The sequence below is a fragment of the Rhamphochromis longiceps genome, linkage group LG15, assembly GCF_057381845.1.
Source record: "Rhamphochromis longiceps isolate RC_006_pf linkage group LG15, R_longiceps_female_GT1.1, whole genome shotgun sequence".
Classification (NCBI taxonomy): Eukaryota; Metazoa; Chordata; class Actinopteri; order Cichliformes; family Cichlidae; genus Rhamphochromis; species Rhamphochromis longiceps.
This window is the reverse complement of record NC_140571.1, coordinates 15691677-15818981: the sequence shown is the minus strand read 5'-3', so window position 1 is coordinate 15818981 and position 127305 is coordinate 15691677. Positions and strand designations below refer to the sequence as shown.

General features: G+C 41.3%; 3 protein-coding genes across 5 annotated transcripts in view; 1 reads left to right on the top strand and 2 right to left on the bottom strand.

Annotated features, from left to right (window-relative positions):
• Positions 1-1651: 1651 nt before the first annotated feature.
• On the bottom strand, positions 1652-4596 carry LOC146652439 (uncharacterized). The gene is made up of 3 exons (XM_085382769.1): positions 3024-4596; positions 2820-2937; positions 1652-2688 (listed from the first exon to the last, which is right to left on the bottom strand). The coding sequence occupies exons 1-3, from the start codon at positions 3123-3125 to the stop codon at positions 2546-2548; spliced, it is 363 nt and encodes a 120-aa protein (XP_085238895.1). The 5' UTR covers positions 3126-4596; the 3' UTR covers positions 1652-2545.
• Positions 4597-16439: 11843 nt separating this feature from the next.
• Positions 16440-73030, bottom strand: tmem121ab (transmembrane protein 121Ab). The gene is made up of 2 exons (XM_085382225.1): positions 72690-73030; positions 16440-19235 (listed from the first exon to the last, which is right to left on the bottom strand). Exon 2 carries the CDS (start codon positions 18405-18407, stop codon positions 17463-17465), a length of 945 nt encoding a protein of 314 aa, XP_085238351.1. The 5' UTR covers positions 18408-19235; positions 72690-73030; the 3' UTR covers positions 16440-17462.
• Positions 73031-120804: 47774 nt separating this feature from the next.
• LOC146652437 (uncharacterized) overlaps positions 120805-127305 on the top strand; it is an 8552-nt gene continuing 2051 nt past the window's right edge. The window contains exons 1-2 of one of the 3 annotated variants that reach the window (XM_085381295.1): positions 120805-121147; positions 126978-127305. The exon at positions 126978-127305 is cut by the window's right edge and continues 2051 nt beyond it. The gene's annotated coding sequence lies outside the window, so the exon portion shown is untranslated. Of the gene's footprint in view, positions 121148-122121; positions 124707-126061 lie in introns of those variants that run through there. The other 2 variants (XM_085381294.1, XM_085381292.1) reach the window with 2 other exon arrangements.

Below are 127305 nucleotides of genomic sequence, written 5' to 3'. Positions count from 1 at the left end.
CCATCTGGCTGACCTGAGCTTGTCCACATAGTGACATGTAGACCTAGAAGAAAATAAGATTTCAGATACTCTAAAGTTTTTTCAGTGTTAAATTAGCATATATATTATTTTCAATATTAGTGTTTGTGGAGTGTGAATATTGTTGTGATATTTTGATACCATGGTAGCATTTACAGGATATTGTTTTATTGTGATATTATACAGAAAAGAGTTACTCAATAAGGCCCATTTAATAGTTGTTTTTCTCTTTCTCTCTGACCCAAGAATTGATGTGTAAGACTCACAGGCTGGTACCCCAAGGTCGAAAACACCACAGAGACGAGACCACTTCCTTACTCCCATCCTCCCTTTTTCTTTATCTCTTAGAAAAAGGCTCGTTAAAGGCCAGGTGGTTTGTTTCAGAATTCACTAATGAAAGAACTCTGTATTCTATGTCTAGGAGTGTATTTTGCTGGGATGATCATAAATTGTAGCTGAACTGATAAACTACACACAGGATACTTCTTTGCTCACAAGGCAGGAAGACGTTTCCTTATTTGGTCTGTACCGGTTTGAACTGGGAAAGCTGACACACGAACCTTTTTTTTTCTCTATATAAGCTGTTATGTACTAAATAAACCTTTGAGTCGATTGGGAAGGCAACCTAAAGCAGTCTCTGTTTTCTTGTTCTCCCAAGCTGCTCCCGAGCTCGTACTAACACGCTGAATGGCATACCTGAGTGTTACTTTGAATAATTAGGAATCTTATAAGGAAAGGACAGAACTCTGCTTATCGCTCGTGCCTTGGAGGGAAAACCGGGATGGACATTTTTTCCTTCAAATATAGAATTCTGAAACTCAGCACATGCCAAATTAAAAACAATCTGATTTCACTTTGGACTTTTTCTCTTTCGTAACCATCTCCACGTGCAGTTCTGGGTTGCTTCAAGCTTGGATGGTATTTTTAGATCTAGGAACATCAGTTTAGTTTATTTGCCAGACTTGACTTATTGCGATGTAGAAAAACAAAATTCTAATTATAAGTGGAGGACCTCCAGCAGACATCACAGAAGCTAAAACGCAAGTTGCCCGAACAAGACTTTTCAGGGACTGATGTAAAAACAGCAGGCGTGCTGGAACCAGGCCAGGTGTGTTCAAGGACACTACCTTGTAGAGAAGATCAGCCAATTTTTTTTTTTTTAAATTATTGGAGTCATGGAACATTATTATACCACTAAAGTAATACTGCTATTGGTTGTCAGTTTAAAATCAGTGAGAAGATGGGCGGTCTGGGTGTGAGCATCAGACTCCTAAATTGCGGCATTTTTAGGCATTAATTTGTAGCTTTTCTGCACGTTACTGTGTCAGGTGAGGTTAGCGGTTATGCTGCTGCTGACAGAGATTACAACCCTCTATAGGTGTTTGTGTCTGGTGGGGACGGTGACAAAGTGGATGAGCAGTTGCAATGCTCTCCATTTGTCCCATATGTGTTGACCTTTTTTTTCTGTGCACATTATACACACTATTCTGTTTCTATTTATTTGCTATGATTTGCTATTTGTCCAGTAACATTGCTGCACTCACTATCCCGGGTTTGTTTGTGTAAGCGTTCTGTTGCCGGCAAATCAAACATTCTGCAAATTAAGGCAAATACTCAGTTACATGTTTCTTTATATTTTATTATGTTACAGATTAAGTCATTTGTTCATACTTACTTTGGTTTTTCTTTTCAGTCTTCAGGGTCAGGTGTGGGGAAACGCCCGCCTAGCATTTCCTCATTTTAAAGTCCTGATGATGTCACACATGACATCAGCAGGTCGAACCAAGTGGAGGGGTTTCTTTGTCCATAGAAATGCTTCCTTTTGTTTGTCTCAAGGTTTAAAGGGATTTGTTGGATCTTTTTCTTTTCGTTAATACAGCCTTAGTTTACAGTTGTTTAAACGTGCCAATTAGAAGTGTGAAGAGGTTTTGTGTCTTTTTAATCATCTGTGTAGCGTTTTAGATCCCTCAGTTCAAGTGAGTGGTACTGGCTGGGCTAATTGAAGGGAAATTGATGGCCCTATTTAAAGCCAGTCTCTGCCAGATTCAGAGGAGAGAGGAGCGTTGCGTTGCGTACCTCTGGAAACCTGAAATGTAGTGATGGGCAGATGAAGCTTCATGAAGCACTGAAGCTTTTCATCCAATTGGTTCATCCCAGCGCAAAGCTTCTTGAAGCTCCATTTGCTCTAGTAGGACATCTACTGGATGTAAAAATATTAGTTGGCATGAATTTGAAGAGTGTGGCATTTTGCACACAGCCTGTAAATGTCAACAACAAAAGGAGTGTGTAAAACATGTATATTGTAGTGATGGCAGTATACTGTGTATATTTATACTGGCAGTATGGAAAATGATTATTTGGAAATGCTTAAAATGGAAATGATCATTTACTGTGAGGTGAGGTGTGGTTGGGGTGTGGACAGTAGTTGTGCTTTTGTAACGTTGAGGAATGGACAGCTACACACTGAGGCTTTGAGCCTCAGTCCTGCCTGCCATTTTATTCTGTAAAAACTACATTTTTACTGCTTTTATGACCTTTTAGTGGGGAGAACATAGCTAGGATTTAATGATTTAACAAATCTTTTGAATCCTTTGTCCTCCACAATGCTAAATGGCTGGGAGTCCTCAATCACCATGGTAACCAGGTCTTCATCTATTTGAGATTGTTCTCCTGAGGAAAGACAATAAAGACAAAGCACAAATATAAATATCACACACGTAACTTATAACAGTTGTATAATATTGTTATATCATTTAGTAACATTACAGCATGCTATATTATCATTGCATTTGATGGCTCACCTGGTCTTGCTCCACAATCGGTGTTCCCCTTATTCTCATGCAAATCTCTGTAGTGCCTAAGCATGGATGAGGTGTTGTTGTTATATCCCAGCTCCCTGGCACATAGCAAACACTTCACCTTGTACAAAAGTCAAGACAGCTTAACATAAATTGTATTGCACCATCAGTACTATGAAAATACATCTTCTGTAGAAATTTACATACCTTGTTGGGAGGAATAAGATCAAAATGTTCCCACACAGGGGAGGACATCCTCCTCTTCTTAGCTGGCTCCATTCTCTCCTGACTTTCTCTCCTCACTCTCATAAACCTCCAAACAGTCTCCAAACTCTCACTAACCGCAACTCTCCATCAAACACCCACAATTTTGAATGAAGTCTGAGGGGTTTATATCGCTGTCATATCTCGCGGCAAAGTTCGAACCACTTCCTGAACCAGTCGCGTGGTACAGCCGGGCAGCGAGGCTTCGGACGTCATCATTTTCAGCTCCTCCCATAAATGAAGCAAGCCTCGATACGCGCATCGCGGAAACGCCCCCTCAATTACTCGACACAAGCTTCGAAGCCTCGATACAGAACGTCACATCACTACTGAAATGTCTGCGTCTGTTTCCCTACCACCTTCCTTGACGTTCGAGTCTGGCTACTTCGCAGGGACAATTACATTTACCACAAAAGATTCTGACTCCAGGTGAGATGGAGCAGAATGCCTCCTTGATGCCTTCTAGGTGATGTGTTCCAGGCATGTCCCATCAGGAGGAGGCTCCAGAGTAGCATCAGAACATGCTGGAAAGATTATATCTCTCAGTTGGCTTGGGAATGCCTTAGTGACAGAATAGCTGGAGAAAGTGGCCAGGGAGAAGGAGGTAAAGACCCCTCCCTCTAAGAGGAATTCCTTTCTTAGTCACTGGGATGTGTCAAGTTGGACTGTAATGGTTTTCTTTAGTGTCTTTTTGAATCCTTGACTCCCTTGTGTCTCTGTTGGGGGGGGAGGCATATAACATTTTTAAGCTAACAGTTCACAACCCTTAAGTGGTACATCGCTGTGGTACTCTACTAAAACCATGTGACCTTTCCCTGGTATTTAAAATCGTCTGCAAACTTTATAACTAGATAAAATTAAAATACACTGAATAATGATAAAGACAGTGATATTATCAGAGCCATAACCTGCGGTCACTGGCTGTTTTTAGCAATCCAGCTGATAATGAAGTCACTTTTAAGAAAGCACAGAAATCAAGCCATAAACTCAGAGGACAGTCAGCTCTTTTCACAACTAGCAGCAGGACTTTCTACCGCCACGCACGCTCAGCTTTCATTTATGCTTATCTGTTTATGACAGCTCCCACAGTCTATTCCCCTGTGCATTGTGACTCAGTGATTAATCCATTCTGCACACGCTGTACACTTCGTGAAGGTAACACAATACCTTCTTATCTATCTGTGTATGAATATTAAGTAGCCAGCCTTGGTGACGCCAGCAATGTTGCTGATAGTTTTGATAAGACCACCTAGAAACATCCACTAATGGCGAGTGAGCATTGAACCCTTTTAATCAAGGTTAGAATCAGTATGTGTAATAGATCACCGAGTGTTGAGGACTTTTGTTAGGCCGTTCTGCAGAGATCAATCATTAAAAGAGCACATTAGTGTTGGAAGGAGTCCAAGGCTTTCATTTGTTGCCTGAAATATAGATTCACACCCAGAGTCAAATCTAATTTTAAATAAAAACAGGAAAGCTGACTCAGATACATCACTTTCTTTTCTTTTTTTTTTGCCAGAAGAAACCACATCCATAATTCAGGGTATCACAATGGGGTACAGCCTCCTTTGTTGGAAAATTATGTTTTGTTCAGCTTGTTAAGTGATTAACAAATAAATCAGAACTATTTCTTCTTTTTTTCCATTCATTTTTTCCCTCTATTTGTGTATTTAAGTGCAATTAATTTTTATTTGTTTGAACAAGGACACTAGCATTAAGTAATTATTAAGTGTTCCTTTGTAGCAGTTGCTGTGTTTTTTCCCTCTTACATCTTTTTTTCACATTGTGACGGGCATATTCACCTCTTACTACAGTAAACATGCTTAAACACAGAGCAGCCTTGATCAGCATTAGCGCTCATTTACAAGTGCATTTCTGTCCACTTTACAAATGTCAAGCAGTCCAATATTCACTTCCTTTGAAATTTTGTTTTGGTTTCCATGAACTCCTGAGGGAAATATCTGGCTCTTTAGCTGCTAAATGCTCCAGTGTGTTCACCAGCTACTGTAGCAGCAAAGTGCTGGCTTTTTGTGAGAATTTCACTGGGCCGTGTGTCTGTTTAACACGAGGGGGCATGTGCTTACAGATTGGGTGGCTATGGAAATGGTTAAATCCTATTTTCACAGTTTAGGCTTTAAATGTTCAACAGTAAGTTTAGAAACCTGCGTGTTTGTATCCGTATTTAAGTCTGACTCATTTCTATGAACAGTTATCTGGATATTCATTTGCAGAATCTGTATGCAACGGACAATATTTTTACTGTTTTTCTGGTTTATGTTTGAGTGGACTTTGGCTGCATGTAGTTAAACAAACAATTATCTAACCTTTATTTAAACACTGGCTGCGGTTGGCCTATGAAAGCAGATCAAATTTCATGAATTTGTAAGTCAACATTAGAGTTTCTGGTAATACGGTAATATTTACTTTGTCAAAAAAAAAAGGATTAGAAGGTATAAAAATTATGTAAAGCCATGAAATGAAAAACATATCCAATCATTTTCTTGTCAAACGTTTCCATTAAAGGCAATACAAATCATTGAATGAATATGTTGACTTGCAATCTAGTTTAATTGCCAGTTTATTAGATGACTTCAACAAAGTGTTCAAACTGACCTCTGATAGAAAGATGAATATCCGAGGCACAAACCCCAATTTGAGAAATGCAGGGACAGACCCATATTTATTCACAACAGAATATGGAAAACACATCAAATGTAAAACTTAACTGATAGAAAAAAAACGGCAATTTCGACTTTGATGGCAGCAGCATGTCTTAAAAAAGTTGGGATAGATCCATATTTTAGTGTGTGGCATCCCCTCTTCTTTTACCAACAGACTGAAACATCTGAAAAATGAGGAGACCAGCTGATGGACCAGAAGAAAGAGGAACATTGTTGTATTTCATGCTTATTTTGTCATGTTTTCATTTAGTTAAGGTCTGGTTCAGCCAGGCCCCTATCCTGGCTATTTTGAGACAAGTTACTACCAAATGACTTCAAAATACTTCAAAACGAGCTAAAATGTTTCATGAAATAGCAAAATTTCCAAGTTTTAAAATCTGATGTTTTTTATGTTCTATTGTGAATTAAGCAAATGTTAAGTATTAAACAAATACTTGCAAAACTTTTAGCATGATTCTGCAAGACTGAAGGTGACTGTTTGTTGTCCAGTGGGCAATAAATACAGTGCAGTTATATGGTGGAGTCAGTGAGTGATTTACATACAGATTACTGTGCACAATGGGGTGTGCAGCAGCAGCGTTGTGTAGCCACAGAGGTGACTATGGAATGAGAACAGAGACATTTACTAACAAGTAAAACACCGAAAGAGCCACCGGAGAAGAAACTCCTTCAAGTCAGCAAATACAAAGGTGGTTCAGAGAAATTCTGCAGTACCGGTAATGCTACGCTCATCTTATTGGTTCTGATTTAAATTAGCTGAGACTAAGTGCTGCAGGAAGTCGTGGATACACAGTAAATCAGATGCAGAGAGAGAAAAGGCACTTTTACCAACTTATTACATATGGAGAGAGCACAATTACATTCCTGATGTGCAGTCTTGGTGATTTATAGATGAGTCTCTCGCTCAGAGGGTCTCGGAAAGGTGATCTGTTGCAGAGGCAGGCACAGGTAATTTATTCTATTCCCAAGTTTGCCATTTACTTCCCCCCACCCCAACCACTTGCGCTGACAAGATTTATTCAAACAATAGCGGCATTATGCTGTTATGCTGTAAGTCTAACAATAAGAAAGAAAAAAGATTTGGACATACATATAAAAGTTCTAGTACCGTGGAACGGTTCTGTAGCTTATGTTCATATTCAGGAGGATGTTTTTAATTAAATGTAGGATTTCGTTCTCGGTTTCATTCTTCTGACTCTACCGTGTAAAAAACACGAGTGGAGATTTCATTTCGTGAGTTGCATCAGAAAGCCAACAAGGCATCTAGAAGTCTGTTCAAATTGAAGAAAATAACAGCAGTGTCATTCCAACACTTAGAGTAATGGTCTGTTTACATGCAATAATTAATTTTGCAGTACATGAGGTGTGTAATTAGATGTTTGAAATCCCCTTATTTATGTTGAGCGGTGTCAAACCTCGATTAACCGCTGTCCCTGCTAACAAGCATGCTGTGAATATGGGAAGCTGGATATGACATTAAAGAGTGTAAGGTGACACGATTTTGAAGGATTATTGATTTGGGGGGAGTTATATTTATTCCGCTATGTGACAGGTGATTGTCAGTAAACAGTGTAAGGTGATATTTTACTGCAAACTGTTTGCGCAAGACAGATTCACCTAGCATGTGTATTAGCATGCTGGTATGTTAAAATGTGAAAATGATCCCTCATTGCAGTGGGAAACAGAAGATAAGTACAGTATGTCTTTAAGCTGCGATAGATGCTTCCTAAGCAGGATAGTTTAACTAAGACTAGCTCCCATTAAAAATGCAATAATTTGCACACCCTACAGTGCAAGGACTATAGGCTGCTGTGACTGGAACAAAATATAAACGATGACAATCATCAACCTCCCTACGATTCGTGCTTTCTTCAGCTCCAGAAGGCTTGAGGATTAAAGTTAAATTCTTAGACGCCAAAAACTGAACTTATCCTCCACATTACGCCACAGTGAAATTGATGTTGTCAGCCTTCTTTAAGTGCAACCTCCACAAATGTTTTGGAGGTGGGTGTATTTAGGTTTGAAGTAAAGTTAAGCTTTTACTGCAAAACATGCCTGAAAATCTGCTGCTGCTGTAGTTTGTCCTCTCCGGAAATAATTCCAGTGGTTTTGCGGCTGAGCTTGTAATATGTGGCTGACTGCCTCGATTTGTTGGGTCTGAGCTATTACTGAGACTACAAACAATTAATTTTGTTGAAATGGCCAGTTGTTGAGTGTAAACTTTTGTAGTAGTTTTTAGCGCCGCTCTACTACCACATCTATCTAAAAAAAGTTAGTTGGCTCGTCTCTGTTAGGAAGTGATGTTTGACGCTTTGATTGTAAAAATATGAGAAACGACATATTTCAGTGTAATTTTCTTTCAGGCTGATGTCTTTGGGGTTGGCACAGAGGATCATGTGCCTCTGTCTCACCCCAACCTTTAATCCGTTTTGGTCACACCAACCCTCTTGCATGCCCTCCTGCATGACATCCTACTCTCTCTCTCTCCATCCGAGCATGCTTTCCCCCTCTCCTCCTTTGTCTTTGCCTAACAATAGCACAGCTTCCGTTGACACCCTGCTGATCAGCAGCACTGGTGGCAGTCTTGTTAACCCAGGCTTCAACAGATCCAGTATAGAAATCTCATTGTCAATGATCTGCATATTTTATTTGGCAAAGATTTGATACCGAATGCCTTTCCTGGGCATTTGCAACCCTTCCCATGTTCCCCATTTATCTTGGCTTGACACTGTCATTAGGAGCACATTGGCTTATGGATGACAAGCCTCCTCCCTCCACCAAATTCATAATAATTTCATAATGGATTGATTAAATATGCTACAAATGATTGCTTTTTATGATTATAAATAATTTAGTCTAAACACACTAGCAGGTCTAGCATATAGTATATTTCTCAAACAGTGGGAGATGTAGTTAATCTATTTTTACATAAACACCCTAAAATGCTGAAGAAGGAATTAAAGTAAACACTTGACTAAACTGCTGAGAAAAAATCTCTCTTAACAGGAAGTATCTTTTAGCACATTCAGGCCCATGGAGGGTAGCAATTTTCCACAACAATTTGCTGTGTGAGGAGCAGAGAAAAAAGCACAGATGTGCATAACAGAACAAACAGTACAAGCTACAAGACAGGAATCACAAAGTTACTGATATGCAACAGTGGCACATAAATACATGGAGAGTGAAGGAGAACTGCTCAATGCATGATGGGAGGCCCCCCAGCAGACTGAACCAGTCGCACCAAAACCAAGAGATGCTTCAGGGTCACCTGATCCATTAGATTAAGAAATGGCTTGCCAATAACAGCAATAACGCACCATGTCAAAGTTAACATTTCTTTGTCAGCCTTAATAATGCAGACAGGAGCTGAACAGAAAACATTCAACCAGAATGAAGTGGACGTGCTCCACGTCTCAGAAATATTTCATACTCTACCAGCAAGAACAATCAATATGTTTCTACAGAGGAGAATCCATGAGAAGAGACTGTCAGTTTGCAACTAATACCGTAAGTCACATACGAACCCTGCGTTCTGTATTAAGTAATGAATCTAAAGTAACAACACAGGAAATCGGAAAGTAATTAAGCATTTCTCCAAATAGCTTTTGCTTTTTTTCATACAGTAGTTGGAAAACTGCCTTTTTGCGTATTTTGTATATTTTGCTAAAACAAGGCCCTAGTCAGTATGCAAGCACATGCAGCACAACTTGTACCAATTTGCAAAGCAAGCACAATTTTACCTGAGTTTTAGAATTATTACCGCTGCTTTGCAAGGGATTTGTAGTAACGCAACAGGCAAAGCAAATTACATCTTTCCACAGATAATTTATCTGAATTTGATACGCCTGTAATTGCTGCTTGTGCAAAACACCTCTGTGTTTTTTGTGCCGCACCTTCCCTGCTTTTTTCTCTACCTTCTCTCAAAGGTCCCGTCAATCCTCAGTGAGGCTTTGCCCAAATCGCAGCCTTTGACCTTGTTGCTTCATTATCAATAACTGTTTTTCATTCATATTTGTGGAGTGTGTCCTTGCTAGCAAATAGTAATTTCAAATTGGAATTTTAGCCAATGCCATTTTTGAATTAAGCTGTAATTAAGCTTAAATACCATCAATACAAATATTTATCTTGGTCTTTGCAGTTATTTCAATCTGATTTAGCTTCATTAAAATAGTACTAATGAGATTCAAGATGGCGCCGAGTATGGCAGCCTTGTCGCGAGCTCCCCCAAGCAACAGCTTTTTTCTGTGTTCTTCATTTTTTCGCGAGTAGCACATGTCTCCTTGTGTACGACCGACAAACCTTACTGGACATAAAAGACGGTCTTTCTTATAACTTTCCGGAGTTCAAGTTTTGCAACACGGACGCTCCGTTCGCAGACCCCCCATTCATCTCACCTGAGACGCCTTTGTTCTCTGGCCCTGGAGGCCGCAAACGCCGACGCAGAGGGAGAAGATCTGGCGTTCTGGTTCGACTGAGACGGCGCACTAACAGACCACCGTTACCCAGTTTATTACTGGCTAATGTGTAGTCTCTGGAGAACAAGCTGTGCGAGCTTCGGGCACGGATCTCATTCCAGCGAGAGATGCGGGACTGCTGCGTGATCTGCCTCACAGAAACCTGGCTATCCGCAATACAACTACCGGGGTTCTCCGTGCATTGCGCGGACAGGTCACAGGATCTTACTGGGAAAAGCAGAGGCGGTGGTGTGTGTTTCATGATCAACAACAGCTGGTGTGATTATGCGAACGTGCACCCGGTCAAATCCTTCTGCTCACCGGACCTGGAGTACCTGATGATTAACTCATTCACTGCCATTGACGTCTATAGACGTCAATTACGTTTTTCAATGGGAGGGGCTAGAATACAACCTCGGGCAGCTTGTCAGTGAATTTTATTTTTTCATATATTTGTAAATAAATTGTTTTGATAAAACATAACCTTTCTCAGTGTTATTTCTGTTTTATAGAAGTAAAAAACTATTTTATATGTTAGAGGTGTCACAAAGCAAGAAATATTAGTGTCAAAGGCACTTTTCTGCTTGAAATGTATTTTTCACAAAAAGCTCGTTTTCTCCCTTTTTTTGGTCAAAACAGGCATTTTTGGTGGAACCCACCTCTCTTCTACAGCTGATTACTAAAGAATGGAAAATGGTAGAAACAAGCTTTTTTTTTTGGATGAAAGAAGAGAGTCTGTTCTTCATTTTGGTAGGTTCAGCGTTTATATGATCATAACACACAGTTTTCTGTGGCTCTTCAAAAATGAGTAAAAATGCTCAAAAACCCTGGCAGTGGGGAGTTACCTGATTTGAAAATGGCTGGCAGTGAATGAGTTAAGTGCCGGCCATTCTGGCTACCGAGGGAATTTACAGCAGTGATTATTACGGCTGTTTACATTCCCCCACAAGCCGACACTGACCGAGCACTCAGGGAACTGTACAGCGCGATCAGCAGCGAGGAAACCGCACACCCAGAGGCGGCGTTTATCACAGCCGGAGACTTTAATAAGGGAAACCTGAAGAAAGTCTCACCCAAACTCCACCAACACATCCACTTTAACACCCGTGGAGATCGGCTACTCGATCACTGCTACACCTCTTTCCGGGATGCGTACAAAGCCCTCCCCCGCGCCCCATTCGGCCAATCAGATCACCGCTCCATCCTGCTCCTGCCCGCCTACAGGCAGAAGCTGAAACAGGAAGCTCCAACCCGGAGGGCGGTGCACTGTTGGACGGACCAATCGGAGTCTGCGCTGCGGGACTGTTTTGATCACGCGGACTGGGAAATGTTTCACGTGGCTGTTAGGGACATTGATGAATACACAGACTCAGTCTGTGGATTTATCAGGAAATGCGTGGAAGATGTCGTCCCATCCAGAACAGTTAAATCCTTCCCAAATCAAAAACCCTGGATTAACGGAGATGTTCGCGCGGAACTGGCGGCACGGAACACCGCCTTTGCCTCCGCGAACACATCGGACTACAAACACGCACATTACCAACTCCGGAAGACGATCAAAGCAGCCAAACGTGAGTACAGGGACAGGGTGGAGCAACAGTTTGACAACCCTCGGAGTATGTGGCAGGGACTAAACACGATCACAGACTTTAGAGGGAAAACCAGCACACCGCAGACCACGGCCTCTCTGTGTGAGGATCTAAACGTATTCTACGCTAGATTCGACACAGCGAACACCATGAGACCGGACAGTGTGCGCACCGCGGATGACGTCAGTGCGCACACTGTGTCTGAGGAGGATGTGCGGAGGTGCTTCAGGAAGGTGAACGCACGCAAAGCTACTGGTCCGGACGGGATTCCCGGCCGCGTCCTCAAGTCATGCGCGGCTCAGCTGGCTGGAGTGTTCACGCACATCTTCAACCTTTCCCTCTCTCTGTCTGTAGTCCCAGCCTGCTTCAAAATGGCCACCATCGTCCCTGTACCCAAATCCTCCACCATCTCCTCATTGAACAACTGGCGACCTGTAGCCCTGACCCCCATCGTAAGCAAATGCTTCGAGAAGCTGGTCAGGGACTTCATCTGCTCTGCACTACCCGACTCACTGGACCCTCTACAGTTCGCATACCGCCACAACAGGTCCACTGATGATGCCATAGCCCTGACACTACACACTGCCCTGTCACACCTGGAGAAGAGAGACACGTATGTGAGGATGCTGTTTGTAGATTACAGCTCAGCATTCAATACCATCGTTCCCTCGAAGCTGGACAGGAAACTGCAGGATCTAGGACTGAGCAGCTCCCTCTGCAGCTGGATCCTTAGCTTCCTGTCTGACAGACGCCAAGTGGTCAGACTGGGCAGCATCACCTCATCCCCCATCACACTGAACACTGGTGCTCCACAGGGGTGTGTACTGAGCCCTCTCCTGTACTCACTCTACACCTACGACTGCACAGCCACTAACAGCTCCAACATCATTGTGAAGTTTGCGGACGACACTACAGTGGTGGGTCTTATCACCAACGGTGATGAGACGGCTTACAGGGAGGAGGTCAGCGCCCTGACCCACTGGTGTCAAGACAACCATCTCACCCTCAACGTCGCAAAGACAAAGGAGTTGATAGTGGACTTCCGGAGGTGCAGAGAAGTACACACCCCCATCACCATCAGCGGCGCTGCTGTGGAGAGAGTGAGCAGCTTCCGGTTCCTTGGCGTACACCTGGCTGAGGATCTTACGTGGTCAGTACACACAAACAAAACAGTGAAGAAGGCGCAGCAGCACCTCTTCTTTCTCAGGAGACTGAAAAGATTCGGCATGAGCCCCCGCATCCTCAGGACCTTCTATCACTGTGCCATTGAGAGCATCCTCACTGGATGCATCACCACCTGATATGGCAACAGCACCGCCTACAACTGCAAAGCTCTCCAGCGAGTAGTGCGGTGCTCTGAACGGATAATTGGAGGTGAGCTTCCCTCCCTCCAAGACATCTACAGGAAGCGGTGCCTGAGGAAAGCGGGGAGGATCATCAAGGACTCCAGTCACCCCAGCCATAAACTGTTCAGACTGCTTCCATCAGGAAGGAGGTTCTGCAGCATCCGGTCCCGTACCAGCAGACTGAGAGACAGCTTTTTCCATCAGGCCATCAGACTGCTGAACACTTCATAGACACCTCAGCTTCACTACTGGAACTTTAACATTATGCACTCCATACTGTACAGTAATGCCACTGTTTTGCACATGTCTCACTCTGTATATTTTATTTTATTTATTTTAAATATTCTACTTATTGTTTACTCTATTTAATTTGTAAAATATGTGTACACACACACACACACACACACACACACACACACACACACACACACACACACACACACACACACACACGTAGAAAGCATGGGGGAGGGGGAATGGATGTTTGTGTCTGTGTGTGCCTGTATGTCTGTGTCTATATGTCAGGTTGGGTATCAGACGCCACCTCTCTGGGGACATCTCAGGCCCTCCAAGGTTTGGAGGCCTATCTCCGCCCACCACCACTTCCCCTGCCAGTGGCGGACTCCCTCAGATGTCGGTGCGTTGGTGGTTCTTTGTGTCTGGGGGTGGGCGTCCAGGTACACACCGGCTCACTCCTTGGCGGCCGCTTATCGGGGCCTGGAGCCTAGGGCTCGCTTGGGCCCCTTCGGAGGTGGGGTGCCCCCGGCCTCTCGGCCTGGGGCTCGGTCACTCAGGCACAGCTGGGGGCCGGCGGAGCTCATGGGCACGTCACTGCAACTCCCCCTGACTTCTGCTCCGCGGCTGCTGGGCGAGCCCTCATCTGGGACTCTCCTCAGCTCTTACTGGAACAGTGGCGCGGCTGCCCCTCTGTTGGTCTTCCATGGTCTCTTGTGTTCTGGGGGCCTCTGGATGTCTGGAGTTTTGATCTCCTCCATACCCGCTTCACACCCCGGAGGACGGGGCTGTGGCCCCCCCACACACTCCCTAGCAGATCATTACATGGAGAAACCTTTGGAATGCAAGCATGCTGATCCACACAGGTATGCACACGGGTGTTCACTGCTCGTAGACCCAAATTATACCTTTCTTGGCTGCTACTTCGAAGCACATCTGTCCTGCGTGCTGCACAACAACATTGAATATTTAGTATTTACTGCTGTTTACACTTAGCTAGATTAATGCGATGGTGTTGTGTTTAGTATGTTGCTTTGTCTTTTTTTGCTTGTTTTCTATTCTTCTCTCAACAGGTGATCCAGGAGATTTTTATTTTTTTTCTCCCCCCCTTTCTCACTGTCCCTCTCCCCTTCTGTTTTTCCTTTCCTTCCTCTTTCTTTCTCCCTTTCCTATCCCTCACTCATGTCTGTAACATCTGAAAATAAAATATAATAAATAATAAAAACAAAGATCGACCAAATGGACCAATACGGCAATGCCACGATGATCCATTTGGCAAAGTAAATCCATTGGGTATCCTTGTTGGTCTTCAGACAACAATTCTGATGGCTAAAGAACCAAATGGGACAGGCAAAAAAAAAAAAAAAAAGGAAGGAGGTTCTGCAGCAGTACCAGCAGACTGAGAGACCGCTTTTTCCATCAGGCCATCAGACTGCTGAACACTTCATAGACACCTCAGCTTCACTACTGGAACTTTAACATTATGCACTCCATACTGTACAGTAATGCCACTGTTTTGCACATGTCTCACTCTGTATATTTTATTTTATTTATTTTAAATATTCTACTTATTGTTTACTCTATTTAATTTGTAAAATATGTGTACACACACACACACACACACACACACACACACACACACACACACACACACACACACACACACACACGTAGAAAAATATTTAGTATACACATCCAGAAATCAGAAATGCATATACTATTATATATTGTACATATATTTATTAGTTTCAGATGTAGCCATTCTTGTATTTTGCTTGTTTACATTATTGTATTTTGCACAACTCTGTTGCTTGTGAAGCTCGCACACAAGAATTTCGCTCACATGTGCTGTACCAATGTACCTGCACATGTGATGTGACAATAAAAGTGATTTGATTTTGATTTCATTTGACTACCTACGCAAAGGACAATTTGAGAACTGGGTATGGAATAAGTATGTTTTTTTTAATTAAAAAAATCTATTATGCATCATGGAATAAAACAATATGACAAAAGAAGTGGCTGAAATTCGACATCAAGCAAGAATGGGAAACCATTTTGCTTTTAAAAACTATAGCAATTGGTTTCGTCAGTTCCCAGACGCTTACCAGAGTGTTGTTAGCAGAAGAGGTGATGCAACACAGTGGCAAACATGTCCTTGCACTGACTTTTTTGCTGGCATAAAAAAATCAGAGAGCATTACGATTTCTTAGTTTCAACATTTTCAACATGTTGCCGTCAATTAAGTTTAATTACTTTGCAAAACCATGTATTCCTTTTTATTAACATTTTACGCAGACTCTCACCTTTTTTCTGAAAACTGTAAGACGAAAATGCCATTCAGTCTCTTTGCGACTCTGCGGATGACAGTTATCGTTAATTGAGTTGGGCCACTCAGCGTCTGAGAGTGTGTCCCTTTGAGCTGAGATCAGCAGTTAACAGAAGTTAGATGACCTGATGACGGTAAAAAATGAATCTCCTCATGTGGCTGACCTCTCCACCTTCTTCTGAAACACCCCGATCCTTTGATACAAGTCTCTATGGAGACACGAAGGCTTCTCATTGGCTGAAAAAAGTTTTGTTTGATAACTGATACCCGGTCAATACAGAGGTGATAACTGGTAATAGAACAAAACAAATTTAAAAAAAGCTGGAAGGTGATAATGAGAACTGGGAGGAAAAGAGCGAAACCGACAAAAGGTTCATACATTATTATCACATTTTGAGAATAAATTCATTGACTGCATCCCCCCAAAATTGGTAGCCTTAGGGACAAAATGCTCCAAGATCCCAGAAAAAGGCTGCACAGTCTAAATATTTATGTGCTGTGTGGATTGTTTTGTGAAAAATATGTTGATGTTAGGAAGCTGTTGCTCTCAAAATATAACACAAGCACCAAATAATCTTTAACTGAATAAAAAAACCCTATATTTATTTAATTATACTCAGCACCGAATAAAGAAACCACCATCTTGTTATTATTAATTTCTACTTTTATTAAAACATCATTGACCTCCAACATGTAAAGAATGTACATAATAATAATAATAATAATAATAATAATAATAATAATAATGAACTGAATAACATCTGAAATGTCTTTTTTCTGTGTTATTTTATTTCTTTATGTTTGTCAATTCTCTTGTGAGGCATACTTGGGATTCTCAAGGCTTGAGATAGTTTTAAAGGAATGTACAGTACAGGAAACAAGGAGTATCTTTCCCCCATCATCTTATTTCGCTTCTGACATCTACATGTTTTTGTTTCATTTGCAGTTCGTCACAGCCATCAAACACTTTCATCTGCTCCAAAACAGCTTGAAATAGGCTAAACCTCCCATGGTCAACACGCAAGCCCTTCAGACATACACACTCTCGCGTGCACGCATGCACACAAACACATATCGTTTCACTTTAACGCACTCTGGGATGCCTGCAGTGGATGGTATAGTGATTTGCACCGGTGCTTTTGGTCTGTAGCATTTCCCACAGAGAACCTTCCTCAGCAGACCCAAACATAGAAGCCATCAACCTTGCTCTAGCACAGATAGCCAGAACAGATCGCCTCTCATGAATGACCCTTGTCACTCTCTGCTCCTCTTTTCCATCAGTGCTTCACGCTGAGTGGTATGTCCTTTGGTGCTGGAATTCAAAGGAAATGCCACAGATGCACTGTCATAAAAGTGACCTTTAAAAAAAAAAAAGCAAGATACTCACTGAAGGGGAACCAGCTGTCCATTTTACACGACTTAATGTCACTGGTCAGAGCCTTGTGGAGATTGTCTCTAAATAAAGTTTGAACTTTTAAAACATTTGAGACAATTAAAAACACAACAGCACGATAAAAACTTTTGTTTTGACTTGAAAAGTCTGCTCGCTGCACTCAGTCAAGTGTAGGTTTACAGTATATTCTGACAGGCAGGTGATGCTAGAAATCTCTTTTATGGTTTCACAGCAGTTCGTGTGGGCTTGACAAGAGCAGAATATCATCCTGTCATGCAGCTGATTTCTCTATTCTCTGTCCTCCACTCCTAGAGCTTTCACTTATTTTGTACTGTTGCTGAGTCTAGCGCTGGCGGTCATGTGTCGATGACATCCTGCGCCGGTGAGGGTTCGTGTGGCAAACTGGTGGCGTTGGGCAGTGGCTGTGTGTGGCTGACTGAGTTCTGCTGCAGCTCTAGTGCCATTGCATTCTGTGGGTGGGGGAACTCTTTCACCTGTCTGCGATACTCCAGGAAGGTGGAGGCCTTGGTCGCGATGGCCACCACGTTCTTCCCGACGAAGATTGTGGAGACCCGACTGTCCTGAAACAACACCATGTTTACACCACGTATTAGGATAGTGACCACGTTAATGGTGACCAGGCTTAGGACTGGGTACAGCATCATTTTCTGGGGTGACATGTGCTCCCCTTGCATGCTGATTTCACTGAGCGACACACAGGGCAGAATAAGCAGCAGGATGTAGCAGTAGAAGAACATCAGGCCCTCAGCCCAGATGGGCAGGCCTGTCCGCTGGGGCTCCCACAGGTTAGCTTGGATATCTAGCAGGTCCAGAAGATCCAGAGCCACCCAGAAGAGACGACTCCTCATGTCCTCCTTCTTTCGGAAAGTTCTCACATATTCCATGCTATCCAGAGCCACTAAAACTAAGTATAACCCAGGCACACACACGGATAATAGTAACGTCAATGCTTTCCGTGCTACTGTCTCCAGACTTTTCCTGTCAGCCTTGCAATTCTGGAAGACAAAGTAGAGTTTGATCTCCAGCACAAAGATGTACAGAAACCACAGGATCATGGCGTATCCTCGTCGGGCGGTGCGCACCTCAGCACCGACCCAAACTGCCACATATCGTAGTACTATGAGAAAGCACACATCCCCGACTAGCACTATTATGCACACACCGATTTTCCTGGGACCCTGGTTCTGCTCCACCAGGTAGGCATCCATGAAGGCCATGCTGGTCATGATGACGATGGTGGTCAGGCAAACGTGGCGTTTGTCTGGGGGTGGCAACACCATGGCGAGGGCACCTCTTGGCTCTCACTGTCAGGCCACAGCTTGTGAAAATAAAAATAAAGTAATCTGGACACTCCAAACCTTTAAGGCTGGAGGGGGAAAAATGGTATTTAAGGTGCTCTGACAGATGTTGTGTGCACAGGAGCAGATGTCCTGCTACAGTTTATTTCATAATAAAATAAGTCACTGCACTAATAGTCCATAGAGGACGATGATTATTGCAGCGTAGAAGCAGAGCTCTGTGTGGGGTACGACGCTAACTGCTGATTGCTCTCAGACCACGCGAAAACAGGGACATCTCCTCGTTACTCAACGCACTTCCATTGATCCAACTCTGCCCCTGAGCAGTAGCTACACCAAGGGCTCCACAGCTGACACACCATAACTGATCGTAATCCACACGCCGTCAAATGGAGCCGACTCTGAGAGCAGGCTTTGTCTAATGGACATGTGACTGGATGGCGGGGCACGGTGCCGCAGTGTAGGAATGTTTATGGGGGTGTTTATTTTTGTATGCAGTGGATATATGCACGCTTGTGGTGCAGCTTGGCATGTGCAAGGAATCCCTTTTTGAATGCTCCTGTGGACGGTGGTGCAGTGTGTGTGGCTCCTTGCGGTCCTGCAGTGTGCGTGAAGGGAAGTGGAGGAGAGAGAGGAGAGGAGTCTGCAGTGGCCAGAGGCCCCCAGCCGCCATAAATCACGGAGACAGCAGGTCAACGGCCCGTGAGGTCTTGCGTCTGACGCCGGCTTCCCCGGGGGGAGGCTCTTACACCGGGCTGAAGATCCATCCTACCCCCTCCTCTTCTTGCCACGTGCCGGCCTCTCCAAAGCCTAAAGGAGGAAGAAATAAAGAGGGGGTGGGGGGGTAGAGGAGAAGGAGAAAGAAACCTGTCAGCACTACTGGGCCATATAACACAGTTTCATTGCCAACGGCCTTCCACATATGAGGAGCCAAGTAATGTGTCAGCTTGGCTCAAATATAGCCCGTTTCACTATTGATGGGACAGAGCATATTGCACATGTAAAACTGCTTCAGGATGTTATTTCCTCTCTATTGTCTGTGATATCTCACATGACATCTGGTTGCACGACTTAATATGCTTCCGTGGAAATGTTAATATATTCAGCATATTTGGGGCCATAATACCCTGTAGTTTAATTCTGGAGCTAAATTAATAGAGGATTTATTACAGAAACTTGTAGAAGCCAATTTTAAAGTCACACACAGTAGCTAACTGCTCTACGCCTCTTTCTTTCATTTTTCCCCCCCATTCATTTATTTCTTTTTTTTTAAACATTGCTTGGCACTGCATTTTCTTCCTAGGCAAGGGTAAATGGGATAAACGACGGCAAAGAGTTCATTTCCTGCACATATACTGAGTCAGTTCGGTGCAGTTTCAAGGAAACGAGGAAAGTGCGATTGCAGCATGTATGCAGCAGGATTTTTTTAGCGGCTATGGTGACTTTTGTTTCAGTGACTGCAGAACACATTTCAGCTATCATTCATGCGTTCTCTGTGTAAAAAAAGTGCATCATGAATGATATTGATAATAATAACCCTGTCCATGTTTCATTTTACCTTCAGTTTAAGCTCCAGTTACAATTACTCTTCACACTCTGTTTTTTTTGCTGAATGATGTTTCAAGGTGTTTCTGTTTTGACCTGTTTAATATTTGAGCTGATGTGTGTGTCGGAGCGTGTGACAGGTTCGGTTTGGGGAGGCTGTGTGTTCATCTGTGAAAAATAAAAAAAATTAATAAAAAAATTAATAAATAAATAAAAAAAAAAAAAAACAGATGCCAAGCACTTAACTAGCCAGCAGGAGCTTAACTTCTGCACTGACCTCATCCATAAATAACTCAACAAGTCTAAATATTAGCGTGGAGAAAAGAGAAAAAAAGGAAAAATCGAGGTTTGAGAAAAGAAAGTGAAATGTGCTAATTGAGCAGAAACGTCTCAATCAGTTTGAGTTTGTCGAGTTTCACATTGAGCGGGAACTAGTGTTTATCTGTCGCTCTGTTCTGTTCATTTCTGCCTACTCCTGTCACCGGATCCTTCAGGCAGAACGCACATAAATCACATTAGTGTTTCTGTCAGCCCAAGCATGCTTCAAATCAAGACGACTGCAACATTCAATATGTGCTGCTCGTACAAACAAAAGTTGTTTGGCTAACGCAAGTCTAACTCAAAATTTCTGCAGTGTGGAAAATATCCTGTTATTGTCAGGAAAACAGAAAACACAACTGGTGTGATTTTACTTTGCATCATTAAATTTTCAACAAATGTCAATATAATAAAAAAATAACATAGAAATGAAAAAGATTGTACCAGCCGATATTGATTGTTTTTCTTTTCTGTTGTTATAAAGAAGTAATACGTGAACTGATGAATTCTCATGTTCTCAGTCATTAGGTCTTCAGTTATATACTTTACTATGTTATTGATGAGTAGGTTTTGTCTGGTTTGTTTAGTATTCTCCCAAATCTGGACACCTAAAAGTTGTTGGGTCATATATATTCTTTGGTACTACACACTTCAAGCCTTCAGTACCATCTTAATTCTTCTGACATTCATTCAATAAAGTGCCAGAACAATTCCTCGCAGATTTTGCTCCATATTGACATGATAGTATCACACAAATGCTGCTCATTTGTAAGCTGCATATGATGTGAATTTCCCATCCCACCAAATCCCTAAGGTATGCCTTTGGATTGAGATTTGGTGAATGCGGAGGCAGGAAAATTGCATTACAACAGCAGCCAGTCTGGCACCAACAACCATGCCACGTTTGAAGTCACATAAATCATCTAATGCTCTGAACTTTAGCAACTCATCTAAAGCATTACTACATCCTTAAAGTACTGAGCTGACTGATTAGATGTAAATGGTAAGTAGGACTTTCCTACTCTACTTAAGCACTCAAAGTGCTTCCATACATGTCTCATTCACACACACTCATACAGCCACTTTTTCTCCAAGTGCTTTCTATCTACAATAGTCACACTCTGATGAACAAATCAGGAGGAACTTGGGGTTCAGCATCTTGGCCAAGGATACTTGGGCATGTAGACTGGAGAAGCCAGAGGACTGACCCACAAACCTTGCAATTAGTAGATGACTCGCTCTCCCACAGCCACCTGATTATTGGGTTTATGAGCAGTTTAAGAGGTGGTAGTGGGTTGTTCAACTGCTCGTTAACACAAATAGCAACTTGAGTGTATAATGCATTAGTAAATCATTATGAAAATGTCATGGTCCCTGAGTTATTGACCAAGTGTTTTGAGTTTGAGTTTTTTCTAGGTCTTTCTCATTTTTAATTATCGTTGTATTATAGTTCTGTGCACATGTTCTATCATAGGTCTTTACGGTTTATGTTTGAGTCCCGTGACCTTCTGTCTATGATGTACTCTCCTAGTGCCTCAGAGTTTTGTTATTTATATTTCTAGTTGATGGTTTCATATTTGATTATGTTAATTTCTTTTCGTGCCCTAGTTTTGTCTCTGTGTCGTGTCCTCAGCGTCTCCTGTGAAAAGTCTCCCTGTTCGTTTATGTCTCTGTCTCTTGTTGAAATCTCCCAATTCTTTGAATCTTTGGGCTGAAGGAGGGACAATACTCGGTGTATCAATGCTCAATCAACAATCATTTATTTCCATACAATTCAACAGTCAGAGCATTACAACGTCCGGACGGGAGAGATGCTACCAGAGGGTCAGGCACATGTCTCAAAATGGTGACGGGTTGCTCAGCTTTTTATAGTCTCTAGTGGCCCCCAGCTAGTCGTAAAAGCCAAAACATCACATTTTTTCTCTGTTACAGCGCCTAAGTTATGACCTCGGCAGTTGTTTCTCTGCTTTCTGTAAGGTGGGGGTGTGGAATGTGGTCTATCTATCTCCCCTGTCTTTAGACACAGAGTCTCCTGCTTACAACCTTCTCTTCATGATTCAACAATTAAGCATGTCAAGAAAACAGTGTAACACATTCCCAGCAGATCAAGGATACAGAGTGATGCACATTTATCTAATGAACTAATATGTGAATATGTTCTGTTAACTCAAAAGTATAATGAGAACTACACTACATACAGCTCACACACTCTATATTAAAGGGTATAATGTGATCTACAGCAGTATTCTAATTCAACTACTTTGATTACATATATAAGGTAACATATAATAACAGAATAATATCACAATACCCTCTTTTGATCTCTCATTAAAGAGATCACTAATAACAAGCGCTTCAACGTTGCAAGGTCCAGGTCTTCTTGATCCTGAGGCCCTCTGTCCCCCTTTAACGGGTGGACCATATGTGGGATGACCTCTGTGTTCACGCAGTTCAGATGCAAGCAAAGTTAGATTTACAACCATAACAGCAGTTACAGATGACTCTCCCATCACTCCCCAATTCTCCCACAGCTTTATTTTGGTGCTCCAGTTTTCCACTCCCATTTTAATGCCACCTTATACCTTTCAAATGTACTTAGACTAGAACCTCTGTCTAAGGAGCTTTTAACCTTTATTTTTATTGCTGCAGCTACCAGTGTCTTCCAGTTGGGTGATTCTCAGCTTCTTTCTTCGACCTCCGGGGTTAGACCACCCTTTAGTCATTGCACAGTTCTGGGGATTATTCTGCCCCGATTTCAAACAAGGATCTGTGTGTTTTGGGTTCAACAGTTCAATATAATAACAGAATAATATCACACTCTCCAGTCATGCCCCTGTTTAGTTCTGTCAAATTCTTATGTCTTAGTCTCAGTGTTTGTTTTCCCATTTCCCTAATTACCTAGTATGTATATATTCTCTAAGTCTTCCTTTCCTCTTTGTTATGTTGTCCCTCCTGGTTGTGTCCTCACTTGCAGTATGTGGTCCTTGTTGAGCTGAAGGTTTGATTTTCTTTGTTTTGGTAATGTTATTCTGAGTCCTGCATTTGGGTACTGCCTTTGCCCTTCACACAGCCTACATGATATAAAATAGTTAGTAAAAGCAGTGCTTTCAACAGCCACTCTTAAACTGTCTTTTTTTTAAATAAAAGTTTGCCTTTGAAAGTAGAACCAAAATTGGAAAAACACTAAAACAAGAAATACTCCAACCTCAAATATGTCAACTGTGTTTCTAACAAAAATGGAAAGTCAAAGCCTAAATTTCCTGCCCAAGCCACTTTCTGACCACTTTAGCAAAACAATGGCAAGCCTTTTAGTGATATTGATTACCTTCTTTGCAAAAAGCCAATCGAGACATGCATTAAAAGTGATCCACCACTGTGGACTTTACTATTGTAATTTAGAAACTGGGACTTTACTCCTAGTTTGACTAACTGTGCTCTTGATATGAGAGATTTAAGTATGACATAAATAAACATGAGCTTGTTTTCACACCCGCTGTGTGAAATCACTAAAGCAAAAATGGGCTTTTGAGCTTTTTGAATGAGATCCAAAGATTGCAGAGAGGTTGTTTTTCATCAGAAAATACCCCCCTTAGAAAACATGAACTGCACCGTGTACACCCTAAAAGCACATACAGAAAAATACAGCTTTAATGGCACCCCTGCAAGAATTTAAAAGGGTGCACTGGGTTATACCCCCATTTCGTTGAAGAATACAAAAACAACATGTTATCTAATAACATGTCAAATCAAGGACTGCCAGTGGAAGCCCAGTTTGAGTGCACGGTACCAGAGTGCGCCTCATTTGTAATCCAAGCATGGATTTGAATGTTTAAAACCCATTATGTAGAACAGGGCCTAAGTAAGAGATTAAATTCATAAGATGGTGATTAATTGACTGATTAGCAGAATGCTGTGGATCATTAACATGCTATAAGGAAGACTGCTTCCACATATACCGTACATCGAATCATCATTTAAATGCCATTAATTATCAAAAAAGACTTTGAGATTGTTTCGCTAATGAACGGATTACGGCCGGAGTGATAATATGAGAGTGCCAAATTGGATGGTTTGAACCTTGGAGGAATTATGACTTGAGCTGCGAAACATGGATCCCAAGATGTCATCGCTGTGATTCGTTGCTGCTGGTGCGCCCTACGAAGCAGGAAGCTGATGAACTTTGACAATATTAGATTATTATTAATCCCATCTGCCACAGACTGTGAAAAAATCTCTTTGTCTGCGTGAAGTGATGACAGAGGCGCACTGCTCTGCTTAGCATATTCCGTTCAGAATTATAATGTATTTCTCAAGGCTGAAGATTAGTTAACGCTGAATTAGAAAAAAAAGAAAAGAAATGTCCACTGATATGAGATTTGACAGCTGCGATTTCACATCTCTGCATGACTTTTTCCTCCCCTCCCTTTGGCGCAGGGAGCCTCTATTTATAGGAGTCTGTATGTTTCAGCTCTACTCAGAGGCTTCAATTATACTGCGTATTAATTATGGTTTACTATAAATAGGCACCACGGGGGGCTGTGAACTGGCAGGACAACATTTCTTCACAGAGGGAGGCTATTATTGTGTCTGTGGTCCAGGCCATTATCTCTCTAAACAGCCAGAGCTTCCTTGTCAGGCAGTTATTTTAACAGTTAGCCTCTCTGACTGGCTGCAGACGTCCACACTGATCACAACAGGACCAGAGGTTGGGGCATCAAGTGACATGTTTGCTTTGCTGTTCTGTTTGTCCTAAAAATCAGTGGAGGAGGTCAGTTTAAGCCAAAGAACAGGGCAGTGCAGCTGCAAGAACAGCACTTTGGCACAGGATTCTTTCACTCTCTACCATGTGGAAAAAAACAAAACAGAAGAAAAAATCAATTCAAAACCCTATACTCGTTTTAAATGGTGTAGTGTGCAGGTGCTGCTTTTGAAAATGAGCCTGAAAACAGAACCTTTTCAAGCTCTGACTTCACTTAATTATCCATGTTCCTGCTGGATTGATGTTTGTCTTTTTTTTGACACAGATTCAGAGCTTGAGAAAAGTGAAGTCTTTCAAGCTCCGAGAAGCTTCTCTTTTAACACTGAGGTGTTCTGACACTTCATACACTCAGTAAAGGTTGTGGGCTTGCACTTGTTTACAGCAGCAAAAACATTTCATCCTGCGACAGTGGATGGCGTTCTCCCTTACCTGTAGGTTTCAAAGAACACTGAGCTGTTTATGCTTTTTGGAAACTGTATTGTTATGCATTAAACATATCGCATTACACTGCCAGTGTCGTTGTCTCTCCATGCTTCCTCCTGCCTCAAAACCTCAAGGATGATCAAATGTTTACGTCGATGTCAGCAACGTTGCAGTGGGACAGCGCAGGTCTCGAGAGTGGGCCGTTTTGTCCGATATTTATGTCAGGTTGTCTTCATTAGGACCAGAATGAGACCCATATGCTGTCTTGGCTGCAAGCCATCTCCATCATCTCAGCAGGTGTTCTGCGCTGTCCTTTGTGTTACAGTCAGCGCTTGGCTAGGTTGAGGAGAGATAGCAGATTGCTTTGAATTTTCTCAGTACACAGGGTACAGCTCAGCACAGCTCAGCTGAACAAATGCTTGTGCACACACACAGTAACTTAACACACATGCACTGTGTATGTGAGTGAGCACGTGCAAACGCACGAAAGCTCTCAGAAAACTCCATCTTTTCTTGCCTGAAAGGCTGCTGAAAGGATTGCAATCTCTAGGTCACACCTTTATCCCGTATTTCACAGCTTCACAATGTTCGGTAACCACACACTGATCGAATATATCCTGCGCTGATTATAACACAGAAAGGTATTAAATCCCCAGATCCCTGAATACATATTAAAACGTGTCTCACGTTCCCTACTGGGACCAATAACAAACCCAGCTGCATTCAAAGCTGACTGCTTGATTTCCCCATTTACGCTGAAGACTCCGTGTGACACAATGTTCTATAACCACCAGAGGCTTAAGCTCTTGTGCGATACATTATTTACAGTGTATTTCTATTATTCCTAATGAATTGCTGTGGTGGTGAATTCAAATTGTGAACACATTTATTTTGCTTTCTGTTGTCATTTTTGGCAGGTTTAGTCCTTTTCCATCTATTTTGTGCAATTCAAAGCAGAGACATCAGTTAGTCAAAACACAATACACTAGGTTTGTACGTTACTAGCTGCTCTTATATTGCTATTCTCTTGTTTTCTTGTTATCCCTGTATAATATGCTTGTGATTGCTTATAAGGTTGCACGGGGTTAGAATACTGAGAAGGATCTGAAACTAAGAAGAAGGCTGTGATTTGTAGCAGTAGCTAAGCTCATTTTATCACCCATTATGGTTGATTAAGGCTGATCCTTATTCTACTTTGCCATGTCACATTGTGTGTGTGTGATAAGCACTGAAGGTTCATTTCAGCCCATAACTGTAACTAACCCAATCTGTATTTGGGCTGTCTCTGCTTTTAAATAGCCGTGGGTGTTGATCAAACACTATTGAATCAAACATGCTGCACATGACAAAGGATAGATAGCTGCTGTGCAGGATAGGCTCCAATAATAGGCATTGTATAGGGTTAGATGTTGAAAGCAGCTCAAAAGTGTTTTTCCTCCAACTTGGCCCTTAGCAGCAGAGACAAGGGGCTTTTCAACATGACAGACATGTCTTTTTCTCCTCTGCCAACTCTCAAACGGCCATAATGTGCGCAGCGTCAATCAAAGTGTATTCTTTATTCACAAAGCTGGGGAGAGGATCAAAGGCACCATGCCACAGTGAATCATCATCAAAGTGAAGAGCAGCCCTCTGACATCCCACCCAGCATTTAGTCACTGACACAGGGGGCGAAGATGACTGGTTGCCTAATGTATACACGTGAGGCAAGACACAAGACACTTGAGGTACCGTCCAAAGAAGATGCAGTTTAAATGGTCATTACCGTCAAACATCTTAACCTGATATTCTTGTAATTCTTCTATAACCAGTTTAGACAGGGATCATATTAAATGTAAACACTGCATTACTGTGCTACTTTCAAAGTTCTGGCAGAAGTAAGAGCCAATCGTTGATTAATTCCCTCTGATTGGCGAATTCTGAGGTCTAGTCTTTTGTCATCCATGCATCCATGCATTTTCTAACGATTATCTATTTCAGTGTCGCAAGGCGCTGGAACCTAACCAGGGTGGAGAGGCAGGATACACTCTCGACAGGTCGCCAGTCTGTCTCAGGGCTAGCATATATAAACAGCCAACGATTCATCTCACGTTCACACCTACAGCCAATTTAGTATCACTTATTAACCTAATCCCATGCATGTTTTTGGAGTGTGGGAGGAAGCTGGAATGCCTGGAGAGAACCCATGCAGAACATGGAAACAGAAAAGCCCAAGACTGGACCATCTTGCTGTGAGGCAACGGTGTTATCCACTGATCGGCTATGCCGCCCATCTCTATCATTTTTCGTTTTAACAAAGATAAACAATAACTGATTTGTGTAACATCAATAAAACTTTTTCCTATTACGGATGCAGTATCATGATATTAAGGTAAACTGCAGTACTTGGAAATTTAGAAGGAATATTCGCCATTAAATTTTGGTTGATTTTTGGTTAGAAATCGACAAAAAAATTAATTAAAAAATAAGAATAATAATACCCAAAACATAATAAAAATGAAATTGGATCATTACAACAGGAAACTGAGCTAACAGACATCATTTATGGAAGAAGAAATTGTAGGTCTGGAAATTTTGTGCTGCTTACAGCATTTATTTTTACTCAGTGTGACTAATATTGGTGAAAATTTGATTTCAGTGCAATTTAAATGTGTCGAAGTAATTGGTGTTTCACAATATAGATGGCAAAAGTGCCAAATCAATAAAAGCTTGATGATAGTGTTTTTCTATTGTACTGTGGGTGCATATGTTATCATAGGCACCACACGGATTGGAGAGATTGGGGAGTAAGTGCAAGTACAGCGAGTGAGACGAGTCATACATCGAGATAATTTATCTCTAATCACTCAGGCAATAAGTAAAAACCTCAAACATATCAAAGTACCTCAGAGACACGGATCCAAATCTTCATGCGGAACTCAAGCTGAGTGAGATTCAGTTTTTGCCTTTGTATGAACATGATATCAAATTACAGTTTGAAAGTTAATAACAAATATCATTGTAACTTTATCCATCTGCTTTCTGCCACTTGCGAGGTCTTGAGGGTGCTGGGGCTGATCCCAGCTGTTACAGGGTGAAAGTTAGGGTACACAGGAGAGGTCACCAGTCTCATTCGCAGGGCTAACACAAAGTGACAAATAACCATTCGCACTCACATTCACACCTGCAGTGAATTTAGAATTTGCCATTTAAACTAACATGCATGTCTTTGGACTGTGGGAGCAGCACCTGGAGAGAGCCCACTCAGGCAGAAGGAGAACATGAAAACACCACACAACAGGGCCCCTAGGTGGTGAGTTGACAGGTTTGACTTCTGCACCTCCCTGCCACCTTGTATTGTTAGTAGCCTCTGTAATAGCAGTCAGACTATAAAATCATGCCAACATGTTTGTTAGTGTATTGCATATACAGTAGTAGATACAATCTAATTTAAGATGAAATGAAATGTTGGCAACATATAAAGCTTTAAGTTTTTAGACAAAGGAAAAAGTAAGCTGAGCAAAAGTATTCCACGGGAAAAAAATGTTCACTTCTTTCTCTCTGCTTCTTTTTCTTTTCTTTTTTTTAAAACTTTGTACTCTTATACCCCACCTCTCAATTAGCCTCAGTCTGTCAAACATGTGACACCCAAACCCTTGAAGTTTAAGGCCTTGAAATAGTGTGTGAAGTGTTAGAGGCTGCAGAATAGTTTTCCTTGTAAAATTCCGTAGTCATGTACTAATGAGTATATGGATATTTTAATATGTCAGGAACCTCAATGTGTGACTGATACTGTGCAAAGGCCATTATATTTATAGGAAAGCAGCACTGGACATTATGGCAGCATAAATATCCCACAGTGAAATGTGGGCTATTGCTGGACTGTGATCAAGGCAGCTGAGCTCTAACGTGAATAACTCTTCATTCTGAGAGTTTAATTGGCTTCATGTTGCAAGGCATAATATACTTTACTTTGAAATTTGTTAATCATTACTTGGTTCATCTCAAACGAGGGTGGGTAACCATGGTAACCTGTCTTCAACTGGCAGCTGACAGGAAGTGGAATAGAGTGTAATGAAGAAGTGCATCCAATTAAGCATATTGTGCTTAATACAGAGCAGTGCATAGAATGAAATTACGTAGTTAGTTTAGTCTATAGTCTTTTCCTGTTTGCAGAACAGAAACAAGTACGCTTTATACCACGCGGGATACACCAAGCTGTCTGCCAAAGTAAATGTTAAATTTAATTAAACAAACACTAAAGTTGTGGGTCATAAAACTGAAAACTAAAAAAATGAAGAGAAAGAAACTAAAACGTCTCTGAAGTGCATAGTGAAAGTCAATGCAAGTGATCCCATTTCTTTTTTACATTTTTAATATAAAAACAGATTTAAGGTGAAAATGCAATGTTCTGCCAGTTTTGCATGGCATTTTTAAGCTTATACTTTGTCTGCAGGGAACGAGAACCCCATTTTCCATTATTTCCAAAGAACAAAATGAGAAAAATCCACTGGGTCTCAACATTACTGCTCTCTGTTCAAACTTGATCTTCCAAAAATAATATTGCTGGTTATACTGGTGATTTAGGACATTTGAATTGACCTGCAAAATATACCTTATACCCAAGTGTGCTTTCACCTCTAATGCTGCTGTCAGTTTTAATCAAAGAAACGCATCCTCATCCCTAAAGATATAGCCCCTCATTTTCTCTCAGTTTTCCAAAATTCCCAAATGGCAGTCAGTGAAGCAGCACCATCCTGCACACAAATCCCCCAGCTTTGGGCTTTGTGGAACTAAAGCCAAGCAATAACAATTAGTGATTCCTGAATAATTACGTTTTTTCTCAAGGCACACCTTCAAGCACTTTTCCTTCCTCTCACGCTGATAATTGGATTGTCCCTTTAAGCAATAGTGTGACTCCCTTTTAATTTTTTAAATTGAGGGCCACAAAAGGGCATAAAGTACCGCAGTGATTATCATTACCCCACTTCTTCACACACACACACACACACACACACACACACACACACACACACACACACACACACACACACACACACACACACACACACACACACACACACACACAGACTCAGACAAACATCTGTGGCATGGCACTGAAGCTGTACCATGGTAACACGCTATTACGCACTCCTCTAGCTTTTAATTCTCTGATGTCTCTGAGTCTAACAAGCATATTGATTTACCCATGTGATCCAAACTCTCATATTTATTTCAGTAACGATCATTTGGGTGTGTGATCAACCAGGGAAAGAAGTGATTTTCATCCAGCAGTTTTACAGGGAGATCCATTTAATCTTTGTGTCAATAACCCAACCCCCTTTCGCTCCCATCTCCCTTTTTCAGCGTACTCTTTTGCCATGCTTTGCAATTCCTCCCCGTGTGTTCAGTGTTGCAATTTCTAATCTGGCCACCCTAAGGGAGATGGCTTCATTCCAGTCATGCTTCATTCCAGAACAAGCACTGTTCTGTTTGCTTTTATCCCACTTATGGAGAAAATGACATCTCAAAGACATCAAACCCTCACAGGTCCTATATTACGTTACTGGCTAAAATGTAGGAAGTGACAATCCTGATAGTTCTCTCCGGTGTAACCAGTAAAGCTTACTTTGTTGTCCATCTCAATTAAACACCCACTCAACCTGCTGTTGCTACTACTTTGCATAAAACAGATATGCGTTGGTAGGTAAAAGGGCAAGGCCAGTCACCTTCATGCGCTGTCCTCAGGGGGAAGAGCAACTAGAGAGCAAGGAGAGGGAGAATGAGACAAGGGAGCAAGGGTTGCTGTTCCATGGGATCGACTAAAAAGCAAAAAGAGATGTGATACAGGGAGGATTTGAAGTGTTGCTAATGAGCAAGGAGTTAAATCGGATATCCTTTGCAGAAGAATCTGATTTAAATATTAGCAGCTAGGGATTCATGATTAGAGGGGGGAGGAAAAAAACAGGAAAAATTGTCCCTTTCAACAAGTCATTTAATCTTAACGTTCAGTCTTAAAAAATAATTTGCCATGAAGTAAGTGGAGAAAATCTATTGATGATGTGAGAAATGTCCCCAGTTTTAAGGATGATTGCTTTTTTAAATGGAATATAAAATCATTTACCTTAAGAGGAGTTTGGCAGAGAAAGAGGATCTTTGTTAGATTCTGTTCGTGTGCTTTCTATTATGACTGAAGCGGTATTTGACAAAATGTTGCAAAGCTTTGAATGAGTCTCATGGGTACGGTGTTTGCTGAAGGCTGCACCTGTTTTCTATGATAATGAAATGGAAAACAATATTTCACTCAGGATTAGACAATTGTTTGCCGTGCGACACACTGAGAGGTGTCGAATTTCTTGGCAGCTGCTTTATACCGAGGTGTGTTTGGGCATGACTTCAGTGCTCACAAGTGCCTATGCGTGGCGTGAGTGAAGGATTCACGCAATTTATATTTACTGACTATAACTTTAGAAAATCGGAAATACTTAATCTGTTTGCCGCGGCTGCTTTTGTCTGTTAAATGGCCTTATATTTTGCTCGTCTTCATTCCCCGTGGTTGTTGTTCACTAAGGTTTACTAGTGATTATTAGTTGTTTCATTGTGAAGAGATTGCTGCAGCTTTTGGCATGTTGTTATTACTCTACACAGCAGCGTGCAATTTTTAATGGGATAATACAACTGTGAAGCTGGAGCTTTTTAGCCTTCACATACACTGGACATAAGCAATTACGACAATGCTGGGAAAATTACTTGAGAATATATTCAGATGGTGAGTACTTATTGTACCCTAGTGACTGTACACGGCACTCCAAAATGCTATTCTCATAGCAGAAATGTCCATTTTACACATCCTCCAGCTGAGAACGGAAAGTAAGAGCACATAAAATGCAAAGACTGCAACTTTTGCAGTATCACACAGCATACTAAAAGCAAGTACTTATTTCCTGTGACTCAGATTACTAACAATCACACAAAGGCGTCTTCAAACCTCTTCCGAACCACTATAACAGCAGGCTACCTGGAAATATAAAAGAAGACTGTGGCTTTAAAGTGACAAGCTTAAAGTGTACAGGGATCTTGCTGATCAATAGTTCCAGCGCTCCAGAGATTCACCTCCAAATAGGCAAAAAAAAGCAGTAAATTAAAATAAACCAAAACATTTCATTTGTTATTTATCTAATTTATGCACTCTTGTTGCACTTCATCTGGATGCGAAAGCCTTTGCTGTCAATTACCCTTGTGATAGTTTCTCTCCTCTCTTTTGACTGTGTTTATGTCACAGTGTTTGTGTGTGTATGTGTGTGCTGGGGGATGGTGAAGAGTAGGAGAGGAGAGACGGCGTTGGCGAGAACTTGTATGCCTAAAAAAAAAAATGCAGTCAAAAATGCTGTGTTTTTAGTTTTGTTGTTGTTTGCAACTCAAGGCCACCGTATTAGCCTCCGTTAAGTGCTTTATAAGCTTCCTAACAAGTGTTAATACCTCTAAAACTGAAGATGGACAGATGCTGACCACAAACCTTTGAAAGTGCGATGGCAGGAAAGATAGTGCCGGCTACAGCCCTGGCGGCTCCCCTGCTGAGTTACAGCTGAACTCCCTGAGAAGCACAGGAGGACCAGCTTTGATCTACCTTCATTTCAAAGGCATGGGAGGAAGAGCTGTTATTATTAACATACTGCCCAGAGTTCAACTGTGTTATCTGTAATCTGTCCAGAAGCTCTGGGATTCACAGATATTTCAAGTCTGAATGAAATTCAGGTAACTCTGCAAGACATGCCCACAAGTAGTCGGCTAGCCAGCTTAGAAGACACAGGTGCGCAAAAGATACACGAGACATGAATACATTTCACCTATTTTGGTGAATCCATCTCAATATCCATTTCTCCAATAAAAACTTCTCATTTAATTCTTTATGAGACAAAAAACGAGCCATCTACCAACATTACTGGATGGCCGTATGAAGGTTAATCATGTTACACTAATATGTAACAACCATGCAGATCCACACAGGTGATTTTGAGTATGTTATATGATTCAGTGAGAACTTGAGGAAAAACTCCCTCACTTTAAGTGACTAATATAACTTGTAATGTTATGGTCATATAAAAACAAAAAAACAAAAAAAGAGCTTTCTGCCTAAAAACCTACTAAGAAGTGGTTATCATCAGTGATCTCTTCCAAAACCTAAAACTAAAACTACTCCTGACAAAAGCACAAGGTAAGTCTAAAAGTAATAAAATGTTCGGCCCATTCATCCACCTGCACAGACTTCCTCCGTCTTTGTACAACTACTTCTAATAAGTGAAGCTTACTTTAGTACTTTTTCTTCAGCTGTGGCGCCCCAACAGCCTGACTGGTCAGGTACAATCGTGTTTCTTTGATCAGTGTGATGTTGAAGAACAAACACTAGCACAGCAATGCCAGATAAACTTTTATGTTTTAAAAAAAATCACTCACTACAGGAAGGAACTTTCCTTTTTGCGAAATGAAATAGTTAGGGCTGGATCTGGTGACCCTGAATCCTCCCTAAGTTACGCTGAAATAGGTCTAAGCTGCTGGGGGATTCCCATGATGCATTGAGTGTTTAGTCTTCACTCACTATGTGTCTATACACCTCTCTGCGTTTAATCATTACTTATTATTAGTCTCTGGCTCTCTTCCACAGCATGTGTTTAGTCCCGTCTTCCTTCCCTCACCCCAACCGTTTGGCAAATGGCCATACCTCCCTGAGCCTGGTTCTGCTGGAGGTTTCTTTCCCTTCCTACGGTCGCCTACTTGCTCATAGAGGTCATATGGTTGTTGGGATTTTCTGTTTTCTTTGTATTATTGTAGGGTCTTTACCTTAAAATATAAAGGCATTGAGGCAACTGTTGCTGTGATTTGGCTCTATATAAAAAAAATAAATTAAAAATTAAATTGAAGTTATATTTGCTGTGTGTTACTTTAGTTGAATTTCCAGAATGTAGGTGTGCTATGGGCACACACTGTTTCACAATAAAACTTTGTCCAGCCTACAACTTTCTGCTAACATCTCCAGCTTCATTACATTACACCCTTTATTTACTGTTGCAAAAGTTACAATCATGGACCACAAGATATGATCAGTGATAATGCAAAATTATTTATATTTCAGTTTTCTCACATATAAAGACTATGAATGGTGAATAAAAAAGGTCTTAACTGCTGCACTCTCCAATGCCTCTAAGTGCGTACGTGTCCAGTAAGATTAATGCTTAATTTAACCATAAAAAACCAACCAACTGAGAGAATCTGTGCACACTGACTGCTTGCTTCCTTTGATGTGCTGCTGATCTGTCCAGGGGGCAAGCCTTCTGTATCCTAAAGTCAGCTGGGTTAGGCTCAGGTCTTTCTGCTACTCTAGTCAGAGAAGTGGTCAGAGCATGGATGGATGGACTATTTGCTAAACAGTGTAAACCAGGATGCAAACATTGACAAACACTGACTGCTTGAATTAAGGATCTTCTGACATCCACAGTGACTCAGTGTTTTACTCATCTAACACCAGCAGGGTCTGTTCACGCTGTTTGATGTCCAGACTGCAGGCAGAAATGGCACAAAGCGAATTTTTTTCTCCCTCTCTCATATGTGACTCAGATCTGTTTTTAGTGCAGTGGAGACAACACAAATCCCATGCAATCAGATTGTTCTTTTCCAGTTCTGATTTAGGCTGATTCCATATGCGATCCAAACACAGATCCTATGTCTTGCAATGTGATCTCAGTTTCAACAGCCACACTGAAAATCATGTGACTTTATGACCTGTCTGTCTAGCCCAGGGAGTTTCGTGCAGAGTGTCCAATCCTAAGCCAGATGCGCTTCTCTCTGTAAACATCGTCGCCATGCAAACTGCAACAACTGTCCTGTGCTTGGTAGCAATATGGCATGCAATCGTGAAAATCAATATAAACACAACATACTGACTTGTTCAAAGATATTTCTTCTGTGAAATAAAATTTAACGTGTAATGGGATGTAATTGCGGCTTCTGGCTTCCTCATAATGCTAACGCAATAGTCGGTAATCTGCTGCCGTAGCCATCTGCTATTTCCTCGTTTTCAAAGCTCTGCCAGTCTGTGTATAGACTCGATTGGTGCTCTCTATTTTTGCCATTGCAATCATTTCAGCAAAAGAAACTGCTGCTCAACATTTATTAGCACCGACTCCAACGTAACAGCTCAGATCAGTCCCCTTTGTTTGAAGTACAAATACTAACTCAACTCAGTGGCGTGGTAATCACACCGCCAATTAGAGTTTTGGAGAACAACCCATGTAAAATATGTTAGCAGATTTTTTTTTAAAAAGGCATAAAGGTACAGCAATTAATTTTCACTTGTTTTATATTTTTATACTTTGTTTTTACATTATAGCTTCTCATGGCAGTTTACTTTGAAAATTACTTGAATTAGAGGGAAAGAAGCTCCTCTAACCTGGTGTAAAAGTCATAAGGCTAACACCACAAACTTAAATATTTCTGTTAAAGAAGAGTTACAAAAAAGATACTGACTACCTATGAGTGTTCTGAGCAAGAAGACCTGGCTTTTTAATTTAAATTAGCTTTATTAACTTGTGAATCCCTATCCACAATCACAGCTAAATGTTTCATTACCGCCAGACATAGTGCTTTGTGATGGAAGGCCTTAGAGTCAATGAGAAACCATTAGTGCACAAGTATTCTATTATTTGCTTAGAAAATAATCATGTCAAATCTAAAATTTATTATAGTGGGTGCAATATTATGGAATTAATAAAACTGATTAATTGCACCATTAATACAATTTAAGGGAGCAATTAATTTAACAATTTGAGCTGGTGCACCACCACGTTTCTGCAGAAGCTTTGTCAAGCAACAGTGGCATCTATTTAAATAGCATATTCTGTTTCACTTAATGCAGGCATCTTTAAATTAATTATGGAGATCAGAAGAAAGGCATCAAAGAGTGACATCAGGTTGTCTCATGTACACGCAGAGCCCGGCAAACAGATGGGGCACACTAATAAACTTCTGGTATGTCACGCTTTTCAAACAATGCTCATAAACAATGCAGAGGCGCCATTAAGACGAGCGATTTCAATCTGAGGTATTAATTACGTGACAATTAAGCTGTGGAACGAAGAGAGAAACTTTCATAAAAAGCCTGAAAGTTATATCAGACTGCAAGTGATGACTTGTGGAGTTGTTTTAATTTGATGGCCTCGCTTTATCAAGACAGAAAATACAACCACCCGGCGGGCTAAGCTGGCCAAGGCCCAGCCACCTTAATCATTGTCAGCCTTCTGTCTTAGGACATCAGGATGCCAGTGAATGCTAAAGGGCTGTTTCCTGGCTCAACAACCAGCATCTGATAATAAGTCATAATACAATATAGAGTAATAAAAAACGTTATGTTGTTGTAGAAAAATACTCTGTGGTGAAATACTTTGGATTTTGTTGTAGTACATACAGAACAGTTCTGGTTCTTTTAGTTCTGTATCGGATTTTTGTAATATTAGTTTTTTTCTGATCTCAGATTTTTCATCTATTTTTTAGGTTTCTGTTTCCATGCCTCGCCTGTGATCCACGCTCCACGCTTAGCCAGTCTTATTTTCATGTTTGTGTATTTCGAGTCTCCGCGCTCGGTGCTCCCTTCCTGTCTCCCCAGTCACTCAGGTCCCTGTATCTGTTTCAACCTGGTCTCAGTGTCAAGCCCCTGTGTCTTAGTCTTAGTCTCCGTACTTCCTGTTTTATTTTGACAGTCTCTCGTCTGGTGTTCAGTGTGTTCAGTTTTGCTTCCAATGTTCTGTTAGTCTGTATTAGTTCCAGCTGTGTTCCCTCCCATCCTCGCGTTATCCTGTGTATTTAAGTCCTCTGTCTTCCTCTTTTTGTTGTGTTATCTCCTCATCCTATGTTTTCAGGAGTTATCTGTGAGTTCCTTAGTCTCTCTGTTCTAGTTTCCACCTCGTATTAGTTTTTGGATTTTTTTGTATCTTTGTTTTTTCACTCCATTGTCTTCGAGTCCTGCATTTGGGTCCGGCCTGATAGTTAGGGCTGGATCAGGTGAACCTGAAGACTCCCTTAGTTATGCTGCAATAGGTCTAGGCTACTGGGGGGTTGCCATGAAATGCTGAACATTTCTATGTGTTTTTACACCACTTTACATTCAGTCACTAGTTGTTATTACTCTATTCTCTCTTCACAGTTTGTCTTGTCCTGCCTTCCCTTCCCTCTCCCCCAACTGGTTATGACCAGATGGCTGCCCCTCCTTGAGCCTCCTGGTGGTGTCTTCCTGTTAAAAGGAAGTTTTTCCTTCCCACTGTCACCAAGTGCTTGTTGAAAGGGGATCATCCTATTGTTGGGGTTTTGAGATGAATGTTGAGGTGATTTGGTGCCAATAAAATCTAAATAAAATTAAACTCAATTGAATTATTTAAGTCGTCTACATATTTCTTAATTTTAAGATAAAATCACTGTATTTCATGATTTAACTGGATTTATAAAGCTGCTTTACTTTAATAAGAAATGTTTGAACTGCACTGTGTGAACAACAACACTGATCAGTTGTTTCAGGTTTACATTTATTATCATGGCCATTTTCATTTTTTGTACTAAGGTACACGCTGTATTTTTACATAGGTAGCATTGACGTTTTTGAATTCACCAAACAATCCCATTCTTGAACCGCTGAGCAGCAAGACAAAAGAATTACACAAATCAATTTAGGTTTTGATTTAGATATTACATGTTATGCTGCTTGACCTCTATTGTGAACACTGCCTTGTGAATCAATTTGAACAGTGCGAAAAAATATTGTCCCATCCTAACTCAAGGTCTCAGACGAAGCCGGGTGGGTGGGAGGTGGTGCTGTTGCAAGCTAAAAAGTCAATCTGATCAATCAGCCAACTGCTGTCAGCCCTTTCAGACGTGAACAGCCTCAATCTGTGGAAATGCTACGCTGGTGCATACCACGCACGCACGCACGCACGCACGCACGCACGCACGCACGCACGCACACACACACACACACACACACACACACCTCGGGCAAGCCTGCACCTTCATAGGCAACAGAGTGTATAGAGGAAGAATTAAAAAACGTCAATTGGTGTTTTTTTCTCCAGAATATTCTCCGTGTTTTCCAATTGATTCCGCCTTTGGGCTGTGCCTTCTGCCTTTATTAACAGATTAAAGGCAAAAAAAGTAATCAGAATTAGCAATTCATCAGAAAGTTATTGGCAGTTTGGTCTCGCCAAACTGGGTCTGAAACCATTCAGGCCATAGGCTCCTATTACAGACACATTTTTTTTTTGTTTGAGCTTAGAGCGGTAGTCAGTGGAAACAGTGTTGTTTGCTACTGCAGTTCTTTTTGAGGTTTGTAATGTCCTCTGACAGAAGCTGAGCCCTATTTAACTGCCTCCTACATTGACACGCAATTTAGTTTTTGCTAATTATAGGGTACAGCGGTCATAAATTATTCCCTGCTCCTTAGCTCTCTCTCACCCGCTCTCTTTCTTCATACACAGACAGAAACACACACACCCACGCGTCCTCACTAATCATACAAACAAAATTATCCATCTGCTGATTTTCACACTAAGCCTGAATGTTGTGCACAATAGGACGGCACGCACTGACTCGCGGTGGGAGAAGGAGAGAGCAGGCGAAGAAACAAGAGCAGAGAAAATCCAGCAGTTCATCTCTCCCCTGCTGTTAAAGGCCATTCATAAATACTCAGCCTTCACTCTGCCTCACATTCACAGATTCTATCAGACTCCGGCGCCTCGGCATATCACAACAAATGCTTTAAATTATCACAACACAAAAATGCTAGAGACATAAAATGCATCTTGACAAGAGAAAAAGAGCAGAAGCTAGAAGAAGGCAGCACCAAAGTGCCTGCTAACAACAGAACATGCATGAGCTCCCCGGCTATAATAATGAGACTTTCATAGAGCTGATATATTCAGTTTGCATGCAGCAGTAAGACACTTTCAGAGTGTAATGCTGCAAATGCTGAAGCAAAGTGGTTTTGTGTGCCACTATATTGTGGAATAATTGGATCACCTTAGACAGAAAAGCTAAATGCAATGAAGGCATGTCAGTACAGAAAACATATTTTAACAATATTTATGTGCAGTTCACATGCATACATTATGGAGGCTATAGTCTAAAAACCTACTGAATAAATAAATAAGACTTGCGGACCTTACAGTACAGAAGTAGCATGATTTTGCTCCTAAAGATTTTGCTTTAGGAGCAAAATCAGTATTCATAAAATAACTCAACAACTCACAACTGGCTGAACGTGCTCTCTGCCATGATTGTGGTGTTGGTGCTTTTGGAGAATTTTCAATGCACTTATCTAACAAGTAATATGACACGCTTTGCAGTTAGCTCTACAGCCATCCAAGCCATCTGTGCTCCAGTTATGGTGACTGAAATGCTACCATTGTATTTGTATGCTATTTAACACTAATTAGCAGATGCACCACTACAACTGATGGATGCTTACTAATCAACATTGCTAGCATTAGCTGATCACTATAATTATTGCTAATTGTAGTCACTTCTGGCTCTAAAAATATAGCATTATGAGAACCATGATGGTTAACTCAAAGCTTTAAAATCAGAAAAGCTTACCAAACTGTGCCTTTGTTTAAATATGATCTATGATCCTAAATCAGACATTCAAGGAAAAGTTGAAAAGTGCCAAGGAGCTGTGTATTTCTAAATGATCGTGTCAGATCTATGTTGAGTTTATTATTTAATCCAGGTCAATTCTGCCTTGACTGACAGCTGGACTTGATAGGCAGGACAAAAATTTAACGAGTTAACATTAGAAGAAGGATTTAGCCATGCGAGGGCTAAACGCAGGTATAAAGAATGCACATATATATTTTTCTCTCTTCTTTTGTCTCTGTCTGTCTGGTCATAAACGTTGAGTATCCACAAGGGGAAAATGCTCCAATTCTCCCATTTCTCTCCTTGAGCGAGCTCACAGATTCCTCCCCTCCTTCCCACTATGATCCCTCTCTGCCTCTTCATCTCCCTTGTCCTGATTTCTTTCTTATTTCACAGAACCTGTTTGACCTGCACTGAGGGGCTCCATCTCTCCCTTACTCTCTTCTCACAGAGCCAACGGACTTTCTTGTGCTCCCAATTATATTGAGCATTCTCGGTGCACACCTTGCAATGCGTCTTTAATTCAATGCTAAGTTTGCTCTCTTCATGTTAACAGTAAATTCCAAGACACCAAGAACAGTTGCTTGGGATCACAACTGAACCTACACAACCTGCAGTAACTTTTTTTTAATGACTTAAAACAGTCATGCACAGATGAGAGGAGCCAACCAGGGTGTTTAACAGACCATGTCAAAGCAAAATTCCTTTGTTGCAGAGGCGACCTGTCTCCTGGCAGTCTGGGGTGCAATATTGAAGAGTAAGGATATAATAAAGACCTGGTTCCCTGTAGAGAAAACACTCGTGGCCAGTTTCACAGACAAGGATTATGCCTGGTCCTAGACTAATTTGCCTTTTCAGCAGACGTCTCTGTTGAGAAATCTCTTTAGTTGGTGACTATGCGTAACTGGCCTCCTGTGTCTCTCTCCTGAAGTTTCTTCAATTCAAGTGTGTGGCCTTTCTCCTCCTTTCTCTTTGTGAAAGCCGTAGACTGACTTAAGCTTGCTCCATCCATATTCTCACCCCGCTCCCCCTGGCGAGGAGTCTAGATTTAAGACTTCAGCAGATAGCACAAGTTGTACAGCTCAGGCATATTCATCATGTTAAATATCTCTTAGCCTTCCGCTCTCTCGGTGTAGATTATTCAAATGACGGCTCCCTCATATTTGGAATTAGGCTGTAGACATATCGGCTCATAAATTGGCCCGATCCGACAACCCTCTCCAGCAGCAAAGAACTCCCGTGATGTATGCTCTTGTGTGTCATAATGTACTATTATTCCATTTCGAACATGCTAGTAGGCCCTGTGTCTGTGTCAGCTGTCCAGATTAGAGTCATAAAACTTGGTGCTTAGATGATCTGACATTTCACCCAGGCTGTAAAATCTCCACAGGCTGATCATGCTTTCAAAGTGTAAATCCAAAGCTTGCAGTAAGAGCACTGAGACAGGGTTGTGCATGCTAATGGTATGGTAAATTTGTGTCTGTGGCCACAGTACAACTGGGTGTGTTCACTTTTATTTGTAGTGTACGTGCATTTATCCTATTTACTCAAACACATCCTCTGATGAGGTCTGCATGAATTTATATATGCAGGATTTAAAAGACCTAAAACAAGAGGCGTTTAGGAATCTTAGCTCTGATTGCATGTATTCATCCATGATGACTGAACACATGTGTGCACAATAAACTGTAAAGTATATGCATGAATGGGTATTTGCCTAGCTACTGCTTTTGTATGAGGACTAAAAAACTTTCTGTGAATGTTCAGTGCACTCTCCTGTACTGTTTGTGTTCGCGTCTGCGTGGCATGATCAGTATCTTCACAGTCTATCGGGTGTGGTGGAAGCAGGTTGTACAAGGGAAGGAAAAGGGACAATGAATGACATTGACAGGCAATGTGCTCCAGAAAGTCTCCCTTTTCCAGGGACAACGAGCTGATCGCTGATAGCAGATGTGCGTCTAATTGCAGAGGAGCTGGGCGCCCTGGATACGTCTCCTCTCCTCTGCCTGCCAGGAAGCTAAGCCCCCTCCAGAGCCCCCAATCACTGCCTTAATTAGAGGCCTTATCTCTGTCAATCACAGTGCCTTTTGCTCTCCTCTGCGGCCCGCTGCACGGATAACAGGGTAACAGGCCTGGTCAGGACGGCACGGTGTCACTGAGGATGAGGACGAATGGAGACAGGAACGAGAGGGTGAAACGCCTCAGGGGGCTGACAGAACTAGAGGAAGGATCAGAACGATGTGTGTTTGTATGTCACTGCGTGTGTGCTCAGGTGTGAGTGTGCTGTGCTTGCACAGGGTGGTGTAAAACTGTAAAAGTGGAGGTAAGGATGGAAAATGTCTTTTTAATTCAAGTAAGCCTAGCTTTCGAAGATCCATCTATACAGATCTACTGAGCGAATGCGCTGGCTCGGTTGGAGGTTAAGTGCTTTGCTCAATGGTAACTCAACAGCAGCTATTGACTGAGAGCAGCACTGAGTGTATTTACCTTCTCCTCCCACATTTTTCTAGTTTCTTCTCATGGATGTCAGGCACAGGAGCATTTATTTACCCTTGAGGATACTGCCAAGTCTAAAATAAAATGATACAATTGCAACCACAATTTACTGTTTATATGTTTATATGGGACTAAACAGGCAAAAACTAGTTCAATTTGGTTTAACATGCTAATGATGTCACTATCCTGGGCAATCACATCAAAATTCATAGATAATCTCCTATAGATAGTGAGCTTTGGACTCACTGCTCCATCCATAAGAAATGTATATATTAAAACAATTATAAAAACGTAAAAACTTGGCTTAAAAGGGCATTGTGATTTCATTAAAAATGTCCCATTATATTGCCACTATTCAGTTCAACACTGAATTTCTCTTTGAGAAGCACAACTGTATTTGACAAGAGGAATGCTGCTTTTCATATGTTTAAACATTGCTTTGGATTTGTTCAGCGAGTGACACGAGAGGATTAATGACTAAATATGAGCTTTGCCTGAGACACTCTTTGCTCAGCTGAGCTTGTAACATGAGGGCTGAAGGTGGTAACCTAAACAAAAAGGCAGACGCGGCCCAACTCAAAAGGTTTAAACAGCCTAACATATGCAGAGCCTGTTATTTCTAATATTACATCACATGAGAAAGAAATCAGCATGTGGCTTTGCTCGGCATTTCTAATACAAATTATTTTGTCCTCAAGTTATCATCCACATAGTTTAAGGAAAGGTTTTATCTTGCACTCAACTACCGCAGATAAAAATACTTTGTTCTCTGAGGAAGGGTTTTAGAAAAATCTGATGATTTGTGTTGCTGTTTCTCAGAAAAATAAATATGATCAAAGGATTTTAAGCATGAGTCTATCTAAGGTCATGCAAATGGACAGAAATAAACTCTCGTCCCCCTACTCATAAAAAATTCTAGTTGTGATTTTGACCTCTATTTATTCACCCATCCTCCAGTCTCTTACAAATGTTGTTATATAAAACACTGGCACATCCTGTCTACTGGCCCTACTTTTGTCAAAGAGTTTGTTAATTCTCCAGTATTCGCTTCAAAGCAATCGAGTAATTTCAGAGATAAATTTTTAAAGTCCCATCTTTCAAGTCCTCTTTCCCCTGGAAATGTTCCATGTTTGAACTGTGTGAACTATGATGCCACAATTAAAGCAACCACAACCCCAAAAGCCTTCAAAGAATCTCATGCAGGGCCACATGCAGTATGTAGTTGAGTTAATAACATGTTGATTTTGTTATGCAGAGAAGACTACTGGAGATTTGAGAAGACAAGAGTAACATTAGAAATAATAACGAGGGATCTCACATAGCTACAGTTTTTCCATTCTGTTGGACATAGTGTTTGCTATGTATGGTTCAGGGGTATTGAAGTAAGGCAACAATAGAGAGGGGAGGCTTCTTCAAAGTGAGGCCTGTTGGATATATCATCAAACAATGTATCCTGCAGGATTAAAAGAGCAATTTTTGTGTTTCTCGTTATTTCAGTATTTCATCTGTCTTTAGTGAGATGTCTTGTATTCCTTATCAGACGTCCTGGGGTAATCAGTTTATTTATGTGGGCAATCGTGCACAGTGGCACAGAATAAGACATTTGGTCATTTTTCTTATAATGGGTATGGGTTATAGTCACTAGACTCTATGAAATGTTCAGGGTTTAGTTTATTCTGTAAGTGTTTTCTGTATGTTGACCTGTTACTGATGCAGAACTTCGACAATCTCTATTCTTATGACATATATACGGTGGCCCTGAGAGGCCAAACGGACTGCAACTTAAGAAAACACCAGCAATAAGAAAAACGCTGCAAAAGCACACAAAACACAACGGAAATAGGAAAAACAACAGCGGAAATAGGAAAAAAGAAAACAGAAATAGGAAAAAACACAAGGGAAGTGTTTCTGGGGAGACAATAACCCGACGGACTAGTTGCAGGAACCCAAAAGGTGTGTTTTATCATGATTCATATAATACTGATGACAGATTTTTAGGCTAATAGTTAGGCTAACACACTTACCTCTCATCTTTTCTTTCCTCACAAAACCGATAGATCCTCCACTCTTATTTTGGTTCCTGCAACTGGTCCGTCAGGTTATTGTCTCCCCAGAAACACTTCCCTTGAACTTTTGGAAATCTGTTTTTCCTATTTCTGTTTTCTTTTTTCCTATTTCTGTTGTGTTTTGTGTGCTTTTGCAGCATTTTTCTTATTGCTAGTGTTTTCTTAAGTTGCAGTCCGTTTGGCCTCTCAGGGCCACCGTACATACATCATCATTTCTTTCAGTTTGTTATTCGATGAGTCGATGATTGTCAGGTGTGATAAGAGATGATCGTTCCCTCATATGGTGCTTTAATGTCTGGCTGAAATGCACTACTGTACATTTTATCCATCTGCAGTTCCACAGTGACATAGCACTGCAGAACGAGACCGAGGCAAAATTTCTTTTTAATTGCAACTCTCTTGTTCTGTCCATCAGACAGCCTTTTTAGAAACTGAAAAATACAGGAGGCAGAGGATGTAGGAATTTAGCTGGTTTCTTAAAACAACAACCCCCCCCCCCCCTAAAAGTCAAAAGAAAAAAGCCCAAATAAAGGACCATCTTCTGAACAAACACCAACTAAAAATTGTTTGAAGAGGGAATTTTTCCTGTGTGGAGCTTAATCATACGTTGTCTCCCGTAACTGGTACTCGGTTATCAAAAATTTGGAAACCCTTGTCCTTGTTGATGTTACGAAGGCTACAGGTTTATTCTTGTTTGTCGAGGGTAGTGGAAAATACTCTTTTTCAGTTCTCCGCACTGATTCAACTGATGCACTTTCCACAGTGTATCCCGTTGACGATATAATTCACACTCTTGAGCAGAACGGCTCTCTTTCTCTTTGCCCTGCTCAGCCTAGAATCAGCATTACCGCAACAACACTTCCTCTCTACTACAGAGCGGCAACACCTTTCACAAGATGATTCATTTGGCCTACTTGTTCACTGAAATCCTGTTTACTGTTTGGTTTAGCTTGGGAAGAGATGGCAAAAAAGAGGCAGTATTTTTTTAGTCGTCACATAGAGCCGCGATGTCAAAGTCATTTACCTCATGGACCACAAATAGCTCAATTTGATTTCAAGTGGGCCCAACCGGTGAAGCCAATGCATAATGACTTATTTAAATAACTTCCAAATGTTTCCTTTTCTTATGAAAAAGTACAGCTATACTCTAAAAATGTTTTTTCCACATTCAGCCACTCTAGTGTCATTACAAAGAAATGCTAGCGTGGTAAATCAAAAACATGCCGTCACGGCTCTTTGGCTTAAACCATCTTACTTGCGAGCTGATGGCAGGCCGTGGGTAATGTCTTTGACAGTAGGAAGGCTGTAAAACTGATGATGATTCAGACCTGTGGCTCCTATGAAATTAACAGTTTCTCACTCTCACGAGGTGATCCATACTTAATGCAACACAACGCTGCATTAAGACTGGGAAAAAAGGGGGGAAAATTATGCCCTCTTTGTTTCTTGTACAAAGCCATCCAGTCGGCAGGACTGAAACCTGTGACGGGCTGGTTCAGGCTTTCGCACCCATGATATAGACTTTATATGGAGTGCCGTTATTAATTCTGGAGGTGGCTAATTTCTTCTGACGGGAACACAAAAGATGTCCAACTGAAAGCACATTAAATCCACTTCACTTATACTACATTTAGCAGTGTTGAGTTAACATTAGCATACCTTTTTACAAATGTTAGGATGCTGTTTGCATGTAATAGCTTCCCTTAGCTGTTTCTTGGCATTTCTTTCGATGTAACGAGTTAAGCTCATGGACCACTTTGTTTTTCCAAGAACCAGTAACTTCACACAGGCAGACACATTAATGAATGTAAGTAGGCTCTCATTAATGCCAGTATAGCAGTAGGAAGCTTATTCTAATCAGGAGCTGAACTGTGGGATTCCAGATGCTGCAGACCACTGAATAAGACTTTAAACAGTGCATAGTCCATTTGTCCATTCCAATGTTTTTTTTTTTATTAGAAAGTTCATCTGGTTTTTATTTATTGATAAAAAATGCAAAAGAATTTTATCCTGGTTGATATATTCTTTATTTAGGCCCGAGTGCTGACAGTGTAGAGGCTCTATTATGTCTGTCCAGTTTGTTAGTAGGATTATTTGCAGCCTTTACAAGGACATATACTCTCTTGAAAGTACAGGGAATGTACGTAAACAGGAGCTGTGCTTGAAATTTGGTACACACACATAACAGAAAAGACACAAAAAAGCCTCCATGACCTAAACCCCAAAGGAAGTTTGATTTGAAGAGAAAAGTTTGATGCCATTTTTGTCATTTTCAGGGGTTATACTTTTTTAAACTTCCATCCATCCATCCATTTTCATCCGCTTTGTCCGGGGCCGGGTCGCGGGGGCAGCAGCCTAAGCAAAGAGGCCCAGACCTCCCTCTCCCCAGCCACCTCCTCCAGCTTATCCGGGGGAATACCAAGGCGTTCCCAGGCCAGCCGAGAGATATAATCTCTCCAGCGTGTCCTGGGTCTGCCCCGGGGCCTCCTCCCGGTGGGACATGCCTGGAACACCTCACCCAGGAGGCGCCCAGGGGGCATCCTTGTCAGATGCCCGAACCACCTCAGCTGGCTCCTTTCGATGTGGAGCAGCAGCTGCTCTACTCTGAGCCCCTCCCGGATGGCCGAACTTCTCACCCTATCTCTAAGGGAGAGGCCAGCCACCCTTCGGAGGAAGCTCATTTCTGCCGCTTCTATCCGCGATCTCGTTCTTTTGGTCACTACCCACAGCTCGTGGCCATAGGTGAGGGTAGGGACGTAGATCGACCGGTAAATTGAGAGCTTCGCTTTTACACTCAGCTCCCTCTTCACCACGACGGACCGGTGCAGCTTTTTTAAACTTCTCCCGGGGATTTTATTTTCTTTGTATTTGGTCAATGTCAACTACAGACCCTCCAGAGTTATAATGACTAATAAGGGTTCATGCACATAAGGTGCAAGGGCCTTCAGTTTGACAGTGAATATCTTTGATATTGTTTATGTGGATATTTATGCTGTTTTTCATCGATAACATTTCTTCTAAACAGCAAATATGTGGAAAAATGCAAAAATGTAAATAAACTTGGTATAATACTGCAAATGCAATACACAGGGTTGTTTCTCTCTCTCTCTCTCTCTCTCTCTCTCTCTCTCTCTCTCTCTCTCTCTCTCTCTCTCTCTCTCTCTCTCTTCAGACCACTGCAACTTTGAAAAAGTATAATTTAATATGTGACTACAGATCACTACAGATTTGTCCTTGGATTTACTCCATTAATCATGAGATGTCAACTTCCATTTCCTTACTGAAATCCATTCATGCTCATTTAAGTTCGGTTTGCATTCTCAGTCCAAAGAATTTAGACTCCAGTTCACCTCAAAGACGACTGGGACCTGCAATTTGGGGTCCTGCATATATATGAGTGAAGAGTAAAATGGGATAATAGTTCATAAGATGATCCCATCGTAGAGATATGTGAACAGATTGTGTAAATGAAGGTGAGAAGTTGAGGTTAAGTAGGAGAGATTGAAACAAAAGGACAGATGTGTGGCGATGAAACTTAAGTACAGGATAAAAAGGCGGCTGAGGCCAGAGGTGTAGAGGGCTGGAACATGTCCAGAGAGAGAGTGAAACAAGGAGAGCGAGGAAGGAATCCTCTCCCTCGCTCCATCTCAATGTCTCTCCATGCCAGTTCTGTCTGGGCACCTCTTCAAAATCAATTGAAGAAATTACCATTCAGCCGGAGTTCCGTCATTAGGATTTTATAATTTCATCTTCCTCCTCCAATGCCTTTATCCCAAAGCCCCTCAGTTCATCTCTGCAGCGCAACCCTGGTGAATAATTAACCGCAGCCGTGAGCAGAAAGACGATGAGCGACAAAAGCGTTCTATCATTCACACACAGGCGCACACCTTTGGCGGCGGCGTGCTTTTAAGTCTCTTTCTCTGTTTATCTCTGTGCAGTTTTACTTATATCTGACATACCATGCCTCTCATTTGGAGGCAAACATGCCAGAACTCTGAAAGACAAAAACAAGGTCTCACAAGCAGAACTCACATTCCCCTTATCGTATGCACGCACGCTTGCTTACTGTCTGTCTGCTCTGCACTTCCTCTGTTTCCTAAAATGAGAGGTAGGTGGGGCTGGAGAGGGTTGATATAGGACAAGCAACACCTCACTCTCTAAGATCCCATGGTGACATAGCAAGTTGGCAAGCCCGTTCACCAAGACAGGCAATGGGAGCAGGGCTGGGGCTGGAAAGACAAAGCCTCAGTTGCCTGAAGTGTAAAGCTCTGCAATTACTGCTGCTAAGGGGTGCATGAGGTGACGGTCTTAGTCTAGAGTTTAGCTTTGAGACCTGATGTGGGCAAACATGCTTTGTGACAATCAATAGGACAGGTCAGATGGATTCTCTGCAGTCCTGCCGTTTCCAGACTTTCCGACTCTTAGTGGAGCACAGGCATTTATCTGGGAGCCGTTTGGTTAATGAGCCTTTGGTGTGTAATATCTCCTGTAAACAGCGGTAGTGATTACTCATATTCTGCTAACACGGGTCCAGCATGTCTAGAAAAAATATGCTAATGTTTATCCAAAGAATAAATTGGCAGATTCAAGCAATGGCAGGGAATGAGAGATCTATTTAACATATGTACGTAGTTCTACAAAGACAATACATTTCTTTTCTTCTATTGGCCTTACTGTTGTCTATTGAATTCTTATTATTGTTTTTCTCCCTGCTGAATGTTTCCATTCAATTCCTGCTGGTTATTTTTTTTTTTTTAAATATCTTTAAATTATCATTTTGATTCATATATGTCTGTTTTCTTTCTTTTCTAATTGGTTCTCTTTGTGGTGTGATGCTTTTCTTTTTGTGTCTCATTGTTTTTTCTCTTACATGCCTCTGCAGTGGCCACAGGCATTATGTGCTTGAGTTGTTTGCCCATCTGTTCTATTCTTGTGAACTCGATATCTTGCCAATATTACGGCAGAGATGTTCACGGGGGTTAAGGATGAAATTGTTAGGTTTTTGTGGTCAAAGGTCATTCTAGCCCCACAAAACACATCTTGCATAATTAATGTGCATGAAAATTCATACATCAGTGATTAAGGAGGCTAATAATGACGTAACGATGATCAATTTGGCTGATCGCTGATGCAGAATTTTTTTTGTTGTCATTTATTCGTTCTTTTTGTAAAAACAACTGAACTGTTTTCCAGTCTTTCAGCTCGCATTTGAACATTTGACCACTGTAAATTTAATGTGACACAACAGATAAAAATCAGCCACTCTCAGTGATAAATCCATCTATCCATTTTCCACAGCTGGGGCAGCAGTCTAAGCAGAGACCCAGACCTCCCTCTCCCTGGCGACGTACTCCAGCTTTTCCCAGAGGACACAAAGACATTCCCAAGGCTGCGAGAGATGTAATCTCTCCAGCATGTCCTGGGTCTGCCCCGGGGCCTCCTCCTGGTAGGACATGCTTGAAGCACCTAGTAGATGCCCAGGAGGCATCCTTCCTCAAACCACCTCAACTGGCATTCAATGTGGAGGAGTAGCAGCTCTACTCTGAGACCCGTATGTCAGACACTCAGTGGACGAAGCTAATTTCCACAGCTGTCCTTTGGTCTCTACTGGTTATAAGTAGGTGTGGGAACATAGACTGACCAGTAAACTGACAACTTCAACTGAACTTCAGTCAGCTTTCACACTCGGCTCTCTCTTCACCACAGCAGTAAAGGGTCTGCATCACTGCAGACGCTGGAACAATCTTTCTTTCAGTCCACTCCACTCTCCCCTCACTCATGAAAAAGACTCTGAGATACTTCAGCTCCTCAGGTATTATTGATATTTACCTGGTGTATTAGTGAATCTCTAAGAATAATGATAAAATTTTACACATTTGTCTGAAACCATGAATTAATATCCTAAGTGACCAATGAGCGTTATTGGAACATCATAAAACAACAGTGGAAAACCAGCTATTGTTTGATATTCAGATATTCAGATATACAGAAGGAGAGATGGAAGTAAAGTGCAACATATCAAGAAGGTTTACAACCAAGGAATAATTATTTTAGTTTGTAAATGAAAGCTAATAGCTATATGAATAACATACCAGCATATGCAATAAATGAGAAGTTTTGCTCAACATTCTCTGTCCCCAGCTGAGACAGTGTACTCTGGTACCTGCTGAATTGTTATCTAACTCCAACAGCAGGGCAAAATTTACATAAACAGATCTCTGAGGACCATGAATGATTTTAGTCATCCTCCTGAATTTTTCTCTACTGCCATCAGTAGGTTGACAATAGCGACTCAGACTATAATTTCTCCAGAACTACTCCAACAGGCTGACTTGCCATGAAGTTAGTCACACTAATTCTTGGTTTTTCATAAACTTTAGGTGATCCAGCTTGTCATCTACTCCATTTAGACACTCAGAAATTCAGTTTATTTCATACTTTGGTTACCTCTATTTAGCATAAGCATTGCAGCCTGCTAGCATGCTGGCACACACTTGAAATGCAAAGTGCTGTTTCACTTGCAGAGGAAAGTACTAAAGTGAGCAAAGGATTGTTTTCATCTATACAACAATGGAAAACAGAAGCTGTTCTGGCTGGCTCCACAAAATTCTGGAAAGCTTGCTAAGGGTAACTGATTGGTTACTGTCTCTGTCTGGAATCAGACCACTGCAGAGAAACGAGTTGCTGCCAAAAGAATAATGTTCCAAAGGATGTAATCTGGGAACAAATCAGTCAGGAGTTACTGGCAGCTCTGCATTTAAATCACAGCCCTCAGTTGTGATAGAAAGTTATAGGAACACCAAAAATAAATAGAAAGTTAAAGTGTGAAATACCCATCCGCGATCATTACGAACGGGCAACACTTAAGAGGAAAGACACAAACTGGAGAAAACATGTTTACCTAAAATATATAATAGGCTGAATATTTAGCTTCTATCCCTTTCAACATGAAAACAGGATAAGCCGCTCTGATATTGTTGGCATGTGGAGATTTGTGTGTGCGTGGGCTTAGGGTGGCAATGTCGGCCTGACTGAATACCCCGCTCTCAGATGATGTTCACCGCACTAAATCAACGCCACTTACAGTAATGTTAGGCCTGTAAAACAAGTGTAGAAACTGTTGGAAAGATTGCTTGTGACTGCTACAAACTAGGTGGAATTTGCAGATTGTAAGTGGCATGCAATCATTCTTAATAATACACGTTCCCCAAAGTGTTGACTAATTGGAACCATTAAAATCTTGACACCGGTGGTTAATTTGTTTCCTTGTGTTTTATAGAGATCATTTGTCCCATCGGAAAGCGCTGATGAAACATTAGGCGATTATGCCAGTAAATAAGTCCGATGGCGTTGAAGCGGCTTGAACAAGGAGCAGCCCAACATCTCACACCTCCCAAAATCTGTAATGCCATCAGTTGCTGGTATTTTGTCACGTGGAAATATGTAGATCAGTCGTCATGGCGAGCAGGACCTTTGCAAATGTGCTGAGACCCAAATGGGAAAATAGTCAGCTTGACCTTTCTGTGAAATCCTTATGGAGAACACAGTGAAATATCTTAATTAGAAAGAGATGGAGTTGGTAAGAACACACATTGATCAGGCAGAAACCACAGCAGTCTGCAGGGCTAGAAATGGGGGAGGGGGACACAAAGCAGGGCTTGCTGTTAGACAATAATCATGAATCATGTTAACTCTGCTCTGGAATGAAGAATGGGATGAGTATCTGTGCAAAATAGTTTTTAATACAGACACAGAGCGCTCCCAGCCCACACTGTACATAACAGAGCCTAATTTGATTTAGCTAAATTTCAGATAAAAAATAAACAATAGACTGTAGTCTTTAAACCCACTGACTGAAAGCAGAGGCAGGAAAAATGGTGACAGTGATGAAACCGTGATGCCCTGCCAATCATTTCAACAATCTGTAGGTCCTGTTCATTGTCAGCAGGTTATAAAAAGCCCAAAGACAAACCGTACAGTCCAGGACTGTCTGAAATCACCCCGTTCACTCTTTCACTATTCACTTTTCATGTTATTGTCGAATACTTTGTGAATACAATTAAACAGTCAGAATTCAGAACTGAATTTTGAATGCAGGGAGTAGCAGTTCGTCTAAAACACCCAAATTATTTACAACACTTGTTATTTTCTGCTTCAATATTATTTATTTATTCATTATTATTATTATTATTATTATTATTATTATTATTATTATTATTATTATTACTACTAATAATATTGTTACATAAGTTGTGGGTTAGGATGTAACGATAGCCTGACCAATCTCATAACAAAGTGTCTCTTTATTTTTTATCTTCCTGGACTCAAAATCGTCTTAGCGAGGCTGAATTTGTAAGTATTGTGTTTCAAAAGTAAGTATACTTCATGTCATAATCATGAAGAAAGTGGGGAAGTGCAATCATTGCAACCAAGAAAGCGGAAGCATAATTTAGTTAAACCTCTGTTCAGAAACGAATCAATTTCAAAAACCATTTTCAAAAATAAGACAATGCTGGATTCATTGGATCAAAGATGATTTCACAGTGTCCTATGATGTTGATATTTTTGTGTAATATTTTTTCTGTGTTGTATTTGAGGTATCCACCAATCCATTTTATTCAATTTAGGGTCATCGGTGGGGTTGAAGCCTATCGCAGATGTCATAGGGCAAAAGGTGGTGCACAACCATTGACAATCATTGATGTTTACAATCAGACCTTTCGACAGCTGCTAATTTAGGCTAACATGCATGCCTGTGGACTGTGTGAAGAAGCTGGAGTTCCTAGAGAGATCGAACACACGCATGGGGAGAACATGCAAGCCACATACAGAAAGGCTCCGGCAGAGCAGCAGATTTAAACTCAAGATCTTCTTGCTGTGAGACGACGGCGCTAACCACGGCATCACCATGTTAAAACTTTAAATAATTAAATATTTCTCATACCACAATCTTCCCTAAAATAGGCCCAGATGATCTTCTTTCTCAAACCTGAAAAACTGAGATTGATTGATCAAACTAACTGATGCAATCTTTATGAAGGATTTTCTTTTCTTTTTAAATTTTCACAAACATTTTCCCCCCAATCTTCACCAAAATTGACACAGAAACGTTTCAGACCAAGCCTCGCACGAGTTATAGGATGATTGAAACGGTTTTGCACCCTTCTACATATGAAGTGAGCTCATATTATTTTTGCAACTGCTTATAGCAAACTAGCTGTGTGGTTTTGAAATGACTATATAACAGTGGTTTTCCTATCAGTAATTACAGCCACAGTTTTAACATTAGGTCAGGTACCCTTCTGAATTCCTCAGTCCTCTTATCACTGTTTATAGCTGTTTTTCTTTATTTTTTCTGCCCTTTTTAAGGAAATCCTGCTGTTTTGATCCTCAATATACCAATTATGTTTTGTGTTTAGTAGGCTTATCTAGTAAAATCCTATAATATTGAAGTTTTTATCATTTTAGATACGTAGACTGTCTTTATCTTGTCCTCAGGCTGCACTTTATCCCTCTTTTTAGTATATTTTCACTGTGTACATGTGCATACTCCTGTTCAGGGCTAGTGGGAATTGTAAATTTGTTTTTTCTTAGACAGATGAGCTTCAGAATATAGATGCACGGGTTCCCCAGTGCCGTCTAGAGTGCAAACATGTCGCTTGTAGCTTGTCATGGCCATTGACTGAGACCTTGTAAAACTCACTCCAGTGTCCAGTGATGCAAGGCACCAGTCAACATTTTTGACTCCTGTTGACCGTCTCAGATTTAAAAAGGGTGCCAGCAGACCACTTGTTTGACCAGTACAATGTGCAGACCAGCTGTCTGTCTGCTGGTTTGATACAGTCCGGCCCCTTATTCAATTTCCGACCTCCACTTGGTTTCCAACAACTTGCATCAATGTAAGTGGCTGCTGTGATTGGTAATACAAGCATTTCCTTCCTGGCATGCTTCAATTATTGGCAAGAGATTAAAAACAACAAGATATGAGAGATATTTGGCCTGACAGCATTCACAAGTAAAGCCTAGTAAGAGATGGAGATGCTGCTGGTTTCATCACACAGCTCCAGAGAGTTTGAGGTGAAAAAAAAATTCATTACTACCAAGTTTTAGTGATTGCAAACAGACCGACAGGGAACATAGTTGATATTGATCTGCTGAGGCTAAGAATAATGTTCAAAGGCATCAGGCATCAGGGAGTGGGCTGGTCTGTTTCATTAAGTGTAAACATTTTCAGCTAAGAAATAGCTCGAAATGAGAGAAATCTATAGCAATGGCTGATGGTATAGATAGAAAGCCAATGAGAAAAGAAAGAGCAAACAATTCATGTTTTTCTTTTTTCCATTTTTTTTGTTTTAAATTCCTCAAGCTATCTCTTTTGCTCTGCAGTCAGCTCAGGATAGATGACCGTGTTTGCTGGATGATGGAGCTTTTCAGTCACGATGGTGGCTGCATTCCCTGACTTTGGCTCTGACATGAAACTATGGCTAGTAGCCCCTGATACTCTCTGCCATAGCACTGTGGGGACAAGGATGAAACAGCCACCACTGCTTTAACTCTGATTCCAGTAACAACACCCACATAAGTGGCCTATATGGGATTTTAATAAGTGTTTGAGCAAACAGGCACTTGCATCTGCTTTTGTTTGATGTGTTTCAAGGGTATAGTAGTATCTGTTTGGCAGAGCGGGCTTCCACCTGCCGAAATATATTGCCGGGATGATAATAGCATCTGACTTCGATTGAGGGTTTTGCAATGGGCAGGGCGTAAATTGTTTCATCTTTGTTTATCAATGTTTTTCCCGTGGTTTTCGGCTAATTGCAGTGCAGAGTGGCTTGCTGAATGCCTATTAGTGCCGTGCTGAGTTGAGAGACAGGCTAGTTAAAAAAAGTGCTCATCACTGAAAACAAGACACAAGCACTCATACACATTTGTATGTAGGCAAATTCTCATCTGCTTTGTTCAAAAGTGCACTTCCATACACAAGTGTGCGTTTCTAAACACACAGACACACACACACACACACACACACATTTGGGCAGTATGACAACAGGAAAGATAAGAAGGACCAATCTTTTGTGTTTGAGCCCACACAGAAAACGAAGCAGTACACGTGAGAGTACATCACTGTTGGGTGCGTGTGTGTGTCCTTGCATTATCTACTGCCTGTTGGTGCTGGTGTTTAAGTGCTGCTGAGAAAGGAAGCAAGAAAGATGGGAGAGAGGGGGAGGTGCAGTGGGAAGAGATAGAGGAAAAGAGTAACGGCAGAGAGGGGGGAGAAAGCAAGCTTGGGGAAAAGGGGAGGAGAGTTGTCCTGTATCTCCAGAGTCTCCTTCCACAGCCGAGGGGCAGTGACACAGCAGCAGCTGCTTCTGCTTTTCCGAGCCGGAGTAACAGTCATATGGAGCTGAATTTATCCCCCCAGCAACATCTACCAGCAGCCACTATGGACTAATCAGTCTACCAGTCCTGGCTCCAGTCCAGCTCAGGGTGTCTGACTTTTCCCTTCGTCAGGCTTGATCTGTATCGATGATGATATACACAATAGTTACTGCACTCGGTGGGCTGAAACGTACAACACACAGGCAATAATGTCTTACAGACGGGTCAGGTGGCCCCATACAGCAGGGTTAATTCCCTGCCATGGTGGCTATCCTCCTGCACCTCACAAACCCAGTGAATTTGTAGAGGGCTGGCAAAGGGCAGCGAGTGACAAACGAGAGGGGAATACAGAGAGCTACAGAAGAGAGTATGAGCCTTGTTGGCTTGCTGTTGTTTGTGTGCACATGTGTGTGAACTGTGTGATTGTACGGTAATTAAATCACGCAAGCCTCTGTTTTGTTGCATTGTACATGGAGCCTAGGCTAGCTTGGGTGCTGACTCGATGGGCCAGACTTAATTACAAGGAAAAAAAGCACAAACTGTAATTATGCACAATCACACCTGCACAGCATTGCCAGCTTTACAAAGGTTGTCCAAACAATGTTCCCTACAGGAACAGTTTAAAATTACTAATAAGGATGCTTAGAGGACGATCTAGCGGTGTTCCCTTATTATCTACTGTATATATTTGGTTTGGACACCGCCTTAACCAATATAACCCTGACTGGTTTTGTCCGGGAGCAAATAAAAAACAGAACAGCAGGAGACTGTCAGCAAAATGTGCCGTGGCTACTTTGATAATCTTTTTATGTCTCCAGTGGAGTGAAATCTGTCTCATGTGCACCTCTAGCCCTTGCCCAACTTAGACAACACCATAATGAGCGGGCAGCATATAGCTGTACAAACAGACATATGGTGACACATAATTGAAAACAACTTGATGACATCTACACAAAGGGTGACTCTTTGCACAATACAGAAATAGACGCACATAACGAGGCCCTTGATGTACACCACAAGCTGTGTTTGGCAGATTTTCAGACAGTCTTTTTTTGTTTGTTTTTCCAGATGATCTCAATTCATTTTGCTTCTTAACCAGCAATGGCAGACAAGTCAACCAGCAAGGCAAGCCTCCCTGTCATACTGGTACACTGATCTGTCACTCACTTGCTAACAGCTCTTCAACCCAAATGAAAAATGTCTTAAAAGCTATTATTAATGTTCACCATTCTTTTGCAATCTGATGCAAAATACTATTGCTAAGTACAGAAAAAAAAGTCAACTTTAGTGTGAACCTATAAATGAGAAAAAATGAGGCAAAAGCTGACATAAACCATCTTGCAGTTGGTGCAGCGTAATACTTTTTCATATAGTTTGTCAGTGGAAATCTACTGCAGCAAATGTAGCGTATATCAGCCAGCCTGTGTAGCCTGTATATAAAAGATGTACATAGCCACATTTTGAACATTGCTTTTCAGAACCTAAACTGACAAAATTTGGATTTCAAGATGAATATAAACACTAGCAAACTTGTTAAGTAGACTTCATCCATTAACCGTATGGATGTATGGTTGTATCCCACAGATAGAAACAAATGCTGATTAGTGATAAGAGGCTCAGACTAAGATAATAACACAATCGCAGTGTTTGAAACTAGAGCAGAAACTTCTTGGATGTGCTCTACTTCGAAGCAGCACATAATGTTTGTCAGATAACTGCTTCAAAAGGCACTGACACAAAGAGCAATAACGAACAGAGGTCCAGTTCGGTGACTTGAATTTGTAGAGGCGTGGCACAGCAAACAGCTGTGTAGGCACAACCGCCAGGCAATGAGAAAACACTCGCGATTTTTATCTTTCGCAAAATCCAAATGGGATTTGGTTATTTTGCTGGGAGAAAGAAACTACAGGGACTGATTTCATGGCTGAAGTCTATAGGGATTCCTCAAGTGGCCTCATCAGGAACTGCACTTTTTGGCACTTGAGCGTTTTGGATTCATTTTTCAGCCCTGGAGGTTGCAGCTTGAGTGAAAACCATTTCAGTTAGCCAAGCTTGTGGAATAGATTATAGGGGCTTTTAAATGCTTCATGCACAGAATGATAGCATAGGTTTCAGGTGAGCAGTGTGGCAGCAAATAGTGAGCAGATCACTGACAGCTTAAGTACACCGCCATGATTGAAAGGGCGCATTGGATATACGCTGCTGTTAGGGGAGTATGTCATGTGGGTGTGAAGGAGGATCAACTTGGCTGTTTGAACTACCGGGCAGCTTCTGTTTCACGTAGCTCCAGGTTTGCTTTTTAGCTAATAAAAAGTGATGCCTTACTGATTCTACTGATTCACACTCTACACATTATTTACCAACTCTTAATCTTAAATGGAAGCATCTGCTATTTTTCTCATTCCTGTTCTTTGCATTCATCACCCATCTGTATCCCTCACTAGTGTAATAACAGAACTCCAAAATGTGAGAAATGCCATAATGCCTTCTCTCTTCTCTACTAAAACCTTTCCTGCCTTCAGTAATGCTAAATTAAAAGCAGCACAAAGTGATTCATGGTTCTTGAAATCATATCCCCGCTGACACTTCGCTGTCACTCGTAGACTCCTCTTTGCTCACAAATGCAAACATCTACTGTCACACAGAGGCATAAACCAACACGCATTTAAAAACACACACGCACACTGCAAAACACACACTTAAGACTAATCCAGACATACAGTACTCACATACCGCGCATTCACAAATTAGAAGAAATCAACTCATCTAGAAAATACACACGTGCACACATGTAAAGAAATATACACAGAAAGCATCTTATCCAGTGTGCATACTCGCAGTAATAATATAATAAGATGGAAATGTGAAACACATTCAAAATGTGGACAAACATGGAATATTGCTGTTTATTTCCCTTTTAATAGTATTACACAGCAGAAACTGCAGCATTGCTGTGACACCCTCGTTATCCATGGACGTGTGTATGTGGCCAAATGCATTCACAGCCAAACACACATGCTGACAGATTAATGTGAATCCTTGTTTTGCTGACAGTCCGAGCATTTAAACGAGCGAGGTTGTGCATGTTGTAAGCTGTTTCCTATAAGTGCCCTGAAAAATGTAAAAATGGAACACGCATACAGACGTGCACTTCCTGTCTCTACCTCCTCACAAGATAAAGCCATTGAGAAGTCTGCATGAAAATGTGAAAATGGGTTTACTCTCCTACTTAAAATCACCATAAAGGAAACAGTCTCAGTGGGATAATATAGCATATTAATGTTTATGGACACTTAAATCCTCTAGAGCCTCTAGCTACAGCACATTACCTTGTTCTCTTCATTTTTGTATGTGATTCAGGTTTGGCCTGTGCACCTCAGAGAACATATATGCAGCTGCAGAGCAACAATAACATGCATGAATTAGAAATGAGGTTGACACAGAGATGTAACAGATCTTCTGAGTTTCATTCTGCAACACTCCCCTCATATTGCGGCAAGTAAATATGGCTGTAGGATAGGTAAGGTTAGAGATAGATATTTATATAGAGGAAAAGAATCTTAAAAAGAGGGCAAAACATATACAGTATTTATGCACAATAGTTCATTTCAAGACCAGAACATATTCATAATAAACTAGCCATGAGTGTTTGCGGTAGATACTGCGCACTCAGTCTGTAAAACTATAATCAAGGACTCAGAGCAAAAGCACTGCATTTCACTCAGTTCTTCATCAGGCTCATGGATAAAGGAACACTACTTTTAGGCTGGTTACAAGGATATCTGGACATAATAAATTTAAACCAAACTACTTTTTCATATTCTTTGTGCCCCCTGAAGTCATGAAAGATTATATTTTAACTTATGCACGCAAAATACGCACAGGTTTTAGAAATGTCTTTAAGCACATACCAAGGTCTGAAGAAATGAGTGTTTCCCTATTCATTTTTTTCTCCAAAGAAAAACAAACCCCTCACTCTTATTCCATCCTGAGGCGCCAGAAAATAAAATTTAAATAGAGTAGTTTACAGGTTAAATAAAATATGAAGTATACGTTTAGAACGTATACATAGACTTTTCTACAAAGCCTGGCACAACGACTGCGTTATTTGTAAAACACAGCAACATTAGGAAATGGGATGCAAACTGCAGTTTGTCTTCTAAAAAAACAGACATGCCCCCAACATCCACTCTGCTCCCCTGAGGTCTTGTAGCAGTTAACAACATTAGTACCTCCACCCCTGTTTCTGCGAAAGACCAATAATTATTTAAGCTTCACATATACACATTGTAAGCGCCAGACGTCTGCTTTATATTTTTATTTACGATTGAGTTCATGTTTGTTTATAATTCATAGATTCATTACATAAGTCATCTTTTCAGGATTAATAAATGTGAAAATATATGTGTTTACATAAAGTAATTTTAAGTCACTGTTTTGGGATTGGAACCTAAAAGGGGGTACCTCTCACTTTAATTATGTAAGTGCAATAGTAGCATGAAACCCTGTGTGAGAGGGAAGGGGAGGAGCATGGACAGAGAGGTTAGGAGTCTCACGGTTTTCTGACCGTGTGCACAGCTAGTTCTGGATAACTGCTATTTTTTGGAACTTTCACGCTTTTTAGGAAGGAGTTCATTGTTACATCTTCCGTTTGTAATAAATAAACAGTCTTCAAATCATAATGCAACTGGAAGCATTTCTTTTGGAAACCAGGAACACGCGTCAGCCATAGACTCTTCTTTTTTGAACTTGGTTTATTGGAAATTACCCTACATTTAGTCAGAAAACCCTCTTGCTCCTTTTTTGGGAAAAGGAATACTGAAAAGGATCATGTTTAGCAACGCCGTGCACTGTGGATTGAAGGTATAGCCTACTTGGAGGAAGAATCACGGTAAGCAGTGAAAACAAGCTTTGCTACTGTGGAAATTTGTCATAATGCATGAGAGTGATGAAGAACTAGTGTGTGGAAAAAGAGAATCAAAAATGACAGAAAAGGCTGTCGAGGAAAAGCTGCACAGGTTGACCCAGTCTAGAAAGGCTAAGCTAGGCCACCTAACTAGCCAAGCTAATCAGCTCGAACGGCTAATGGAAGATGATGCTAACGTGAATGCTGTTAAGCAGAAATTGCGTTTAGACTACCAAGATTCATTTGGAGAACTGTGTAAGATAAATGATAGTTTGAGAGTATTAATGCATGAGGAAGAATTTGAAAAGGACCAAAGTTCTTGGTATGAACCTAATGCTAGTCGTATTCGTGGATTTATGCAACATGTGGAAACATGGGTTAAAGCAGCTGAGGAGCGCACAGAACAAGCTAGACAGTGTGATGCAGACATCCAGCCTTCCGACAGTGTTTCTGTGATGTCCGCTGCATTAAGCAGTAAAAGCAGGAGGCGCAGGTCAGCCGTTGGGAGCCAAGTGTCCACTGCTTCCTCAGTACGCCTCAAAGCTGAAATGGAGAGGGCCACATTGCTCGCACAAGCAACTGCTCTCAAACAAAAACAAGAGCTTGAACGACAGGAAACTGAGTTGAAAGCAAAAAGAGAGCAGCTAGATCTGCAAACTGCTATTGCCGCCTCTGATGCTAAATTAAAGGTATTAGAGAATTTTGAAAATGAGCGCTCGTCACATGTGAGTCCTGCATACCCAACAACTATTGATTCTGGATTCATACCATTACCTGTAAGTCAAACTCCAGTCACCAACACAGAAAATGGATATGGGGAATTCATGCCTTTACAAAATCACCCTATTGGTACGCAGCAGTCTAGAGTGGATTTTGCAGCAGATGAGCAAGCAGTTGAAACACTCTGTACTGTTATGACACGTCAGAATAATATAACGGAGCTGATGGTGAAACAACAAAAAATGATGACATTGCCACCTTTAGACATCCCTACCTTCAGTGGTGATCCTCTAGATTACAATACATTTGTAAGCGCCTTTGAGCACGGAGTAGAGTCTCGCACTGAAAGTCCTAAGGATCGCCTCTACTTCTTAGAGCAGTTCACTAATGGACAGCCGAAAGAGCTAATAAAGAGCTGCCTTCATATGAAGCCAGATGTAGGCTATCACAAGGCTAAACAGCTCCTTAAAGAGCATTTTGGAAATGACTACAAAGTTGCTGTAGCCTACATGAACAAGGTCTCAAACTGGTCACCTATCAAGCCAGAAGATGCAGAAGCTTTAAATGCGTTTTCACTCTTTCTGACAGCTTGCTGTAACACCATGGCTGAAGTGAGTTACATGGAGGAACTTGATAACGTCGCAAGCCTGAAAGCCATTGTAGCAAAACTTCCATACAAGTTACGTGAAAGGTGGAGATCTGTTGTGTGTGGTATGCAAGAGCGAGGCGACAGACGAGTCAAGTTCAATGATTTGGTGGAGTTTATTAATAAACAAGCCAAAATTGCACTTCACCCTGTTTTTGGTGACATAAAGGATAGCACCACTGCTAAACCATTCACCATTAAACAAAACAGTAACAAGGATCAGAAAAGGGTTGTAATGAAGAAGTCATTCACCACCAGTGCCATACCACTGGACATTCAGGAGAAAGACACAAAGCCAATGGAAAACACAAATTATGTGAAACCCACTCCACAGGCATGTCTGTTCTGTAACGGTGGGCACATCATAGACCTGTGTGGTAAGTTTAAGGGCAAGCCACACAACGAAAAGTTGGAATTTTTGAAAGGCAAAGGACTGTGTTTTAGCTGTTTGAAGCAAGGTCACATGAGCAAACTTTGTAAGAGAAAGGTGAGCTGTGAGGTATGTTCTCTTGCTCATCATACATTGTTGCATATCAAGAAAAGGGACACAGACGCTGACACAGAGAAGAAAACTAAGAACAGTGAAAGTCAAACGATCTTAAGTGCCTTTGTCTGTGCAGAGTCTGAGGATTGTGGGCCAGCTGGGGCCGGGGAAAATGACTGCACACTTGCAATAGTTCCTGTACAGGTCAAAGCCAAAAAGGGAAGTGTAGTAGTGCAGACTTACGCCTTCTTGGACCCAGGAAGCTCTGCCACATTCTGTACAGAGACATTAATGGACAAATTGAAGATCACTGGAAGGAAAACTGACATACTACTGAAAACTATGAATAAAGAGAAACCTGTTTGTACTCATGTAGTGTCAGGCTTGGAGGTCAGTAGTTTATCTGGTGACGACTTTATTGATCTGCCAGATGTCTTCACACAAAGGACAATACCTGTAGGAAAAGAAAACATACCCCTACAGAAAGATCTCGAAAAGTGGCCTTACCTTAAAGAAGTAAAACTGCCTCGAATTGAGACTGACATTGGATTGCTTATCGGAGCAAATGTACCTAAAGCAATGGAGCCATGGGAGGTTGTAAGCAGTGTAGGTAATGGACCGTATGCTGTAAGAACCAAGCTAGGTTGGACTGTGAATGGACCTTTGAGAGAAACTGGCTGTCATGCAGACAAGAGAAACCCAGCCAAGGCTAATGCAAACCGCATATCAGTGAGCCGTTTAGAGAACCTGTGGCTTCAACAGTTCATGGTGGATTTTCCAGAGGGAAGAAAACATGATGAAGTGGAAATGTCAAGAGAGGACCATCAGTTTATGGACATGGCCATGGAATCTGCAAAACTGATGGATGGCCACTATACAATATGTCTACCTCTGAAGAACAGATTGGTCAACATGCCAAATAATCGCTCAGTCGCTGAACAACGAGCACGTAACTTGAGGCTTAAATTTCTCAGGAATGACTGCTTCCGACAAGAGTACACAGACTTCATGGAAGACCTTCTTAAAAAGGGCTATGCAGTACAACTGTCAAATGGTGAACTGGCGCACAAAGAAGGAAAAGTGTGGTATATACCCCATCACGCCGTGTACCACCCTGTGAAACAGAAATTAAGAGTTGTGTTCGACTGTGCAGCGTCCTATCAGGGCACATCCCTGAATGATCAACTTCTTCAGGGTCCAGATTTGACCAGCAGTCTCATTGGTGTTGTCATACGATTTAGACAGGAACCTGTTGCAATTATGGCAGACGTTGAAGCAATGTTTCACCAGGTGAAGGTGCCCGACGGTGACTCTGACTTACTTAGGTTCCTCTGGTGGACAGGTGGCGACTGCAATCAAGCTTTGACTGAGCACAAGATGACTGTGCATTTGTTTGGGGCCACATCCTCACCCAGTTGTGCCAATTTCGCTTTGAGGAAGTGTGCTGAAGACCAGAGTAGGCAGTTCAGAGCTGAAGTTGTTCAAACAGTATTGCAGAACTTTTACGTTGATGGCTGTCTCAAGTCTGTCGCTACGGAGGAGGCAGCTATATCAATGTGTCAAGATCTAATGAAAATCTGTGCCAACGGAGGCTTCCGTCTCAACAAATGGGTGAGCAACCGAAGGAAGGTGCTTGACTCCATCCCAAAGTCTGAACTGGCAGCAGAAATGAAAAGCCTGGACCTGGATCATGGCAAACTTCCACTTGAGAGGGCCCTTGGTCTCAATTGGTGTGTTGAGTCAGACACATTCAGATTTAAGATCAACATCAAAGATCGCCCATTCACAAGAAGAGGACTTCTTTCTGTCATTGGATCAGTGTATGACCCATTAGGCATTTTGGCGCCAGCAGTCTTGCCAGCAAAGATTATCCTGCAGGAATTGTGCAGATTGAAGATCGGGTGGGATGACGACTTACCTGAGCACATAAAGAGGCGGTGGACTGACTGGTTAACTAGCCTTCCTGCTTTGGAACACTTCTCAGTTGCAAGATGTTTCAAGCCCAAAGATTTTGGAAATGATGTATTTGCACAACTACATCACTTTGCAGACGCAAGTGAGGATGCATATGGCTCAGTCAGCTACCTACTCATGCGTAACACGAGCAATGAGACACAATGTGCATTTATGATGGGCAAGTCCAGAGTGGCGCCTCTCAGGCCTCCTACCATACCCCGCCTGGAATTGACTGCTGCTACAGTAGCCATTAGGATGGATAGTGTCCTGAGAAGAGAGCTACAACTGAATCTTGCAGAATCAGTTTTTTGGACAGACAGTACGGTGGTGCTCCAGTATCTCAGGAATGAGACCACGCGTTTTCGTACGTTTGTGGCAAACAGAGTTGCAGCTATTCTGAAAGGCTCTGATGTGGAACAGTGGAAACACATCAGCACAGACAAGAATCCTGCTGACTGCGCCTCAAGAGGGCAAAGAGTAGATGAATTTATGAAGAACAGAACGTGGGTGTCTGGGCCAGATTTTCTTCGCAGTCCAGTAGAGTTTTGGCCTAACACTCCACTGAATTGTTCGGAGATCGCTTCTGGTGATCCTGAGATCAAGAGAGCCACAGTAAACAAAATAGAGGTGGAAGAAAATGTTGCTCCATTCAAGAGACTGATAAATTACTTCTCATCATGGACAAAGTTGAAAAGAGTGGTGGCGTGGTTCCTGAAACTTAAAGCCTTACTTTGGAGTCTCTGTCAAAAACGTAAAGAGCTATGCGTAACCAGTGTGGAGAATAGCCTTGACAATGATCGACAGCTGAGGCAAAGTCAGATTGACAGTTTCAGGACAAGCTTTAAGCCTACACAAATTTCAGTGGAAGACCTGAATCAAGCAGAGCTCGATATAATCAGATTTTGCCAAAAGGAGAAATTCTCGGAAGAGGTTTCGGCTCTTCACAAGGGACAAAGTGTGAAGCGCAATAGCCACTTATACAAACTGAACCCTGTACTACAGGAAGATCTGTTGAGAGTTGGTGGAAGATTGAGCTGGGCAGCTATGCCGGAAATCGCTAAGCAGCCTATTATCCTGTCTAGAGACTTTCACATTTCTGACTTAGTCCTCCAACAGATACATGAAGAAACTGGGCATGGAGGGCGCAATCACATGCTCTCTGAATTGCGACAGAAGTTTTGGATCCCAAGTGCCAACACAGCCATTAGAAAGATCATCGCAAAGTGTGTGACATGTCGTCGCTTGCATGGGAGAGTTGGGAAACAACTGATGGCTGATCTTCCACAAGAGCGAGTGTTGCCAGATGATCCACCCTTCACCCGGGTTGGTGTAGACTACTTCGGCCCATTCGAAGTAAGACATGGAAGAACCATCTTAAAAAGATACGGTGTTATATTCACTTGTTTAGCGGTTCGTGCAGTACACATAGAGCTGGCCTCATCATTAGACACAGATTCATGCATAAATGCAATCCGGCGCTTCATAGCACGGAGAGGACAAGTGAAGGAGATTCGCTCAGATAATGGGACGAATTTTGTTGCTGCCAATCGTGAGCTGAAGGAAGCAATCGCTGACTGGAACACTTCACCGTTTCAGCATCTATTTCAACAGCATGGAATTAAGTGGACATTTAACCCTCCCACTGCTTCACATCATGGCGGAGCATGGGAGAGGTTGATAAGATCAATACGAAAAGTGCTGAATTCTACTGTGAGAGAACAAGTTCTGGAAGAAGAATGCCTTCATACAGTCTTATGTGAGGCAGAGTCGATCATCAACAGCCGACCAATCACCAGGGCATCAAGCGACCCAAATGATTTGGAGGCTCTGACACCTAATCATCTTTTGTTGTTGAAAACAAAACCTTCATTGCCTCCAGGATTGTTTGACCAGAATGACCTCTACTCACGACGTAGATGGAAACAGGTGCAATATATGTCCAATCTATTTTGGAAGAGATGGACTAAAGAATACCTACCTCAACTTCAGGAACGTCAGCGGTGGGCCACAGCATCAAGAAACTTTGCAGAAGGAGATGTCGTTCTTCTTGTGGACGACTGTGCACCACGAAACTCATGGATTATGGGAAAGATCATCAAAACTGTTCCAGACAAGAAGGGTCTCGTTCGCCGAGTACGGATAAAGACAAAGACTAATGTTTTGGACAGACCCATCACCAAGATTTGTCTGCTTGTGGAATCTGAATGGGCTAGTGGTAAAGACTAAGCCCCTACGATGAGCCATGTGCTAGCAACCTCTGGCTCTTTCCTTCTTTCTCTCTTTCCTTCTTTTCTTTCTTATTCTTTTTCATCTGTTCTTTTGGAAATGGACAGAAACCAGCCTTAATATACTTTGCAAAGCTGATTGGCAAAGTATTGGACAATTCATTTGTCTATAAATAATATTTTGTCATGTGTTTAAACATTGGATGTGTCTAACATGGTTCATATTAAGTTTGTAAAGTTAAAAATGTGGTAATTGTTCTAAGGCAATACATTATTAGAACAATTAGGGGCCGGTAATGTAAGCGCCAGACGTCTGCTTTATATTTTTATTTACGATTGAGTTCATGTTTGTTTATAATTCATAGATTCATTACATAAGTCATCTTTTCAGGATTAATAAATGTGAAAATATATGTGTTTACATAAAGTAATTTTAAGTCACTGTTTTGGGATTGGAACCTAAAAGGGGGTACCTCTCACTTTAATTATGTAAGTGCAATAGTAGCATGAAACCCTGTGTGAGAGGGAAGGGGAGGAGCATGGACAGAGAGGTTAGGAGTCTCACGGTTTTCTGACCGTGTGCACAGCTAGTTCTGGATAACTGCTATTTTTTGGAACTTTCATGCTTTTTAGGAAGGAGTTCATTGTTACATCTTCCGTTTGTAATAAATAAACAGTCTTCAAATCATAATGCAACTGGAAGCATTTCTTTTGGAAACCAGGAACACGCGTCAGCCATAGACTCTTCTTTTTTGAACTTGGTTTATTGGAAATTACCCTACACACATTATTACCCAAACCACAATCTGTTCTTGGCCCTTTCTAACCACTGTTGACCATACTTAACCATATATTAGAACAAATCTCTCTACATCTACCCGTGGTTAGAACGTAAGCTGCAGACATCAAGGCATGCACCTAAAAAAAGACAAGATTCTCTTCAGCACAGGCCAGGCCACTCCACTTGAGCTGATTGATTTCCCATCAGTTCTATATCCCTGATAACTGCATGCCTGGAGGGCTGCAATGGCTCCAATATTTCACTTCTATATACCCGCACAATCACACTCTCTTTAAAGCATTCAGTGCGCAAGCATGTGTATATGCGGGGCGTGGGTGGGTATATGGGTGGCATTAAAAAATGTAGGTGTGCTGTGCATGCCGTTGTGTGAGGGGAACAGCACTAGCTGCTAGTTACATGGTGACATTTGTGGTAATGACATGCCAAACATTTCTGCATATACGCAGGACAAGAGGCAGATTTGCATTCTGCTCCTGCTACAGGTCCCTTTATGTTTTTTTTGGTCAACAATCCTCCACTGGAGCAAATTAGTGAGCTGCGAGCAAAAAAAACATCCACAGTCAAAGCAGAGATAAAAAAAAAAACTAAAATAAAATCTTTAACCACCATACGGATGGTGCAGGTGGAATTTTATGCTACCACAACAAAGCTTGGAGTGATTGTTTAAAAATTCACATGGGTACATTTGTTTTCTCCTCTAGCCACACTCTGAGATTTGAAGTCTTTGATTTATAAACGTCCAGTGTAGCTGCTTTATGAGATGCTGAGCAGATTGCCAAATTGCCCTCTAACAGAGAAAGTGCCATTTAGGGTGGCAGTGATTTTTTTAAAGGCTGGATCTAATCATATCTTGGTTCTAGCAGTGTTAAAGTGTGGAACAGACAGAAAGATAAACTTCTTATCTTCCATTCAGGGCAATTTGCTTCTCTGCTGGAATAACAGCCGTTATTTAGCTCTAGCTGTGACCCTTACCTAGTTACCTTTGCAATTTGTATTCTTCCCAGAGCCGTCTTGGTCTTTTTCTCTGTGCATAACATTATCTCTGAGAACGGTGCAGACAAAACGTTTAAAACTGGATCATTTAAAGGCGCCTTTTCTACAGTTTGAAATACTAGCTGGATTCTATCAGATAAACCTCTGAATATACTCCATACTCCCCCCATCGCACAGTTCTTTAAGCTAGGTTTAGATAAAAGCTTGACTAATACTTAAAAACCAAATGAATTTTCTGGGTCCTCAGGGAAAACCAACAACTGTTAATTGAAAAGGCTAAATGTGTGAATGCTTTCCCCTTGCCTAATATTGACACCCACTGGTTTGTGTTTTCAAGAAAATCTGAAAAAAAAAAAAAAAGCTTCCAAGTACGACAAATGATGAATATTTACTCAGGACTTTCCTCTGTGCACTATGCAAACTTCTATATTTTACAGTAGTTCAGGCTCCAGTTTTGTGCTGTTTGTGTGTGGGATGTGGTGATTAGAGAGTGAGGAAAGCAAGCCTGGAAAGTGGTGCCAGTATTTTTCCAACTGCTGTGCTTATATTAGCGTAGGTCATGCAGCAATCCATAATGCATGGATCGTTAACAAGGCTGGTATTTTTGATCCATAATTAACTCCTGGAGAGTCTTGGGTCGATTTGTGGCTCTAAGACCGATAGTGTATGCATTTTTCTAAGACCCTCCAGGGGTTAAGGAGTATATATTCAAAGGGTTTTTCAGAGTTAAACACGATGGCTGCATGCTGCTTTTCTCCTCTGTCTCTCCCAGGCCACGTTATTGTACAGTATTGTAGCTATCGATTCACTGTGCCATTTGGCTATTGATTGGAGTGGGTGCCATTATGTCAGTGAGATTATAGCCCTCCGAAGCATAGCAATACATGAGTGCAAAACCAGTGGCAGGGAACCGGTGAGACGAGCTGTGTGCTCACTGCATCAGATGCAATAGCAGCTGTGTTTCGGCTAACGACACTGAGCACAGCAAAGCAAGGCACAACACAGAACCACACAGTTTAGCGTAGCACGCTTTGCCCAGTAGAGCCTAGCACAGGAAAGACAGAGCACTCTCATGAATCCAGTTTCTATCTCTGCAACAGGACCAAAAGAAACACACCTAGGAGGGAATAACCACACTTCTGCGGACATGTAGATTTTATACTGATGAGGCTCACTGTGGCCCAGTATTCTGTGTGACAGCCATTGCTTCCTGACTGTCTTCTGCTGACCATTCAAATTGCCCACAACTCACCATGTGGCGGGGTGAGGGGGAGAGGATTTCGATTAGGAAGGGGGAGTGATGTGGAGTGAGGAGGGTGAGTGGGTGTTCACTGCCTCTGCCTGTTCGGTGGCCTTCAGATCGGCCCATCGTGTATTTATAGCAATATGGGATCTAATTGCATTTCTAGCAAAGGCCTGAATTTTAAGAGACTCCACAAATGGAATTCCGGGCATGCAGAAACATGATCCACTGTGCAATGAGCATGTAAAATGCATACTCATGAAAAGCAACGCGGTTCTGCAATCTATGTAATGCAAAAAAAGAAAAAAAGAAGAAAAATCTAAAGCAAAGCCCATCAACAAGCTGTGTTGTGGATGCCAGTGTGAACTCCCAACTGCTGACCCTAAGGCTGTGGTTGTGCCGTGCCATGTTTCTCAATGAGGCATGGTTTGAGACAGTGTGAACAACCCCAGTTGAGAAGTAACCCTCTAGGTGGGAAATGAATGTTAAACTGGCACTGCTTTCATGGTACAAGAAAATGAAATGCCTCAGGACAACTGCCCTGAACTCAGAGCATCTCATGTTCACTGCAGCCACTGCAATTTTCACAAAATAAATGCAGTTTACAGAGAGGTAAAAGGCAATTCTGGGGTGTGCCCTCTGTAGGGCCACTATTAAAATTCAAATTCATGGTCTGTTTATTGGATAATAAATTGAGCATGAAAGATTAATTTGCATTTAGTTCATCCCAATGATATAGAGCAGCAATTTCTATACAGTGGTGCCCAGAGCTTAATAACCCAGAGGCAACACTGGCATATCAATATATGCTTTCTTTCTTTCAAGGACACAGGAGTGGAGCCCCGTGGCAACATCTCCGCTGTGATTCACACTTCATGCTTCCTCCCACTTAATTCTTGTCACTCAGAGTCTGAGCCGACATATCAGACACACTTAACGCAGTGCCGAGAGTTATCACACATTCAGTGTAATCAAAATCCTAATGAACATCATTAAAATCAAGGCTTTAAAAACTGAGGCTTACATCACTGTGAGTTTACACACAGAGCGTATGCATGTGTGTGAGAGTGTGTCTGAAGGGCTATCAGAGCCTGTTGGAGTGCCGCAGGCAAAAAAAAAAAAAAAAAAAAGCCACCAAAAACCACAGGGGTCACCTCTTATTCAAAGCAGCCCTGACACTGGCATTTTTCTTCTTTCACATTTTGAAAGCTAATTTCTTCGTGCAAAAGAGCTGCAGCCGACAGATCAAGCAATGCATGGAGTGAACAAGCTGGGTGGTCACATCAAGTTTAAGCACCAGTCTGGAAACCAAAAGGTCACGTGGTTAATCCCAGCAATGGCTAATGTGCTGCTTAGATTAAATGGGTATTAAAAAAAAAGAGAAAACCTTTAATGTGACAATATTTGCTATCACTTGACACAAGGCCTGTGGGTTTTATTCATGAGTGGTTTAATGATTAATATGCTCATTGTTTTAATCTATGAGGCGTAAGAAAGTTTATGAAAAAGGCCTTTTAGTCTCAGCTCCACACACAGTCCACCCCCCAAATAACATCTTACTGTTACATGACATACAATAACAGGAAAACAGCATGTATTCAAACTTCAAAGGTTTACAGTTTGAGCTCGTGGACTGATTTTGTCCTCTTATATACACTCCAATAATTACCAAACTATAGTTCTGACTGGTAGCTAAAGGAACTGGTTATCACACACCTATAACTATACGGCCTAACACACACTTTAATCATCTGAAGCTTCACAGTGGTTACACCTGCAAGATTAACCTTTGGAGTCATCTGGTTAAAGCCACGGCTGGTGGCTTTAAAAACTCAGAAATGAGGCGAGAAATTGAAACCGAGGCTTGTTCTCTCCGAAAAAGAAAGAAATATTGAAGTAAATGCGTGTGTGCTAAAAGGGAGGAGCACCTTTCTTTCTTGTGCCCATTATCAAATAGAAAGGCTCAAATATCGATGAGGTGGGAAAGCACAGGGGTCGTAAGGATTAACAGTCGCGTGCTGTGGGGGCGGTGTGAACGTCTATGTGTGTGTGTGTGTTGGGTACGGAGGCTGTTGGGGGCCTCTGAACACGGATGGACTGATTTTCCGCGCAGACCGGAGGTACGAGCCGCTGCCGCCCGGGCACGCGCTGACTCTTCAAAATAAACAGCTGCCTTAAATGGAAACCGGCGGGGGTGAGGGGGTGAGGGGGGGACGGAAGCCCCCTGCTTATCGAAGCATGGCGACAAATCTAATCATTCAAATAGCTGTAGAAACAAGTAATGCTTGGCAATTACTTTAGCCCCCCCCCCCACACACACACACACACACATAGCACGAATTCCTTTAAAGGAGCGCCTAAAATAAGCCCCCCAAAAAGAGTCTGAACAAGAACGAGGGAAAGTGGCAGAACTGGGAAAGCTTTACACCTACCAATCTTTTTTAAACTTACTAGCGAGGACACTGTGCTTTCTGTGATTTCAACCTCTCAGCATCACCGTTTCAATGTCTGGCATGTGCGCACATCCCGCTCCGAAGCAGCGCTGAGACAAGTGATAACACGTTCAGGAGTCATTTGGTCTCCTTTTAATAACCTGCTCTTTCCCGTCACCACCGTGAAGGCAGAAGGGCTTCTGCTAACTCCTGCTGGCTTACCTCCACTGGACGGTGAATCGCTGCCCCGGGTGCTGAAACGCTTAGTCTCTGTCCAGGGTGCTGAATTTCATTGCGGGTTCCGGAGAGGCTTTGTAAATCCGCTGCGAGGAGGCGCCGGGGAAAAAAGAAAAAAGAAAAACGCCGGTCCAACAACTGCTGCCGCCGTTAAGTTATGTTAAAGAAAATCCTATTCCCAGCTGCCTCTCCAGCACAGCGCAGACAGGAAGAGACGCGGAGCGACTGTGGCTCGAACACGTATGCAAAATTGTTCATTCACATTTAAACGGTGAATGCTGCAAGTGTAGCCTGCTGGCTAAATGGAACCGTTTTGGCAAGTGTAACTGCTGAGGCTTCTTGGCTAGTTGCTTCTTCCTCCGGATAGGCTTAACCACCTCTCTCTCTCTCGCTCTCTCTCTCTCTCTCTCTCTCTCTCTCTCTCTCTCTCTCCTATTCTCCTTGCTCTATCAATCACTGTTCAGTTCTAATATGTTGGAGTGACAAGTAGGAAACCAGTATCCCAGTATTGTATAGCTTACAATAGACATTACTGCCAATTCTTAAACAGAAAATCATTTGGAATTAGCCTCATTGGTCGTGATGTGATAAAGAAACGTTCAATTTGATTTAATTCAGTGCGACTGTGCACAAAAAGAAAAAGTCTCCTCCTGCTTATAAGCTCTCTAAGTCTCTCTCTCTCTTACACACACACACACACACACACACACACACACACACACACACACACACACACACACACACACACACACACACACACCAGGGAGAAATGAATTGAATTTATGGTCAATTTATTTATGTAGAGGGAACAGCCATCTGTTTCGGGCCCCTCCTGTCCTGTCATTTAGTGTGTTTGCCCCCTTTTTATTTAAAAGTGTTACAGTTTTTCTGCAGGAAATTTTAGTAGCACATCAACACCGGAAAGGGGGGAATTGAGGGAGGGTTCAATTAGAATAGGTATGGCAGCAGGTGTCTGAATAACAGTATTATAAGAATTAGTGTTACAAGTATAATTGAGATTTGTGTGACTATAAACTGGCAAAGTCTTTTTGGGAGCACCGATAAAATGCGGTCACTGCTAGGACACAGACACTCATCAAGTCAGCGTGTTTCATTATCTGCAGTATGTGAAGTCAAAAAGCCTTCTGTGTGGAGTGAAAGTAAAAGACTAATATTATTCACATTAAGTGTGTCCTGGATTCGGGTTCTAGTTGATCTAAGATCATGCTTTATTTCCTAGTTCTCTTCCCTTATGTTTTCTCTTTCCACTCGCCTCCTGTTTTCTTATCTGTGTCTCTCTGTTTGTCATTTCCCAGATTACTCTGTTCCCTTCTTCTTGTGCCCCTGTTTTCATACTTACTTTCTTTGTCTGCCTTTTGATTACTTTCCCCACCCCAATTAGTATTGCCTTTGTTTAGTCATCTAATCAGTCACCTCCCCTGTTTCTCTTTGGTTCAGTGCCCGATCGTCTTTATTCAACCCAGATGCCAAGCGTTTCAGCTTGGCATCTGGTGTTTTTCAGCTAGTTTTATTGTATCTCTTCAAGATTTGTCCCTTTCTTTTCTTTTTTTTTTTTTGTCGTCTAGTTTTTGCATCAGTTTGCAGTCAGCACAGTTTGCTTTTTGTCTTTCACCTCAATTGAACTACACTTTGCTACTCGACATGGTCTTCTGCTGCCCATCTGCTTCACGATTCCATGTCTCATTGGGGATGCTCGTCTGCAAACCTTGGCTGTAAAATTCTCTTTGAGTGACTTTTACCTTCCTATCAGCTCAAACTAGTCTGGACATTCCCTGCTGACATTTGATATTGACAAGGTATTTTCACCGGTGAGAGAACCGGTGCTCACTGGATCTTTTTCTCGGTTTCAGGTCATTCTCTGTAAAGCCTAGAAATGCTTGTGTGGGAAAATCCCAGTAGATCAACAGTTTCTGAATTACTGAGACCAGCCACGTTCGAGTCACTTAAATCACCTTTATGTCCCATGCTGATGCTCAGTGTGATCTTTAGCAGGTCACATGCCGTGTCTGCATGCCTAAATGCACTGTGTTGCTGCCAGCTAATTACCAGAGTTATTAGGATGCATTTTCTGGATTTTCTGGGAACCATGACTATCTGCTCACCCTTCCCATGTATGTTGCTGTGTTTCACTGATTAAGTAGAAACTATGATCCAGACCGAGAAGGATCAAAGCCATTAAGATCCACTGGGATCCGTGGATATCTCCCCAAAATTTTACAGCAATTAACCAAAAACTACAAAGGTCAAACACAAAGTGGTGTTAAGATAAAACATCATGAGGTTTCCCATCCTCTGGGGTCCATGATTGTTTGCTAAAAAGAAAAGAACACATCTGAGTCACAGTGGTTGACAAGCTAAATTTGCTATCCACTGAGCCATGCAGGTGAAAATGTTAACCATGATTTAGTCACTGAAATAACTCTTTAATAGCAGACAACGGTATGAGACAGATGAAACATGAAGTATATTACATAATACCTTCAGATAAAATGATGAGTTCACAGCCGAGTTAGTTGGATGCATTAGCGGTTGTCCTTTAGCAATATCAGACTTGGAATGAGATTGCCTGGGTCCAAACCTTTATATGAGTCCTCTCCACTGAGTTGACAAGGCTAATATGAGGCACTAAAACTGTTAAAAAGAATAAGGTCACTAACTCCATATCAGTTTACACGGACATAGTATAGTTGGCGTATGGATAAAGATGCCTTCAAGAACAACTAAAGTCCAGATTGAGGTGTCATACACAGTATATAGGCCATGCTTGTGAGGTTTGCAACAAGAACATTGTAATGTTTTTTCATCAGGGATTTGGCTGTCCCCATCTTTGTGGAGGAGAGCTTTCTGCTCTGTCTCATTAGTTTTCAAAACCACATCCATAGAGTGACTGTGCACAGCTACTTAAAATCAAGTAGGCACAGAAAAACCCTCCTGGAGTCACTCGTCATTTTAAAGTTATTCAGAACTCACACATACCGGCATCACACTGAAAGTAATTTTCAGTGATTAGGGTTTTCATAAGCCAATCAGTGCCGATTAGACTCGGGTATAAAGGGAGATGTGAGGTGACTGGCTGAGTAACCTTTGATGGATGAGATCAGAAGGTTATTCCTCGGCCCAAGTCAAAGTGAATGTAGGATGAGGTGTGTTAAATATTGAGGATCCCCCACCACCCCCTCATTCGACAGTTGAGTCGACTCTAGCTCCAACTTCAGCGTTATGTAATGTTGTTTTCCTCGTGTTTTGTGGGGTGTGGGAAAGATTGTAAACCAGCTGCTAAGGAGGGGTAGTTGACTGTGTAATGCTTGGTTTCATCATACGGGCGTGAGTACTATAAAGGCCGCTGACTGGAGCTACCTGTGTGACTGCAGAAGAATTTCAAGTGCCGCAGATACTCATTTGATACAAATAGCTATTCTTTACTTAGCAGTCCCTCAAAGAAAGCCACAGTCGGATCACAGCACTTTAAAAATCCACCAGGGCCTTTTTGTATGCAAATAAGTTCAGAACATTATATACACTCCTACAGAATCCCATTATAGTCTCCTTTAGCACCAATTAGTCATCACGGACTGCTATAATTATCATGGCGATATGGAGTACAAATACACATTTTTTAACACAATACAGTATTATCTGGGATGTCTTGTTTTTACAGAGAAGTGTACAAATAACCACTAAAACTGTGGGTGTAGACTTTATAATACATTAAAATTACAGTAAAGATTAGAATGTCTGTACCACTGTAAGGTTGGCCAATCTCATTTCCACATCAAAATACAAATAAAGCAGGAGACACAATGGCCACAATGTAGTGCCCTGTGTTTGATAGAGTTGTAGCAGGTAGCAGCAGAGTTGTAGCAGTCTCTTTAGACTAGATCAGTGTTGTATTTGTGATTAGTGACTGAATGTGATCCTTACAAAAGAACTGGCACTGACAATTCTTCCTATTATTGCAGCTGAATGCGGTAAGGAACAAAATAGAGCCTCTAAAGAAAGCTGTTGAAAGGAGTATTTATTAAAACCGCTCAAAGTATTGCCTTTGTTTGCACCTCTAATCTATACTTTAATAATAACAATGTATCTAACAACAGTGAAAAAATAATCAGTTATCTGCAACAATATAGAAAATTGTCTCCCTTTGAAAATGATATTATTAGCACATTGGACTATTATAACAAATGCTTCATTGTGTGAACCCTTTTGCTGTAACTGTGGTTGAGCAAAATTCACCTAGTTTATGTACTATAACATAGCAGAACCTTCAGTTTTTCATTATCATGAGCAACATGATGCTTGTGGGTTTTTACTTTGGTTTTTATTTTTATTGTATAGATGGCGCTGATACACTAGAATGCTCAAATCTGAACTTGAATGGCATCCCATTTTTCATCCATAGGGTTTTATATGACGGCAGCCCATCCTTTTGCAGCTATAACAGCTTCAATTCTTCTGGGAAGGCTTTCTGCAAGGTTCAGGAGTGTGTTTGTGGGAACGTTTGACCATTGTTTTAGAAGCACATTTGTGAGGTCAGACACTTATGTTGGATGAGAAGGCCTGGCTCACAGTTTCTGCTCTAATTCATCCCAAGGGTGTTCTGCCGGGTTGAGGTCAGGACTTGCTTTGTGCACAGTCATGGTGGAACAGGACGGGTCCATTCTCAAATTGTTCGTACAAAGTTGGGATAATGAAATTGTCCAAAATGTCTTGGTGTGCTGAAGCTTTAAGAGTTTTTTTACTGGAACTACAGGACAGAGAACAAACACTGAAAAAACCCCACCAAACTTTACACTTGGCAAAATGCAGTCAGACAAATAGGTTCTTTGGCAACTGCCAAACCCAGACCCATCCATCTGATTGCCCTATGGAGAAGCATAATAAATCACTCCAGAGAACACGTCTACCCTGCATGCTTTACACCACTGCATCTGACACCTTGCGTTGCGCTTGGCAATGTAAGGCTTGGATGCAGCTGCTCGGCCATGGAAACCCAATCCATGAAGCGCTGTTCTTGAGCTAATCTGAAGTTTGGAGGTGTGTAGTGATTGACCCTGCAGAAAGTTGGTGACCTCTGCGCACTATGTGCTTCAGCATCCATTGATCCTGCTCTGTCATTTTACTTGGCCTGTCACTTTGTGGCTGTTTTTTCAATCACTTCCACTTTGTTACAATACAATTAACAGTTGACTTGAAATATTTAGTAAAGAGGAAATTTTATGACTGGACTTGTTGCACAGCTGTCATCCGATCACAGTACCACACTGGAATTCACTGAGCTCCTGAGACCGACCCATTCCATGCCTATGTGCTTGGTTTTATACACCTGTGGCCATGGAAGTGATTGGAACACCTGAATTTATTGATTTGGCTGGATGAGTGAATACTTTTGTGCAATATAGTGTAACACTGCCAATAAATTCTTTACCGTCTTCCCTTCTTCTTCTTCTTCTTTTTTTTTTGCTGTTTCCTTTATGAGTTGCCACAATGTATCATCCTCCTGTATCACACCAACCCTCTCCATGTCCTCGTTCACTGCATCCATTACAGCCTTCTCTGCGGTCTTCCTCTTTCTTTGTTTCTAAAGCTATTAGCCTGAGATGTCACTCTGATGTACTAACTTTTGGTCACTCCCAACAAAAATGTTAAGATCTGCCACATGTCTTTTTGTCAGCACCACCGTCTCCAAATCATACACCATAGGAAGTCTCCCTACTGTGTTGTAAACATTCCCTTTCACTCTTGCTGTTATCCCTCTGTCACATATCACTCTTAAGACTCACCTCCATCCACTCCACCACGCTTACACTTTCTTCTTCACCTCTCTTGCTTTGGATGGATGCACCCCAGGTATTTAAACTCATCTATTCAATTCAATTCAATTCAATTCAGTTTTATTTATATAGCGCCAAATCACAACATAAGTCGCCTCAAGGCGCTTCATAGATACAGAGAAAAACCCAACAATCATATGACCCCCTATGAGCAAGCACTTTGGCGACAGTTGGAAGGAAAAACTCCCTTTTAACAGGAAGAAACCTCCGGCAGAACCAGGCTCAGGGAGGGGCGGCCATCTGCTGCGACCGGTTGGGGTGAGAGAAGGAAGACAGGATAAAAGACATGCTGTGGAAGAGAGACAGAGGTTAATAACAGATATGATTCAATGCAGAGAGGTCTATTAATACATAGTGAGTGAGAAAGGTGACTGGAAAGGAAAAACTCAATGCATCATGGGAATCCCCCGGCAGCCTACGTCTATTGCAGCATAACTAAGGGAGGATTCGGGTCACCTGGTCCAGCCCTAACTATATGCTTTAGCAAAAAGGAAAGTTTTAAGCCTAATCTTAAAAGTAGAGATAGTGTCTGTCTCCCGAATCCAAACTGGAAGCTGGTTCCACAGAAGAGGGGCCTGAAAACTGAAGGCTCTGCCTCCCATTTTACTTTTAAATACTCTAGGAACAACAAGTAGGCCTGCAGAGCGAGGCCGAAGTGCTCTAATAGGGTGATATGGTACTACAAGGTCATTAAGATAAGATGGGGCTTGATTATTTAAGACCTTGTATGTGAGGAGCAGGATTTTGAATTCAATTCTGGATTTAACAGGAAGCCAATGAAGGGAAGCCAAAACAGGAGAAATATGCTCTCTCTTTCTAGTCCCTGTCAGTACTCTTGCCGCAGCATTTTGGATTAGCTGAAGGCTTTTCAGTGAGTTTTTTGGACATCCTGATAATAATGAATTACAGTAGTCCAGCCTGGAAGTAATAAATGCATGAACTAGTTTTTCAGCGTCACTCTGAGACAGGATATTTCTAATTTTAGAGATGTTGCGCAAATGGAAGAACGCAGTCTTACATATTTGTTTAATATGTGCGTTGAAGGACATGTCCTGGTCAAAAATCACACCAAGGTTCCTCACAGCATTACTGGAGGCCAAGGTTATGCCATCCAGAGTAAGAATCTGGTTAGATACCATATTTCTAGGCTTTTCAGGGCCGAGTACAATAACCTCAGTTTTATCTGAATTAAGAAGCAGAAAGTTAGCGGCCATCCAGGTCTTTATGTCTTTAAGACATTCCTGCAGTTTAACTAATTGGTGTGTGTTATCTGGCTTCATGGACAGATAGAGCTGGGTGTCATCAGCATAGCAGTGAAAATGTATGCTATGTCTTCTAATGATGCTGCCTAAGGGAAGCATGTATAATGTAAACAGAATTGATCCTAGCACTGAACCCTGTGGAACTCCATAATTAACCTCAGTGTGTGAAGAGGACTCTCCATTTACATGCCCAAATTGGAGTCTATTAGATAGATATGATACAAACCACTGCAGTGCAGTACCTGTAATACCTACAGCATGTTCTAATCGCTCTAATAGGATATTATGGTCAACAGTATGCTGCACTAAGGTCTAGCAGGACAAGCACAGAGATGAGTCCACTGTCAGAGGCCATAAGAAGATCATTTGTAACCTTCACTAAAGCTGTTTCTGTACTGTGCTGAGCTCTGAAACCTGACTGAAACTCTTCAAATAAACCATTCCTCTGCAGATGATCTGTTAGCTGTTTGGCAACTACTCTTTCAAGGATTTTTGATATGAAAGGAAGGTTGGAGATTGGCCTATAATTAGCTAAGACTACTGGGTCTAGAGATGGCTTTTTGAGTAAAGGTTTAACTACAGCTAGCTTGAAGGCCTGTGGTACATAGCCGATCATTAGAGATAGGTTGATCATATTTAAGATCGAAGAATTAATTAATGGCAGGACTTCTTTGAGCAGTTTTGTAGGAATGGGGTCTAAAAGACACGTTGATGGCTTGGAGGAAGTAATTATTGAAGTTAACTCAGAAAGATCAATTAGAGAAAAAGCGTCTAAGGCTACGTTCACACTGCAGGTCTTAATGCTCAATTCCGATTTTTTGATCAAATCCGATTTTTTTGTCTGCTCGTTCACACTACAAATAAAATGCGACAGCAAACGCTCTCTAGTGTGAACGCTCAAAGCGGCCCGCATGCGCAAAAGAAGACGTCACACACAACGTGCTCTGTTTAGACCCAGAGCAAACTATATTGTTTGACTGATGGCCCTTAATATAAAGACTTCGGACTTCATGTTTCCCAATTTTTGCTTTAAGTTATTTTGTTATTTACATAATAATGTAAATAACCTAATAATGATCCTTATTGCTGTTTTAGAGGAGCGGTGCTTCAAAGGATAGTTGCAGATTTCTGTCAGAATCTGCAGGTTATGCAGTACAAATAAAATGTTCACGTTTCTCCAACGTTGTCTTCCCAGCAGTCTCACCGGATGACCAGGAAGCGTTCGCGATGTCTTCTCGGGCGCTTCTCTGGCGCTGATAATTGGCGTCTGTCTTATGTCAGTGACGTAAAAGACGGATTTAATGCGACTTGTCCGTTCACACAGCAGTCGCTTTCTGAAACATCGGATATGTATCGGATTCAGTACCACATACGAAAGTGACCCAGATCGGATTTGAAAATATCGGATTTGTGCCGTTCACACTGTCACACCATGATCGGATATGAGTCGCATAGGGTCAAAAAAATCGGATTTGATGCGCTTTCGCCTGCAGTGTGAACGTAGCCTAACTTAACATCAATGGTACTAAGAGTAGCTGTAGATAATATTACATCTGTGGGATGATTGTTGGTAATTTTTTCTCTAATGATAAAAATTTTATTTGTGAAGAAGTTCATGAAGTCATTACTAGTTAACGTTAAAGGGATGGTTGGCTCAAAAGAGCTCTGACTTTTTGTCAGCCTGGCTACAGTGCTGAAGAGAAACCTGGGGTTGTTCTTATTTTCTTCAATCAGTGATGAATAGTAAGATGTTCTGGCTTTGCGGAGGGCTTTCTTATAAAGCAGCAAACTATTTCTCCAGGCTAAATGATGATCCTCTAAATTTGTGACACGCCATTTCCTCTCCAGATTACGAGTCATCTGCTTTAGGGTACGTGTTTGAGAATTATACCATGGAGTCAGGTACTTCTGATTAGAGACCTTAGTTTTCACAGGAGCTACAGTATCCAGAGTCGTACGTAGTGAGGAGGTGAAATTATTAACAAGATAATCGACCTCTGTTGGAGTAGCGTTCAGATAGCTGCTCTGCTCTATGTTGGTACAGGGCATTGAAGATGATAACAGTGGGTGGATTATATTCTTAAACTTAGTTACAGCGCTTTCAGAAAGACATCTACTTTGATAAAGTCTACTCTCCACCGCTGTGTAATCAATTATTGTAAATGTAAATGTTATCAGGAAATGATCAGACAGGAGAGGGTTTTCAGGAAACACTGTTAAATGTTCAGTTTCTATCCCATATGTTAAAACAAGATCTAGAGTGTGATTAAAGTGGTGGGTGGGTTCTTTTACATTTTGAGAGAAACCAATTGAGTCTAATAACAGATTAAATGCCATGTTGAGGCTGTCATTTTTAGCATCTACATGGATGTTAAAATCACCCACAATAATTATTTTATCTGAGCTCAGAACTAAATTAGATATAAAGTCTGAGAAATCAGACAGAAACTCTGTGTAAGGCCCAGGTGGACGATAGATGATAACAAGTAAGACTGGTTTCTGAGTTTCACAGCTGGGGTGGACAATGTTAAGCATCAGGCTTTCAAATGAATTAAAAGTCTGTCTTGGTCTTTCATTAATTAATAGGCTGGTGTGAAAAATTGCTGCCACACCGCCCCCTTGGCCTGTGCTTCGAGATTTCTGGTAGTTAGAATGACTCGGGGGTGTTGATTCATTTAAACTAACATAATCATCCTGCTGCAACCAGGTTTCTGTAAGGCAGAGTAAATCAATTTGTTGATCAATTATTAAGTCATGTACTAACAGAGACTTGGAGGAGAGAGACCTAATATTTAATAATCCACATTTCACTGTTTGGTTCAGATGTGGATACTGTATTGTTCTTTCTTTGTAATTGTTTATGTTTAAGTTGTTTGTTGCTGGTTTTTAGTTTGTTTTTTGTCTTTTTGGAAGCTGACACAGTCTCTATGGAGATGGGTTTTTTGGGGGGGGGGGGGGGGGGGGGGGGGTAGCAGGAGGAGAGAAGCTGCAGAGAGGCGTGTAAGACTGCAACTCTGCTTCCTGGTCCCAACTCTGGATAGTCGTATTTTGGGGGGTTTAATAAATTTGTCCATATTTCTAGAAATGAGAGCTGCTCCATCCAAAGTGGGATGGATGCCGTCTCTCCTAACAAGACCAGGTTTCCTCCAGAAGGTTTGCCAATTATCTATGAAGCCCACATCGTTTCTGGGACACCACTCAGACAGCCAGCAATTTAAGGAGAACATGCGGCTAAACATGTCACTCCTGGTCTGATTGGGGAGGGGACCAGAGAAAACTACAGAGTCCGACATTGTTTTGGCAAAGTTGCACACCGATTCAATATTGATTTTAGTGACCTCCGATTGGCGTAACCGGGTGTCATTACTGCCGACGTGAATTATGATTTTACTGAATTTACGTTTACCCTTAGCCAGCAGTTTTAAATTTCCTTCAGTGTCGCCTGCTCTGGCCCCTGGAAGACAATTGACTATGGTTGCCGGTGTCTCTAGCTTCACATGTCTGAGAACAGAATCACCAATTACCAGAGTTTGACCCCCGGCGGGTGTGTCGCCGAGTGGGGAAAAATGGTTAGACACATGAACGGGTTGGTGGTGTACCTGGAGCTTCTGTTTAGGACTATGCTTCCTCCTCACCGTCACCCAGCCGCTCTCTTTCCCCAGCTGCTTGGGGTCTGCCGGGGAACAGCTAGCGGGGCCTACGCTATCTTCGGCTGCACCAGCTACAGGGGCCTGGCTAGCTATGGGTGAATGAAGGGTGCGAAGCCGAGTCTCCAATTCAGTAATCCTGGCCTCCAGAGCTGCAAATATGCTACATTTGTTACAGATATCCTTATTGCTAAAGGAGGCCGAGGAGTAACTAAACATCTGACACAATGAGCAAGAAAGTGCAGGAGGGACAGGTGAAGTAGCCATGGTGCTAACGAGTCGGCTACGAGCTAAGCTAAGCTAGCAAAACAGTACAGAGACAGTGAGTGAATACTTTGGCTATAAATTAGGTAGTGAGTACACAGAAAGTGTGCTTCGGATGAAGCACGTGAAGATTATACTATGAAAAAGAATGTATTTAAAAGTTGTTAATTATATTGCTAAGCAAATAAGCTACTCAGAAACACCACTGTTCACTTCCTGTTCCTTTGAGCAGGAACAGGAAGTGATACTCTACCGCAGAGCGAGCGAACACCAAGTGACAGCTTCACTACATCTACTCCTTGCATCTTCACAGTTACACCTGTCTCCTTCTCATTCACACACATGTATTTTTTCTTGCTTCTATTGAGTTTCATTCCCCTTCTCTCCAGAGCATATCTCCACCTCTCAAGCTTCTCTTCTACGTGCTCCCTACTCTCGCTGCAGATCACAATGTTGTCTGTAAACATCATAGCCCACTGAGACTCCTGTCTGACTTCATCCACGTTATCAACTTGTCTATCGCCACTGCAAACAAGAACAGGCTTACAGCCAAATTCCATAATTCTGATCAGTTTGTCAGCACAGCTGTTTTATTATCCCTGAACACGGTTTCCAATCATAATCAAAAACTCATGGCTCAAGTGTGTAAAAGCTTAACCGTCATGAATTTGATGTCATTGTTTTGTAATGCGCAACTGTCGGTAAGACATGCCAGCACTGATGAAAGGGACAGATAAAGTTAGAGAAGTACAAAGCCAGAGGATTTGACAATTTGGAAGTCTTAACTGAAAGTGGTTGTCGATTTCCACCCCTGTTTGTAAATGGTTTGGGTTATGTGCATTTTAGATGTGTTCTGTTTTTTTTTTTAACAGGATTTAATACGGATATATAAATGAACATATCACATGAACAAAAGATTAATGTATCATATTTTATTAGCTTGTTATGTGCCTTGTATACAAAAGGTATAAAATTATGAAGATTAGTGAATTAAGAATGTAAAGTAGCACAAAGTAGGGCTGCATCAATTAAGTAAAGTGCATCTTAATTGTACTTAAGTACACAAGTGAGAAAACGCACTGTTGCATTCTAACAGTTCCTGGCATTTGAGGGTAAACATACTAATAAAATATCTGTATCATTATTAATCAGAAAGCACTGCACTGTTGAACTAGATGAAAATAAATCTGTTGTCCCTTATAGAAGCCTTGGCTCAGCCTCGCTGAGGTAAGTATGTGGGTGTTTCAGTTTCTTCTGCCAGACAGCAAAAAGCAGCAGTTTCTGTGTAACTAGATATTTCGGTATGCGCCCCTCATGTGCCAAAAAGTTTGCAAATAGCTGCAAACAAGACCACTTTTTTAAAATTGTTGAAGGCTTAATGTCCATACAATTAAGATTTCAATAACACACTCTCTTGGAACTTTGCCAGCTTTGTCAACTTTGAATAGAAAAAGAATTCTGTGCAACTTACATCTTGAAATGATTTTTGCCTTTTCTATAATTAAAAAGTTCTTTAACACTGAAAATTAGGTTCAGTCATGCAGGCCCACATCTTAACACATCTATTGATTTGAGTTAGCAATGCATTTCGCTGGTAAATTAGACATTTGTTAATTCTGACTAGCATATAAAAAGGTGTGATTACCTTAATAGAAAGGAACTAAAAGAAAATGTCTCTTTTTGAAATGATGACTTGATGTTATTAAGGGTCTTTTTAAAAATGTATTTAAATAAAATCAGCCTACTTAAGTCTCAGATTTACAGTAGACAAGTATTAATAATAAGAGTAATAGTAGTGATAGTGCGTCTTTTTTATGGAGCAGTTGTCGTGTTGCGAAAATTAAACATTTGATGACTTTTTGCCGCTTGGCTGCAGACGTTTTTGTCCTGTCCTGTCATCTTCATTCATATTCACAAGGAAGGGGAAAGCGTTTTAGTCTTTGAACAGTTGTTTAATTTATTGCCAAAACACAGACTTAATTATGACATCTTAATTAAAGGGACCAAATAAAAGGCTCTTCTTCCAGCACAGGCCTTTCCCCCCAGGTTGTTATCTCTGCCTGCATTTCTGTTTCTGCAGCAAAGTAACTGTACAGATGCTGCACTCCCTGCTTTTTTGTTTCACTCTCACATTCCTTCAACAGTCTTGAGTCCTGCAGCAAATGTGCACTTTTAACGCTTGATGTGCATGCTGCGACAGCTGCAAGCGACCCTCCAGTGACCAAAGGCGTTGATGCTACAGTCTCCTCTGGCCTGGCCTAAATTTACTTGGGCTTGGAACTTAGGTTGCGCCCCCGGGAGCCAAACAGAAACTGGTGTAAATGAGGTTAGAGATTCAGTCAGTGCATTTGTGTGGCCGGCAGCTAGCTCCACAGTTCCAGCCTCTGCCCATCTGCCACTGACCCTTGTTTTGCCAAAAGACCAATTGAGGTTTGAAGCTGCCAGATTAGACTGTGGTGACATAATGATTTTGTCCCACATAAGGGTGATTTGACATGCTCTGCTTGCCTGTCTGTTGCTTGCAGGCTTTTCTCCTCAAAACCAGCACTCTGCCTCTGCCTCATTACTGTCAAACACATCAGGAGATTGTTCCTCTGTTTGGTTCACATTAATATACGTGTGTATGTGCAAGCCACCACAAAAGTCTTTATCAGTGCTGTGTGTCACATAGTCTATTTTAATGCCCCTCTTATTGGGAGTCTATTTGTTCTCATCTGCATGACTTCTACTTGCTATCCATTATTCATGTTTTCTCCACACACAACTTGCTTATTCTCGCTTTCAGGCTTTTTCCTCATGTTATTATTTCCCCCCCAGCTTCCCTTCTGTGTTTGCTCTGAGCTGTGCTTTGATGTCACCGCGCCTGCCCAGCCCTGCACAGCTGTCTGGACCAGGTGAGTTGGGATTTATTCAGAGTTTCTTAAGGTTTACGTAGTTTAAATTCAGTTGAACTAAAACACTTTTTCATGTGAAATGTTCTCTATACATACAGAACACAGAAAAGAGTCAAATGAAATATTTAATCTCAAAAAAAAAAAGTTCAGATGTAAAGCAAAGAAACCTTGAAATCTCACTTTGAACTTTTTCACAGATACTGATATTTTAGCTTTTGGCTCACTGAAATCAATATGTACACTAAACCTCACTGAGGGTTATATACCTCAGCAGAGCCCATGTGACTGAGGCTACCTAAAGCAGCACAGTGAGATGAAGCTTTAGTGATCTGCATGGAGAGACTGGGCAGTGTAGTGTAACAAAAGTGTAAAAACATAGCAATGCAGTGTAAGTAAAGAGGAGGGGGCCGCAGTGTTCTGCTTTTTGCTTTTCACGGATACATAATGCACATGAGTACACACTGTTACGCATATTAATGCTCATATACAACACGGGGAATGTAGATTTGTGCTGAACACAGACCTTTGCACATTCAGATTTGCATGTCCATGCAATGCATTTTATACATCTCATTTTCACCTCCACCTGAACCTTTCATGTTCTTTATCCTTTTGCAATATGACAGCAGTAATCAAGGATGAGAGATAAGGAGGAGACGAACAGAGAAAGAGTTAATCCTTCCAAGTGCCAAGTGGCAGTAGGTTAGCTGAGGTGTGTGCGGGCTGCAGAAACAAGCCTCTCTTATCCTCTCTTTCCTTCCATATATACCTCATCCTGCCACAACCCCCCCCCCCCCCCTCCCCCCTCGGCCTTGTGCATCTCCTTGCGGCTCACTTTCATCTGCACTGCACTATAAACAGATCTTTTTACCATTTCAAAGCTCATACTTGTAACGTCTCCTCTCTGGTGCCTCCCATCTGCAGTGGCGTTGGGCCAGGGCAGCAACACGCTATACGTACAGCAGGACAGGGCCTGAGTGCACAGGTGGTGCGATTTGGCCATTGGTAAAGTGTGTAAAAAGGGGGATGATAAAGAGCCAGAGATAAGAACAGAAATGGTCAAAAAGCATTATTCTCGATACACTGTAGTATAGGAGGTTAACAGTGAGGTGGATATGGGCAAGCACACAGTCTGACACATGCATCCTTGGCTTGCTTGTAGTCAGGGAATGTGTAAACGTGGGTTTCAGTGGAATGCACAAGAAGGTGGCTGCATGTCATTAGGCTTGTGTTAGTGCATTTGTGTTTGTATTCATTAGGCAGGCATTTGGCATTTAGAAGCCAAATGTGTGTGTGTGTGTGTGTGTGTGTGTGTGTGTGTGTGTGTGTGTGTGTGTGTGTGTGTGTGTGTGTGTGTGTGTGTGTGTGTGTGTGTGTGCACTGATATGAGTGGAGGTGGTGAAGAGCATTAAAAGCCTGCCTGGCACTCTGTGTGGAGAGACAGGGGGCCCGTTCCAGGATAAAACTAGACTTAGATCAGCATGTTGAGGTTTTTTTTGTATTTTTTGGCAGAATTAGCTCCCTAAAAATAATTTGCATATTGATTGTGTATCTGATAAAGCGGAATATAAAAGGCAGCGTTGTTTATTACAGCCAAGGGACTGATATTTAGCTCTCGTGGCACATATGGCTTCATGAATATGAATCCTTTGTTGCGAAACCAACTTTGGCTGAGTAAATTTGACAGCTTACCAACTTTAATCCTTATTCATATTTATGGCCTTGTTGTTTCATGTTCTTTTAATTTATTTCCTATATACATGTTGTGGCAAGATAAGGATTTCCTGCCCCGTGCTAATATAGCAGATGAAATTGAATTGCAGGGATGAACTGAATGGAAGTATAGGAGGGGGGTGAGGGAGGGAAAAAGTCTGGTTCGGAGAGGCTGCGATTAGGACAAGTGAATGTAGGGGGGTAAAAAGAGAGGGATTAGTAGGAGGGACAGAGAAAGAGAAAGCATATTGCTGTGCCAGTTGAGCCGTGAGGTGAGCCAAAGCTTTCAGAGATTATAACAGACTGCCCACAGGTCAATCAGAGGAACACGTTGTTAGAAAACGGGAGGCTTTTCACCACCCGCAGCTCAATCACCATAGTGACCCATTGTTCGCTTTTGCCTCATTACCTGTTCTTGGATCAGCATGTTCAGAAACAACTTGCTGAGGAGAGAGTGCAGCAGCTGATTGAAGGGATGCTGATAGATGTTGACAGAAGGGTGAGGAACAGAACTGGGGGGCCTGATTGAGAGGAGGTTAGATGAAAGGAAAGGGGTTGGGCTGAGTCTAATATTTTGTAGCTGTAAAAGCACAAAAGATGGAGGTCTGGAACAATTCCAGTCAGAAAATGTGGGATTACAAAAGTTCTTTTGCTGAAAGGAGCACTGACTAGCTCTGTGTTTAACAGCGTAACAGTGAATAATCTCACAGCCGCCTACTTCTTCTGTTTGAATGGAAGTTATGAAGCCTCGATCTAATATGTAATCTACTAAATTTGAGCTTTTGTACTATAATAGCAACATTATATACAGGAAGCACTTAAAATGACTTGTAAAAATGGACTTTGAGGATAACACCATTGGCCAAGACATTAGGTTATAATTCATCACACTTGTGTCAGGGAAAATAACTGGCTTCTGAACATGCGTGTATGTGCATAGCTTGCTGTCAGATTTGATTTGAGCCATAAACAAGGCTTCCCGTTTCGTTTAAATGGCTTTCTAATGTCAGACTCTGACCAGAAATATCTATGTGCAAACATCTGTGTGAAATCGTGGCTCAAGAGTTGGCAATTCGTCTTGTAATCGGAAGGTTGCCGGTTTGAGCCCCGGCTCCAACAGTCTCGGTCGCTGTGTCATTGGGCAAGACACTTTACCCATTGCCTAATGCTTTAAGGCCTACAGCCTTGCTTCTGTCAGTGCGCCCCAGGGCAGCTGTGGCTACAATGTAGCTTGCCATCACCAGTGTGTGAATGACTGAATGTAGTGTAAAGTGCTTTGGGGTCCTTGGGGACTAAGTAAAGCACTGTACAAATACAGACCTTTTACCATTTTTGATTCATGGACTTTAAATATGGGTCTCTAACTTTTTCTAACTTTTTCTTTCAACAAAATGAAGCTGAAGCTTTTAGCACATTTTCTTCAAAATAGGAACATTTACAGAACTGCAATGATGTATTTGAGAATGGCTTAAAATAAGTGATAGTATGCTCTTTGTAATGAATGTGCTTAGTTTAAAGCGCACTCACCAGCCACTTCATTAGATGTACATTTTTAACTGCTCAATAATGCAAATACCTAATCAGCAATCAAATGGCAGCAACTCAGTGGGCAACTCAGATGACCCACTGAGGTTCAGATAGCTTCTGGGGCACATTGAGAATCATTTACACACCATTGCCTACCTGAGTATTGTTGCTGACCATGTCTATCTTACTATGTATGACCACATTGTACCCATCTTCTGATGGCCACAGCCCACTTATCATCTCAAACAATGACCTCATTGTATTCAGCTGATCTCCACAGTTAAACCGTGTGTGTGTGTGTGTGTGTGTGTGTGTGTGTGTGTGTGCGTGTGTGTGCATATATGAAGACTGAGCTCTGCAGCACAGAATGTAATTTATATCAGAGTTCAGCTAAACAGACCATTCCTTATAGCTACTGTTGATTTTAGTATTTTCAGGGGATTTATTGACAGTGACAGCAAAATCACTGCCACACTTATCCAGCAGGCTTTGAAGGAACTCATTCACCATTGCAAACATGGCAACAGTGCAAGCTATATGAGCATATACTAGTGTTTATTGTGCTTATTTTACCAATTTCATCTGTGTGCTTTTTGCATGATCTGATATCGTTGTGTTGGTGTTGTTCCCAGATCAACATAGTAAATGTTGTTCCAGGATCAACATTGCAAGTGACCAATCAGAATGTTGTGACTTCATACTTCTGCGACTTCGGGAAAAACTGCCGTAAAACAAAAAACTGTACTTGAGCTGCGAGAAACCGCCTCTGTCCGCCGATCAACGAACCCTGACCCTGACCCTAACCCTTTAATAAACGCTAAGCAGAATTGATATTGTCCTTGCAACACTGGAATTTCATAAATGCACGAATGGCTTGGCGCGCCAAAGAATAACGTCACAACAATGTGATTGGTCACTTGCAATATTGATCCTGGAACAACATTTACTATGTTGTTCCGGGAACAACACCAACACGACGATATCAGATCATCCGTGGGGTTTTTTTTGTTATTAGTCTCATCTGTTAATAGCTGAGAATATTTCCTTTCATAACCTCGTTTACTGAGCAGGGTTGTTATTTAGCAGTGCACCTGCAATATGTGCACAGATCATTTAGCTCCTTCCAGCACTCATCTGCTGGCTTTTTTTTTAATAACTGAAAGCTTCAGCTAGCTGTCATTTGAGTTAATGTGACCCAAATTTAATTCTGATTTATGTTTCCATCATTTTTTGCCTCTCCTCTGTCCGCGTCTACACCATTGAGCACTTAATATCAGCAATAAATAAATAAATAAATAAAATAAAATCTTAAATCTTAAAAACTGAAATGTCATTAGTAAATCCCACATTAATACACATTTTATTTTCAAGAAGAGTGAAGCTGAACTACTAGGTTGACTCAGCACTTAAGAGGAGCTTGTGCTGAATTCATTCTTTATGTGGCTTAAATTATAGGTATTGAAAATTGATGAGAATTTTTTCAAAGACTAATATTTTATGATTTTTTTTTAAAAGATATTTAAATGTTTCTACTCTTACCACACTTCTTCATTTAGAAATGGGTTGATTTTGCAGCAGGAGTAAAACAACAGTGCAGTTTGAAAGCAACACACTGCAGATTAAACCTCTTTTAGAACGTTTACTTCATATTCTCTGGAGCTTCACACACAGTCTCAGACCACCTGTTTGGTCAGCCTCCACTGGTGTGAAGGTGCAGCCGGCTAAGGCCAGACTAAGCAGAAGGTGGGTCAGATATGACTGTCCTTTCCTGGACTTGCTGTGATCACTGTGCAGTGATGAAATCTTGTGTAATAGGGCTCAAACACACGGTTACCTAACCTTAACTAATACTAATTAGCTTTTCCGGGAGGCTTTAATTTCATTTGGATTGATGCTGTTTTGTTAGATTGACACTCAGCCAGTTTGCCAGGAGGTAAAAAGGCTGATTAATAGGCCTAGATGCAATTAGTGTGTGACTTCTGAATGTGCTCTTGAACACATTGAACACATTATGGAGCACTGTAACAAAAAATAATTTCCCCCAGGGATCAATAAAGTATTCTGATTCTGATTCTGATTCTGATTGCTAAACCCCCTAGTTACCAGTGCATGACAGATGAGCCACAAGACCACTGACATTTGTGCTTAAATGACTGTCCAGCAGCTGGATAGCGTAGTGGTTAGACTACACGCCTTTGGAACAGAGGATCGCAAGTTCGATTCCTGCCTGGGGCGTCTGTATCCAGTAAGGGTCCTAAGGCTAGACCCCCTATGCTAAGCAAGCCTACCGCAGACATGAGCGAGACAGATAAACATGAAGGCATGCCGGCTCGGACGTCGCCCGGATCAACAAGGTCCGCGTCAGGTGTTGAGGAGCCAGGGCACCCTGACGAAAAGTGGGCTACTGGAACAAGAAGGCATCAGTGGGCAAGAGACGAAAACAGGGCGTTGTTGGAAAGACTTTAACTGAACAAACACACACATGTGCAATAACACTAAGTGCAATAATCTTTTCTGGCATCGTTGTATTTTTACTCAGTTGTATATAGCATTCGTATTCTATTTTTATCTTATTGTATATTTTTATTCTATTTTATTCTACTGTATATAGTATATTATTTTATTCTATTCTGTACAGCTGTGTACTGTATTTATTCTTATTGTATTCTAATTTTTGCGTCATAACTTTTGCTCTGTCCACTTCCTGCTGTGACAAAACAAATTTCCCACGTGTGGGACTAATAAAGGTTATCTTATCTTATCTTATCTTAATGCTACCACACAAGTAACCCCGGCGGAAGGGGCTACATGAATAGGATGAGGGACCTATGGATTCTTCGATACCCAACATCCACAATGACGGCGAAACAACTAGTAGCTCAGTGTTCCAACATTCGAAAGAAGGGACTGCTCTCACAGCTAGAGATTGACGAGGTACAACACAAATGCTACGGCAAGGAGGAGTCAGGACGCCAGGTCAAGGGGGCGATATCATCACCCGCACCCGAGATTGGGTACATAGCCCCAAGTGCGAGAGGAACTGACCTGAAAAATAGGATCATGGCCAAGCTTGAAACCTGGATCCCCCGTAGCCAGTTACCAAGATTACGTGAAGTACCCTCAGAAGGTCTGCTAGATGATGTTAATGCAGCACTACGGGCAATACCTACAACCACGATTACCGACACTAACAAGCTGATCTACAATACGGCAGCAGTGATCAGTGAGATGCTTGGCTACAAGTTGAACAGCGACAAGGGGCAGTACCCTCCATGGAGAAGGAGGCTAGAGGGCAAGATCAAAGTAGCACGGAGGGAGGTTAGCCAACTAACGGAGTTGCAGAAAGGTGCGACAAATAAGGTGCCTAAGAAATACAGCAAGCTGTCCATACCTGAGGCCTTGGAAACTGCCAAGCAAAGACTCACAGCCTTGGCCAGCCGCTTGAGGAGGTACACCAGAGAGATAGAAGGCAGGAGAATAAACCAGCTGTTCTCCACAGAACCAGCAAAGGTGTACTCTCAGTGGCAAGGGAACAATAAGAGAACAGCACCACCAAGGCTGGAGACGGAGCAATACTGGAAGAGCATATGGGAGAAGGATGCAACCCATAACGGCAATGCTCAGTGGCTAGAGGAACAGGGTCCAGTAACCATCACAGTGGCAGATATCCAAGAAAGGGTCTCCAGTATGAAGAGTTGGACAGCACCAGGGCCCGACATGGTTCACGCCTACTGGCTAAAGAAGCTGACTGCACTCCACGAGCGTCTGGCAGCACAAATGAACCAGCTGCTAGTTAACGAGAGACACCCGGAATGGCTAACTGAAGGCCGGACGGTCCTGATCCCCAAGGACCCCAAGAAGGGACCGGTCCCCTCCAACTACCGACCAATAACCTGCCTCAGTACTACATGAAAGCTCCTGTCAGGCATCATATCGGCTAAGATGAACAGGCACATGGGTCAATACATGAGCGGGACACAGAAAGGAATTGGCAAGAATACCAGAGGCGCAAAACACCAGCTACTGGTAGACAGAACAGTCAGCCGAGACTGCAAGACCAGCCTGACCAACCTGTGCACTGCCTGGATTGATTACAAGAAGGCCTATGACTCAATGCCCCACAGCTGGATACTGGAATGCCTAGAATTGTACAAGATCAATGGGACCCTAAGAGCCTTCATCAGGAACTCAATGGGGATGTGGCGTACAACACTAGAGGCCAACTCCAAGCCCATAGCACAAGTCACCATCAAGTGCGGGATCTACCAAGGAGATGCTCTGTCCCCACTGCTGTTCTGCATAGGCCTGAACCCCCTCAGTGAGATCATTAACAAGACTGGCTACGGATACCGACTACAGAACGGAGCAGTTGTCAGCCACCTCCTGTACATGGATGACATCAAGCTGTATGCCAAGAGTGAACGAGACATCGATTCACTGATCCACACTACCAGGCTATACAGCAATGACATTGGAATGTCGTTCGGACTGGAGAAGTGTAGCCGGATGGTAACAAAGAGAGGGAAGGTAGTCAGAACTGAGGGGATTGAACTACCAGAAGGCAACATTGCAGACATAGAGGACAGTTACAAGTACCTGGGGATCCCGCAGGCAAATGGGAACCATGAAGAGGCCGCTAGAAAAGCTGCAACCACCAAGTACCTGCAGAGGGTCAGGCAAGTCCTGAGGAGTCAGCTGAATGGTAAGAACAAGATCCGGGCCATCAACACGTACGCCCTGCCCGTGATCAGGTACCCTGCTGGGGTAATAGGCTGGCCAAAGGAGGAGATAGAAGCCACTGACATAAAGACAAGAAAGCTCCTTACCATGCATGGAGGGTTTCACCCCAAGTCCAGCACCCTGAGGCTGTACGCTAAGCGGAAGGAAGGGGGCCGGGGACTGGTGAGTGTCAGCACCACAGTCCAGGATGAGACAACGAACATCCAAGAATACATTGGGAAGATGGCCCCAACTGACCGAGTGCTCAGTGAATACCTCAGGCAGCAGAAACCCAAGAAAGAGGAGGGAGACGAGGAACCATCATGGAAGGACAGGCCCCTGCACGGTATGTACCACCGGCAGATAGAGGAGGTGGCTGATATCCAGAAATCCTACCAGTGGCTGGACAAAGCTGGACTGAAAGACAGCACAGAGGCACTAATCATGGCAGCACAAGAACAAGCTCTGAGCACAAGATCCATAGAGGCTGGGGTCTATCACACCAGGCAAGACCCCAGGTGCAGGCTGTGTAAAGATGCCCCAGAGACAATCCAGCACATAACAGCAGGGTGCAAGATGCTAGCAGGCAAGGCATACATGGAACGCCATAACCAAGTGGCCGGCATAGTGTACAGGAACATCTGTGCCGAGTATAACCTGGAAGTCCCGAGGTCAAAATGGGAGATGCCCACAAGGGTGGTGGAGAATGACCGAGCTAAGATCCTGTGGGACTTCCAGATACAGACGGACAAAATGGTGGTGGCTAACCAACCGGACATAGTGGTGGTAGACAAACAGAAGAAGACGGCCGTAGTGATCGATGTAGCGGTTCCGAATGACAGCAATATCAGGAAGAAGGAACACGAGAAGCTGGAGAAATACCAAGGGCTCAGAGAAGAGCTCGAGAGGATGTGGAGGGTGAAGGTAACGGTGGTCCCCGTGGTAATCGGAGCACTAGGTGCGGTGACTCCCAAGCTAGGCGAGTGGCTCCAGCAGATCCCGGGAACAACATCGGAGATCTCTGTCCAGAAGAGCGCAGTCCTGGGAACAGCTAAGATACTGCGCAGGACCCTCAAGCTCCCAGGCCTCTGGTAGAGGACCCGAGCTTGAAGGATAAACCGCCCGCAGGGGCGTGCTGGGTGTATTTATATATATATATATATATATATATATATATATATATATATATATTTATATTTATTTTATGGAATGCCCTTTAGGAAAATATTATATATATATTACAATCAAAGTCTGAATATATAGATGAAACTTGAATATATAGAATGATCTTCTGATTATGCATGCCAGATGCTTCGGTTATTAGTAAATTTGGTTGTGTTCATTAGAATTTTTTTTTTTTTTTTGGTGCCAGACACTAAAAATTGTGAAATATCACAATATTGAAAAAGTTCCAAGGCTATTATTTAGGTAAAGGTTGATAAGACTGGTTTTATCTTCATATTCCTTTGTGCCATTTAATCATAAAAGTAGTCAAATAGTAGTAATTTCATGACAAACCATACTTGTCACAGTAAAGAAAATGTCACACTATATGTTACATATCATGGTATGATGTACTAATTTATCTGTTAATAAACATGAATTGTGATTCTTTTATTAAATAAAATACCTGTTCTACATTTTTAACTATCAAACAGAGAAATGTTTTTATTTAAACTCTTACAGTCTGATATTTGGAAAAAAAAAAGACACATAAAAGGTAGGAACAAAGAACACTTTATTTGTGTATTTCCAGTACTCAGAGGAAGAAAAGAGTATTCTGTAGTAACAGGGCAACACTGACCTTAAAAAAACAAAGAAAAGAAAAGAAAAGAAAAGAAAGGGAAAGGAAAAAAACAAACAAAATACAATTAGCCTGTCTAATCAAGTAAACAAAATCCTTAAACATTCCCTAAAGAATGTAAAGCAGGTTATGTTTAACAGTTATTATTATCATTATTATTATTATTATTATTATTATTAGTAGTAGTAGTAGTAGTAGTATCATTAGTTGATAAGAATGCAATGTCATATAGTGCGATGATGATATAATGTTAATATTTCAGCTATATATTATTATATATTTCATGTCTGTCACATTTATAGACAACTTGCTGGCAGTGTTGGAGATACTGTCAGCCCCCCTTTAAATATTTTTTCATTAGGGGTACTATAACACTTTTCAAAACTTTTCCAAAACCTAACAAAAACTATTATTTAAACCTGTGAGTTATTCTAGAAATCAAGTGAAAATTAATATGAATTTCAATGTAAAGCATAAATGTTCAAATGGGACACTGAAATAAAGCTTAACTCATCTCATTTGAAAATGTAAAGAAAAGTTGGTCTAGGTGGCAGATCTTTCAATGACCACATCTAGCTATAGTATTTAAAAAATAAACAAAGGTATCTGAAATACAAAACATGGCTGATAAACCTGTATGTTATGACATCACCACTGACATTTTACATTGTGTGGAATAGGTGGACACAGGAAGCATTTGAGAAAATTGAATTCTATGTAACAGTGAGGTTGTGGCATATTGTTTTGCTCCCTGCGGGGTACTAAATAATCTAATGTTACTATGGGTCATATCAGAGAACAGAGATACAACATGCCATAAAGGCAGGAACAGATAAACTACAATCCAAAAACAAAATATGCCTCATATGTATAAACTGAAACCAAATGCATCCATCCATTCTCTTCTGCTTATTTTTATCTGCGTTACTAGCCTATTCCAGCTACCACAGGATGAAAGGCAGAGTACACCCTGGACAGGTTGATAATCTGACGCTGGGTAAATTGAGAGCTTCGCTTTTACACTCAGCTCCCTCTTCACCACGACGGACCGGTGCAGCGTCCGCATTACTGCAGCTGCAGCCCCAATCCGTCTGTCCCTCCCTTCTCCCATCACTCGCGAACAAGACCCCGAGATACTTGAACTCCTCCACTTGGGGCAGGAGTAGTCGAACGCAGATCCACTGAGCTCTCAACACAGACAGCATCGTCAGAAGAAAAGTTGATAAAATAAATTAAAAATTTTGTATTGTTCGATACATATGCATACCTATAGTCTATCTATAGTTAGTTCAATTGACCTGTAATTGGCCATGTTCCAAACAGGTATAGAGTTCAAGGCCATTTATCACTTCATACAGATTAGCTATTCCTACCACAATGCGCGATGGTCGGGCAGCTCCTGATCAGGACTCTGATTGCAGGAAAAAATAACCCTGACCTAAACAAGATCTAAAGCAAAAAACATCATCTGTTAAACATGATGATGGTAGTGTGATGGCATGGGCTTGTCAGTGAAAGTGGAAGACGGCAACAAGTGTTTCCTGATCACGTGACCAGGTTGAGTTCTGTGGCGTACGGAGCTGTACTTTCTTCTTAGATTCAGCCAAATACTGCAAAACTTATCAGACATATATCATCAGATACTGGCCTAGAACATATTGCAAAAGCAATCCAAGAGTTCCTCAAGTGGGGTTAGGTTAACTGGTGATTCTAAATTGCCCATAGGTTACATGAATGTGAGTGTGAATGGTTGTCTGTCTCTCTGTGTAAGCCCTGCGATAGACTTGTGACCTGTCCAAGGTGTACCCTGTTTCTCGAAGCTGAGATAGGCTCCAACCCCCGACCTGAGCCTCCTACACAGTTACTGCAGTACTTTTGTTAAATTGTTTGTTAAATTAATATTATTTGTTTGATTCATAATCCATTCCACTTTTTTTTCACAGAAAAATGTCCCATTGTGCTAAAACATACTGACTTAACTGTCCATATATCTATTCAGTAGCCATTGAGACATATTTCAAAAGCCAGAAACATCAGCTTAATGATGCTACACCATGAATATCAATTCATTTGACAGCAGTGGAGATATTTCATTCAGAGCAAAGTGTTTCATGTGATTGACATTGCTGTTTCTTCAACTAGTGTCTTTGTTTCATCCCAGTCCTTTCTTTAACAGCTGAAATAGCGGCATAAGCAGAGCATTTTGAAGAAAAGTTGCACCTTATGGTGAATAGTGCGATTTGACTAGGTTATTATCATCAAGTGAAATATAGGCGAGAGTGAGGTAAATACTGTGGTTGACTTTTAAATTCACAGTTTGATCATTTTGCTGCAGAACAGTCAGATTATACTCAGGGGTTTGAGCGCTGAAACTGGAGGGGGTGAAAAACATGACAGAAAAAAGATTTTTTCCGTGAACTATTCCATTAAAATTGTTGATTCTCAGGTGATCTGTCAGCTTTCATTTGCATCACTATGTTGCCTGGAGGTCTATTAAAAAGTAAAGTGAGTTTATTATTTATTATTCTTGTCAAAAACTTAAGAATTAATTACACAGATAGGCATTACAGTATATTCTTTTAAATAATTAATATCATCTATGGGGAATTACATTTAAAATGACATCCACTTATGAAGCTTCCGAGAATTAAACATTAATTTTCTGATCTTCCAGACGCATAAATTGGGATTGCAAAATAGCACAGACTAATTGCCTTTTCTGGAAGTATTACAACCTAATAAAAGTATATTTTATTGAATTCCTCCCTTCATTTGTGATTTGCTAAACTCTGGGCCTCTTACATTTGACAGTCAGTTTTGATTTTTAGACATAAAGTCAATTCATGTCCAGAAGTCATGAGTTAATGAATTTTATTGACTATGCAACTCATATTTGCTTGGCTGATCATACATCACACAGTTTCATAGCAGAGAAAAAATAAATATCTCAGGGGTTAACTGCCTATAAAACTTTTAAGTAAAATCCTGCATCTATAAAAGAATGCGCTTGCAGTCTCCGTGTCAAGGCATCATATTAATAAGACCTGTTTGAAATAATGAAATTTTAGTAATGCGTTTTTTCCCCCCCAATTAAAATATGAAACTTGCAAGCTCGGTGGTCTAACTTGTGGTTTAAAATTCATTTACTCCACAACGGCTAAACAGAGCAATGTTTTTTGCTTCTCAACCATTTTTAGTCATAATGCAAACTCAATAAATGGATCAGATACAAAGACGTTCTGCAGACTTGCAGTGATATTGCATCTAAGGTTGGAGGGCTGGTTGAACAGCTGATGGATAGTGGTGCAGGAGAACAAGGCACTGAGGAAATTAGACGGCGAGAAGAATGGGAGCAAAGATGTGAGGACTAGATAACGACGGAAGAAGTGAGGGACAGAAGAGTAAGATGAGATACAAATATGAACAGGAGAAAACATCAGTGTAGGAGTTATAGAAAGAGTGAGTTTCTTTTCTCTAGGATTGTCATATTTTCTTCCACAATGGTTTGATTCAAGGTTTTGACCTTTACAGTATGTCAGATCTGTTCTCCTGTTCCCATTTTTCACGATTACGCTGTCGAGTCTTTGTGGGTAACAGTGCAACAACGCCTAAAGTTGAAATCAAACAATAACCACTATTTTTGATGTGGCGAGGCATAAAATTTAATGTACAATTCCTCTTTTTTTTTTTGGTCCTGTATTTACTGGGGTGTTCACAGAAATTACTTGTCAGTGTGGCTACAGTTGCATCTTTCTTCTTCTTCTGTTGATGGAGCTGGAGTTTCTGTAGGCGGTGCTTTTCTGTTTGTCTGTTTATCCAAGGTGGCTCTTACTGTTCGATGATGTGCCTGCTGGAGATGTAAAACACTTGACTTTTTCTGCAGAGAAAAATGGCTCATTAGAGGCATTTTTTTTGTAAAATGACAAATCTGTTCCCCTGAGTTTGTCAACATATTAATTTCTTTCATGAATGCGAGAATGGAGAATTTAATACTCCAAGTTAAATAACATCTTTATTGCAGTTTGTTACATAATGAAAGCAGATGCAAATAATATAAGCAAAGCGACTACAAACAATAGAATAAGAATATATATATATGTATGCAGTTATCTGGCTCACTCCAATCACAGTCTTGTGAAAAACTAAAAATGACCCCTGATTCAGCAGCTTGTAGAACCACCTTTAGCAACTGTAACTTGAAATAATTATTTTCTCTTTGATTTTATCAGTTTTTCACATTGTTGTGGGGGAATTTGGGCCCACTTCTTGTTACATCAGTTCATCCAGGTTGCAGGAATCTGTTTATGCACAGCTCTCGCAAGGTCCCACCACAGCATTTTATCTCTCCACCACTGGGCTTCGTGTGATGATATGATATGTTTCTTTTTTGCCAAACATGGTGCATTAGGGCCAAACATCTCTACTTTAGGCAAACCTTTATTTTAGTCACTAGCTTGTACCGGCTTGTCCCGGCTCTGTTGACCATAAATATTTCAGGAGGCTTTAAATGCATGCAGGTAAACTGTGTAGAAAGCAAAAAAGCAGCATTTGGTGTAACATCCAAATTGAGATGTTACTGTAATCCCATCACATTTTTCAATAACACAATAATATCATACGTGACTGTACAAAAATCAGTAATTACATTAAAACTCTGTTGCTATTCGCAATACAAGGGTTCTTAATACTTTTCAGCCAGACAAAGAAAACAAGTTAGCCAGAGCTTGTCTTTACATTTTTACATGCTGTAGTTTTTATACATTTTTATACATCATATACATTATACATTTATATCCCAAATGTTAATAATATGCATGTAATAAGTCCCTAGTAACTACATAAATTGCTTTAAAAAAGCAATAAACTGCAAAGAAATACAATGTTTTTACATGTTTCTAGTTACAGAAATGTCAAATGCATATCCCTCAAAATTGTAAAAGAGAAAAAGTTGCACAAAATAGTGTCCAGCCACAGGAAATTTGTTTTAAATGTGTCTTCATAATTTCATTTTTGAGATACACTCAAAACTGTAACAAAAATGAAAATAGATATTACTGTGCACAATTTGCAAAACGGTAGCATGTGCATCAAAATAAACTGATCTTACAAGTGCAACCAAAGCTCTAAGTGTCACAGGACATATACAGGGAGCCTTAAAGTCAAACATGTCTTTTCAATAACACCAATGGAGCTTTGATAGGCCATGGAGGAAAACAACCCTACAGTTTCTGCAAAATTTACGTCACTTTCTGTTTTATGGTAAGGGTATCTGCACAAGAGGTAGATAGACGCCCCCCCCCCCCCCCCCCCCCCCCACACACACACACACACACACACACCACACCACCACCAAAAAAAGAAATCAAACACACCCTTTTGTTCCTGTACATTTACAGCTCAATCACCTGTTCAGGGAGGAGGTAACTTGTGGAGTGGTCTACAACTTTTAATGGACTTTATCTTGTATCTTTATTGCAAGAAAGGACACGCACAGGTGGTAAAGTACAAACTGCATCCAGGACAGAAGCAACACATCTCTGGCTCTTTGCAAGCATCTGTCCGAACAGCACGCTAACACAAGCTAGCAAACAACTCCTAGTGACTCAGCCCAGCTCTGCCTGATCTTCAACAGGTAACAGAAACAATGATGAGCAGCCAGGCCTGTATTTTTGTAGCTTTTATTTCTATCTCTACATATTTCAAAGGTAGAATCACTGTGGTAACTGATTTGAAGTCTCTAGATTTCAACTGCTATCTGGTCATATATAAAGATTGTATGTTTGGCCTCATTGGGTTAGGGATTTGTGTCAATGTGTGGGACTCTAGTCTCAGTTTTTTTGTTACCAGTGTACGTCAGGGCAAAACTAATATGAGTACTATAACATATAACTGATGTTCTGCATTACATTTAAGAAAAGTAATGAGCAACCTGTAATGACTCCATCAGTGCAAAAGAGAGACTGCAAATATTACAAGGCAATCGCAAAACCTTTGGCTGTTGATGATTTAGTAACTATATTTGCAAATGAGGCAGACACCAGTGGTCTAAGGTGACTTTTATAGAAAGTCAAACAGAGATTATGAACCTGTTTACCTCCACTGCTTTATTAAGGTGGATGTGGTAAGAGTTGATGTCTCATCTCTATTATCAAGGCTCTCCTTGTTTTCACACTATACTCTAACTCCTCTACACCACACAAGTTGAAAAACACAGAGGAATTTGCTCATTTACAGTATCTGCTACTGCTACCTTTGTTTACACACACATATATTCGCATTTACAATAACTCACAGAACTTAAACGATCTGAAAGCAGTGAAAGCAAAGCTGGGAGCAGCTCATTCGGCATGTTGTTCTTTTATAAGTCAGGTTTATCCACAATGTGCAAATGCAAACAACCAAAAAAAGCTGCTGCCAAAACTGGAACTGGATAACTGGTTAACTGGAAACAGACATACCCATGAAAATGCCTGAAACTACAGATTCTGTTGGCTCAAAATGAGTCAAGCTGACTTCTAGAAGCAATAGCCAACTGGGACAACAAAATTAAAGTAATTTATAGGAAGCAAAAAGACAATGATATGGAACACTGTTTGAGATTTAAGGAGAGACATCATGTATCTACTCTGGTTTAAATTGATACCTGTTTTCACTGGACAATCACTCCTGCCCTGCTTGCCCCAGTGGAATGCCACTGACTGGCGCACATAACCGGTAGTCTTGAAATGGATGTTTTCCACGGTTATGGATATTCAAGTTTTTCTGTCAGCTTTTATTTGTCTGTCTTGTTTACAACCTACTTGTGCTGCTCTCCAGGAAATTAAAATATACTTTGATGCAACTATATGACGTTTGCAATCATGAAATCAGAAATGATTGTTTGAAATGCATGTTGCAGTTTTGAAAAACTTGGGAAATATTTGTCATCTGTGTGAATAATATCAAATGAAATGATATTTTGAATACTTATGGCCTTGGTCAGTAAGGCCTAGAAATCATCTGGTGCCCAGATGGCAAAAACAAGGGATAAATCAGTATTCCCTGTTGCAAGTACTTGTGATACAAACTGCAAACCTTCACCAATCTCGCCAAATAACCAGAGCTTGCTAAAGAGTCAGCAGCTAGTCTCATTCTTGAGTGACTGGGGCTTAAATTTCACTGCCTACAAAGTTGAGCATTTTACATTGTTTCACAAGAAGGAAAAACTGGGTCAGTAGAGCTGGACCAAAAAAGTTTGGGGAAATATAGTAGCTGGACTATAGTTTCTTGAAGTTGATTGATAAAATGCAGTACCAACAGTGCTAAAATATCACAATGGAAGTATTACATTTTTTTGGCATCAGTAGTGTCTAACAACTTTATTTTTTTAATTATGTGATGTCAAAAATCACTTATTTCAGCCTTTATTATATATATTAAGCCAAAATATTTTGGGTTATCATAACAAATTGAAAAGATGCATAGTCAACAAAACTACATATAATATCAGGTATAGGTTCATAAACTATTCAGGTTAGTGCAGGAGAAACAGAATCAGCAGGGAGGCAGCCAGCTCTAGCGTATTAGCCTTCCGGCATTGTAGTGATAGATTTACACAATACTCAATCTCTGACCTTTAATTCTTGCCAGAGAAGAAGAGGACGCCCACATCTCCCTCTCTGTCTCCCTCCTTCCATCTCTGCCTCTTTCTTCTCGTGTGTTTCAGTCTCTCTTTCAGAAGCCATAAGCGGCCTGAAGACTCCCAGACGGGTCTTTTGCACCTCTTTCTGTTCATTAAAGAAGAGTTTGATCTGATTTAACCGCTGAGCTCCACTGGAAGAAGAGAAGCAGAGCATGAACATAAGCGCTACCTCAGCCTGTTTTCTACATATTGCATACTTCCCAACATGAGGCCATGCCATGCAGGATGAAATCTGCTTGCACAAAAGCCAAAAAACTTTGAATCCATGGCTCCTTGTAATCACTGGAGCTTTTCTAGACGATATCAAAACCAAAGTAGCGGCTCATTTCTTTCCAACTGTGATTCTTCTGCTTGTTTTTTTATTGCTCCGTTTTTAGCTTTTGTTTTTTCGTGCTTTTCCCTGCCTCTGCCTGCTCCCTTCACAAAGACCACATTCTCATTATTTATCACTTTTCCTACCTTGCTTTCTACTCTTCTCCTTACCTTCTGTGCTGCTCTCTCAGTTAAAAGCATGGCTGGGTGGAAACTCTCCTCCCCAGCACCAGTGACCCAATTACTCTAAGTTGTCCCTCCCTGGTAGGATGTAGCAGTGTCCCTCCCTGGAGACTCAGCCTGCAGCGCATAGGCGATCCATCACTCTCCTCTGCCACCTCCCTCTCAGCACATTTATTACTGTCACACAGACACACAGGCTCAGAGGTATGCACATTCCCGTACATGCATGGATGTCCTCAAATCCTCTAAAAGCAGATGTGCACATCAATAAAACTCAAATGCTTGCATAAGTAAACATATATGTGGATTTAATTAAGATCCGCATACACACACAGTGTTACATAATTACAGGTGGGCATCTCACACATGCTGATGATCAGTTCTTTTTGCTCTGGCATTTCATCACACCTCCAGTCTTTGTTTGTATAATCCTGTATGGGTTTCTCACAATAGTGTCATTGGAATTTGATGAAGAGGCAGGTGTCATGAAGGCAGCGTGCAACCATTAATTTACAGAAATTACCTTCTACTGCTGCTGCAGCTGCTGAAGTGGGGGAAAAATACCTGTTTGAAACAGGTTCTGGCTGGTGAGGTGTCATGTAAAAGGTTTTCATTAATCTGTTCACAAGAAAGATTGCGACCGCAACCAATTGAAGTATTGTAAAAACCCATTTCAGCCTTCTACTTTTATTAAAAGTAATTAGTTTACTCTGCTGTGTGTTCAAGGGACTGCATTCTCTTCATGTTTGAATTTTACAGTTCTGAAGTTGGCTGCCACTGCTGTGTGTTTAATACATGACAAAATCAATAGGAACTGAAAGCTCTTTTGACATTGCCTCGTGGTCTGAAAGTTAAGTTTGGAATCGTGGCAGAAATCTAATACAGCCCCGTCTCAGGATTTTTGACTGATGCCTTCTCTTCGCAGAAAGGTTGAGCATTGTTGAGACACTTTGCCACTTGTTTGCAAAAAGCACAAATTAATGTGTCAAAATACACCAAAGTTTAACATACTGAATTCACTGTCGGTTAACTTGAATTGTGTTTTTTGCCGTCAGCTAAATAGAGATGAAACATTTATCACTGTTTAAGTGCATTTCTCATCTTTCTATCCGTCACTTCAGCTGCTAAATGGTCCATGATTTTCATCATGTAGTCTTAAAAGTCTTTGTAATCTAAAAAACATTGAGCTTGCATTGTCTGAACGCTGGTGTGAATGAGCCATTAAAGTACATTAGATTCATTTAAAAAACTATTTTATTCACATAAATAGGATAGAATATAATAATTTTATCATCCACATCAATGGAAAATTGCCTTCGGCTCACCAAGTCGTAAATGAATCAATCAAGTCACTTCATATTAACCCACATTTAAACATATACATATACAAATGTTTAACACAACAATAACATCACAGCATCTCCTTAGATAGTGGCATCCTATAACGTCGTCCTGACGACATTCATTCAAAGTCAGAATAAAGAGGGTGCTTACGATCAGCAACAATAGACTGGGCTTTCCTTAAAACAGCCTGATGATGCAGCGTAAGTTTGTTGTCTGCCAATAATTTTTTTACAAAGTAAAACTTTTGCCAGTTACTATAAATGATAAAAATATATAATAAATATATCAATTAATCAGCTAAAAAAGGAGATTTTCTTTGTTTAATTACATTTGAACCCATTGACTCTTCCCCCATTTCTAAGCTATTATACTGGTTAAAGTATCTTTCAGCTCTCAGGCCTCAGTGCACACTAATCAGCAGCATTCAGAGTATGACGTGTAAAGGACACAACCCCAGCAATAGCAGTGCCCCAGTGTGTAACAGTTTGTGGATGTTAGCTTTTCTCAGCAACAAGCAAATCTGTCAAATCAGCAAAGGAAGTAAAGTAAATGGGGCTCACTGTGGAAACATGATTATCTCCAAGCAAAGAACTAGATCAGTCAATAAACACTAATAGATTAATGGAAGCAATGGGGGATGTCGTTCCATCCTTAATTCTGGCACTGGTTTAATGATCAGAAATGCTGAAACAGGCTTCAATTGAGTTAAGCCAGTGCATTGCTGGTTTGAACCTGTAGTGGTGGAAAGCAGCTTCCTTAGTCTCTCCTTTCTGTATACAGTATAAAACTGTGTGTGTGTTTCAATCTGGTTTCCTGTTTAATTCTTTCTGTGTGTCACTCTCTTCCCTTCTGGCTGTGTAGCTTCTTATGCTTCTTGTGGCTCACAGCCTCCACAGTGATTGACAGATGCTGGGAAGGGAGGCAGAAGGGTTATCAGCCCATCTGACAATCAAAGCTTGCTTAATGTACAAGCTCCAGCCTAGCACAGGAAATATCCCCAGAAGTTGGAAGGAAAAAGCTATAGTGGAGTTTAATAGATGACTCTTAACCCCTTTTTAACCCAGGAAGTCAACAAATGCTTGCACACACTTGAATAACGTGATAGATCCACTGTCAGGTGAATCATGAGCATAAGGCTCAGAGATGGAAGATGGAAAACAACCCATGGCATCCTACTATGGGCTCCTGACTGATGTGCAGGCCATCAACTGAGATAAACCTGTGGCTTCAAAACCTCCTAGCATGGCATCTGTCCAAGCAGCTGAGCTGGATGAACCTTGAAAGTAAGTCCGCTGAGCATAAAGGAGGCTGAGCAGGGGGTTATAGCCAAGAAATATGGTTAGCTCCCCAGAAATCACTTCCATAAATTCCTTACAAAATGAATCCTTTGATACTAGATCCCCTACAACATACCTTCTTTTCTTCCCTTTTGTTGTCTGCCTTACCTGCCGCGGTTGCCCCTGGCTGAACAGGGGATTTGGCATGATTGTCCTGTTGTGTGGGTAGTCTCACTGGGCAAGCATGCCAGGTGATTGGGATGCAGTAAGCGGGCTGGGGGTTTCAGACAAGCCTCACATACACCTGAGCCACAACTCCAGTTACTCATTTTAAGATGCTTGTCACTGACATGGCATTTGTTAGCGCTTTATTAACTGGTAAAGATGCAACTTAACTAAAGGAAAATGTGCATGAACTTTTAATTATTAATAGAGGAAAGACTTTTTGTAATGCTACTACAAAGTTTAAGGAGTGAATGTAAGACCTTTTAGAAAGCTAAACCGGTCATATTGCGTGAAGCCAAAGAGGCTATCCATCTGTTGGGCTGAAATAACTTGTTGAACTTTTAAAGTGTGGTTGGGCTGACCTAAACATGTTGAGCCAACTGTATAATTGGCAATTCACGGAGCACTCAGCACTCAGTAATTGCTCTTGCTGTATCAAACTTGAAGCCATTAGACCCTATCAAAAAATATTTCTGTATGGGAAGGTGGCTGGCTCAGTCAGACAAAGAGGTTAATACAAAAACCTGGAAACCAAAACAGTATGCATACAGTGGACACATTTCATTTGAAAGATAGCTTTTCTAAGTACCCTTGTTCAACAAACATAAGCCTGAGACTTACACAGGAAAAACAAACTAACACCTAGCTCACCTTAATGTTCATGGGCAGGTCATCCACTCACCGTGGGCCCAAATGTCACGGTGATCCAGGGCTCTTAATGATTTCTTTGAACTGTTTGTTTTTCCAGGGAAGAATGATTGCACAGCATACATTTTAATTACTTGGATGTAGAAGTTTGAATTAATTTTGAAGTTTCTCTAATACACACAAAATTAGGTCCCAGCGTTTGGTTTAATGTCTGTTAACAAGTTGTACCTCAACCAGATCCTTTTGATAGTGAACAATACGTTTCTGGCATAATTTCGGCTGGATATTAGAATTGGTAGAGTTCATTTAAACTGGTTGGTTAGTGCAGATTCTGGCTGTGGTCCACAATTTTTTAACATGATTGAGGTCAGCTTCCCTCAAATTCCAATGTTAGCCTGTTTATCCATTCTAAAACCAGTCTTGATGTGTATTTTAAGATTTTTCCTGTTGGAACACCCAGTTGTGTCCAAGTTTCAGCCTTCTAGCTGTTGGTTTGAGGTGAAGTTGAAAAATCTGGAGGTAGTCCTCCTTCTTCATTATTCCAATAACTTTGTGCAACATACCTATCAATGTACTTGATATTTGGTACAGTTGTTTGAAGTTTAAAAGACACATTTTCTCCTCCAAACATACCTTTTGTCACTGTGGCCAAGCAGCTCAATATTTGTCTTGTCTGGCCATAAAATGTTTTTTTTTTTTCCAAATGGGATTTGACTTGTCCGTAATGGCTGCTGCAAATTTTCTTGAATTTTCCCATTGTAGTGGTCAGTTCGGTGAGTGCGCCAAATCCTTGTCACCTTGGCAAAGAGAAACTACCTGTCACAGAACCGAATGGACTCAAGCGCAGACCCATAGTTCTTAGAATGAAAAGTCAAAAGTTTATTTAGAACAAGAAAACAAGCAAGAGATTCGTATGGAGACTAGGATTTGCTGGGGCTGCACTAGCTAAGGTTATCAACGATCCACTGACAAGAAGCCATGAGCCACTGGCTGAGGTAGTGGCCAGGAAACCAGGTTAACAAGCAGCAGGTGGTTAATCAGCCCAGGTGTGTGTACCAATGGCGGGAACCCGTAATGTGTTCCACCCAGGCAGGCAGAGACAAAAGAGAGAGAAAGCGGAGAAAAACAATAACAAAAAAACATGTAGCCTGACGCTGAGCCACCGGGGAGACACAGGGACTACGACACTCCCAGTTGTAGTCAATCATGATCACCAACGAGAAGTTAAGAGGCCTTGGCGTTGTCAAGTCAAAAAATACTGTAGAACATTCAGCACCACTTATTAAAAGACTTCAGTAAATCTTTGTAAGTATTTGAGCCTGTTTGTATAATTGTGACCCTGCGTCGATTAGAGAAAATGCAAAACAAATTCAAACTTGTGCACGTAATTTGTTTTTCAAAGTCATTAAAGATGTATGCTGTACCATCTTTCCAACCTGAAAAAAGAACAGCTCAAAGGCATTCATGACATTCATGCCCACGGTGAATGTATTTAAACTTCTGACCTCAACTGTAGGTCAGACGTTGTTAAATTTTTCATGACTGATTACCGATTTGGGAGCCAAAGCATAATAGAGGATTGCATTGAAAATGCACCCAAACACTTTTAGTCAGCTTTTGTAATGTCTTTGAGAAGACAGTGTTTTATATTATATTGTTTACGCACAAAATGTATTTGTCACCATTATGAAGGTTTAGTCGGCTGTATGGCTCAAAGAGAAGAGTGGAAATGAAAGAAGAGCCCTGCTCTGGTCTTGTTTTTCACTGTAGTGTGAACTATGAATTTATAAAGTATACAGCAGCATGTCTTTCCCTGTCAAGGTCATGAACCACGTAAAATGCTACCAAGAACTACCACTGGCCTGCAGGCCAGACTTTAAAAACCCCTTGATCTAGTGGTAAAACAACTATTAAGCTTCTCTTTGTCCAACATCCAGTGAGAGTTGAGAGCTACAGATGTGAACTTACTCAAAGTAAAAGGTAAATCAAATAAAGATGGCAGGTGATATGGGTGAATTTTTGCCCAGGGGTGGGCCCATGTGAGTTTGAAAAATTTAACCTTCCTTTTTATTGAGACATTTTATGAATAAAATCCATAATTTACCACTGTTATAGAATAGAATAGCCTTTATTGTCATTGTACAGAGTACAACGAAATTGGAGTGCCACTCCCTTGGTGCAAGTTTCAATAATAAATATAAATGTAAAATATAAAAAGTACAAAAAAAACCAATCGTAAGTACTCAAACAATAGTATGTACAATATATACAGGATAGCAGCATTAATATGATGACAGTATGAATAGCAGCATAATATAATGACAGTGACGGTATGGAATAGGTTCAATTGTTTTTGTGCTTATTTACTACGGTGATAGCTCTGGGAAAGAAGCTATCCCTGAATCTGTTTGTCCTGGTTTTATGTGACCTGTACCGTCGGCCTGACGGTAATAGTTCAAACAGTTGGTTGCTGGGGTGAGAGTGGTCCTTGATGATATTGCCAGCTCTGCTGAGGTACCGAGAGTTTGCAGTGACCTCCAGGCTGGGCAGAGAGCAGCCAGTGATCTTCTGGGCTGTGTTGATGACCCTCTGCAGTACTTTCCTGTCTGCAGCTGAGCACCCTGCATACCATGTTGTTATGCCGTACGTTAGGATGCTCTCTATGGTGGCTCTGTAAAATGTCACCAGCAGCCTCTCCTCCAGGTTGTTCCTCCTGAGCACTCTCAGAAAGTGGAGACGCTGCTGGGCCTTTTTAACCACCGCTGTAATATTTGCAGTCCAGGAGAGGTCATCAGATATCTGCACGCCCAGAAACCTCATGGAGTGTACCCTCTCCACACAGCTCCCGTGAATGTAAAGTGGGGCCGGGTCTGCTCTGCCCTTCCTGAAGTCCAAGATAAGTTCTTTAGTTTTCGTGGTGTTCAGTTGGAGGTTGTTAACTGAACACCACTCAGTCAGTCTGTTGACCTCATCTCTGTAGTCCGACTCATCCCCCCTTGAGATGAGTCCAACCACTGTGGTGTCATCCGCGAACTTTATGATGGTGTTTGAGAGATGGGTAGGGGAGCAGTCGGATGTGTAGAGCGTAAACAGGAGGGGACTCAAAACACATCCTTGTGGAGACCCGGTGCTGAGTGTGATGGTGCTGGACCGGTGGGGGCCGAGTCTGACAGACTGTGGTCTATTTGTCAGGAAGTCCTTGATCCAGAGGCAGATGGGGGTGGAGAGTCCCAGGTGAGACCGTTTCTGGACCAGGATCTCCGGGATGATATGATTGAATGCTGAGCTGAAGTCCAGAAAGAGCATTCTCACATAGCTTCCTCGGTGCTCCAGGTGACTCAGCGCAGTGTGGAGCGCTATGGTGATAGCGTCCTCGGTGGAACGATTTGTCCTGTAGGCAAATTGGTGGGGGTCCAGAGTGGGAGGCAGACCGGCCCTGATGTGCTGACAGACCAGTCTCTCAAAGCACTTCATCACTACAGGCGTAAGTGCAACAGGCCTGTAGTCATTTGGGCTGGCCACAGCTGTCTTCTTGGCGATGGGGATGATGGTGGTATGATAACTCAAAACCAAATACATCTGCAAAACTACTGATTTAAGGAATATTTCCTGACCCTTGTTTCTGAAACAGCCTTATTCTTTGTTGTGTAGCAGCATAATAATGCAGTTTCTGTTCTTTACATTAAACATCAGTATTAGCCCATTTTTACTCTTCACAGACATCCAAGGAAACAAACAATGTCTCTACAGCTCTGCCACCTGGTCTAAAGGTGAAATTTGTGTTGAAAGGAAAATATGGCAAGTGTTAGACATCAAATTAGTAATCCAATTGGAATCACTTCTGAGTCTTACTGGAGTCCTCAATGCTAAAACTAACTGGCTGTTTTTGATTAAGACACCTACCCAGGGACCGCACTCTTACTATAAACCTGACGTTAATCCTGTTTTCAAAGTGCTGATTTTACTGGTTCCCTGAAACATCATCTTACATTTCTAAACAACTTGTGAAGTGGATTTGCGGGACATGGATGATGTCTTGAAGACACAGAAGGCTGTTTCGTTACACACTGTGCTGTCTGTAAACCCTAGAAACATGGGAGTGATGGCAAATACTGGCTGGTTGCACTATAAATCCTGTTCCAAAAGACTTTCTGTGGCAGTGCTCTGTACCTTACTGTTCTTCCCCACTGCTCTGTAAGCCACAGTCTTATTTGTAAAAGAAGAAAGATTTCTCTTAGCAAGCTGCTCCCTTCTTTATGAAAGGGAAGAAACGGAGAGAATATGTCAGATGCTTCAATTTGTTGGGGGGGGAAATCTGTCCATGTTATGGCTCAGGTTCTTGAATATACGTGTAATATATTTCTGTAAGCAAGTGGTTGTACTGACTGCATTAAACTCTGTATCATTTTCCCTTTGTGTGTGACTTCATGACTCAGTGTTTGTGCTCCACATTGCTCATTGCAAGACTAAAATAAAAGGCTTGGCATGTGACCATGAGTTTATTTGTGTGTGTGTGCGTGTATCTAAACGTTAGTGTTGCACGGCGAATGCCTGTGTATGTGTGTCACCGAGCTCCTGTATGCAAGTTCAAACACAAAGAACCCATTGAGTCATTGCATGAGACTCCCATCACAAGCAATCACTCCTATTTTCAGAGCTCGTTGTCATTATGGGCGCACATCGCAGTGAGAATATTGGTGACATTTAACCATTATAATCTGCATTTCCTCTCCTGCTGTAGCTTCTCTGCACTAATCGACTATATTAATGATTGGCTTCAAGACTACGTAAGCTGCATTAATTAGTGATGTGAGAATACACTGAAGGAAAGGAAGGTTTAATATATAAGTGGTGTGGGTTGAGGCCAGCACGAAATCGCAAAATGGGTCTAGCCAGAAAACCTAAGATTATGAAGAAATGTGCCGGTTGTGATCTCCAGAGATTTGAAAGGGGGTCTGCACTCTCTGCGAATCAGAGTCCATGGGAAAGCAATTAACATACAGGCACTTGATGACCTCAGCATATAAGGCAGGGAAGCATAAAGCAGTGTGACATTTGTGTCTGAGACACGCAACTGCCCTGCTCTGCTACTGAACACGATAATTTCTCTTGTCAGGATGTGATTATCAGCTCTGGGTTCGCTCAGGCTTTTTTCCTCCCCAATTACTGTGCTCTGAGGGAAAGAGCTATCAGGATATGAAGGCATGATGCCATTTCCAGTGTCGCTTTCCTGCAAATGTGTGTTCTGGGAGATCTTCTGTTGGTGCATGCTAATGACGAGCGTCGTGATGCTGCGAATGTTGCTGTGATGCTTTTGTCAGTTGCAACACAAGGCCACCACAGCAAAACGAAGCTGACCACTGGTATGAGACGAAATAACTAGGACCAAAAAAAACAGAAAAGTGAGTGAAAGAGGCACACAGAGAGAGAGGAAGGGAGGGGATGGCTGAGCTGACTGTGCACAGTCACCATGGCAACCCCTTTGACATGCAGCTGCCATACCTGCTGCCAATATCGGCGCTTTACTGAACCATTTGTGTCTTTGTATCAAAGATCCACACGCCTCGTCACATACAGATACAGAATACTATGTGATAATAGTGCACCATCAGTCATTCAGCCCATGAGTATTAATGTACCTTAAGTGCTTGTCGTGATTATGTCTGAGAGCTGATGTTTGGTGGAAAAAGCTGCTTAAAAGGGAGTTTTTCAGACACCTCACCTCGGTAATTACTTTGAATTATTATCACGCTTTAAAGTGAAGGGCCCGGGAGTACTCATGTGTGCTTCCGCGAGTGTTTCGAGGTATTTGTTCTCCAAATGAAAAAGTATGGTAAGGCTTCAGGGCAGATTTCTGAACTTAACACAGAACATGTATAAACATATCTACAGAAATAGATATAATTTAGATACAATTTAGTATATTTATACACACAATGGGTGATCAACTTTATCAGTTTCATATTCTTCCAAAAGCAGTTTTCGAAACATCTTTATGAACTGACTAATGCTTGAGCATTGCTGTAGGTCCACAGTAAAACTATTCCACAGTTTTACCCCATAAATAGTAACACAAAAGGTTTTAACCTTTGTCCATGCTTTAAGAGTCTTCAGATTTAATTTCCCCCTCAATTCATAGTCCCCTTCTCTGTCAAAAAACATCCTCTGTGCATTTCCTGGTAACATATTGTATCTGGCTTTGTACATAATTTTTGCAGTTTTATATTTTATAAGATCCATAAACTTCAGAATTTTTAATTTCAAGAACATGATGTTAGTATGGTCTCTAAATCCTGCTTTAGTAATCATCCTGATTGCCTTTTTCTGAATTTTACATAGTGGTTGAAGTGAAGTTTTGTATGTATTTCCCCAGATTTCCACACAGTATTCCAAATATGGCAATATAAGTGAACAGTAAAGTACCCGGAGTGATTTGGAAGGCAAAAAATGTTTAACTTTACTCAGTACAGAGATGCTTCTTCACAGTTTAGCTTGTATATGCTTTATGTGAGGTTTCCAGCAGATTTTGTTATCTATTATCACACCCAGAAATTTTGTATCAGAAACTTGCTCTATTTCAACATTGTTTATTAACAATTTTGCTCCGGCATCTTTTTTACAATTTCCAAATAACATAAATGTAGTTTTTTTTCAAATTTAGTGATAACTTGTTTCTGTCAAACCATGTTTTCAGTTTAATCATTTCTTGTGTGACAATTTCCAAAAGCTGCTGTGAATTCTCGCCAGCACAAAAAATATTTGTATCATCTGCAAATAAAATAAACTGTAATATATCAGATGTTTTACATATATCATTGATGTAGAGGATAAACAGCTTTGGTCCCAATACTGACCCCTGTGGAACTCCGCAAACAATGTCCAGGCACTCTGATTGATATTCACCAATCTTCACAAATTGTTGCCTGTCTCTCAAATAACTCCTGACCCACTCTAGCACCACTCCTCTAATGCCATAGTACTCCAGTTTATCAAGTAATATTTCATGATTAATTGTGTCAAAAGCTTTTTTTAGGTCAATGAAAACACTAACTATACATTGTCTTTGATCTATATTGTTAGTGATATTTTCAATTAGTTCCATTAATGCCATAGATGTTGATCTATTTGGTCTGAAACCATGCTGACTGTCCATTATTATTTTGTGTTTATCTATAAATTTGTCAAGTCTATTAATGAAAACTTTTTCCAGTATTTTTGAAAAGGCCTATAATTTGTGAATTGGTGTCTATCTCCATTTTTAAACAGTGGTATTACTTTAGCTGTTTTCATTTGTGTTGGGAATGCACCAGTTTGTAGAGACAAATTACAAATGTGTGTTAAGGGTTTGGAGATGCCATCTATCACTTTCTTAACGATTTCCATATCAATGTCATCAGAGTCTGTAGAATTTTTTGTTTGTGATTTCCCAACAATATCAATGATTTCCTTTTTTTCTGCCACCGTTAAAAACATTGAATGAGGATTGCAGTCAATGAGTTTAGTTTCTTTCTCTGCAGAATCTGTTATATCAGGAATTGTTTCAGCCAAGTCTGGCCCAACACTTACAAAGAATTTATTGAACTCATTAACCACATCACTCATGTTAGTAATATTTCTATCATTATTAGCGAAATACGAAGGATAATTTGACTGGCTAGAACCATTTTTAATGATGGTATTTAATGTTTTCCAAATCCCTTTAATATTATTTTTATTCATATTTAATAATTTCTCATAATATTCCTTTTTACATGACCCCAAAATACTAGTTAATTTATTTTTATATTTCTTGTATTTATTTTCAGCTTCTGCACTTCTGTTCGTTATAAATTCTCTATATAAGGTATTTTTCTTTTTACATGCATTTTGTAATCCTTTTGTGATCCATGGGCACTCTGCATATTTTTGTTTTTTACTATATTTCTTTACTGGGCAACGACTATCATATAACAGTTTAAATTTTCCTTAAAAAATCTCATAAGCTTTATCAATATTTTATTCCTTATACAGCATCTCCCATTCTTGCTTAAGTAAATCACTTTTGAATGCATTTATGGACTCCTCTGTTCTCACTCGTTTGTATTTTGTTGTATTTTCCTGCTTGACCTTTCTGTGATTGCTGTTATACACTACAAAAACAGGTAGATGATCACTGATGTCATTAATTAGGAGACCACTTATAGATCTGTTTTCTATTTCATTAGTAAATATATTGTCTATTAAGGTTGCTGACTGTGCTGTAATCCTGCTGGGTTGCGCATGTGACTTGCGCATGTGACTTCTAGTACGTTGTTGAAAACCAGGGAGTGGCAGATTCAAAATACAAATATTGTGTTTGTTTTTTATGTAAAGTTATCAACCACTTATTCCCTCATCTTAAATTCTGTGTAATTGTTTATTGTCTAAAATCTAACCTATAAAGATGACTTGCTTGCAAGTTACAGGAGAGATGTTGCCCAACCTGCACTGACTACTAACATGTTGTGTTTACTGTCCAGTGCTTTTAGTATCTCAAAAAAAGTAACATTTTCTCCAAAGTCTATGCACCGATGTGATACTCAGGTACTGGTTCTCATGATATCCCCCTTGTACCCTGCCTAGACAAGCCTCACATGCACACATCTTCTTGAACATGCGCACACATGATGGACAGAAATGCTCTCACCGGACCCTCCATACCATGAACAACACCTGCAGCTATGTAATTCTCTGCAGTTTTCTGCAGAGCTGCTGTGTTTGTATTTCAGTGAAACTGTTGTTTTGGCCCCAAGTGATACCAACAAGCCAACACACACACACACACACACACACACACACACACACACACACACACACACACACACACACACACACACACACACACGGACATTTAAAAAAAACTTATATGAGTGCACCTGCTCACACACATTACCCAAGGCGGCTGCTTGTGAGCTTTAGAAAAAAAAAAAGCTTCAATAAAATTTATAAACAGTTCAATGAATTAATAATGGTTCTGTCAAAAGGAACTTTCTCTCATGCTCGCACTGCTGTTACTGGGCAAAACTCTCCTTACATGATACCTTTTTGTTATTCCCTGCCCTCAAACAGGGATTAGGACAAAGATAGTAAGCCACAGTAACAAGTAGCACTTGCCAGGTGACTTCAGTTGAAGTGTCAGTAATTCTTGCCAGTATCATTCTTTAGACTTTAGCCTTTTTTTAAGTTTGTTGCCATAGTGAGTAATCTGAGTCCTGAGAAGCCCCTTACAGCACAAAATGAATTAGAATTGGTTTTGAAGAGGGGGAAAAAAGAGAGATTTTTGCTTTTACTTGCCTTTGTACAGAATGAAAATGTCTGATTCTCCAAAGAGGTTTGCTGGAAAGGTTGTAAGAACAGCAATTTAGTGGACATGTTTTTTTAATACAGTATAATTACATACGAACTTGTCTGAATGTGTTTGATGAAGCCTATGAATTCACAGATTTTCTTATTAGACAAATATTACGGGTGAAATTTTTTAGATTCAGGATTACTGGTTCTGTAGTCTCTGTGTAGGTTTACACAGTTAAACAAATGTTTGATCCCGGGAGAAGGCACAAGTGCCTTGGGCTTTGTGACAGGAGGAGCATCCAGCAGAAAAATCTGGCAAATGAGATACATCGAGTTCTCTGCTGTGGCAAACTGAGTAAGAAATAAAGTGTGACACATATCCATAAACCTGATAAAGAGAGTATTAGTATACATTAAAAAAAAATACTACAATTACAATTAACATCATTAAAATAGGATCACAAGAGTGCAAGTTCATCAGCAGTATATGAAATGATTGCACAAGTTATGAAATGCATTGTGAAATTAAGATTGTACATAGGTTATTCACAGACTGAAGCAGTGTCACAGCCTTTGGATGTGTAAGGATAGCTCTGAGGTACCTGCCTGATGGGAGGAGCTTAACCAAATGGTGTCCAGGGTTTGTAGAGTCTTGCATAATTTGGTTGGCGTTCCTCACGCAGTTGCCGATGTATAGATATTCCAAAGACAGTAGCTCTGTGCCAATGATGTTTTAAGCCATTTTCACAACAAGCTAGAGGGCCTTTGACAGCTTTGGTGCAACTACTGTACCAGGCTGTCATGCAGTTTGTGAAAATGCTTTCTGTTGTGCATCTGTAGAAGTTGAAAAGCAGCTTTTGGGGCGAGGTTTGCTCTGCTTATCCTTCTTAAGAAATAAGGAATCCTTATTTGAACCTTACCTGTGTTTGCTGGGGTGCAGGAAAATTGCTTTTGATCTGCTATTGATGTATAGAGGTATGCGTGTCTCTATGGTTTTCTTTTTAGTCCTGAACTCTGAAATGGTTTCTTTGGTCTTTGTCATGTTTAAGACCAAGTTATTGTTCACACACCATGATGTCAGATTGTGAACATCCTCCCAGCATGCATTTTGTTGTATCACCTGAATGACAGACAGCTATGGTTATAGTCCATGTACAGATCTGATAGGCTAATGGAAGAGTCTGGATGGCTATATGGAGCTGCTTTGTTCATTATAAGGAAATTGCTAGAGAGATAAAATCTGAAGTCCAACAATCATGGTGAATGGCTAAAATGTACAAGGTGGCCAGAGAGGGTCAGAACCACTGTATCTAAGAAACTATAGCAAGAATGTTAATAATATTGTGGGTGTAAACAAGCATGAAAGCACAGTTCAAGTATAATCTGTGTTTCTACAAGTCCGACCACTTTTAGCTTTTTATTTCAACGTGTTAGCTTGCCAGCTTTTGCAAGATGCAATATGTACAGCAGAGGCTGTTGGGGTCTTGACTTTCTTCGTGTTTCCCAGAAGACAGATGCCACGCATGTCATGAGTGTTGTTAACAACCTGCAGCTCGTCTGACAGAATGTAATGTGTGAGAAGAATATTATGAGCCAATGGTAGCGCCTGTCAGCTAACACTCGACACGTTATGACCCGAAACAACTCCTCTGTGGTACTCACTGAATTAGATTCAGAGCTCCTCTGTTAACATGATAGAAAAGGGGAGACAACAACAGCAACAGGAATATAAACCATTTATTCCCCCAGTGTCTGAATTCACTAGTAATGACCGGCTAGTTAGCATGGCAGCCGATGTGCTTAAATATTTCAGTTACATTTCATCATCATCAGAGGCTTGTAGCCCAAGAAAACATACGTTTTCTCATTGCAGAGTAAGTTTTCTGTCTTTCTTTAGTCTTTATAGACAATAGCTAGCAACAAATATGAGTAATATTCATATGTCAGTCATTTAATACAGGCTATACACAAGATTCATTTTGCCAGAAAAACCCAAGATTAGAATTTTATTTGATAAGGTGCATTTTCTTTTACATTCTGTGTTTATTACTCTGATAATTGGATCTCATCAGAGTCTGTCTGAACAGGATGTACTTCCTCCATGAATGTGAGTAAGCTTTGAAATAGGAGCAATTTTCTGTCCGATACACAACAAAATATGACAAGAGGAGAAAGGCTCTAAAATGCACCAGTCGTTGTTTTCATAAAGACATTAAATGCTTCAAGTGGCACATTAAAATACCCTGATCCATTTTCTACATCCTCACTTTACTCGCAACATCAAAGGAGGACTGAAATGACTACATCTGGTGAATGTTACCTTGAAAGCTGACCATTCACCGTGTTCCTGCTGATGCTTCAAATGTTCCACCTGCACACCAGAGAGACTGGATTAAATGCATAAATAACGTGCATCAATTACTGCTGTTGTGGTGTGTTAATTCTTCTACTTGAAAAGGTTTAGGCATAAGTGCCTTCAGATACACACAAGGTACTGAATATGTGCTTATTCCCAAAGCAGAAAAGGCTGAATCTTCAAATGGTTACATCTATATAGCATCCCTTCTTTCACACTTTCTATACAGGCATGTGAGTTTTTGGAGAATCCTGAAAATGCCCGTGGGATCTCCCGCAATAGCACGAGTGAGTGTTACCATTAATCAATTTATGCCCTCTCTTTTTCATTTGCCAGCTGAGCATTGCTCATTATGTTAAATTGTTACTTTTGTTGCTCATGAGTATTTTCCACCAACAAAGCTCATTTAATTTAGATTTGATAAAAAGAATAAATACACACTGGAAGGCAGAGCCAGAAAAAAAAGGAGACATATTTCAGCCTAACTCTGACAGACTTGAGTCTTTCATATCTCCACTGACTTTGAAAAGTCATGATTGGAATACTGAATATGAATATTGGGATTCTCTTTCCTTTTTGTGCCGTCTTGTGCAAATGCACTTCAAACCCCAAAGACTGACATTTTCAGCAGCCTATATTTTTCGCTGTTCAGGCGATACGGTAACAGAGATAGAGGGTTTTGTTGCAGCTCATTGCATAATGTCAATAGACAATTAGGCATTTACTGGTGTTAAGAGAATTTTTATTTTAGTTAAATCATTAAAGTATAATCAAGTAGAAACAAGTATGCCTTATAATCAAGTGTTTATATATTTTCACACGGTAAAGCTTACTGTTGAAAAGAACACAATGTATTCCTTGCTTAAGTGTGTGAGATGTTTGACAAAGACAGGACATATACATGCATTCTTTACTTCAGTGTCTGCGATGTCAGATAAGCATGAATACTGCAGTGTCGTTGTTTTTCAGTTTGTGTGCAGAAGTTAGATAGCTAAGACAATGCCTGAGCTCTCCCCTCTTCAGTTGAAAGAGGAAGTACTATGTAACCCATTTTGCCTTATAAATAAAGCGAGTAAACGGTGCTCGGTGTGTTAGTCTGCTCAGAGACTCTCACCCGTGCGCACGTCTTTGAAACTCTGAGTCGGTCTGCCAGTGTCTCATTTCTCTCTTACTGTGTTTGAACAAATTGTCAACCCTTGACATTTAATTGGTCCTTCGTAGCCGGAGATCTGACTGTTATTTTAACGTCTAGTTTTCCACAGACGGTCTCCATCGGATCCTGACGTCGTGACGCCTGCGCTGGAAGAAATCTGATCAGTAAAACGAAAAACCCGGGAACGTGAATTCGATCTCCGGTCAGCGTTCGGCCTTCACGGCTCCAGGACCCGATGAGCACCGGATCTTAAAACGCAGCGCCACAGTAGAGGTGAATATGACACGCATTCCACCAAGCGCTAAAATACGTTGATATTGAGATTTTCCTTTAAGTAGTGTGTAAACCTAGGTACGCCGACAGATCTCAGTGTCCATGCGGGACTAAGAAGACGACAGGCAAGAGCGAAATTCTAGAAAAATCGCTATTAAAAGTTCCGGTCGCTCTGGGAGTGGCTGCAACGGAACAGGTTTCCGGTCACTCAAGAAGAGTGGCTGAAGGTGAAGGTGTTACACAAATAAATAGGCCTACGGAAAATCTCAATAAAAATCATAGAAACGCGCTTTGTTTGTGAGGAGTGAGTTGTTTTTACGACCCAATACGCGGTCGAACCACTTCTCAAACTGTTTTCCTGTGTACACTCACGTATTGGTAAAGGTGGAAAAAAGGGTTGTGCTTCATCACGTAAAATTGATAACCGCTCTCTCAATTAGTGGGAGAGTAGAAGGCTGTTATCGAAAACCCATTCTCACTTTTTCATGCCAAAGAAGGTGTCACAGTTCTGACGTAATTAGTTCAAAATGGGTAACTCTAAAACTAAAGTAAAATTAACAGCAGATGAAGGATGGTTGGAAAAAAACTGTCCAAATGCAGGAAGAGTCAGTGCAAATAGGTGGAGAAATCCACATAAAATTTATTGCCCAGCCTGGCAAGGCAAATGCAATCAAGAATCAATAACTGCTTTAAAGGCTGCTTTACAAAAAGAATTATTTGAGGAAAAGAGCCAAAAGAAAAAAGCAAAACGCTTAGCAGAATGGCACCTTTTCAAGGCGTGGATGGTAGAAAACGATAAACGCATTGCTAAACGTGCCCAAAAGCAGGAAACTAAAGATAAACAGAAAACTGCAGGAGAAGAAAAACCGTACCCCCCTCCTTATGCTCTTCAGCCTGCACAGCCTGCAGCAACTGCACCTAACCTTACGACAGCACTTCCTGTAAGCTCTCCTCACAAACCTTTTGTTTCAAATCCCTATATGGAGGCCAGACAACAACTTGATCTTATGACTAAGCATGGTCATTCCAAAAAAACAGAAATTGTAGGTCAGTTTCCAATGGTAGCCTTATCTAACCCCAGGTACGGTCAACCCACTGGTCCCCCAGACGCCCAAGGAGTCATACCAGTAGACGGTGAGCCTTTAATTTATGCATTCCGACCCTGGTCTCATAAAGACAGAGAGAATGTACTAAAAGATGTGCCACCCCTTAAAGAAGGCTTCCGGCCGTGGCGAGATGCAGTGGAATTGATCCGTCAGGGGTGGGGTTTAAATGGTCATGAGATTCATCAAGTTTTTCAAGATTTATTAGGTTTAAGTCTTCCTAGAGCTAGAGGTCAATTTACAGGAAATGATTTAAACGGTGACGTGTTGGGGCCAGACACTCCCCAATTAATACAGGAGCTTAATAACTTGTATGGCAGAATAGAAGTTATTTTAGCCCCAAGGCCAGATTATGGAAAGATAGGAGAGTGCAAACAAAAGGAAGGAGAGACAGCATCAGACTATTTGGATCGCCTACGCCCAGTTTTCAGACAAAACTCAGGGCTAAATTATGATGCCGATCCACTGTCTGCTTTTCAACAACAATTAAAAAATGCCTTCCTAAATGGTCTACTGCCTAAGATAAAAGCACATGTAGACAAACACTGGGTCACTCAAAATACAGGAACCTTGCCTGAAGCCCTACAATATGCTGAGCATGCAGTCAAAATTCAAAAACAAAAAGAAAAAACAGAAGGAGTTTTCATGATTGATCCAGAGACAGGCTTTATAGCCTTCTCAGGACAGCAACACACGGCAGGTTTTAAGCAAAGTAGGGGAAAGCAAAAAGCAGGACAAAGAAGAGATAGAAGAGATATGAGATGTTATAACTGTGGTAAAATCGGGCACTTTGCTCGAAACTGTAGAAATGTAAGCCAAGAACAGGAAGGTGGAGATGACAGGCGCAGACGCCGTGATGAATGACTAGCACAAGAAAAGGGAAGTGAAACAAGTGAAGGGGAAGTTTACAACATTGAACAACTACTGTTAGGCTCAGAAGCAAAGCCCACCGTTATAGTGCACGTTAACGGGGTCCCAATAAAATTCCTTTGCGACACAGGTGCTTGTAAAACTGTCCTAACAGTAGAAGTCCCAAATTTAACCTCTTCAAAAGATACCTTAATCGTGAAATCAGCCTCAGGACATGTGACAAAACAGCATCTAACCGACCCCCTTTTTATGTCACATAGAGATAGTGGCCGTGCCTGCAAAAATCAGTGCATCTATGATCCATCTTGTCCACTAAATTTGTTAGGAAGAGATGCTTTAACAAAATTAAAAATAGGAGTTTTTCCTGAAGAAAGTGGCATGAAAGCCAGACTCCTACTCTCTGAAAGTCAGAGCCAAACTGAAGATATTTTTGTTTGTGAAGGTTTAGGTGAGCCAAATTATTACTGGGCCTTAGATTTACCAAAACTTGAACCATTAGAGGCCAAAGCTAATATGTACTTACCTGAGCACTCACATAGACAGGACCCAGCAAAATATCACAACACCTTGTGGTATAAATATGTCCCAGGTCCAGACAAAATTTATGATCAACAAGTGCACAGACTAGGACCGCAAAAACTAGTCCTACAACACCTGTATGTGACACAGAGTGGTAATGCAGTATGCTCAGTGTTACAGACAGATGCAGTGCAGCGCTTAAATAAGATATGCAACCCTCATGTATCTGTTGCACGCAACGACCAAACGCCTTGGTCTGAGTTAGGCACAGTGCTGAGAAATGTAGAAATGGACAGATATGACAAAATAGAGTGTGAGGACTGGCAAAAAGGCCGTAGAACTGGGTGCATGAGGCTAACGCTGTGTTGGCCGGTGACAGCCACACCAGCCACACATTTAGCCACAACAGAGCAAGATGAATGACAAGTATTAACAATTGAAGCACATCCAGAACTAGAGAAGCTGCCACAAACATTATGGTCTCAAGGACCCACGGATGTAGGCCTAATAAAAGGAGCAGATCCAGTAGTGGTGAAAACTACAACCTCATATAGGCCTGTAAAACCACAATATCCCTTGAGTGCAGAGGCAAAAGAAGGTATCAGACCAGTCATAGCAGAGATGCAAAAAGCAGGTATTCTCGTGAAAACTAATGAAGCCACGTGTAATACACCAATTTTTCCAGTAAAAAAGGCTAATACAGGAAAATATCGCTTAGTTCATGATCTAAGAGCAATAAATGAGGTAACAGAGCAAATACCTCCAGTGGTTGCAAATCCACACACAATTCTAAATCAAGTAACACCAAAAGAACGGTGGTTCTCTGTAATAGACTTGTCCAATGCCTTCTTCTCCGTACCTCTGCACCCTGACTCACAGAAGTTATTCGGATTCACCTTTGACAATCAAAAGTATACTTATACAAGGTTGCCTCAGGGATTCCAGAATAGCCCAACTCTGTATGCAGAGGCTTTGAGAAAATCAATGTCATCTTGTACGCTCCCTGCCCCAGGGCAGTTCTTGTTGTATGTAGATGATATATTGATCACAGGCCATACAAAAGATGAGTGCAAAGAAAACACATTAACAGTTTTGCAACATCTCGCAGAGCAAGGCCATAAAGTGTCACAGCATAAACTGCAATTGTGGAGCCAGGAAGTAACATACCTTGGCCACAAATTGACAGGACAAGGCAGGCAGCTGTTAGAGAGCAGAAAGATAGCAGTCCAAAATGCCCCAAAACCAGTAACTAAACAACAAATGATGAGTTTTTTAGGACTGTGCAATTTCTGTAGATGCTGGATTCCAGAATACGCATTACTAGCTCAACCACTACAGAACCTCATTTATGGTAAAGATCTAGCATTAAAAGACAAAGTACAATGGATTCCAGAAGCAGAAAAAGCTTTCGTTGATTTGAAAATAGCACTGCAGACATGTACCGTCTTAGCATTACCAGACTATGGAAAACCTTTCGTTCTCCATGTTGATGGTGCAGGAGGGTATATGAAAGCAGTCTTAACTCAAGCTTTTGGAGAAAAACAACGTCCATTAGCTTTCTACTCATGCAAACTTGACTCTGTAGCTGCTGGATTACCTACCTGTGTTCAGGCATGCGCAGCAGCAGCAGAGGCAGTTAAAAAATGTGCAGACATTGTTCTAGGACATAAATTGATCATCAAAGTCCCACATGCAGTGACCTCTATTTTGCTCCAAGCGAACCTCTCTTTCCTCACGCATGCAAGACAACTTTCTTATGTGGGGATTCTACTTACACAATCACACATAAAAATAGAGAAGTGTGGCCAGCTAAACCCAAGTACACTTTTGCCGACTTCTCTGGACGGAGAACAACACTGTTGCATTCAAAAATTAGAGGAAGATACAAAACCTCGCACTGATATATACAGCTCCCCTCAGAGCAGTTTCAGTAATGTTTTTGTGGACGGCTCAGCGTCAAAAGACATTCACGGTAGAAATTGTGTGGGTTATGCGGTCACAACTGTTGATAAAGTGATAGAAGCAAAAGCTCTCAGCTCCTCAAACTCTGCTCAAAGCGCAGAACTAACCGCAGTCATCAGAGCATGTACTTTATATAAGGGTCAAAGTGTTAATGTTTACACAGACAGTCAATATGTCTATTCAGCAGTTCATCATTTCGCTAAAATATGGCATAACAGAGGAATGACAACTTCCTCAGGCAACACAGTTCAACATGCAAACCTTCTAAAAAAGCTATTAGAAGTAATAACGTTGCCAAAAGAATTAGCACTATGCAAATGTGCAGCTCATCAAAAGGATGACACAGAAATTACGAGAGGAAATAACTTTGCTGACAAAGCAGCAAAAGCAGCTGCAGAAAAACAAATTGATGTTTTAACAACAGAAACCATAGATCTAATACCTTTAGAAATACTAGCAGATGCACAGAAAACAGCATCGCTGAGTGAACAAAAATCTTGGGTGAAAGATGGAGCAGAATTAAAAGACAACCTTATGATGTGTAATGGCAAACCAGTGCTTCCAAAATCTTTGCATAGAACTGCTGCTTTAGTGACACATGGGAAAACTCATGTGTCATCAGGAGGGATGATTAATATTCTTAATAAACAATTCTATACAAAAAATTTTGAAAGTTCAGCACAAGAGTTTATCAGAACATGTATGATTTGCCAAAGACACAACGCACAGGGAAATCTACGTCCAAAGCGAGGGCATTTCCCTATACCACCGCATCCATTTCACACTGTCCACATGGATTTCATAGAATTAAATGAATCACAATCCTCCAAATATGCACTTGTGATAATTGATGTATTTTCCAAGTGGCCAGAAATATACCCAGTGAAAAAAGCAGATGCAATATCAGTAGCAAAATGTCTATGTAATCATTTTATTCCAACGTACGGTATTCCATCTCTGATAAGATCAGACAATGGCACACATTTTGTAAATGAAGTAATAAGTAAAGTTTCTGAAGCTTTAGGCTTCAGCATAAAACATCACTGTTCTTATCATCCACAAAGTGCAGGATTAGTCGAGAGAACTAACGGCACAATTAAACAAAGGTTGAGGAAATGTATGGAAGAGACTAAAAAACCTTGGCCTGAATGTCTAAGCTTGGTTAAATTATGGATGAGAATAACTCAAGGAACAGGTGGTCTAACGCCATTTGAAATCGTACATGGCAGACATTTTCCACTCCCCATAATGAGTGAGCCAATTAATAAATCTATTGCAGAAACAACAATGGCAGAATGGATGACAAAACTATTTGAGAATAAAGAAGTGAGATTAAGCAATCAACTGCCGAGTGACTTTTCTTCAGTTTCTTGCAGGTTGAACCCCGGTGATTGGATTCTGATTAAAGTCCTCCAGCGGAAAAACTGGAGTGCTCCAAAGTGGGAAGGTCCCTTCCAGGTGCTACTTACCACACCCACAGCGTGTAAGATAGCCGAACGAGTTTCGTGGATTCATCAATCCCACGTGAAGAAAGTGTTTGCACCACAATAAGACGCCGGTTCCCCTGACTCTTACGTGAACCCCTGCTGGAGGACAGGGCTGAACGGGTTTCCCGCCCTGTGCTTCCTCGGCAGTGCTACTCACGTGGGAGCTCGGGTGTGCCTGGTCGCCCTGAAGATTAGACTGACCTATCCCACCGAAGAG

Coding starts and splice junctions, on each gene's coding strand:
- LOC146652439 (XM_085382769.1), bottom strand. CDS start 3,125: ATGAGAGTGAGGAGAGAAAGTCAGGAGAGAATGGAGCCAGCTAAGAAG. Junction 2,938..3,023: donor ATCTTATTCCTCCCAACAAG/GTATGTAAATTT, acceptor CTTTTGTACAAG/GTGAAGTGTTTGCTATGTGC. Junction 2,689..2,819: donor CGATTGTGGAGCAAGACCAG/GTGAGCCATCAA, acceptor GTCTTTCCTCAG/GAGAACAATCTCAAATAGAT.
- tmem121ab (XM_085382225.1), bottom strand. CDS start 18,407: ATGGTGTTGCCACCCCCAGACAAACGCCACGTTTGCCTGACCACCATC.